Source organism: Electrophorus electricus, chromosome 13, assembly GCF_013358815.1.
Source record: "Electrophorus electricus isolate fEleEle1 chromosome 13, fEleEle1.pri, whole genome shotgun sequence".
In the NCBI taxonomy this organism is placed as follows: Eukaryota; Metazoa; Chordata; class Actinopteri; order Gymnotiformes; family Gymnotidae; genus Electrophorus; species Electrophorus electricus.
The window spans coordinates 15179042-15321364 of record NC_049547.1 but is presented as its reverse complement, the minus strand read 5'-3'; the positions used below and the strand labels follow the sequence as shown (position 1 = coordinate 15321364).

Genomic DNA, 142323 nt, shown 5'->3' with positions numbered 1-142323 from the left:
ATTTGGATACTTTCTGCTTCTTTAGACATTTGGTAATTTGTTTCCTTTTAAACAATTAGTCTTCCAGTTACATTTGTTTCTATGTGATGAAATGTCAGTTCCTCCCATACCTAAACTAAGGTGAAAGTAATTCAGATAAAAGCGAAGTACGCTGAGCGAGCTACAAGTGCCACTGTCCGTGGTGCTGGCGTTGCCTGTTCCGAAGACTGCAAGCTCCGTCGTGCTCGGCTCATTCGTCGTTGAATCTTTCCGTCAGATAGCGTTTTGAGGTGAAATGAAACGTGTTCACATATGCGAGGAATAATATAACCTCGGCGGACGCATGGGAGAGGCGACCGAGCTGACGTAGAGATCGTTTCTGGTGTAGAGTCGGACAGAACCTTTTATTTGACGTGTGACTGCAATGGAAACTTACCGTCTTAAGTACAAAGTGCACCCTTGGGATGGAGCTGAAAGAAATTTAAGACGGAAGAGACCGAAATATAAAATACAGACCAGCACTCGAGAACTCCTTGAGGTAGGTAGAGTAGTATGCTGTGAAAGTTTCTGAGAACTGAGAACCACGCTTCTCTTGTGGTTGTTGGTGAATCTTTCGCCTCACAACGTTTTTTATCTCTTCGACAGCCAGCCTGCGGTGCCGGCGAAAGGGTGGAACATAATTAACAAAAGTTGGGCGTCGTTCAACAAGTTTTTAGCCTTGACGAGCATGAGGACTTTTGCGGTGCATTTTGGCTATTTCTAAGGTCGGAATCGAGATAGATGCGAGGGTTTTGACGTTTTCTGTAGCCTTTACTGGTTAAAATCACTCATGCCTTGTATTGTCTTATTTGCCAGGGTCTTACACCGCGGTAACACCCAGAGATTGCGGCGTTCGTGTGACTGTGATGTTTTTCTTTTTAAAAATGCGTTTTATTGCAAGTGAACACCAACAATGATGGACGACGAGGAGTCTTTTGACTTTTGCTTGTGGAGCTCGGTTAATTGTAGGAAGTGGAGACCTTTTCTGCCCTCTGCAACAGTGAAATAATGGCATGTCGAGGTGTTTGCTGTTGTGGGTTTGGTCCAGCGAACGAAGACAACGCAAGGTTTATAATGCTGGCGCTCCTCATTCTTCTGTACCTCCTGTGCGGAGCCGCTGTATTCTCAGCACTTGAGCACCCCAAAGAGAAACAGGCGAAAGACAAGTGGTGTCAGAGATTCGAGCACTTCAGCCAAAAGCACAATCTGAGCAAAAGTGACTTGGAAAGCTTTCTCAGATACTACGAGGAAGCCACCATAGCTGGGATCCGGGTGGACAACCTAAAACCTCGCTGGGATTTCCCTGGATCTTTCTATTTCGTCGGGACAGTAGTTTCCACTGTTGGTAAGAATATATAATCCGCAGTTTGGGATAAGTTATGAACCATTATGTTTTAACTACTGTAGACTGGACCAGGAACCGACCTGTTTCTCGTTTGAAAAATGTGTACATGTTAACACGAATAGTTACTTTTTCAAATGTGTAGAGTAGTAGCCTATATTAGGCTACGTTTTCTTTAAAAAGAGAAAAACGATGGGTTATTAGACTTTCCCAACAGATGATTATAATTGCTAGCTTTAAAGGCAAACTGGGGTTACTTCCCCCGCTGGAAACAAATGATTCTGTAATTCTGTTATCTCACTTTACGTCTTTAGTCACATTTCTGGTTTATCTAGCGTGAGGTCTTATGCAGTATAAGTTATTGGGCTCTGATTACCAAAGTTCCTTCTGTCTTGTTCTAGAACATGCGTGATTGTCTTTTCTTTCTCTTTTCTTTTTATTATTATTTTTTTGTTTGTTTACTAATAAGCTTATTATGCATTTTACACATCAGCACGGTCATATGGAAACAGAACTATTAAATGTAGAATGGAATTATTCTATGGCTTTATTTTAGTGAATTCTAGCTAAAGTCTTTTTATTAGCAGGAACAGCAAAATAATTAGTGCCCGTACAGATTACCTCATGGGTAACCATAGCAATTATATTGCAGACCACTGGCAATATAGAGCACATTGTGTGCCATATTTAAAGCTAAGTGTCTGTCTTATAAGAACAGGGACTAAACCTTTTTCTCCTTCCACATCCTGGCCAGGGTTTGGGATGACCACCCCCGCCACAGTCGGCGGAAAGATCTTCCTCATCTTTTACGGCCTAATTGGCTGTGCGGCGACTATCTTGTTTTTCAACCTCTTCCTGGAGAGAATCATAACCGTGCTGGCCTTCGTTCTCAAGTCCTGCCATGAAGTGCGACACCGGTGGAAGGGCGTGCTTCCTCACGGCAGCACGCGGGCCTCGGGCAGCAGTAGGCATGGGGCAGGAGACGGCCTGGCGGGGTGGAAACCCTCCGTCTACTGCGTGATGCTGATCCTCTGCGTGGCGGCCGTGATCATATCCTGCTGCGCTTCCGCCATGTACTCCTCCATGGAGGGATGGGATTACTTGGATTCGCTTTACTTCTGCTTCGTGGCGTTCAGCACCATTGGCTTTGGGGACATGGTGAGCGGGCAGCGGGCCTCGTACCCGACTCAGACCCTCTACAGCCTGGGGAATTTCCTCTTCATCTTGATGGGAGCCTGCTGCATTTACTCGCTCTTCAACATCATCTCCATCGTCATCAAGCAGGTGCTCAACTGGCTCCTGAAGAGGTTGCAGGTGCCGTGTCGCCACTGCCCGGGAAGGACCCTGCGGCCGGGCCGGAACGCCGTGGTGCCCGGACACTTCCGGACACGCGTCCGCAACATCTCCATAGACACAGATGCCGTGAACGAGAGCGAAACGGACGGGCGCAGGATGTCCGGCGAGATGATCTCCATGAGGGACTTCCTGGCCGCGAACAAGGTTAACTTGGCCATAATGCAGAAGCAGTTGTCCGAGACGGCCAATGGCCATCCACGACCGTCCGGCTCCGCTAACCGGCATAATGAATTCTCTGGTGGGGTTGGAGCATTGGGCATTATGAACAACAGGCTAGCAGAGACCAGTGTAGACAGATAAGTCTGACTGCTGACATGCAGAAAAGAAGGAATCCAGTGGAAAGCTGTAAGGCTATATTGTGCTATACAGATCTAATTATGGAGGGCAGGGGAAGTTTGTATATTCTCTGCTTCTCTTTTCAGTGTCTGTGGAGCTGTAAATATTAATTGCTGCTCTGAATGTGTGTTCAAGCAGCATCAAAGGTTCAGCTGCATTAAAGCCTAACCTTCTGATTATAGCACATCTGTTGTCTACAGTCAGGTTCAGCCTGTCACTCCAAGTTGAGACTAAGATGAGCCTAAAATGAGCCAAAGCTGAATCGAGAGAAGTCGAAAGCTTCTACAGTGGCATAGGCCCACTCTCTGTACTAATTAGTTTTCATACACACCTCTAGAAAGAATTAAGTGACCACTGCAAAATGATTAGTTTCTCTTATTTTACTATATATTGGCACCATGTTTTAGTAAAATTAACAATTTTGTTTTATTCTATAAATTACTGAAAACATTTCTCCAAAATTCCAAATAGAAATATGTAGAGCATTTATTTGCAGAACCTGACAACTGGTCAAAATATTTTAATTTTTTTCAGAGTTGTATTTCATGTACTTTAATGCCATCAGCCTCTTAAAAATATTGCGCCTTTGGGATACATGATCTTGATAAATCATGCAAGTGTGCATATGATGCAATTTTTTCCAGCAGTACCTCATCCTTTTGAATTAATCTAGAAGAATATATATATATATATATATATATATATATATATATATATATATATATATATATATATATATATATATATATATATATGGAATGCGACTTAAGAATAGAACACAGTTAGAACCCAAATTATTTTTGTTTAATGTAGATGCTGCTGCATGTCTCTGCCTAATAGTTTCTTTAGATCTGTTGGAACCATCCCTCCAGGTTAGGGCTCACATCCCCCCTTTTTTAGCAATTTGTGTTTAATTAGGTTCAATACCATTACCATTACTGGTAAAATACTGGTATTTTACAAGTTTTATTTGGAAAGCCAGAATAAACCTGATCTCATTCTTCCACTTGTTTGATATACAGTAATGCAACACATTCTTTTATACAAAAGGTGGTCAATAAATGAGTATGGGTCAGGGACCTGTTTCCTAAATCAGTATAATGTTAAGATCATCTAAAGAGAAAGTGTTTAGTGTAATGATCTCTTCACCATATAAAGATGATCTTTGTGTTATGATGGTTTTGAGAAACCCAGTCCTGAACTATCATAGACTCTCTGTGGTTTATGTATTTATTTATTTAAGGTTTGGAATAATAATTAGTAGATTGTCAGGATAATAGTACTATCATTTATTTCTATACCAGTAGAGAAAACATCATCTTGACCTTCATTGACAAATAACATGAGAATGCTGATAAAATGTTTATAAAGTATAGGCTTATGTATAACTTGAGCAAGTCTCCACGGTACTAAACTGTAGATCTAAAACCATCTAAAAGATCTAAAATTGCGATTATTTCATCTTTACATCATGATGAAATGTCTGCTCATGTGTCTGAAGATGTAAGAATATCTGTAAAGTTGTAATTACATAATAATAATACATTTTATTTATAGACCACCTTTCAAGGACTCAAAGATGGTTTACAATAAAAGAAAAGCAATTAACAATATTAGGAGAAACAGTCAAAATTAGTCAAACCAATTTATATTTACAGTATTTATCTGACACTTTTATCCAAAGAACTTTACAATTATGACAATTCGAGCAACTGAGGATTAAGGGTCTTGCTCAGGGGCCCAAAAGTGTCAAATTGGCAGTCATGGGGCTTGAACCAGCAACCATCTGATTACTAGTCAAATACCTAAAACACTGAGCCACCAATGAAAAATCTCCAAACTTTGCTGATAATCACAAGTCTTGGTCTTGTTTTGTTTTTTGGCTATAAAGATACCACAAAAATCTATACCTTTTATCCAGAGTGTTCTCTGGAAGTCCACCAAAACTGGAGGGAATATACTTTTTTGAGCATGTTTGTTATATCTTTCTTTCCTTTGTGTACATATTTTATTAAAATTGTATTACTTGCTTGAATATATTTTATGTTTCATATTATATCTATGTGGTATCTCTGTCGTTGAAATATTGAGTTCAGCCTGAAATGAAATTCACCGAGGTGTTATTAGTATTCTTCCATTTTCCACAATGTAACTAATAACATCTTAAAATTCTTCCATGTGCTATTACTTGTCATGCCATAAATTTGCACACCAAACTTCATGACACCTTGTCTATTTGACGAGTGTACACTAGAGGTCGCCACTACCCTTCTACAATGATTGTAATGGCGACCTCTCTATATAATTATTGCTTATTTTGTGTACAGGCTGCACGAGGGGTCCGGTGGTTTCTGGTCACTAGATAATCGCAGGACAGTTGCACTAATCCAACAGGGCAGACCTGTACAAAGTGAAAACTGCTGATGAGTGCCAAGAGGTCATAGATCTTCACCAGCTCCCATATTTGCATATGAGTCCTACTGATAAGTGTTACCAAAGGATATTTTTTGTTCCTCTTTTCCTGTTTTATTACCCTAAACTGTCTTGTAACTAAATAAATTTTTCTTTTCATTTTCCCGGTTCGTGCCTAAATTAATGATTGAAATAACCAGTGCCTTTTATTGTATTGAATCCACATATTGCCTACATTAGCCGTGATGCATTTTACAGATTAAACTCTACACACTATAATGAGAACTGACTTCCGTTATAGAATTATTAGAATTCTTCATCAAAAATGATATTTTTCTCCATCATAAAATATTTACCCTTTTTTCCATACATCTTAAAATATGTCAGAAAATTAGTCTACATTTTGTACTGCCGTCCAGCTTTTTCATATTTGAGAAATGTATGCTGTAACATTTATCCACTGGATTTGTAGTTTTCAACTCCTAAAAGTTTCAGTGTTTTCACTTTGCTGCGTGCCAAGGAAACTACGACTCCCATGAAACCGCACATGGTTTACTGTTAATATCAATATGGCTTCTGTCAGTCAGACAAAGGCAAATCATTTTTTTCTTCGAAATGCAATCTAATTAAAGGAAGGCAGAGGGAGAGCGGGGCATTGAAAAATGTTGCCGCAGATCTGGTGACGGGAGACTTTAGGGAACGGTGGCTGCAGGTCCGATATAGAGGTCCGATCAGTTAAATGGTGTGGTGGACGGAGGCCCAGCACGATAAGGTAAGAGTCTGATGCCTGGACAGCGATATTCTCATTAGCAGCCCAGTGTGTTGTTGGTCAAAGCGCCGTTCTAACATTTCAACCCCCTTCACGACATTTGCAAACTTGACATCGATGCCTGGAAACGTTAGTATGATTCGGTGAATTAACCTTATATGTTAGCTAGTGATGGCTGTTTATTTATATATATATATATATATATATATATATATATATATATATATATATATATATATATATATATATATATATATATATATTAACGTTACGCAAAATAGCTGGCTAGGTTAGCTCACTTGCTAGCTAAGCTAACGCTAGCGATACAACTTCATATGAAATATTGACAGTAAAGGCGGCGCGGCCAGTTTTAGCGGTTGGGACTGTATGGGCTGTGCAGTTTGGAGACGTGTGACTGTTTTGGTCAGGTCGCCACCCCAGGACCTCTACTAATAGCCGTCTGCCTTGGTAAGAGCTCAGGACGTATCTTACAGACTCTGCGTCGTGTGTGGTGACACTGAGTTTGGTTATTGAAGTCGCGACGTCGCTAGCTTAGTTGAACTGAATCCAGTTTTGTTTTGGGGGTTGGGTTGTGTGTGTTGCTTCAGGCATCATTTAATTACCGATACCGAAGTTTATGAACGACCCTGAACTTGAGTTTTGGTAGTACTGACTTGTGGGTGTAACCAGTCAATTCAAGTGGGGCTATTGGGCGATATTTTCCCCATTTCACGTCTGCAGTGCCAGCCTGAAATCCGAAGTCCCGAATCTGTGCAGACTGCACACCTGTTTCTTTGAGCTCTCTGTGGCGCTCTATTAACTCGGCTAGCTGGATACCTGTGGTGTGTACTGATTCAGTCTCAGTTATTGCTGGTGTGGTCTTATAGCGGTATGTTGGAGGGAACTAAGGAAACAAAATCGAATTTAGCGGTACACGGTACAAACTTACCCTAGAGCTACATGCTACTAACAAACATGAGACCCCAAAGCTTTTCTTCATGTTGATCTAGGCCTTCCTGTAGGGTCTCTAAACATTTTCGTAGGAGCTCTTCCGAACAGCAACTTCAGCAGTACAACGTTGTTCATGGGGCATCATGTACTATACAGCGTACCGTAGCAATAGCAGTGTGTGTGTGTGTTACCAAACCTACACTGAAGGTGTCATGGATTGATGCTTGAGCTCTCCTACAGCATACACTAGCAAATACACTGAATTAAAAGCAACCGGGTCACTTCCGATTCAGTCCGTTATTGTGAGTCCTGCCAAAGTGGTTGAGTTCAGCTAAAGCAGCCAACATAACCTAACCAAGGCATGCCTGCTCCAGTCTCTGTGTGCACCTTGCAGTTCCAGAGAGGACTCACACATTTTCGTGTTTTTAATGAGAATGCAGTTAACACATGCCTCCTGTTTATAGCCAGACATAAACAAGACACTGAAGGGGTGTCGTGCTTAAGTAGTCTGCCCTGGGTAGTAATAATAAGAGCTATTTTTTTCAGTTGTGAGAATGTGAACTGGCCGGATTAACTTCACCATCTGGTCAGTGCCAAGTTCTATGTTATATTTACTCTGTTAGTAAAACTCAGAGGGTCAGTCCATGCCAGTTCCTCTAGACCTCCCAGTTCATGTCATGGGTTTCCTTGAAATAAAGTCATGAAAACTTTGATAAAACCTTGCACAATCATATAGCTCTACTTTTAGTCATGAGCTCCTGATGTTTGGCACAATATTTGAAGTTTGGATAAATGTAATCACTTTTCTGATTTTATTAAAAAAAAATTTGTATATGTAAAGCATCACAAATTGCCCATTTTTCACTGGATTGGGTTGAAATGTATGCTGAACATCCCACAAACCATAAGGAGAATTTGCAACATGTATTGCAATATGCAACACTCGTATTCATGTAATATTAATTGATCATTTTTTGTAATGTTTGCTGGCTGCAATATTACATTCTGTGATTTTATTTCATAGACAGATATTTGTACTATGTTGACTTCAAGGGTTTCAATCCTTAAGCCTGATTTCCAGTGGGGTCAAGAAATGAACAAGTTAGAGCTTGTAAGTAAATTAGTACAGGTGAACTAATTTCTCACATCATCAACTAGTAGTATTAGAAAACAATACAACAAGTCTGGACTAATCCTACCTGAAACAGGTTTGGGCTGATTGCAAAATGGATTGCTACATACCCAGTAGTATATACAAGAATGCAATCCAAATTAATTTCGTTATTAAGCAGTGTGATGTGAAAGGTAGACTGTGGAGCCCTTCTCTGTTGGAAAAAGCCTACAAAAAGAGGTACACTGTCACAAGACTGCCTACACTAATGGAAAAGTTAATCTTTCAAGTTTGGCTGAGTTGAGCACAGACAAGGAACTACTGAAGTTGGGAAGTGGCTGCTCTGAATTGACGGGTGATGCCACAGTTTGTTTGCATCACCAGAAGTACTTTTTGGTGAAATATAGCTTTCTTCAGATACAGTGTTGTGATCCCTTCAACTTGCATCCCAACAGCAAACGGCGAGGCTCACTGAGGATCGTAAACGCAGGGAAAGCCAGGGCACTTATCGCACGCACAGGGAAGTCTGTCAAGCCTGGACAGAAGTGGTGTCCTCCATGTGTGATAAAGGACTCAGAATTCACAGTGGAAACAGAAGCTGATGAAGATACACAGATGACTGAATATGAAGGGTACACACCAACGTCTTACCAACATTTCAGTTTGTAATGTTTAATATTTCATGTTCCTCTGGCTTTGTCTTCATGTACAAGTATAAGAAATACTCGTTTACAGATGTGTAAATGTATTAAATGATGGAGTAATATAACTTCTTTAATTTTTTATATGTTGACAAAGAATATTAATACATTGCCATAAAAATGTTTTAAGGAAATTGGAATAAACATTCTTGTGGGGAGGGGGGGGGGAGTCATATATCTTAAAAAGTGGGGTTTCCGGCTCTGAAGCTATATTTAGCAAGATATGTGGCAATCAATATTTTATGCAGCTCCAAATAACTTCTAGATATGATAGAACTATATTATTACTACACAGAAAGAAAATTTGGTTGCAAGAAAGTAAAAACTAGTGAAGATATTTTGAAAATCCTTCGTGGGTAAAAAATGATGTTTATTAATTTGATAATTGTAAAATATTGAGCAACAAATATTTACATGAAGATATATTTACATGTTGCAAATTATCCTTGGGGTTTCTTGGATGTTTGTTACAAATTTCAACACAATCCACTGAAAAACACACGGTTGGTGAGACTTGGAATAAACAAAATACAAAGACTTGGAGAAGTGATGAATTTTAGCTAAGAGGGCTAAACATTCCTAACTCAAAAAGTACCTGGAGTAGCGCGATGGGATTTTGAGGATCTCATGAGTTTAATATAAGTTTTCGTGGTTTTTTTTTTTTTTTTCCAAGAAAATCTATGTCATGAACTGAGAGGTCTAGGTGAGTTGGTGTAGACATGGAATGAGCCCACAGCAACATGGCTGTTGCATTTTTCACAATTCCTGGTTTGGAATTTAAAGACTTGCTTCCATATGGAACACAGATTGCATCAGAATTCAAGGGAGGACTCTCGATGTGCTGCGGGGGGGATGTGCAGGCGTGTGGACTTGTGTTCACCAGATCAAAACAGCTACCCTCCTGCTTTCAAAATCCATGAAACTCCCTGTAGCTGCGCGCGCGTGCGTCCGCCTTCGCTGTGTACAAGCTGAGCTCAGCAGTGTGAGAATTATTCTCCGATAAAACGTCTGTTTTGAGTGACTCATCCACTGGCTCTTTTGTTAAAAGTTGCTTGGCTATCTTGGATGGAAATGTTTCTTGGCAATTTTCCCTTAAGTTAACCACCTCCCTCCTCCGTGCAGCCTCAGCTCTCTGTGTGCTGGGTAAAGACCATTTAAAATCCTCTAGTAATGCATGTATTATCCTTGACTTCACCTCCGAGAGGCTTCATATTCCCCTGCAGCGATTGGAGGGTAAGCATAGCAGAGGTTGCCATTGCCCTTAGAGTGGCTATAACTGAAGAAATGGCAGGAGCGGTGATTTGGAGCCTAGTATTGTTAGTTCTGGTGTACTGTGTGTGCTAGCCTTGTTGTTTTCCTGTAGTTTGGTTTACCAGGCCTGCCTCTCAGCACTTGGCCTGCTTCTTTCTTCTTTTTTTTCAATGAGCACTTACGGTGTATCGTTCTTGCTTGTGACGTCGCCGTCCAGACGCCCCACAGTAGAAGCGAACCACTAGAGCGGCAGGGTGCTGCTGTTACTGCAAGTCCATCGTTTGTCCCGCTCTGTGTGTGTGTGTGCTCCGGGCAGAATGTCTCACTACACGGACGAGCCTCGCTTCACCATCGAGCAGATCGATCTGTTGCAGCGCCTGCGTCACAGTGGCATGACGAGGCAGGAGGTCCTGCACGCGCTGGACACACTGGAGAGGCTCGAGCGCGAGCACGTGCAGAAGTTCGGCCGCCGCCACTCCCCGTGGGGGGGGGGAGGTGCCCGGCCCGTGGCTGACTCCGCCCCCTCGGAAGGTAACCCCGGCGCAGCGGCCGGCGGCGGCGCTCCGAGCTTGTCGCCGAGGGCCACCGTCGCTACGCAGACCGCCTTCCACGGCAGCGCCCTGTCCCCGTCACCCGTCAGCTACGACACGTCTCCGCCCCCCACCGTCGCCGTGCCAGTCCCCGTGGTGACGGCGCCACCCGCTCAGAACGGCAGAGATGCCTTGGTGCCCGTGAGCAATGGGAAACTCTCTCCGCCCCAGTACCCACTCGGCCACGCCCCTGCTCGGCCTTTTGGCTTCGAGCCCCCCGAGGAGGAGATGGACATTGATGACAAGGTGGAGGAGCTGATGAGGTCAGTCTGGCAGCTCAGTAAGGCTGCTGTGGTGGGTGTTTTGGATCTGACTCACAACCTTCACTCAGTCAAATGGACATTTTTTTAAACAATTCTCTCTTTCTCTCTCTCTCCCTCTCTCACACTGTGTCTAGAAAGGACAGTAATATAATCAAAGAGGAGATCAAGGCGTTCTTAGGGAGTCGGCGAATTTCTCAGGCTGTAGTTGCCCAAGTCACAGGTAGGTGCTCTGGACACTTGTAGCACTTTTGTGGTTCTGGTGCTGAAGCAAAACTCTTAAGCTGTTCTGTGCTTTTCTGCCGCAAAAGAACTGGTCCTGGAATTGCTTCTCAGCTAGCAAGCTTGGTCCGATCTGGGCCCTTAATCTTCCTGGTCTGGATCCGAGAAATCTGTGATGGCAGCGGCGGCAGGGCGGGGCCTTGCTGTCACTCGTAAAGTTGTTTATCTGCCATTTCCCAGAGATTCACTATTTTGCCATAGTTAATTCATTTTTCTAATATATAGTCTGCCAGAAAACATTGATAAGTTGTTTCGCAATAACTGTACATATTCATAATATAAACAAAGCGCTTGTGGTCTTGCATGTAATCCCACTGCACCGAGACGATCAGAGTTAATTCTCTGTGGTCAGATATCCTCTCAAAGCAAACAAATATTGTGATCCGTGTTTTTATGCCGTCGATTTCTGTCGACTTGTTTTTCCGGGCTGGGGAACACCGAAGTCAGACACAGAATCCTTCAGCTCTCAGACCAGTGGAAAGGCGGGCCAGTTCTTGTAAGAACCTGAACCAAAACTAGCACCAGCTCCGGCTAGAGCGCCGGCACTTCGCTGGTGGATATCCGATAACGTCCGAAGTATGCAGGCTTGCTGTTTGCAGATCCCTAGCTCCGCCTGCTGGTCCGTTATCCGTGCTCCTCTGTGCCCGTTTGGTGTCGCGGGTTTGCCGTTTTCCTCTGCTGTCATAAGGAGACGCCTTTTATCGTGTGTGTGTGTGTGTGTGTGTGTGTGTGTGTGTGTGTGTGTGTGTATCCTGCAGGCATCAGTCAGAGCCGGATCTCCCACTGGCTCCTGCAGCAGGGCTCGGACCTGAGTGAGCAGAAGAAGCGGGCCTTCTACCGCTGGTACCAGCTGGAGAAGACCATGCCCGGTAATGCCCAACCCCACCCCCACCGGCAGGCCAGCTCCACCCTGCTCCCCCCCGCGCAGTCCCTCTTCAGCTGTTCGACGCGATCGATCCATTATTAAAGCGCTCATATCCATCCACTGTGTCCTGGTCTCTGTCTGTGCCGCGAATCTGGGCAAATCCCCGCCGGCCGACTCTGTGCGAAAGACGACGCCTCCTGTAGACGGCTGTGTGTCGCAGGGCAGGCAGAGGAGCTCTAGCCTACACCTGATGTTTGTTCTGTTGAGATGTGTGGACTCTGTAGCAGCCTTGGCTGAGTGCACAGTACAGCACCAACGGGCTTCTTGACTAGAGGGAAAAACACTTAAACATATCCTGTATGCTGTGGAAAGTATTACTAGTGTCAAATGTAGGCTGTAAAACATGGTGTTTTTGTATTATTCAAGAGAGGAATTATTATTGATGAGAAGAGGAGAATGGTTAGGCTTGGACTAAAACAAGCGTTTATATGTAATTCAGCATATAACACAACTCACGGTGCTTCTTACACTATGTGCCCATATTCAGGAGAATTCCAGCTCATAACCTGTGTGCATGTGTGTGTGTTTGTGTTTGTGTTTGTGTTTGTGTGTGTGTGTGTGTGTGTGTGTGTGTCTGTGTAATTCATTTCTCAGCTGCCCCATGTCAGCACCAAAACGCTTCTTTGTCTGTATTAATGTTTAAGTTGCATAAATGTCCTCATTACTTGGAAGAAACAGCCAGTGCTGAACTCTTTCATGTCCATTTTACTGTATCTCCCAAATGTCTACCAGTACTGATGTCACTTGTTAAATACTGGATAAATGCCAAAAGTAATTGTCAGGAGTGTTTTAATCAGATTTGAGAATATATGAATAAAGTATCAACAGTCTATCAGCAGTAGTCATAGTCTTCATTAAATCAAAGCTCTCACTCACAATTGCCTCATATGAAAATTAGTCTGTGGAGAAAGTATCAAAACGTGTCATTTTGGCTATTGGAGATGGGAGCTGTAGAGTCTAACCCCACCCTTGCATCTGTTGGACCCCCTGTTTCATCATCATCATCACACCCGTCCGCCGGAGGTAAGAGTGGGCATACGAGTCGTGAGAGAAAGCCCCCCCCCCCCCCCACCACCACCACCACCACCACCTCGCCGCCCCGGGGCTCCGAGAGGTCGGCGCAAGCCCCCAGCGCCCGGCGCGCCCTGTCCAACGGGCCTCGCGGCTGACAAGCTGTCGTGTTTGTGTCCCAGGTGCTACCCTGGCCATGAAGCCTGCGCCCGTGGCCCTGGAGGACATGGTGGAGTGGCCTCAGTCCGCTGCCCCCGTCGGCTGCGGCCCCGGCAGCTTCCGCCTGCGCCGCGGCAGCCGCTTCACCTGGAGGAAAGAGTGCCTCGCCGTCATGGAGAGGTGAGACTGCGGCCACGGGGGGGCGGGGCGGACGCTCTGGGCGTAGAGTCGGCAGGGGAAGCTCTGTGGCCTGCGGAGTGCACTAAGAGAAGGAAAAGATCTCAAATCTGGATGAGTTGTGAACATTCGAAAATAAAAGCGAGAACGTTGTAGAGAGAGAAACGGTCATGGAAGGGGGAGCTCAGGTCAGGTCATGAAGGTGTACGTTAATATTTGTGGGTAAGGACTTTTTAAATAATTTCTGTGCACTTGCCCATTCATGTATTGCCATATAGTACAATACATATATAGTAAAATGTATATATACAAAACAAACGTTTATTCCACCTTTGGATTCCAGTGGCGATAAAAATAAAGTGGCAAATGAGCTATATCTGTTACTTGATCCAAAAATCTTTTTGCATCTTTACAGGTTTTTGGACCTTTTTAGTGAATAGGTCTGTCAGTATTTCAGTGTGAATAGAGAGCTCTTTAAAAACCTGATGGATCCTCACTTATGGTTGGCTGTTCATCATATCAAATGAAGTCAGTTCTGGTTCTGTGCTGAGCTAAATGACGACCATTGTCTCAGAGCGATTTAAACGCTTTTCCTGCTGTCCATGCATCCCGCGTCCCACATTTTCCACCCGCGTCCCACGTTTTCGGGTTGCGTTCAGGCAGAGTGGGAGTGTTGGTGGGAGATGAGCAGTCACACTGACTTCTGGTGGGCACACCCTGCATTTGGTTATGAGCTGAGGTGAAGCAGCTGAGTTAGACCAAGGAAAACACTCACCACATGAGGCTGTGACCTCCAGGACCACAGGTGACTAACCCCTATTTTAAGGGTGCTTCGTTCATCGTCCGAATAACAACATTGTGGGGTGTTTCTTTACTGTTTCTCTTTCTTCAGCTACTTTAATGACAACCAGTACCCAGATGAGGCAAAGCGAGAGGAAATTGCCAATGCCTGCAACGCTGTCATACAGAAGCCAGGTGAGATGAATTCTCTTGCCATAAAAACACCGACCGCATGCGTGTGAAGCCATTGTTGGAGTTTGCCATCCAGGGAATTTACTGATGAAGTTCGCACTGACTTTATGACCAGGAAAGAAGCTTTCTGATCTGGAGAGGGTCACGTCTCTGAAGGTGTACAACTGGTTTGCTAATCGACGAAAGGAGATAAAGAGAAGGGCCAACATAGGTAACGCTGAGGTCCCGCGGGGGCCGGGCTTGTCACGTATTACGCAGCAGTAGTGTTTTTCAGTGTTACTTGGGTTAACACTGAGTATTTGAGGTATTTGAGTATTTGAGGGTTTGCACCTCTGCGTCAGCACTCTGGTTGCCAGTCCACTTTCCCGGGCCGTGTAACTCCCCTGCATGCCGGTCCGCTGCGATCTCGGATAGGTTATGGCAAGGTGTGTTTTTTTTTTCGAAGAAGCAGCAATCCTGGAAAGCCATGGGATAGACGTGCAGAGCCCGGGGGGCCAGTCCAACGGGGACGAGGCGGACGGCACCGAGTACAGCGAGCCGGTGGCAGAGCAGGGCCTGGGCGCGGTAAAGACCTCGTTTACTCACGCTACTTCATAAACGGTCCAGCGGTCCGGCCTCCGTCGATCCCGCGTTTAGTCCGACACGGATCAGAGAAGACCGCGAATTTGGATCAGTCCCCAACTGTTAATTTCATGTTTCTTTTTTCTTTTTTTGTATTTTTCTTCTTGAAAAGAGAGCACTGGCCAGAGGCTTTGGTTTCGGCAGAGGGGACCTGTCCTCGCCCGTTCAGGTACGCAGGACATGCTGCCAACACAGACAGGCCTTCAGTACCACACGGTGTCTTTCCTCATGCTTGCCATAGCTTGTTAAGCTATTATATTCATACTGATCAGACATATGTGGCATGGGGTTGGAGTTCACATTACCGTGTGGTATTACACAAATATAATTGTTCGATATAATAGTTCTTTATTAACTGTCTGTTCCAAGGCTACACTGCTCATGTGCAGGGGGGGTGCTAGAGTCCAGCACGCTTTGCTGATATCCCTGCTCAAACATCCCCGATACACTTATTTAACCTGGTAATTAAGTGATGATGAATTGGCTGTGTTTCAGAACGGAAATCACCAAATTGTGCCGGGCTCTCTAGGACTGGAACCGATGACTTATCAAATGACTCCAGATATACATGCATGTGTAACACAGATTTGTTCCGTTAATGCATTGTATAACACAATGCATAATAACATAACACAACTCAGCTAATTATCAGCTAATTATCAAAGTTTTTTTGCACACTGCCTCTGCACACCAGAATACTCAGCCACAGAGAGTCATTTTGAATTTGTGATCTAAAAAGCCATTCTTGCGATTGTAGGTGCCCACTGTGTTTCCCAGCTGGCTGGCAGCCTGGCCAGGACTGGGCCAAGGCAGGGCGGGGCCTCTCAGGGGGGCAGGGCCAGGCAGTCAGGGCCCAGGCTCAGGCAGTGGGGCGGGGCAGCAGGCAGAGGGCTCCAGACTGACAGCTGTCTCCTGGTCTCCCTCCTCCCCCCAGGATGACAGCACGGGCCCCAGTGAGCACCAGGACCCCATCACCCTGGCTGTAGAGATGGCAGCGGTCAACCACAGCATCCTGGCACTGGCTCAGCAGCGCAGGGGCAGCAACGACATCAAGGCCGAGGTGCTTGATGACGATTGAGGAACCTGCTAGACACACACACACGCACGCACACATACACACACACATCTGCCAAAGGAGGAGATTGGGATTGGTGTGAGGAGGGGAGGAGACAGAGTGATGTGAGTGTGAGATGTGATTTGAAGGGAGATTAGAGAAAATGCTGCGATATGCCTGGCTGATGATACCTTACCACTAATGACTGAAGGAACTGTAGAGTTCTGAGACTAATAACCCCACATTATCCCCACTCCTACAACTAACTCCTACAACTGCCACCTCAGTACCATAACGTTTATATGGTGCCCTGCCAAACAGGCCTAAGTGTCTGTGAAACAGAAACTCAAACAGTGCTTTTTCCATGTGCGCTTTGCTAACTAAACCCATATAAAACAGAAATTTGCACACAACATCTAGTAGGACGGAACAGGTCTACCATTCTTCTGTGGCTAGCAAGGAACCGCCAATTAGCTTCACGTTATTGCACAAAGCTAATTGCTGTTCATTCGCCTCACTTGCATTTTTGACTGAAAGACCTTTTCCTTCTAAGGAACGTCCTGCGCTCACGGCCGGCCAAGGTGCTGTTTGCCTCTAAGCCAACCTTTTGATTTCTTTTCGCAGACTTCGTGTGGTTAAGATCCATCGCCAGCCACACCGTGTTTCCCCCTAGTGGCGAGATTACGATACCTCTTAAGTCATGAGACCTGGGCCTGCTAGCTGGAAATCATATGAGCCTTATTCAGTGATCATGAGCTTCACCGTCACCTGACCAAGGTCAGGTCGGCTCTTCTACAGGCTTCTTTAAAAGCAATCAGACGAAATGCTGTTAACTGCACCGTGTGTAACCTCATAATGTCCTGTAGTTGGGTGCTGTGTTGGACACTGAAGATAGTCAGGTTTTGACACTGCAAACACTTTGAGCAGCACAGGACTGTGACAGAGACTCAGCAACCATGGTACTGGGTCACCATGTTCTGTTGGTGGGATACGAAGGTACATGCCCATTCACATGGGTCCACATATCAGTTACAAATGTTGATTACAGAAGATGGATGATAAACGATTAGAATTCTTAATTGTTGATCGTCGTCCAGAACCACTTTAAATAAATATCCAATTTAATATATCCACTTAAGCAGTCATTTGGTGTAGCTGTACAGATCCCCACAATGTCACTTTAGGGCTGAAGGCCATAGTGAATCTAAATTTACATTTTAAGAACATGTTACTGCTCTCATGCAAATCATGTGTTTTGTCCTTCCATCTGCTCCTTAACCAGTGGGAGAAGCAGAAGGGCAGTGTAGTGGTTATTCAGTTCTTAGAGAGCTGATTTCAACAGAGCCACTGATAGGCTCTTTAAACATGATGTACAAGACAACTCTTGGAAGTGCTGCTTCAAATCTTGTAAATCTCTGATTTTTGAGACATTAATTAATGAATTTCGCACTTGAGTCTGAAATTTTTCAACATAGAAATGTCCATCACTTAGGACTAAGCTTGTTTTAGCATGTTCTTTTCATTATCTGCAATTTCACTCCAGAAGTTCAAATATTCTCTCCTTTGTCCTAGTGTATTCTTTGGAGTAAAAAAAATACTCTTAAAGGTAAATTGCCCTCTTTTTGCACAAGGAGCCTTTAATATTAGATGTAACCTAACCATATTTCACTTTATGACTTTCTGTCTCTGTGCGAAGATTATGAATCTTCTCTTAAGGCTTAAGTATAAAAAACAAGATGTGGCATCAAGAAGTAGCATTTGACAATCTTCATTTCCTAAAGGTTGCTATTAAAACAAGTGTGTTCAACTTTTAAAAAGAAGCTTCGACTAATGTACCACAATATTTAAATCTTTTGTTTTTTTTCTTATGTGGCTCTAAATGGAGGATTTTAGTGTTATAGTCCATCAGTCCATCAGAGAAGGAAAGCTGAGAAGAGGTCTGAGTCACTGAACAGTCCAGGGAAAGTGCCAGTGGTTCGACCACCTTAAATACATTTATGATGCGGGTCTGTTTCGGTCCTGTCCTTGTGACTTCATTAGAAGGGAAAAGTGTTACCTACTGTCAGCTGAAATATAACGTCAGTGACCTCTACGTGTAATCCCTTTATTGAATTAAAATAATTCTTGTCTTCTTTGTATTTATATCATAATGCACCCTTCATGATGTCCCTGATTTAATACTTGCATGGAGAGAGGAACCCAAATCTTTGGGTTTAATTGCAATTGACTGTTTCTGTTTGAGGGAAACCGTGAGGGAGTTTGTCCTGTTATTCTGTCCACGTTCAATATGTGAATATATTACAAATATATAAATATTCTATACAATTATATTACAAATTACTGTTGTATCAACTCAAAATAGCTAAATCATGTATGTCTTATTTCAGGATTTAGTGCCTTTTTTGGACAGTAGACTGTTCAGTAATTAATATGTAGTATATGTATGCTTTATTACTTTTTTAAGACTTTTTTTTAAACTTGTTTATTTTAGTACTGTATCTTCTGAAGAATAAAGACTGATTAAAGACAAAATTGTGAAAACGACTGTGTCCAGAAACTGCATAGTTTATATCATGGAATATATTGAAAGTGGGAGCCCCAGGAAACCCCAGATAAGAGAGTGACCAAGGAGTGTCCCTGGTCAAGGAGAAGAAAGTAACTGGCTTTTCATCTCCAGTTTTGCATCATGGTTTTATTAGGTCACAGCCTAGAGAGGAGTGCAGTTTTTCATCAGTTTTCCGGGACTGGAAAAACTAAAGTCTCAGCACAATTACCTTCCAAACCTGACAGACAGAGATCGCCTTAATATGCTGAAGAACAAATATGCATCATTCATATAGACATGCTTTTTTCTTTAGTTATTACAATTTTCCAATCCCAAAGCCACATAAGACAATGGAGGTCTGCATACTGTGAAAAAAAGAACAAATGCACAAACCCTTGTGTAGAAAAATATACAGAATCCAACGATACCCAATTTCAGTATCTAGTCACACCACCACCCACAAATTCATGCAAATATTTCAAGGAGACAAACAGATGCTATGTTAGCCTGTTCACTTGGCTAATGTCGTTAGTCCTCACTGAGACAACTCCAGTAAATTATGTTTCATATTTTCAGACCCTTGGGAAACATTGAAACTGATATCAATGCATTTGGAAGTGCTTCTATTTAAAGTACATTTTCACATGTACTCTAAAAAGTGATACCATTATCCATATACAGAGACCATGTCAAATACAATGCAAGGATCTCAAAAACAATGTACACAACAATAGAAGTGCAACACAAATTGTCAAAACTAGTGTCCAGGAACTGTGTATAAATGTAACATATAGAAATTCCAACTCCGGAACAAAACGTCTTCCTCCGCATACGCCTTTGCTTCCATAACCAATGGAAAAGACCAGAGAAAGAGGGTGACCATCAAACTCATTTTGTCACATAATGCCAAATCAGTTCAGTTTTGCTTCTATGCTGAGGTGACCACCATCGTCTCAAAGTAATTTGTGGGTGTTTTTTTTTTTTTGCCGTCTGATGTCAAAATAGACAGGGAGTGGTCCCCCCAACACCCCATCAAGAATTTACCTTGGACAGGTACAGAGAACAAAAAGATTGCACCTGGACTGCATACTGTTGGAAGGAGAGGAGTGGTTATCACATCAAATCAAATTTATTTATACAGCGCTTTTTACAACAGATGTTGCCACAAAGCGGCTTTACAAAAGCCCCCAGTGTCAAGCCAAGAGCGACAGTGGCAAGGGAAAACTCCCTAGAGCATGAGGAAGAAACCTTGAGAGTAACCAAGACTCAAAGGGGGGGTCCATCCTCCTCTGGCCGACAACGGTCACCCACAATAGTAACAATTTTAAGAGAAAAATAAATAAATAATAATAACATGGAAAAAATAAGCAATGAATGTCTGGTTTTCTAGCTAAGCATGCCCTGCATTGCAGAGGAGCTCAGAACTAATACACAACGACGGTGGCACAAGAGCAGTGTGAGCTGAACCGTCTCCATATCAGGAGGAGAGCGAGAGATGGGGGTGGATTTCCATCAGACGGAAAAACTCCTCCACGACCCTGGATGTCATCATCCATCTAGAGACGCAGATGTTCTCTTCCAAAAGGGACAGAGCCCACTCTATTTCCTTGGAAGTTAATTCAGTGTACATGGCAAATTGCTACATTTTTTGATTCACTGGTGTTGAGTGCCACCTCCTATGCCGCTGTTTGATTGGGCAGCCACAAATGGAAGACGACATTCATCAGACTCAGTAAGATCTTCAGGAAGGCTGGGTCAGCCCTGGGCTCAGTCTGGACTCAGTGGTGAGGCTGCTGAAAAGGAGAACTCTGGCCAAACAGTCATCAGTCATCATACATCAGAAATTAGTGCAGTTAGCAGTTATGAGTCATCATACATGAGAAATTAATGCAGTCATCAGTCATCATACATGAGAAATTAATGCAGAGTTAGCCGTCATCAGTCATCACACATCAGAAATTAGTGCAGTTAGCAGTTATGAGTCATCATACATGAGAAATTAATGCAGAGTTAGCCGTCATCAGTCATCATACATGAGAAATTAATGCAGAGTTAGCCGTCATCAGTCATCATACATGAGAAATTAATGCAGAGTTAGCCGTCATCAGTCATCATACATCAGAAATGAGTGCAGTTAGCAGTCATTAGTCATCATACATCAGAAATGAGTGCAGAGTTAGCAGTCATCAGTCATACATCAGAAATGAGTGGTTAGCAGTCATCAGTCATACATCAGAAATGAGTGCAGAGTTAGCAGTCATCAGTCATACATCAGAAATGAGTGCAGAGTTAGCAGTCATCAGTCATACATCAGAAATGAGTGCAGAGTTAGCAGTCATCAGTCATACATCAGAAATGAGTGCAGAGTTAGCAGTCATCAGTCATACATCAGAAATTAGTGCAGTTAGCAGTCAGTCATCATACATCAGAAATTAATGCAGAGTTAGCAGTCATCATACATCAGAAATTAGTGCAGAGTTAGCAGTCATCATACATCAGAAATTAGTGCAGTTAGCAGTCATCATACATCAGAAATTAGTGGTTAGCAGTCATCAGTTATACATCAGAAATGAGTGCAGAGTTAGCAGTCATACATCAGAAATGAGTGCAGAGTTAGCAGTCATCAGTCATACATCAGAAATGAGTGCAGAGTTAACAGTCATCAATCATACATCAGAAATTAGTGCAGTTAGCAGTCAGTCATCATACATCAGAAATTAATGCAGTTAGCAGTCATCATACATCAGAAATTAGTGCAGTTAGCAGTCATCATACATCAGAAATTAGTGGTTAGCAGTCATCAGTCATACATCAGAAATGAGTGCAGAGTTAGCAGTCATCGGTCATCATACATCAGAAATTAGTGCAGTTAGCAGTCATCAGTCATACATCAGAAATTAGTGGTTAGCAGTCAGTCATACATCAGAAATGAGTGCAGAGTTAGCAGTCATCGGTCATCATACATCAGAAATTAGTGCAGTTAGCAGTCATCAGTCATACATCAGAAATTAGTGGTTAGCAGTCAGTCATACATCAGAAATGAGTGCAGAGTTAGCAGTCATCAGTCATACATCAGAAATGAGTGCAGAGTTAGCAGTCATCAGTCATCATACATCAGAAATTAGTGCAGTTAGCAGTCATCACACATCAGAAATGAGTGCAGAGTTAGCAGTCATCATACATCAGAAATGAGTGCAGAGTTAGCAGTCATCAGTCATACATCAGAAATCAGTGCAGAGTTAGCAGTCATCAGTCATCATACATCAGAAATGAGTGCAGAGTTAGCAGTCATCAGTCATCATACATCAGAAATTAGTGCAGTTAGCAGTCATCATACATCAGAAATTAGTGCAGTTAGCAGTCATCACACATCAGAAATTAGTGCAGTTAGCAGTTATCAGTCGTCATCATACATCAGAAATTAGTGCAGTTAGCAGTCATCATATATCAGAAATGAGTGCAGTTAGCAGTCATCAGTCATCATACATCAGAAATGAGTGCAGAGTTAGCAGTCATCAGTCATCATACATCAGAAATTAGTGCAGAGTTAGCAGTCATCAGTCATCATACATCAGAAATTAGTGCAGAGTTAGCAGTCATCACACATCAGAAATTAGTGCAGTTAGCAATCATACATCAGAAATTAGTGCAGTTAGCAGTTATGTCATCATACATCAGAAATTAGTGCAGTTAGCAGTCATCAGTCGTCATCATACATCAGAAATTAGTGCAGTTAGCAGTCATCAGTCATACATCAGAAATGAGTGCAGTTAGCAGTCATCATACATCAGAAATTAATGCAATTAGCAGTCATCATACATCAGAAATTAGTGCAGAGTTAGCAGTCATCAGTCATCATACGTCATCACACATCAGAAATTAGTGCACAGTGAGCAGTAGTCTCCTTCTGCCTCTGTGCAAAAATGACACACTATGTTTACCTTGTCCATCTAACAGTCATGGATATTTTCCCAGTTGCAAAGACTCCTGTATTATCAGTCTCTACTGAACAAATGCATCCACTGTTATTATTGTTACTATTACTTCCAAATCATTCTCATATCAAGCCATGCGCGTCATGCATATTTACACAGTACTGCTGTTCAAATTGAATGTCTACATCAATATAGCTGCACAAGATATTGAGGTACATCTGTATTTCAGCACATCAGTATATTTGCATGGCGCATTTTGAATGCATCAGTTCATCTGTATATTTGCATCTGGTACTTCTTGCACATTTTTAGAGCATACATTTGATACTATTTTCTGTTTATTTAGTATTATACTCTACTGTTTTTTGCTGCATGTTATTCTACTGCTGACTAAAATTCAACCCCTAAATTTCCTATCTGAGATCAATAAAGCATTATCTCTAACATTCTTGCACAAATAAAATTGTTCATTTGGTTCCATCTGACAGTTTTGTTTTTGAATCACTTGGCTGTTACAGTTTTACCCAACTAAACACTTTTTTCACAGAGCTGGCTCTGTGGGCTACAAAAGCCCATCTTAGGAGTCAGACATTATCAGACATTTTTTTGCTTACGACCTCTGCACACCATACCATTCAGCTACTGAGCAATAATTTTGAATGTGTGATCTAAAAAACAATTCTGTCAATTTGAATGAAATGATCTAAAGGGCCTCAGATGTCTGTTTATAGTTGAATTTGAATGAATTTGAAAAACTCATGCTTTGAAAGTGCTTTAGTTGCTGCCATGATAAACCTAATTTCTCTGGTCACAGAATGGTACCTGCAGGTTGCACTCCTGTCTAACTCGTGACCTAATAAAATAATGATAAGAATATTGACTTACTCTGATCATCTCCATAAATTGGCCCCGCAAAAATTCAAAGGCCATTTTATGATTATTGGCTCAAAGTTTTGACATTTTTTGATCATTTCAGTACTTGAACCATGGGTTTGGCAGGTCAGGATTCAGGAGTGAAAAAGCGCATAATTAAATCTTGAATATACTTCTACATTTCCATACATAAACTTTTATTTGGGCTATTTCTAGTTCTATATTTATTTATTTATGTATTTCTATGCTTATTTATTTCAACATTTCATTTTTTGTTTGTATGTTAATAAGGTAGGCAGCCTTAACCTCAGTCTAAAGCAGGAATGGTTAAAGGAGTGTTATTGTTTCAGCTCTGCTTTGGGTTGCTACAAGCCACTTAGCTAAGATGATTCAAGATGTATTCATTTGTGCATTCATTTTCATTTGTGCATTAAATTTGTACTACTGGCCAATGATTATAGCAGTCCCTACATTTTTTCACCCCCATCAATTTTTCAATATTAAAAAACATTTAGCAACATTTTAGAAAAATATGACAGAAAAAAAAAAATCAAGGATGCAAATGGTCAACAAATTAGTGATATGTCCATTATCATGCTCGTGTTTCGTAGTTTTGGGTTGAAGGCAGATCTCTTTTTGAATACTACTTGCTCTGTATACACAAACATGTCCAAAAAAAGAGCAAAAGCAGAAATGCATTATGGACTGCTTTTTTTGAAAGGAGTGTTGACAAAAAGTACGAGGAACATTTTCCATCAGCCGAGTCACATACGCATGTGTAAAATGCATTTTTATTTGCATTGGCTTCGAGAGATTATTCAAATTCTGGATGTGAAAGCGATCATGGGTGCTAATAAGATTAATTCTCTCATCATTCCAATCTGTGCCCCTTGCCTACAGCTACCACCTCAGGTCCACGATTACAAGATGGTCTACCAGAGAGTATCTTAAGCAGAACCAAAACTACTCTGCTGCAAACAGTTAATCAGTTTCAATTATGCTTCCCCTACACCCGAATTTAGTGCTTTTTTTTTGGGCAGCAGACTATGTTGGTTTCATAAATTCCATTTTTGGTAAATGTTTATAGAGGATAAAGAATGATTAATAATGTCATTTGTAAACGGCACACTATCCGTTTTCTAAAACACTGTTGCCTTGAAAAAGGAATGATGGCCAGGCACAGTACTGGTAAATAAGTTCACTTTTTATTTTTCCTTTACAGGGACAGTTGCACAGTCAATATAAAAGAAATTATAAATGAATTATACATGATTATTCTTTGGATATCAGCATAGATTACAAATAATTAAATTAATCCCAAACTTTCAGAATGTTTCCAAATGCATCTATATACAGACACAGGAACGTGTACTCACACAAACACCCACACAATCGCAATCAACAAACGAGGAGATGATTTATGAGAATAATCACTTAACTCCCAAGATGAGGCACAGCGCAGTGTCAGAACCCAACAGCACCGTAGAAGAGCCTGCCAGACGGCGAGCCAGGGCAGTGGATCTCTGCGAGGAGCGTCGTCACACATCTGTGTAAACAGAGTCAGCCCAACCCTGCCTTGCTCTGCTGCCGTGCTCTCTCCACTGCAGTCCCCGTGGGGCCGATTTATGAAATGGAGAGCACTTTGATCAGTGTTGGTAGCAAGCCAGCCGTCTTCGAACCAGATGGGCTGGAGCCAAAAGGCCACTTTATGGTCAGTTTAATATTTCTCTGGGTCTGCATCGCGTCGAGAAATCTTGCAGGCCACATAGAAATATCAATAGCTCCACAACTTATGATCATTGCTCTGTCAATCAACACACATTCTAAATATGAAGTGAGCCCTTGAATCGATGCATGGTTGTGAAGCGTGATCACTGGGTAAGAGTAAATCGGTAAAAAAAAAAAAAAAAAGACAATAAGTGGTAAATTGCACTTGAAAACCTAAAACAAGTTAGGCCAGCAAAATATAGTATATTGCCTTAGTAAGACCCATCCTGGTCAATGGTGTTCCTATAAGGGGAGTGAAAACCCTCAAGGTCTATGACTAAGGTTTCCTTCCCTTTCTCAAAATAGTCTGTAAAATTCAGGGAGGCCTTGAACCTTTGACGCTTGTGTAGCCAGCCTTCAAGATGACTGTCCGTATTCCCAAAGATAGCCGCATCGCATAGAGTAAAAGTTGGGTTAGACGGCTAATGATCCCAAAATGTCCCCAGTGTACAGTGAGAGCCATGGATGAGAGCCAGAATTTGCAAATCATCTTTAAGAATAGTTTGTCTCCCTTGACCGACTTCTGCACACACCAGTCTAATGGAAGCAGCAGTTAGGTGATGCTACTTGTGCGCATGTTTGTATTTCTTGATGCACAAATTAAGATGCACTTCAGGATGGAGGCTAGCTTTAGAAGCATCTTTGTGCAATAAAAGGAAGAAGCAATGTCTAATGAAAAACACACGCACACACACTTACGTGCACACATGCACACACGCACTCTCTCACTAAAACTTTTATAGAACAAAATGACAGTTCTTTTAATAGAAGACTGGGATTATGAAATGAAAACTCAGAACAATAAATAGTACTTTTTAGAATGTTATCCTTTCATGGAGGGGGAAAAAAAAAGAAGAAGTATTGTCAGCTAAAATGGTGAATGCAATGGCTTATTACTTCAGCACCAAAACTTACAAAATGCAGAGCTCCATGGTTAGATTAGAACTACCCACTGGGTGGGCATGTATATAATATAAAATCAAATGTGCAATTCAAGGTTTTTTTAATTTTACGAAATTCTACCTACCTAATATCAATAAAATAGATTTTGATCTTTTTACATTGCATTAGTTTTAAGAAATCGCATGATAAATCTAAGGATAAAAGTGACTATGGTATAACCCATCTTTCTTGTCCGCTCTGACGCAAAAACATTAGCAAATCATGCAGAAGCCCACTCCTTCATATAAATCAAATTATGCACATCAATTGCACAGTGCTGCAAAATGCTGACTATATTGCAAGGAATTACTTTCATTTAACTTATTTGCTCAGTGCAAACAACTGAAATGTAGCTTTAGGTTTTACCAGGAATTGGTCCATGCACTCTTATGTAGCTAGCGTCCTTGCCACATTGATATATTGGAATAGAAAGACTATGGAAGACTCCCCTTCAGTAGAATTGCCCCACTGGTGTATGCCACTTGCCAGTAACCGTTCATTAGCTACAGTTTATACCAACTGCAGACCTTCAGAATACCTTCAGCTGATATGTGCCAACCCAAACCACATGGCTATCACCGTTACAAATGTACCTTTAAAACAGGTCGAATTCCAAGGCAGCTTCAAAACCATTGCAAGAATGCAGAGCCAAGCTAGTCTGCAATCTAGGGTTTCACACCGTAATCTTGTTAAAAATTACCTCCATGACAAAGTACTCAGTGTTCCAGTTACCTGTAATAGCCTGTGCAGCAGTAACACTTGCTCAGACTTTAATCATATACTCAGGGTCCCAACACAACATCCCTGACAACTCAACATGCATTCTGCCAAAGCCATTCTAAAATTCCATCTTTTCTCCTCTCACTGATCCACTAATTATAGCACTTCCCACCAATATAGCAGTAACTTTCTGGTCCCACATACACATCCACCTTAACTTTGCATACTGACAAAACAAGAACAAAACCAACCACTTTCATGAATGGAATAATTATACTACATGCATGAAACCATGGTAGTGACACCTCAGGGTGCAAATCCCATTCCACACTTCCAATAAGCAGCACCAATATCTCTGACCAATCCCTGAGGTAACCTGGCAATGACAAAGGCATTCTCACTAGTGTTATGTAGGAATGGAGAATGTCTACACCAATATAGGAAAATAAAACCCGATTTACCAAGGCACGTTCTGGAAACTCAGCACATTATTACTACTACTGTTTTTTTTTTTTTTTGACCAAACAGTGAAGATCATGCATAATCACCTAAAAACATGAGCCTACAAAAGGAGTCTTGATAGAATCAGGGCAGGACAAGAACGATGGACTCCAAAGAAAAGGAAACCTTATTGGGTCAGAGTGCGCAGAACTTGATTAGAGGTCTTCTATCTACAGGCGACCCATCTGCGCAGTGTGTTCAATATTCGGTTCCTTTACTGGTTCCTCCACACCGTGAGTGCACTTGAGTTGGTGCTGCGCCTCTGAAGAGTGCAGGAGAGAAATGGGACACCTCCTCGCAGAACTGAGCTCCAGGACTGGAATGTGAGCAGACACGGGACAGAGGACCCTCCTCAGCAGAGACTTCCCCTGGACTGGGATGATGTTGCTTAGCTGCTCCAGGACTTGCCGTTCTCTCCTTTCTGAACGGCCGTGGCCGAAACCCCTCTGTCCTGGGGGAGTCTGGTCGGCAGAGGGAGCTCACCGCTGTGCTGCTGCTCCCTAGGCTGTTTGGATCCCTCTCTCTGACTCACGCGATCTGGACGCACCAGCATGCCATAATTGGGCTTACAGTTGAAGTACTGACGACCTGCTACTGAGCCATCGTTCTTTCCTGGTAGGAAGACAAAACAAATAAGCAACAAAAACCACCACCCAACAAAGAACAAAAATATCAGATGCTTTGTGAATTCAAAAGCTTGACCAGTGAGAATGAAAAACATTTAATAAACACAGAGACAAAGTAAACCACGGGGGGCGGGGGTAGAGAATCATTGCAACTGACCTGCAGGAGTGTTGAGCTCTACCCCAACCCACACGCCATCTGAGAAGTCGGTGTGTCCGACGTAGCGCACAGTGCCACATTTACTGTTGGCCACCAAGACAGTCTCCCCTACTCTCAGCCAGGCAGGGAGGCTGGGCTCCTTGCTCACATCCTTGTTAGATACGCTGCCCAGTTTCTCTATGGGCTCTGCCTTCTGAGCATGTCCAGCAGTCACTTTTGCTCCTCGCGTCTCCTCATCCTTACGCAGAATGCGATTGAAGGACTTCAGCTCTGAGGTTTTGACCCTCTGGAGGGAGAAAGGGTTATCAATAGCAGCTTTAGGTACTAAGGGAGGAATGGATGTCAGTTTTACTTCGGAACAAGAGGGGGTGACCCCGTTCCTAGGCGCAGCCAGGGGGTCTTTGAGAGGAACGGTCTGCTCAGGATGCTTCTTCTGAGGCAGATCAGCGGAGTCACGCTTCAGCTCAGCTTCTGCAGGAGGACCGTCTGAGGACCGTCTGTTTGTGTCCGCTCCCAGTTCACACTCAGCCTTGCCCACGTCCGCTCCCATTCCATTCTTGGCCAGGTCCATGTTCACTCTGCACTTAGCCTTGTCCACATCCTCTCCCACACCATGCTCGGCCTGGTCCACGTCTGCTCGTGCTTCACACCCGGACACACCTGCTCCACGCTCAGCCTTGTCCGCTCCCGCACTGCGCTCGGCCGAGTCTGTGCCCACTCCCGCGCCATGTTTGGCTGGGTCGATGTCTGCTCCGCGTTGGGCCGGGTCCACATCTGCACCCGCAGCACGTTTGGCCGGGTCCATGTCTGCGCCGTGGTTAGCCAGGTCCACGTGCATGCTGGGGGAAAGGTCCCTACTGGCAGCAGAGACATCAGATAAGGTGGCCGTGGAGACGCTGGTGGAGAAATAGCCACTGGAAGCCTCGCTGATGGGGCTGAAGGCCAGGTCATGAGAATCGTGTGTGGAATAAGTCATGGTGTCCAGACTGGAACGCTTCTCGGAGGCTGGGCTCTTCCCTAGTATTAGTATCTGTGAGAAGGCAAGTACACAGCTAAATAACATCCTCTGATCACCAAACTTACCTCACACCACCAGTAGCTTGCTAGAAAAGGCACTCATGGTAGGAGACATGCATGAGAAGCAGGACATGCCACCTCAGTGGATCATTGGAAACATGTCTTTGGCGTTCACTCAGATGGAGACGGGGCTTTTAGGTTGAGGTCCACTTACTGGCTCTTCCCGAGCTCTGCTTTCATCAGGACTGCTGCTTGTTTGCATTATACGTGGTATAGCCTATAAGGCAGAGCAAAAATGAGTCTAAAAAAGTTTTAAATATCGTAAATTAACAAAGACTGCAGTTTTAATTAAACTTCATACATATTGGCTTCCTTTGGGATATGGCTAGTTTTAGATAATGTCAGATCAAAAGTCAGTATGTTTAAAGTAGGAGTGAACAAACTTGAATGTTGTACCAGTTGTCAAAACATTGTGTACAGCATCATTTTAACAGAGAAAAGACTAAGACTGCAAATTCAGTTACAAGGAAATTATTCTGTCTAATTCACTGGAACGCCTGCATGTTAAAAAGTTCTTTAGCATTTAGTGTAACATGTCTGAAGAAAGCCTTTCAGTGTCTGAATTTAAAAACAAAGCTTAGAGCAACCTTCTTTTACTTCATCATCCCAGAACAGCAGCAACAGCTACGATAATACCGATAGACTGTATTAGCCAATTCTATAGTTTTTACATGGAGAGATTATTCTTTATATGGAATTATTGTATTGAAGCAATAGGAACAGGAACACAGAAGATTACTTAAGTATCTGAGACTTAACTGGCCAATTTGCTGGTATATATAAAACCTCAATATTCTCGATCTGCTATGAAATTATTCCTGAATATGTATGTACTTCTTACAGCTGCCATTCCTCCATACAACACAAATCATTGGAGGGCTTCAGTTCTTAACGACTTCATGAAATACAGTAGCAGTCTGCACACACTGCTGCTGCTCTTGCGTGGGGAAGAGTGCGTTCACCTGCTGAGAGTGAGGAGAGGGACGCAGGTCTTTCTTGTCCTCGCGCGCAGGGAACAGAGACTTGAGCAGCTTGGGCATCTGGGGGACCAGGGCCCTGACTGGGGAGAGATAAGAAGCAGCAAGCCCTGAAATCCCTGTAGGGAGGGGTGGGGAAAGGCCACGGGAGGACAGACCAACGGTGGAACGCAGGGATGGAGAGTGGAGGGACAAGGACGGGCAGGGTGGAGGTAGACGGAGAAAGGTGGAAGAAAGTTGAAGGCGAGCACACGTAAATGCCATAATCGACAAACAGGGCAATGTGTGTAGAAAGCCTGTAAAACACGATTCCTTATGCAAACTTTCAATCAAATGTATTCATTTTTTGAGACATTTTTTATTTCTACAGATCACCATGTAATCTGTAAGAAATCTGAAGGAAAAAATGAAAGAATTTTAAAATTGAAATCGATCCAGCACATTACAGCTTAACCGTCAGAAACACACCGAAATGTGATGACAGTTTGGTAGAGACTGACAGAGTGTAGAGACAGGCTGGCCCATACAGAGGGGGATTCTGCACCAAAGATAAAGTGGCCACTAAGACTGAGAGTTTACCTTGCTCTGGTTCCAGGGTCTGAGTGTGTGCTGGCAGCGGCGGCGGTGGTGTTGACTCCCTGGAGGGACGAGGCAGTGTGCGGCTTAACTGTGGAGCCATCATGGAGATGTCCTGCTGACTGTCCCATTGATTCTTCAGTAAGGAGGAAAGATCATTAGAGTTAAGTCAGTTTGGGGGCAGATGGAGTTCTCCTTTAAAACGCTGTTTACGAATTCCACACAGAACTCCTACCTTGTTGTCCTCCAGGCCTGAATTTAGAGACAGATCCTGTCTGCTCCCGGATAACTGGAGGCGACAGACGCATACAAAACAGTATAAAAGTCTGCAGCCAAGTGTGGACCTCCCTCTCTGTGTAAATAAATGTGTATGTGGGTGTAGTGTGTATGGATCTGTGAAGTGTGTGTGTGATATATATATATATATATGCATGCGCAGAGGGGTCTCAGAACCAAGTTGCCTTGGACACTGAAAATAGTAATTAAAAGTTTTCAAAGAAATGCATTGTTATATATATTTCAAACTTACAGCTGAGATATATTTGGTGTTATGAGCAAGCTTGACTTAAAAGCACTGCCTATAAAGGTCTCTAGGAGTGTTAGGAGTGTGTGCCTACTCTGTGCACACTGGGAGAGCTCAGACTCCGCCTGCTCCCCTTTGCTTTGCCTGCCAGGTGCTCCTTCACTGCCACTTCCTGCACACACATCAGAGCACATGCTGGACCTTTCCATCACAAATCTGTAGTCAGCTTCACTTATTTCTGTTAAATTGAATAATTAACACAGAGCCAGCTGTGCAAGCGTAAGATGTGCGGGGTTTACCTGCCGCAGGCGGTCCAGGGTGAGGATGTTCTCCACGGCCAGAACGCTGCGCAGATATTTCTCTATGGCTGCCTCGTTATCTGAGGACTTGGGGTCCTCGGTGCTGGCAGCCATGCGAGCTAGCATCTCCCTGTCCTCCGACGTCTGAGCATCCTGATGGTGAAATGATTCCGGGATTATCACTCACTAATCCCTGGGGAATCCCCAGCCCTCTCTGAGGAAGCACAGGGCACCCACAACAGGTCTTCAGATCACGCCCAAGAAATTGACTCTATGTAACAAAGGCCTGCTACACATCTGACTAAAGTAACCACTACATGACAAATCCAGCATTACAGACCCATTATGAAGTTGTTTTGGAAACCCCGCAAGCTATGAAAATTGTTTTCTCTGCTGTCTACACACTTTTGACATTTGACACACCGCATTTTGACCCACTCATGATGGGCTCCAGAATTGTCTGATGAGGCTAGGATGTTGATCAGAGAAAACAATGCACAGAGCAGAGGGTCCCCATAAGATTAATGTGCGTTTCAGGGATTTAATCCCATGTATGGCTTTAAAAGGTCATCTGAAACATGCTTACCCCTGGGATATTGGACACAACCTCAAAGGTCACCCCACAGCCAGGGAGAGACATGGTACGCGTGGACATTCTCCTTAGGAAGTTTTGGGCAAAACCCTGAAAATGCATCACAGAAATATATCCAGAAAGTCACCAGACTCCATGTTACATCTCTGTTCTGTCAGACAAGAAGCAAATGTTTTCAACAATAAGATGGAGGCAAGTGGGGATACGTTTCTATACGTGTGCATAAAATACTCACATACCCCATATAGCCATGGGTCCATAATAAGATGTGCGGCCAGTGCTCACCTGTCGGCCAGCGATATTCACGCAGATGCGCTTGCGCAATACCAGCTGCATCTCTGCCGGGTGGCTGAGCTGCACCATGGTTCGCACGATCAGGTAGACCCTCTGATCTTGGGCACCTCCTCGACTCAGCTGAGGGCAATCGTGGACCGTAGAGTCCCAGGATGCCTCCGCCTTCACCTGAGGAACCGACAGCAACTTTCAGGGTTAACGTTTCCATTGCTGTGCTAGTGAGATCAGGTAAGAGACGTTGGTGTGATGTGGAGGCATCCAGCCGGTGTGATTAAGATTGGACATGTGTTCACCTCGCCATCGTAGTGTCTGACAATCTGCAGGTCAAAGTAGTCGTCATCATCCTCACAGGTGAGAGAAGCATCCCACCCACCAGCTTCTGGGGTCTCCAGATTTTCCTGAGAGCTAAAATCATCAGCTGAGAGAGACAGAGAGAGATAGATTACACATTTAAACAGCAGCCTATACTTGTCTTATATTAGAGCATATGAGTGAACATACCACTCAGGTCAAGGAAGAGGACTGGAATGTGAGTTTCCATCCCAGGCACCGGTACCCTACCAAGACGAGGCAAAATATCAACATGCTCTCCAGTACTGAAGATATTAAATAAATAAAAATTAAACTGAAGAAGAAATAACAGGCAACTAACAACAAAAATACATTAAGCACTAACCCTATGGGCATTGTACTGGTAAGTCATTAATGTCTCACCATTCGGCAGGAGCTCCTGGGATGCCACTACCAGCAGAGGGCACCATTACTGCATTCCTCTCCTCAGTGAGAGTGAGTCGGCACTCCAGCAGCTGAGCCTCGCGCTCCACGTCATCCTCCGACTTATCTGATCAGAAAGATCAGGAGAAGACAATTCATTATGGCTCCAGAACATGGACAAGCCCAGTATATTCAGTATATTAATTCTGCACCTTTAAGACAGGACACTGAAACGTACAAGATCGGTCAAGATGCTCGCAGCACGTTTTGTGTGTGTGTGTGTGTCTTGTTAAAGGCCTCCATTACATATTGCAGCCTTCTGTGTTATTTACATTACTAAGGCCTCAACCCTGCTAATGATTAACAGAAGACATATTGCATGCACTTTCCTTCGTTTCACCACAGCAAACATACTGAAGTCCAATATGCAGCATAATGTGACAAAACTGTCTGAATTGTTAAAGGTTTCCCATATTTTAACAGCTGGCTGCCCTAAAATGATGTTTGGAAAATACCAGAATATTCATCTCTTACAAACAGCAGTAAGCCTATTGAAGACATGCATGATTTATAAGCTGAAAACAACGTAAATAATGGGACAATTACACTGTAAAGCCCATTTTACACCAGAAGCAGATTGTTGCTTGCTGCAAGCCTGGACAACTTTGTGGTGCTTGTCATTTCACATGCTCTCCAAGCACAACGCTAACTTTTCCCATGGTGACACGCAGAATGGAGATGAGCTCTACAGTACTCCTGTGGGAATGGTAATAGAATATCTGATAACCCTGAGGTATTGGCGAGCGTGTTTTTTCCGCTTGCATTAATCTCAACCATTTTCAGCTTCAGTTCCGACATGAGAATTGTCAGCAAGTGGTGCTTACAAACAGCTGGTAATTGGCTAAAGGACATGCCAATCATCTTGCCAACAATAATTACAGTGCATCTGTAACTAGGCATATTGCATGGAGATGGGTAAAGGAGATGTTCAGTATCTGTAAGGAATCATGCCCTGCAAACCCTTCAGAGCAGGGGTAACAAAAGTGGACACAATAATATAAAAGCATTTAATAAATACAGTAACATTTTATCAACCTATATAGATTCATAATGGCCACATTACATATTCTTGGTTACTATAAGACGCATCCGATAGCGGAACTAATCATAAAGATGAAAAATGGCATTTTAGGTAGCTTAATACACTGGTTGACTCGCCCTGACACCGTTGTATTCAAACTCTTGCATCAATCCAGTCTAAAGTCAGTGATCTAACATGTCACGATATTAATAATGCATGTTGTCCGGCAGGTGTAGCTGCGTAATATTCCACTTGTGACGGCTCTGTTACACTTCGTGCCTTGCATTTCTCATACAGCTCTAGGATGGCAAGCTGAGAAAAACAGGTTCGCGATGGTATTACATGCTGCTTATTAAGTAACCAGATCATGTTTATAAACCCTCTTTGGAACACTTAATTAGTACCACATCTTTGACAAGGTTGTGTGTTGTTGCCTCAGTGATTTCCCCCTTCCGTTTGGAACCGCTCTCATACAGGTTATGCTTCGGATGGCATTCAGATCTGGCTTTGCACTTTGTCATACAGAGCTGTGGTGCTGATTTAAATGATTAAAGACCCTGCACAGCATTTCTCCTCCTTACTCAAAATGTAACCATTGCCAGGAAGTAGGTGCTCATCTTAAATGTTCAACTAAAGCAGAACTATGATCTGCCACTGCAAAGTGTATTAAACAACCTAAACTTTTCCTTTTTTGTATACTGCCCCCTAACTACCTTTTAGGAATGACACTTTACTATGTGTATCTTTGGCATCATAGGTGGCACTAACTGACTACAGCCAATCGTAAACTACTTTATATTGCATATTCATGAAATCTGAAATCAACTGACCCTCCCCTACTTCACATCGCTCTACTCGAGTAACAGATTGCACATGCATACAAATGTTCAGTTTTTGGATGCAAGCTGGAGAAAGGTTACTTTTAACATTTTATTCCAATAAACGAGACCAAATCAGGACTCAAATTTCTTGCTGGGGTTGAAGTGACAGCAAATACAAGAATTTGCAGATGGCATATTACTGTCAATTAATTTGAAAATTGGGCCCAATTCAGACTCCAGCTGAAAGCGACTTCCACGTTTAGCTCCCGCCATGTATAAGGTTAGCCAACATTTGCCAATAGCTTTAATATAAAAGTGATCAATATGCAAGAAATTCACAGATTTATACCACTCTAAATATGAACTGTGGCGTCATCTAATTTAACCAGAGAATTTGATTAGCCTCTGTTTAAATAGCAAGGATTGCGCTGTAAACTGAAATGTCTACCAGCCGTTCACCTCTTCAAGTTCCTGCAAGTAAAGTGACATTGATGAGATTCTACTTCGAGCCTGCGCCATACTGAATAACTGGGTTGTTGTGTTTGACGCTGAATCCGTCAATCAATCCGCTGGGGTCCACACCCACATAGCAGAATGGTAAATGTCAACAGGGGAAAAAAGACAATTCAAAACACTCAGTTTAATGTAATTTTAGGGGGAATAAAATAGAGGGTAACTAGAATATAAATTACATTCTTTGCAGAACTATGTATTTTTAACAGATTTTAAAAAGCAACTGTGCAGGGCCTTTAAATCAATTAGCCATGTTGTCTCCTGTTGTGGTAACTAAAGTTACAAGGCACTTTCAACTAAGTACCTGTTTTTGGTCACCATTCTCCCTGTAGCCAAAATAATGCCATACAATTGATGTTGCCTTTATTGTTCCAAGCAAACCTTCCTTTTTAGTGGTTCTCTCTTGTTTTTGGTTCATTTTCAGGGGAGTGCTGCCTGGTTGTTTGAAAAACTGATCAAGAAGGACCGCGAATCGTGGTTCACTGAGCCTGCATGTCACATTTACATTTATGGCATTTAGCTGATGCTTTTATCCAAAAAAACCCGATACAATTATAACTGAGTACAACTTGAGGATTAAGGGTCTTGCTCAGGGGCCCAACAGGGGAAACTTGGCAGTGGTGGGGCTTGAACCAGCAACCTTCCTATTACAAATCAAGTACCTTAACCACTAAGCTACCACTGCATGTCACTCCCTAGCATTATTAACATTAGACCTTTCTTGTAGATTAGTCATAGAACATGAAAATCATCCAAGTTTTCCTTTTGTAATCAAGCAGCAATAAACGTTTTAGCATGTAGCATGTTTAATTTCCTTTACTTGACATCACACATCCTGTGACATGACTACTGTGCATGTACACATTGCAATGATGCTAAAGTGATATATTGTGCTCGTTTGCATGGCTGCAGGTCTGCTGTGCACGTGCTTATGGGTTCTGTAAAGTAAGTCTATTAGCAAAATGAAAATGATATTTATTACAGGGGCTGGCCTATAGAAGTCTGGCCGTTCTCAGCATTCTGAAGAAGGCGTTTTGGCATTATTAGTAAAACATCACTGTCTATGAAGATGCTATCTTAGCCAGCAAACGTCGAATACCGATGTAGTACCATGTTCAGAATATGATTAACACAGAAGCATAAAGCGTGGGAGTGGCACAGGAAGCCTTAGTTACTGCCTTTAAAAAAAAATTAATAAATAAATGCTTAACAGCTTGATTGACTTCACCTTGTGGTGAACCTAAGTTTATTCAAAATCTAAAGAGCAGAATCCTCAAGCAAGTTAAGCCAACAGCCTCATTGGACTTAAAAGGACTTTTGATGGTGAAACTCCATTGATATTTTGATTTAGGTCAAGACCAGACTTAACCCATGTGGAGGAGAAGACTGAGCAGGTGAATGTGGTAAGGATTACTGTACACTATACCCGTTTTGCCAACCAGGGACTGCAGATGCTCGTCCAGGTACTCCTGTCTCTTAGTAAGAGCAGCCAGCCACTGTGCCCTCAGTCGCTCCAAGTCACGCTCCTGTCATGATAAGCACCAGCTAATGAATACAGCTCTGGAGAAAGCTCACCATGTGTGCTGGATAAGAGAGGCATACTGCAGGAAAACTCACCTGATAGCTGTCCATTTCATCTCCTTCCAACTACAGAATAAGAAAGCATGTCATTATGCAGTTTTAAACAAATGCATTTCTTTAAACTGACATTCATTTCTTTAAACTATGAGTAAATGTGTATTTTCCACCTTGTGTGAGCCGCTGGCTTTAGTTGGGCGAGCTTGTCTGATCTCCACACACCCGATGGACACTCCCAGGATGATCTCAGCTATAAGAGGCATAGTGCCCGAGTCCTGCACCGAACGTACATCCACCTGTATACGCCGAGACTGACCCTGCAAACACACACACACCTCCCTTAAGCCCTGATGCATGCCACTTGTCACTTGTGTACCATTCCACACAGGTCCTAAACCCACACTGCAGATGAATCCAGGCTTTGGTACTATTCCCAGATAAAGTTACTTACCTGTTTAAGCTGGAAAATGCCTCCTGTGCGAACATCTGCTGCTGGCACCACCTCCACAGGCATGTACTCTCCATTCTCATTTAGCTCCAAGATCTGCACCCACATCTCTATCTTTCTTGTCACCTCACTCCACCTGCAGAGAGGGTAAATGAAGCATGTGGATAGTCACACGCAGACACCAAGACTTAAACAGTGCCTCAGAGCAGACCATACACCGGGGCCTGTATACAAATTCTCTGAATGGGGATTAGTACAATGTATTGTAATATACAGTTGCAATGTATTTTATTATACAGCACCGTATTGTATACACCTAAAGGTTTAACAAAACCCATGGCACCCATCCCACAGAATAAGAGTCATGCAACAAGAAATACGATCACAGCAGACAGTAAACTTAGCCAAGACGATACTGTTGGGGCTGCTTGTGTAGTATTAGAGGAAGTGCACTCTGGAGAGAAGAGACAGGTACTGTTCTTTGTTACTCACCTGTCGCGCAGGGTGCGAGTCTTGGCCTGAATGATACTGAGGTCCCACAGGGCAGGGTTCCTGCCTGGATCAGCCTGCCTGTGGCCATACACTTCTATAGCCAACGCGCCATCGGTGAGATACTCTATGAAATCCTCAGTCACAGACACCGCCAGCTCCTACCACACAAACAAGATATAGAAAACTCAGAAAACCACACACATTATATGATTACTGGCCTGGCTGCTCATTTCCTTTTTGTGGTAGTGTCAGATCAAGAAGGCAATAAAGAAAAGAAAGAACCATTGTTTAAAAAGGTCCAACTGGTGATTGGAGTCCTGTTTCCTTTCTGGGCTTGTTGCCGATTGTCAGAACAGCAAAGCAACAACTGCCCAACTGGTTCTCTGGCTCTCACCTTACAGCTGTCAAAAACCACCATGCAGTGGGGGTCTTTGCTGCTGGGAGAGGAGGCAGAGGGGTCCACCTCCGGAGCAACAATGATGGGCTCACTCTGATCCCAGAAAGAGTACTGGCAGAACACAAAGTTGGACAGATACTGGGGAAGACCTGTAGCCTGCAGGATCTTAATCTATTAGAGAGAAAATAGGAGGTCATGAACCACCAAGTGGGGGCTTATTCATAGCGAGCACCTGAAACAAGAATGATATCTGTAGTATCAGACAACCATGTTACCATGCAGACGAGTTTGCGCTCCTGCGCCTCCACGTCGGGGTTGCTGTCAGTGTCCTCTTCCCCAGCCATTCCGTCCTCCACCCCTCCGCCTACACGCACCACCTCCACATGCAGCCGCCCTGCCACCTGAGACGCACAGCTCGACGGCCTCAGCTAATTGGCTCAGTGCTGCTCACACAACCAAGTCTGCACACCTTTACTCTGCATTCACACCAGCAGTAGCGCGACGCAACACAGTGGCCAGACGTCATTTATTTCCAATGACGGCCGGTGACTTCCGGAAACAGAATGGTAATTCCTACAAACAGAGTTAATTCATCATACCTCGCCTTTCTGATTGATGATGGGCACAGCATACTGCAGCTTCACGTCATAGAACAGGCAGGAGAGGAAGACATTAGCCACTCCGATCAGACTGTGGTTGACTTGCTCATCAAAGAAGGGGTCTGATCTCTTAAAGTATGAACGAATGACCTGTGAGGTAAAAGGGGGGGGGGGTTCACTCGGAATGTTGGGGGCAATAGTCCCCTAGAGGCCGTGAGGGGGTTGTGGTCATCACTCACAGGGTTGTCTTCCTCGCAGTCCTTCCACTCCTGATAGAGCTCCCTCATGTCCACCAGCCTGTTCTCCATCTTCTCCAGTGCCCAGATCTGCTTGCCCTTCCCCTTTCGCCTCACCTGAATCGCAGGTTCACTCAGCACAGCATCCCGCTGCAGGTAGAGGTGGTGGTGTTTAACCTTGTGAGCCTCTGTATGACCATTTGAAGACAACACTTCCTCCTCTTTGTCTGATGTCATGGTTGAGGTCCAGGACATCGTATTAAATATGATCTTATCCCACTGGCCAGTACAGGATTCAACAGTCTGTGTATGTTGCTCAGATAAGAGGGCCGTTACCTTCCTGTTGGCGTTGAGGTTGGCAGCAGGGATCTGGAGAGTGACCTTGTACTCAGTCTTCTTGTCCAGGTCTTCCGCGATGAAGTTGGCCTCTTGCACCAGCAGATTGGCCTTCACAATCTGCTCCCGAAGCTTCCGCAAACTGCGTGTTAGCACTGCCTCCCTGGAACACAAGTTACAAGGCAGCGGGGCAATTCCATTAACAAACGCAGGAGCACAAGTACCACAGCCAACACCAGCTCCCCTCTCAGTGCGTCTGGGCTCCACTTCATCTGTGTCAGATCGGACTGGGATCACCATCAACAGACCTCAGTAGCAATAAGCGCCAGTAATTTGTCTCCAGTTCTAAGCAAGACTCCTAAAAATTGAACCTGCTCTAAAACTGCCCTGCGGAAAATGAAACACTCTGCAGAAACGCGTTTATAATGTACTGTGAGGCAGTTCCAGCGTGCTCCAGGGAGTGCTTGGCTCGGACCTCTCCTCGCTCCACTGGCGCAGACGACTGTGCGTGCTTGGGGAGGAGGCCAGGCTGCCCACGCTGAGCCTCTCCATGCTGCGGTGGTGCTGGGCCTGACCACTCAGCCTGTCCGGCGTGAGGCGCCGGCGTAGCTGCTGCAGCTCCTGCTCGTACATCTGCCGCTGGCGCTCCAGAGCCGAGCGCTTCTCCTCCTCATGCTGCCGCTCCAGGCTCTGCAGCACGGCCTGCATGGGGTCTGTGGGGGACAGGAGAGACAGAACGAGAGACAGCAAGAGAAAATAAAAAGCCCCGCGTTTACATCATAAAACATCCGAGAAGCGCAACATTAGAATGCTTCAAATTTTCAGGTGTGTTTCAAAGTAACTGCCACATTGCAGTGCCCTGAACACCGACTGCACTGAATGTTCCCCCACCGTTTCCAAGACAGCCACAGCTGTTCCTTTCTCTGGACTCACCATTGCTCCCCAGGGCCTTCATCATGACCTCAGTCTGTGCGAACTCGTAGCTGAAGCTGACCTCGCTGGACACTTCGCTGGCCGTGTCCCCGTCTGCATCCAGCTGCTCGCTACTGCTGCTGTTCTTCATGTTCCCCACTTCTCCCTCCACATCCTCGGGCCGAGGCCGCCGCTTTGGGAGGTTTATCCTGCAGGGGGGCCATCGTTACTGCGTGTGCAAGTGGCTAATAACAGCAAAAGCTCCTTTGACGAGCTTGACCTTGGCTAACCTTCGCTTGGTTCGTGTGGTTAAACATAGCTTGGTCTGATTTCCCTCCATAGGAAATCCCTTTCTGCTAATGGGACTGACCTGAAGAAGTGGTTGTTGCCCCACAGGATGCGGTCACCGTGTTGCAGCTGCTGCTGACTGGTGACCGGAGAGCCGTTTACACACGTCCTGCAACAACACGATAGCAGCTTGCATCACAATGGTGTCGGCAGAACAAACATCGAAAGGGAATTATGAACAGTCGGGTTATAAAAGCATTTTTTTTTTAATTGTTTTTGTAAAAGACTTTCTATGTTGCAAATCTGCACAGTCTTTAGATTTAAAGGCTTTAGACCATATTTCTCAAGTGACATTTTTAGTATCTTAAAACAGCCGGAAGACTAGCCACAAGAGCTGGAAAAGATTAGTCAGTTTTACATACATACTTCAGCACTTTCAGCTATAGTGGTTCTGAACTTAAAGACACTGCGACATTGTTTCATTGAATGCAGCAGTGATGCTACTGAGCAAACTGTGAATCACCTGGAGTTCCTGTAGGGATTGAGGAAAACCGCTCCCTCGGGGGTGATGTTGATCACACAGTGCTCTGCCTGAATGCCCATCCCACACAGCTGAATGTCCTGCGAGTCTGCTGAACCCACCTTAGTGTGTTCCTGCAAAACAACCACACCGCCATCACCTACAGCCTACACCCACCTGTGTACACCTTTCAGATGCAGCAATTTAAGGGAACTTGTACTACAAAGAAGTGATCCATACAGGTATTAAGACATAAAAGACTACACTTGTACTATTGGGACAAATGTAGGATTTTAGGGTCATTTTGCAGATATTACATGGAGGAGCTGTTCTGTCACCTGCCTGTTGCCTGATGTTCAAGACTAAAATGGCAGTGGCGTACCTTTAAGTAGTACACCAGTAGCTCGTTGAGGGCGGGGTCAGCATTGAGGTTGACTAAGAAACATTTATCTTCTCCCACACGGATCCCTGAAGACTGCAGTGAGATGCCCAAACTCTCCAGCTGCTTCTGCCTTTCCTGAGCAGAATAAGAGAGAATCGTATCAGGGCTCTCACCTCCATATTTATAAACACAGGGTTTCCGTTAAAGCTGAAGGTCTCGCATCATTCAGGTGCGAATTAGCTACCTGTGCAACCTCTTCAGTCTTCCTGAGCTTCTCCTCCCAAGTGACTGTCATCTCCTGGATCAACTTCTCAGACTCTTCCAGCCTCTCCTTCAGCTCGGGAGCCTTCATGGACTGGGGAAAACAGAAAAGCTCAGAACCCCCTTGCAAGGTCTCAGTGACCTAACTTTCTCCAATAAACACCAGTCTGTTAAAATGGAGAGCCAAGACATCTTAGGAATGTTCTAGAAAAAGCACCAGCAAGCCAAATGAACGAATAAGTCGTGTGAATGGGGGAGAACATTCTAGAGACTTCCCAACAGTCGGCCACAGATATGGCACACCAGCCCAGTGACCAGATTTGTTGGTATTTGCAAGGAATTGCTGGACTGGTATTAGCTGAGAGGAAAACCCCTCCCGTCTGAAACTGAGTGAGGAATGCTTGGTCAAGGCGTACCTCAGCTTGCGTGAGCTGCTCACGGAGCTTCTCCACCTCCTCTCTCAGCTCTCGAATGATCCTGGCATTGGGGTCCTCGTTCACCACAGCGTGGTTGACGATGCTCTTCGCCCGGTCGGCATAGCGCAGCGTTGAGAGGGTCTCGTCGTAGTTATCGGCAGCTGGACTCACTGTGGCCACCATGGCAGTCCGGCTGTTCCCTCCTAAACTGTCCTGCAGGTGGAAGAAAGGAAAGGAACAGGTTAACAGACAGCATGGTGTCCAGTGGCTGGAGAAATGTTACATACATCAGTTATCTCTATATTGTTAGTGTGGGTGGGGGAGACGAGAGAGAGAGAGAGAGAGCGAGAGAGAGAGAGAGAGAGGGAGGGAGGACTAAGAGGAAAATGGAAAACACTGGAAATTTTCCCCTGTGCTGATGAGGCAGGTCTGCGGGTGTTACCTTGAGCAGCCATGTGAGAACAGAGTCTCGGTAGGGCACAAACTTGCTCTTGTTCTTGCCTGCACCCTGGTCAGCCAGCGCTGAGATCACCAGCCCCAGAGTGGTTAGAGACCTGTCCCACGTGCCAAAGAGAGAGTGAGTAAAACAGAAAGAAAAAAAGCAAGAGAGCACAGTCTCTCTCTGTGCCCACATACACACCCTCTCTCACTCCACACACACACACACCCTTCTTGTCTGGATTTAACCACCCAATGATCAAAATTAAGACAAGCTGTGCCTCATGAGTCTGCCGCTTTCGCATGCCTGATTTTCCAGAAAGGATGAAGCCACTTAGCCATGGAAAAGTGCAGCAGAATTAAACACCATGAGCACTCATAAAATAAGACACCATTACACCAATATTCACAATCTTAGACCATGAGCGGATGTGCAAAACCAGACAAAACCACATCAGTGCGACCTGGTGGAGAAAAGGCCATTGTGCTTTAGGATGTAGCATGTAAATACTTGTTTATGTTGCTGCCTTCCTTCAGCCTCTCGCCAGCGGCGCCGGTCTTGGCTGCTCTCTCACTGCCAGCCAGATCCACCAGACTCAGCTTGCTCACCTTCTCCCCACTGACCTGCAGCGAGAGACACAGGGAGGGAGAGTAAGCCTGCAGGGTGCTTGTGTCAAAGTGGGAGAATCCATCTTCACCTTAACTTAAACTTTACTTTTTAATGCATTTTCATGCTCGTCAGGCTCCCTCCTGCATGCTTCTTCCACGAAAATGGGGAGGCTACAGGCATATTTGTGTATGAATGACTCTGCTGCTCAAACTACACTGAACTGTCAAACTGAGCTGGAACAAAGGCCATGCCAACCAGGACACAAGAGTTCATTGTCCCCCCCCCCCAGTCCAGCACAGCATGAAGAGGCAGACAGGCCGAGGCCTTAATATAAACGCAACCGCTCACATTAGCATCAGAAATAAAGTGGTGATGAGAGGGAAGGGATGCGAGAGGATGGGCGGAGCGAAGGGCTGAGAAGCAGAGATTACGGGGCAGCGGAGCAACAAAGATTGTATCTGTACTGAGGGAGTTGGCGCCTCACGCCGAGCAGACAAGCAGGAGGTTCCTATATGTGGTGGGGTTCATTCCCTGCACTTTCATTTATGTCTTTGTACAACCAGACCCATGTGCAGCACATATGAATCTGGACATCACTGATCGCTCTCAAAGTCCAACAATGGCAGGCTGTCTTTGAGATAGGAAAGTCTCATACAAAGATGTGTCCTTATTACTGCACTGGAGACTGGGGGGGGGGGTGTCAGACATCCACCATATAAAACACGTAGGACTAGCAAGGTTTTTAAAAACAGACTTGTGTGTCTGTTTACACAATGAGCAGTGCTGCTATATTTAGAACCACATCTGCATTCTAGTGCGATACACCTGTTGAGCAGGCGCTTCTGTTCAGCCATCACTGAATAATTGATCAGGAAGGGAAATGAGTGCAGTCAGGCAACTGGCAGGAGAGCACAATGCAGAGGGACACGGTGACATGAGCAATGGGCCAGAGATCAGCTAACGCCTGAGTCAGGAAAACACATGACTTATTAATCAATTTTCCTCCGTTTTGAACTCTCGAGGCCCAGAAAGATAAGGGGTGGCTGAGTGCAGGCCGCGGGGTGCAGCAGGGTAAAGGGGCGGTTCCTAATGCCAGTCCTGAGGCACCCCCATTCTGCCCAGCCCTCACTGACCCTGATGCACCTCTTCTAAAATAGCCACGACGTTCAGATTGGGAGCTGAAGCGGAGGGTTCCATCACCACCCAGGCCTACTGAGTTATCAGGCTACAACAAAACTCTTACTTTTTGAAATATGCAAGGCACAGGCTCTCCACACCTGGGAGCACAAAGCACTGTTTTAAGAGAAACAAACAGACTGGACCATTTATGTAAAATATATTGAACCGCAAGCACCGCCCGCTCTGGAAGGAAAGCATTAGCATTCGGAGCAGGACAAGGACAGAGTGAGAGACAGCCGCGATGCGATCACGCAGGCTCTGCCTTACCCCAGACTGCAGATCTTTTAGCGTGTGTGTGAGGATGATGTTGAAAACGGCATGTGAGCGACTGCTCTCCTCATTCATGTTGGTGGCAGCCACTGTACGAGATTTGTTCCCCTCAGACATCAATGACTCAATGTCCTTTAGGAAATGAAAGAGGAAAAACACAGATATATTCTGATATTCATTACATTTGGTTCTGATATTATATACACAAATACTGGATTTCCACTTGGGAATGACATTCTACTTAGGTTTTAGCATTTAAACACTACAATCAAACATCAGGGTACAGCATTTTTCAACAGTAGAGACAAAGCTCCTCTTACAAATTTGCATAAGTGATCATGCAAATGGATAATCTGCAACGCAATGTAGTGATGAAAGGTACATTCATCACATGATTGCCAGTTCCACAGTCAATTACATGAAAGATCCATTATCTCTACTTGCCACTGATGGGCTCCAGAGAGCATAATCGACTGTAACCATCATCTCCTTTGAGAGTGATTTTCATCATTCATTGACGGTAAACAAGCATAACAGACATAATGCAAATAATTCTACAGCACAACAAGCTTCCTTTGACTCTCTCAGCACATTGCATGGCAGATGCGAGTGATAAGGTGGTTTTATTTGAAAATAAGAAATACTGAACACTGAACTGAAGATGACACAAATATGAAGTCCTGAACAAACTTCAAGATGGGTGGATTTCTTTGTTCTGTTGGTTTGCCATATAAACTGTCAGTAACATATCTGTGAAAACACTGTTAAACAGCTATCCTTCTGGTATTACCTTGCAAATAGCCACAGCTAGCCGTAGAGTGCTGCCATGTAACTAGCCACAGCTAGCCGTATAGTGTTACCTTGTAATTAGCCACAGCTAGACGGGAGAGTCCATCTACATATGGTCCCAGTACTTTGTGTTCTCTAACTTTCAGAGCCTGCCGACTCCTGGGTAAAAAAAAAACAAAAAAAAACAACATTTTAAAAAGTTCTGTTACAAGCTTTGAAGAACTGTGAACCTAAACTGATAAGCGCCCATAATATTTACAGGCATCTTGGAAAGACATACATAACTGCATGTACATAACTGCCAACTTTAACCTTCGTGTTAACATTGTGAAGCTCTTTCAAGAATGCAAACCCATAATGGAATATATTATGATAGAGGCTGAAGGACTTTAGCTCTGTAACACAATGATAAGATTTCAAACCGCAAACTGATTTTGCAAATACTTGTAGCCATGAATTTGGATTTGTGTATTACTCCATCACAGCTACCAGGACATGCAACTTAATACACCAGTAAGGTGAATTCTGGGTAAATTACTCAACAAGGCCTTTACAGTAAACAGTCACATGTTAAATGTTACATTTCAAGGGATACTTAACAAACCAGAGGGGAATAATATCAGATTACACTAAGGAGGATGGTCCGCTCACCCTTTGGGGTCTAGAAGGTCACGAACTTTCTCATTGTAGATCTCCATGTAGGAGACCTCCACAGTGAAGCTCTCCTCCTCTCTCTGCTGTTGCACAGTGCGCTCAAACAGCGAGCTGCAAAGCCGTGGAATCAAGCCTGGCTGGTCCACTGTACCCATCATGGTATATGACTTCCCAGAGCCTACAACGATGCAAGCAGCGAGACCATGGCATCAATACACAGCCGAAATAATAAACATCAGCACTGTGAACACAGTAGTTGATATGTTACGCAGGTAGTCAGTCATACCGGTCTGCCCGTATGCAAAAATGCAGGCGTTGTAACCCTGAAACGCATTGTGCAAAAGACTCTCCCCAAGGCTCTGGAACACTACATCTTGACCTGCAACAAAGGTGAACCACAGTTACTGTGAAGAGTCAGTAAACCAGGAGAGAGCAGAGGAGGTTATAAACAAAGCTTTGCTTATAGGACACCATTCAAAGTCACTTTCTTAGAAAGTTACCATATTTGCTTTACAAGAACACTGCCATTGTAACTGTGGCAAATCTATGACAATAATAATAAAAACATTTCTGGGTGTACCACATTCCCTTGAAAGACAGTACCACCAATGTGAAAACAACTTTTTAAAGTTCAAGATTACATAGCACTGCTCCTAAAAGCCTTATCGACCCCCTAAATAGAAGGCTCCAAATTAGAAACAGGATTTTGCTTGCCAACACTGGTATACTTGAACAACAAAGCAAGTTACTGAACAACACTCCTAACCCAAGAACACAGAGGAAAAAGGAGTACTTATAACTCACCTGCAAATTTCTCCTTTTCTGATTCATCCATGGACCAGAAACAGTAGTCATAGGCAAAAACCTAAGACCCAAAACAGGCATGAGTAAAGGTTAAAACACAATTTGACTTTTATTTTATTATTTTTTTAAATAGCATAGGATTTTTTCAGGGTTCTTTTAAACTGAAATATGATTACCTTGGGCTGATTTCTGCTACAGATTCAGCATGGAGTGGTCATACATATGGGAAAGAAAGAGATAACAGTAGAATAACTCCTCAGTCAATTATTATTCAGGCATAACTGCGACTGACTACAAGTACATTACATTTTTTCCTGCAAATCTACTCAGTTTTTCTACAAAAATGGATTAAAAGTAAACAAAATATTGCACACATTTTGGGAGCCCACTGTGTCAAGCCTGACCAAAACAGCACATTGTTTTCAACATGACCCATAAGGCACTAGGACCCAGGAACTGTGCACCTATTCACAGAAAAACCCCCGAGTGACACCATGTGGTTGGCTGCACTTTGCTCAGCGGACCTGAACACAAACAGATCATCGTTGGGAGAGAAAGGGTTGGGAGTCCAGAGCAAATACAGATTTGGAGCTTTGATTCAAAACTGTGATGGCCATCATGAGAGTTTGAAGGTATTGCACAGCACAGACCTCTCCATGCCCACACCAAAAACATCAAAACCCAGAACGGGTGCTCGAGAACAACAAAAGCTCTTCTCAAGTCAACCTGCTTCTGCCTTGTCAACAAAAACCAAATTTTCCGTGCATCACTAAGGAAACCCAATAGGCCATTCAGCCACATGCTGCACACTACATATTAAACCAGTCCTAATGCACATCATTGAGGCCTCTCAGTTGACTTAGTTGCTCAGTTGCGGTGGGCAGCTCGGAAAGACCTCACAGAAGTCAGTGAAGCATGTGCAGGAAGGGCACTGCCGGCTGAGCGGAGCAGAGCGAGGGAGTGCTGGGGGCAAAACGTGCCCAGAATCAGTCCCAGCAACCCCCAAGCTCAGCTTTAAAACCAGGCCATGTCATGCAGCGCTCTTTTCCTGTGTAACAACGGAACGGCAAAGCCGTCTGTCACATTCCAGAAATAGCTGAGGAGAGATTCACAGCCCCTGCAGGAAGTGTCAGGCTGAATTTTGGGGTGTCAACTGATGGAGCAGGCATGTTAAAGGCTGACAGGAGGCAGAACCTCACTGTCATATGGGGCCAGTTTTAAAGGGCAATCCCTCAGTTCTGACAGTGAGCAAATTACAAAGACAGAGAATAGCCTACTGTTAGACCATGATCATATCACTTCACTCTCTTCTTATACACTGTGATGAATCAAGAGTGACTGTTTCCAAAAGCTATCATAAAGCCTTGACTCCTTTAAAACAGATGTACACAAAGTCACTTTGTTTTTAGTATTGAATTATTTCTGAGACACTATCTGCATTTCAGGGACAGAACAGCTACATTTTTAACCTCAAGGCACCAAAAGGCCAGGTGGTTTCTAGGTGTGTGTCAAAGAGATAGAGATATAGAGAGATAGAGATATGCACTGTGTACAGCACACTGTATATGGCTGACATACTAGTAAAGATCTACTTGTTTTTGCTTGACTATTAACTTTCCTTGAAATTCTAGCCTATATGGAGATTATAGATAGTGTCAATTACAATCTATTTCAGAGAAGAATTTGGATTAGTGCAAGCAATAAATGTCCTAATATTTCACAAAAACACCTAACCCCCCTGCCTAACTACTGGCACTCAGCTCTCTGACCTTGCTCTCCATGAACATCCCAAGCACACTATGCTAATGGGAGCCATTAACCCCCTGCTGAAATCCAGCCGGCTGGCAGCAGGCTCACTCCGGCTCTCACTCACGTCGGCTTCCGCCCATGACTAGACTGCACTGCTTCGTGCTCCATCAGAATTAAAGACATGGCTCAGTATTCGTTAAAGACATAGTGATGTACAAGGGTTTCTGTGTTATTTAAATAAGGGTGTCCATTTTTTATTATGACTTAGTTGAAGATGAAATCCAAGGCTTGTTTCTCACAGCTACACTTCAGAGAGCCTGTGTCAGCTTTTCTATGTGATCTAGTTATGAATTATGCTGATCCTCATAGCAAAGCATATGGTTGTTATTATCCTAAAATGCCTTTGTGACAGGTCACACCAATCATAGGGAGATAAGCAAGTAAGAGCATCACCCTAGCTACGCAGTCTTCGGTTTATTTTAGCTTTCTAGTATTTACTCACTATAGGGTCACTCTCACAATGTCACTCAAAGCCCCTAGCATCCTGAGCACTGCCATATAGCCCTCACAGTGAGATTGTGAGAGCAACCTCCCTCATTGTGTGCTGCAGTGCAATTGCTGCTCTCTTGCACAGCGCCAGCACACATAGGCATGCAAATACATGTGCGTGTGCATATGCACACGCTCGCAAATGCATTTGTGCACACACACACCCACATAGACAAACACATGCACAAAATTGCTCCCTCCCTCACATGCACCCCCCATATTTTTCTCTAAGGGAAAACCTACCCTCATGCACAGCTGTGCATGCAGGACTAATGTCAAAAATGAGACATTGGTTGGATGGTTCAATAGTAAACAAAGAAAGGTCTTAAATTCCCCCCCCCCCACACCATCACTTATTAATGAAGGGGCCACTAGCATAAAGTGTGTTGATTCATTTTGTCATTAGCATTTAATGTCTTAGAAGGTAACACTGGAAATGTTAACACTGTACAGCCATAGAAGACTTTTTTCAACTGCGACCCATAACATTAATTCCAAGGAGTTCTTGCAATCCAAGTTCTTTTATGCAGCTAGAATCAGTAATGAGCTTTGATTTCAATAACTGTAATAAAATAATCTATAAAATAAATATGACATAAAACCTATTATTAGTTTCATCAAACTGTGGTAGCCTAGTTTCAGCTCCTAGGCTCTACACCGCAGAAGGCAAAAAGCATTATATGACTTGGCCCCACCTTCACCTCTTAAAGTTCCCGTATCTCTTTTATAGCACTGAACATTCTCAGAAATGCCACCTTTCTGTAATATTTTAAAAGTACAACATACTCAGATCAACAAGCTAAACAACCCCACACACACACACCCATGGAAAATGGGGGAGAGCTGAGCTTTTGTCCTTTTAGAGTTCATGTTCATCACCAACAAGCTAAACAACCATACACACACCTGTCAGGGGAGAGTTCATGTTCATGCAAATGTATGACTAGTGGAACAAATAGAATTGACAGAACAAGTGTCTCAGAAAATTCAGTCTCAGAATTACCATATTCTGAATATTACCATATTCAGAATTACCATATTAGGGGCAGTGGTAGTTCAGTGGTTAAGGTACTTGACTTGTAATAGGAAGGTTGCCAGTTCAAGCCCCACCACTGCCAAGTTGCCACTGTTGGGCCCCTGAGCAAGACCCTTAACCCTCAACTGCTCAAGTTGTACTCAGTCATAATTGTAAGTCGCTTTCGATAAAAGCATCAGATAAATTCCATTAATGTAAATGTAAATATTCCTGTTTAATTTCACTACCATGATTTAATATTTCTTTCTTAGACAAAACATCCCTTTTCGGCATCGATTAGCAGATGTCTCTACAGCTCCAGTAGCACTGGCAGCACTTGGCTTGCATGACCAATTTTAGCTCTTCAGTGCATTCCCCTTAAAGAATTATTTAAAGATGCAAATGCCATGGTAAGTCAGTGAGATAATTATATGATGCACCAAACTCAGTCTCACCCGGACCTACATGACAAAAACTACAGAAGGCTGAGAGACTGAATGCACTGCGTTCATTTGCTTACTCATATATGCATTCATGCATACAGGCATGCACAAGCACACACCATCTTCTCAGTCAGATCATTTAAATAATTTTATTCCATTTCAGGCATTTGCAGTGTCCTAACCCATGAACGAAGAGATTATGATTTATACGCCTGACCCAACTTCAGTCAACCAGGCACAAGCTAATTATTTAAAGCTTAGGAATAGAGAGCACCTGGAAAAACTGGGACCAGAAGACAGCCTGGCATACATGGTCAGTGGGATACACACAAAGACCTGGCCTACTTTGACCTTAACAAGCCAAAAAAGGCAGTAGAAAACCTGTGACAGCCATTTATTAAATGGAAATTCAGCAAGGAAGAGTTTTTGAACAGAATGAATTCACCAAGACTGAAACTCTAGATAGCCCAGATATTCTCCTGACCCAAAATGCAGAACACTGTCAGTTAGAATCATAATCAAGGATGTGGTGTGTTGAGTCTCTTTCACTGTACGAACATGCTACACTGCTGCAGGACACTCAAATGGTACATCACAGTCAAACCATGTTATGGATTTAAATAGTACCATTTCTGACATTCTCACACAAGTGAATACAAGATGAATACAAAACATTACTGCATAATTGGCCTTTGGGTATTATGTGAACTGATGAAACCTGTTTTTCATTCTGAGAGTATAGCTAAACCTAAAGCTCACTAAATCAGGGGTGTCAATGTCTGCTTCTGCAAACTTTAGCAATTGAATCCGGTTTTTAACTAACATTAGGCTGCGTAGGTGTCAAACGCTGGTCTGACAGGGCCAGAGACCAGTGTGGTTTGGTGTTTGACTTGCTTAAACACACATGATTCAACTCATCAAACAATTGACAGGTTTAGTAGGTGTGTCTGAGCAAAGCAGTCACTATACTTTGTTGGACTCCGGCCCTCCAGGGCAAAACAGACACCCATGCATTAAACTAAAGTCATTCAATTAACCTCGGTGCCTTTTCAGTTACCGACATGAGCCCAACTGTCAATTTACAACCGAGTTACCATTAGTTTTCAATATGTAAGAATATATATAATTACTTGAGTTGAAAATAAGGACACTGGGTACAGCACAGACATAGTTGCTGATGACACATTAATAATTTCACCTATCTATTACACAGACCTCTGGGCATCTCTCAAAACCACACCTCCAAAAGATAAGTCTTTGTCAATGACAATTACAACTGACAAAACAAGCCAAAATCCACCAGGTTGTAATGATTTAAAACTTAACATCTACTATACAGAGGTGTATACAATGATATGGGCTAGTAAAATGCTTTACTTCTTAACAGGTCAACAGAAGAAGTTTGAAGACATGGCACCATCACACCTTTAACAAACAACGTGACTGCATAAAAGAACACAGACAGGAAAGCCTTTAACCTTCTTCTTCAAACCATTTTTAAAAAACTTTATTAATAGTCACACACACTTCCAAGCAGTGACAGCAATGTGGCCTGAACACTAGTAATTGACTCAAAAAATATTCAAATACAATCAAGAACCTATACAGGACATGATGCTTGGACACACACCTTTAAATTTTCTGTATGCACCACTATTCTTAACTGTAAACTTAACAGGCGCTAAGACCCATATGCCATGAGTCATCAGTATGAGCTGCCTTAGGCCCAGCTGTGAACATTACGTTCAAACAAAGGATGGCGAGCCTGGTAAGGCTTCACTACCATGTACAAATATGGCGTCACAAAGGAAACCAATATGTCTTGTTTGAACAGAGGCGTCTTGTGCTGTCTAACACATAGGCTAACAATTAATATCAATTGGTGGGAAAGATATACGCGCTCCTGTTCTGCACATGTGAACTAAGCCATGTGAGGCATCTGGACTGTGCGGGGTGTGTATTAACGGGGATAGCGATTCAACACTGCGGAACTCATGAACTCAGCTCTGCAATTAAACTGTCTGTTGTGTGAAGTCAGCAGGCGGCACAGCCATTGACTTCCAAGTTTAAAACCTGTTCCACCTCACCCTTTGTCTGCCTGCTACAGCCAGAGAAAGGGAGTGGGACAGGAATAATTGTGCTCTCTTGTTTATCCCCATATAAGCCGGGGGGGGGGGGGGGGGGGGGGAGAAAAAAAAGTTTATGGCCGACAGATGCTAAAGCTAACTTGTATATTCCTCTCTCCTGCAGAATGCCGTTCTTCAGTTGTGGATGACCCAAGGTTAAACTCCCCATGCGTTGCCACAGTGACAGAGAAAAGAGAGTGAGTCAGACAGAAGAGAGTTATGTCTTGACACATGGCAGGATGGAGGGAGCAGCATGCAGCCTAAGAGAGGATTGTGTGGCTGCACTCCCGCTAGCCCGCCCACCCCCATGGCACCTTCACCGCTCACAAAGCCCATCAAGAATACTGAGCTCTCCGCTGGTCAGCGCGCTGTGAGCTGCACCCATCAGTCTCCGAAAAACAATCCGGATCCGAACAGGATGACACAGCATGGACAGTGAAGCTGTTTAACTAGTAGCCCAACGAGAGGATGACAGCAGCATCCCTCGTCATACTATGTGGCCAAGACCACGATTCCTCTACTACACAAAACTCCAGCAACACCAGGATCCATACTGAGGTCAGCAAAACTCAATGCATTACTAACGCAGATGGAAGAAAAAAAATGTTTTTATCTGTGGCATTATATCACTGTAATGTATTAAAAGCATCCATCACTCTCCAATTCATAATTTCATGCTATGCATTTTACACAGGCAGAAAATCTTGAAAGAATCCAGAAAACCTCCGATCTATAAAAGTGTCGAGGTTAACTGGCAATGCTTATAGGCGTCCTTCACGTGGAAAAAGGAGGATTAGGATTCGTCACCCATTCCTGTCACGGACCATTAACACAAATACAACCACCAGTGCAGTGGCTGCCTTTTTATTTATTTATTTATTTTTATAAATAACCACCAAGTATAACACTATCTAACTAACATAATATATAACAAGCAACATATAAATAATAAATAAAATGTTATGCGAATGACAAAAAAAAGATTTTTTGGATGTTAGTAGCAATAAAATGTAATATCCATATAAAAATATCCTTTAATATAAACAGTTACTCCAAGGACTAAGACGAACATTCATTCATGCATGTAATCTGAATAGGAACACAAATTGACTATTTTAAAATAATCATCTTTGGCTATTGCAATGAGCACCTTTAACTGTTCCTTTGGAAAAGTGCAAAATATGTTTTCTCTCTGCCAAAGGGGCTTCTAGACCTGTGGCTGATAATACCGAACTTCAGGGATCTGACGAACAACCATTACAGCCATCCAGGGTGTGAAGCCATTGCGCCAATGTGAGCTTACCTTGAATCTGCCTTCCCCAGGTTTCCACTGGTTGGGTGCAGGAAGGTCTGGTTCCCCTCCATTTCTATGACACATCTTGTGTTCAGCTCCTTTTCTTTTAAGGTGAAAAGAGGAAGAATATGGAGGAGAAACATCAGCATGCTGTATTACCCAGGCAAAATGCATTTTCTACAGAGTGATGGAAATTAGTGTAATCTCACTGTGATTTATGATTTGCCTCATAATACTGCTGGTTCACATGGTTATCAAAAGGTCTTTGGGCCTTTCATTCTGCTGTTTAAGAATGATAATGAAACCAAAATGGAAACATTTTGTGGTATGCTGTGAGAGAGAGGATATTATTATTACCTGAAGACAACTGAATATACCAACAACAGAGTAAAGGGATTCTAAAATCTGACCTCTCCTTCGATGGCTTATTGAACCATTTAAGACAACATATTTGGCACAAATCAGAGAAATCACTGTTAACTGACTACAGAAATATGTTTAAGTAGAGCAAAGTCACAACCTTGTCTTTTTTGTGAATGGTAAATGCCAGTCATTTGGGAATCTTGTTAACAGAAGCATCAGACCTAATCATTGCTTTCACCAGCTATACTACCAAGTATGGGTTTATCCTATATCTGCCTAGTCACTTTAGTGGGTTCTATAGAGTCCAGAAATCTCTTTACAACATACCAATAGTCATTACAAATTCATATGCACTGCAGTAATTATTTTCACTCTGGTTGAACATCAGGTACTTCTGAATTTGAGGCATGTATTCACATGTTCAGGCAATATACATAGCAACTAAACCCTTTTTATGTTTTTCACATTCAAAACAGCCAAAGCATAAAGGAAGGAAATGTTTTGGGTCACAAACATTCCAAGTGGAACACAAATCAGAACATTAGATTAACCATATATGAATGCACGGAAAGGAAATGCACTTCCACCAATAACATTATTCAGACCAAAGTTTCTTACTGTTTTAACACTGCTGATGGAAAACAATGTGGAAATGAGAGAATAAACAGCTGACTTAGAAATCCTTGGAAAGGACACACCATGAAACCAGAATGTATGACCACCTCATGCTCAAAGAGGAAACACAGGCTTCCTCCATCCACTAGTGGCTTCTAATGGAGAAACTAGAGGATAAAGGGTGTGGCACAGAGCTGGGTTAAAGTGGGAAAATCAGGTCTGAAAAGGACAGTACTGTAGTAGAGATAGTACAGCTGTGAATAGCTGGTAAGAGCAAAACTAAACTAATGTTTATTTATTAAGGCTCAAGTTGTAGCATTTGTGTTGAAGGTAGTCAGTTGCAATTCATGGCAAAAAAAAGGGTCTGAAAATGTTCTAAATGGACACTAAAATAACTGTAACCAATTAAAATAGGAGAATAAGTAGTGTTTGATTAGTTATGAGCTGTACAAGCCCTATACTTCTTATCTAAGACAGATAAGAATGTGATGTCATAGCTTTAACCTCACCATGAAGCATCAGGAAATTATTAACAAGTTAGATATTCCCTTGCCCTGCTGTTTAAATGTTTGGCACAGTTGTCAGACAAAGGTGTGGATTCAAACTTGTTCTTTGAAGGTCTAAAAATGTCTATGGTAATGGGAACATGCTCGGTTTGCAATTAGCAAATTGTCCACTACAGTCCATTCAGACTCCCTTCCTGCTTTTGTCCAAGAGACACACAAACACACACACACACACAATTACTCCATAGCAAGGAGCAAGCTATACAGACATGAGAAGAAAGACTGAAAACTAGCCTAAATATAAGAATCTGCAAGTTAATGCTTACAAATATTTCTTAAGTAAAAGGATTAATGTTATTGTATGCATAACAAGCCTAACTGTATGACCAAAACTGAAAATGTTTTCCCCTTCAAAGCTTAAATACATGATTACTTCAGTTAACATACATGATTACTTCAGTTAACATAGATGATTACTTCAGTTAACATAGATGATTACTTCAGTTAACATAGATGATTACTTCAGTTAACATGGATGGTATTAGTCTGTGTGGTTTGTGGAAGCACACAAACTTTACTGGACGGGTCTTGTGACCAAATTTTACACTCAAATCCGACACTTGACCTCAACAAATCTGGTCTGCTTCAACAGCTCTCATTTTCCAGGGCACATGTTCAACCACGACACAGTTCCACTTTCAGAAGACCTCAAAAAGCCCAATCAGAGACTGCTGCAACTCAACTGCCAATTATCAGCACTCTAAGAATAGATATTTCTGAATGATAACAATGCTCCTGCTAAAACACAAACAAATGTAGTGTACATTTAATTCCTCCCGAATCCTGGGAAAGCTGTGATGCTATATAATTTCTTCAACAATAGTTATTTCTATTAGAATTACCCAGCCCTCCATAAAATCCAAGTCATCTTTTTGAGATGTGGAAGACAAACTATTGCATGAACATTGCCAGAAGGGAAATGGTTACAAGCAAATTACTGTGATAGAATATTTTGTGTATTTTCCTACAAACACATGATTTTGCATGATGGCATAGTAAGAATACTTTCAAATAAAGGGTCTACATAGGAATAAATCGCAGTAGTAAAACTTAAACCGCAAGTTCACACTTTGACCAAGTATATATCTCTTCAGATATTTATATTCACCTCCATGATAGTAGTACAGCTATACTTTAATGTGCAAGCAAATCATACAACGGGCTAATACTGAAACTGAACGTATCAACTTCTCCACTTTATCCAGTGTTGTAGTTATTAAGGGTGATGACATTTGTAACTCACCTCGACGGTTCATAGGGCGAACCCTGACAGCAACCTTTACGTTAGAATCGTTCAGATTGGTTTCACCCATGTTTGCCTTTAGTTGCAGACAAAAGGCAGAACGTCTATCCCAAAAGAAAAATGGTCTGGATGCCAAACCTAAGCAAAAGCATCTAGTTAGGTAGATCAAGAAGTCCCGAGTATCCTTGAATTCAAGTTTCCTGCGGAGGTTTCCTTTCTAGTTAGCATACATCGTTTTAGAGAGCATTCATAGCGCTATTGCAGAGCCCAGAGCGGTAGGCATTTTCCTCACTCGGTTGCTTCCTTCCCAACATTGGGAGTGAGAGAGAGAAATTCCTTTATATACAATGTATGTTAATTATCAAGAGAATATATTGACCAAAAAAAAAAAGTTAGCTTAAACTACACTCCGGCCCGAAAGCTAGCTAGCCATCTTTGCTATCTTAGCTAGCTAGCTAACTAACTAACTAAACAACTTCGTTTGATTCGCGTCCGAGTCGAGGTCCGAGTTGGTTGTCCAACTAATGCTGGCAAAACATGCTACTGTAAATAACCATGACGGAAACTCCTGGCCAGTCGAATGAAAATAAGTAGGGCCTGAATTATTAATTCCCTGTAATTATAGTTTAACTGCGATTTTTAACCAGTTAAACGAGTTTTTAACCAGCTATGCAGCTAACTAGTTAGCTAAAGTTAGCTAGCTAGCAGCATCACCAACCTGCCGCCGGTAATATTAGCTTACGCTAAGTCTCACCACAGATAACTGCGGAGACAGGTTGTTAATGTGGACTGGATATCTTGTTATCGGAGTGAAAAGTTATCTCGCCGGGTGCCCTCTTTTAGCCGACCAGCTCCTTCTTTCGGTCGACTGTATATTCAGCTGGGGTAGTCAATAAATAGCTTTCCTCAGGTGACCTATTTAGCTGGCCAGTTAACAAGCTAACGTTATTTGCAGTTATAATCAGCTACCGTTAGTTAGCTAGGTTAGCGTGTTACTAACCAAAGCTTCCTTTCACAAAGTTCACGCGAACAATCCAAACAGACTAAAATAAATAAAATATGGATTAATATGGTAGATACTTTGGAAAAACAAATCAAACCGCCATAAGCATTGACGAAGTAATAATGTTGTTAGCTTACAATGCTAGCTTACGTTACATAGCTACACAATATTGGCTGGATAACGGGTCGGGTCCAATTTCATTATTAAAACAGTGCTGCTTGCGACAAAAACTTCCATCCTCCTTGACAAATCTTCGTATTTTTCCGAGATGACATTAACTTTTTAAATGTCTGTGTCATATTAACAGATCCAGGAAAGTGAAAATAAAGCCAGTTCATGAGCGTTCCTGTTTAAATCCTGCGGCCAATGCATGCAATAGCGGGCGTCTCTCGTTCCCGTAGTCTGCGTTTGGATTGTGGTTTAGTTGGACTTCATCACCATCATGGTGAGGTCAAGCGATCAGCTCGCTTCATCTAAGCCTACAAGTATTAGTAGAGGTATTTGTGTATTTTTATTTGAATGCTAAAATATAATGAGTATAAATATATATTTGCCAATTCCGATGATTTATTAGATTTTAAGGCTAAACAACAGTATAATTTGCGCCATAGGATTGCTTTGTACGGAATGAATAAACATGACGACGTTAGCATACATCCTGCGCATACTCCAAAAATGTGCTTCACAGCTTACATGCACTCCTCCTCTGAAGAGTGGGCCTGATATTTTTATGATATTCATAATGAATAATTTTGTAAATGACGAGAAGAATTTGCTTTTGAATCTAGGGACTTTGATGGCCTTTAAAAGTCACAATATTATATCTTAATTTCATTGCATCGTATTGTCAAAACCCGTATTTTATTTACACCTAAGAACGAATCGAATGTATTATTCATTTTAATTCTACAACCTCTAAGTTCTGCTTATGTTTTATATCTATTTTTTATTTTGCAATTAGAAACAGCACATCCAATTCAAACTACCATGTCACGACGACATCTGCTGGTAATGAACAGAAACGTTGCCGCATCGTTGCATCCTTTCACATCTATGTTTGGTCGTTGTACTCATCTTTTTCGTAGCAGCAGCACTACTGTTGTCATCGTACTCTTCATGGCCATGTTTAGAATCGATATTATCCTTGAGCTGTTGCGACAGCAGGTAGCCTTAATTTATTTGCCAGGCAACAAGCACCCAGTTCATGGATGTGTGGTAAGAGGAGTTAGAGGTACTTTGTGTGATGTGTATGGACTTTTAGCGAGTCACAAAATGTTTCTTGGCCAAGATACTTGACTTCTGGTTGCTGATAGTTGGTACTGTCTGCCTGTAACTAATACATTACAAGCACCCATACTTGGCAGGGATCATTTAGATTAAGATATTCTGACTTTTACAGAAAACCTAAGAATGAAATCATAATGAATACTGGATAATCAGGAAATAACTTACACATTTTAATCATTCCAGCAGTTTCTCTGTTACACGTATCTGTGAGCGATGTGTCGTTCACGAACGATTCGGTTCTTTCATATTAACAATGGTAGTCGACTGACCGTTTTTAAAGTTTTATTTGGTTGTTTTAGATAACCGAATGTTATTTTGGACAAGCGAAATTGTTACTAGCTATCTTGAAGTGAAGCACTGTGTCCATGTAGGCCCCAGGTTTCTTTAATGCGTGTTTAATGCGTGTTAGCTGCATTGAGGTAAACCGAAAAGACATCAAAAAGGAATAAACAACTCTGTAAATATTCCTAACTCAAATTATATTACGTAGATATCTCGGCCATGAACGGATCTGTAACGAGACTAGATAGTGTTCATGGCACATCGTGATTCCTGCTGCATGAGATACAACGCCCAAGGAGTTGCATTAAGAATGGAATACAGACAAAATGTAATGAAGTGTGCGTGTGTGTGTGTGTGTGTGTGTGTGTGTGTGTGTGTGTGTGTGTGTGTGTATATATATATATATATATATATATATATATATATATATATATATATATATATATATATATACATATATATATATATATATGAATGATTTGATAAATAAATGATTGGGTTAACCAAATGCATTTATATTCATTAAAAAGAGATATGCATGACGTGATGAATAGGTCTAATTAAATTTTTAAACAGAGAGGCAACAACAGTTATACTAACACACATGCAATGTAATATAAGCCTAATATTTAGTTACTTTTAATGTTTTTATGTTATTAAAATGGTTTGACCTGAAAGAATTGACTCGGGCTCACTTACCCTTAAAAATGTAGGCTTATCAAAAATCAGAAGGAAAAGAAATCAATCAATCAATCAATCAATCAATATCTCTCTCTCTCTCTCTCTCTCTCTCTCTCTCTCTCTCTCTCTCTCTCTCTCTCTCTCTCTCTCTCTCTCTGTGTGTCCAAGCGCTTGTGTACTCGGGTTTGGTCCACTGCTTACAAAAATCCAAACAATGACTGTAATATAAATTTTTTACACTAGAGGGTACTAACTTCTAGAACATGTCAGACGTCTCAGTTCTGCTTGCATATCTAATGTTCAGTGGATTGTATTTGGCACTGAATAAACAAAAGATTCATGATTACCAAGCAATATAGAAAATCTTTGTAGTAGGGTTAAGAAGAGATGAGATGGGCAGAGCAAGCTCACGGCCTCATACTAAATCCGACTGATTTGTTATGATCTCGTGTGAGCAATGACATTTGAACAATGACTTTGAACATGAGCATAACATGTGACAAAACAACTACAGTTTCGCCTCACTAATCTTTCCATGCTGACATTCAATCCTGGTTTATCCAAAAGCTCCACTCAGTTATATTTTAACCGATTGACCTTTACAATTAATCTACTATTTGTAACTTAATTTGTCATTCATTCTAACAGACTTCTTCACTCTGCATGCATATTGAGGGACAGGTCTTAATCGCTTGTTTTATGATACAGACAGTTCTCTTTCTCCCTTTATGATTTAGTGTAAATGTTAGAGTGTTTAGGCTCTTACTGGGCTTCAGATGGAGCCGCTATGATGTATTTAGCCGAGGCATCATGGGCAAAGGTCATTTGCTTTGAACCCTGCAATGCTGCAAGCCTCCACCCCACAGTTTTGGTTTCTGCTCCCATCACCCAAACAAGCGACACCAGTAGGTGGATGTCTTTGTTAGCTCTTCACCTAGGTCAGAACGAGTGATAGTCATGTGAGTCCAACAATAAACAAGAATGTTTGAAACTTTTAAATGCCCATCAATGTAGTGAGTGAATGTGTCAATCATTTTGTATCAAGTTTTTTAACAACTACTCTCTTTATCACTTAGAAGTTTGGGGGTTTTTTGTATGTTGCATATTAAAGAATATAACTTAATAAACAAAATTGTCTATTAAGCAGATAATTGGAAATGAACTGTACAAATTAACAAAGCCTAATCAAACCAGGATGATTCAACAAGTAATAAGGCTTTGATTAGGCTTTGCTTCATTTTTTAGAATGATTCAACTCTATTTTAGCAGGTGCTAAGGAGCGATATTCTGCGTGGGCGAGGGTCTTGTGGATTACTGGTCCCAGTGCTTTTTATCGTAGGAGTTCATTAAGATGACACGATTAGAGTAATTGTTCCGGTTGCTAATCAGACAGGGACAGGCAGAGGGGTCGATTTCAGAGATGACCATTATCTTTACTGAATGTGTGTGTGTGCGTGTGTGCTTCTGTTGGCTGGGGAATGGGGGGGCTGTCATGGGTAATCTACGGACTGGCCCACTGGGCTAAGAAGAAAGAGGCTCTGAAGTGATCACAACTACAATTGTGTCATATTCAGAAAGCTTTATTAAACATCTGATTTGTCATCTCTCATTGTCAGGGCAGCGGTATAGAAACTATGTTGCCACACTTGTTACTACTCTGTAGCGTTTGTCTCTAACACCAATTTGTAGATTTGAATATTTGAATATATGTAGCTGTCATCTTTTCTGACTGCCTAGAGAAAAAAATCTAAACTTGTTATAGTGTTTGGATATAGAACTGGATTTGGACATCAGCAGTATTTTAAGGTAAAGCTTTATAGCTGCCTGGCCTTTTTGCTCCATGGAGAGTGCAAAGAGAGAAAGAGAGAGAGAGAGCGCGCGAGCGAGCACATATGCCTGGGATGTGTGAGCGCACATATGCCTGGGATGACTCACAGTGTCCAAAAAGGAGGATTAGTGGATTGCAGAGAAAGAAACAAGAGAATCAAACACAAATGTCCATCTTTCCTCAAGAAGCGGTCTGATTCTCAAGTGGCAGAAGCAGTTTCCCTTTGGACCTGTGTTGATTTTATTTTGTGCATACTACGTGGAATCTTCAAAACATTTTTCCATCTCCCAGGAAAGTAATATAGTCAGGATAAGAAGAAGCTCCACAGCAGTCAAAATAACATCAATATCCCAGTACCAGCCTGTGCATTACAGTGAGTTCTGTCAGATATGTCTGACAACAGTTGCTACACTACCATTACCGGGTGTGAACTGCACCTGTTTACTGGTGTTCAAGCCAAGAACAGGGAGTGGACAACACCTGCATTTCCCAGGAATTAATTAGCTTTAGGTTGTACACTAACCTTACAGGTCATTCATATAGCCTGAATATACACATGTGATATGATTCTATAGGGAGTACAGGCTTGTAGAGCCTTCTATTCTGTTAGTAACATCGCAGTGGTTGGTAGCAGCTGAAAACAATTTTGCAAGCAGCCCCTGTTGATAGCCATAGTCAAATACTGAAGCTGTAATATAGAATTCCTTTGCCTTGCTGTGCCCCCTGTGCTCTGTTAAATAGCAGCTTGTACTGCAGCTCTTTCTATAGAGTATTTCTTCACATTCTTCCCAAGAAAACAAGATTATATTTATTATATGTATTATTATGTTTTATATGCATTTGTCCATTGTTAACGAGAGCATGGATTAAGTGAAGACGAGCAAAGGTTTAGATGCATCCTTGAGATTCTTACTCCATTAGAATGGATGGTGTTAGCAGTGTGGTTGAAAATAAAGAATGCTGATCACAGAAATTTATTTTATGTATTTGTTTTATGTATTTTTTTATTTATTTTATGTATTTTTATGCATGTTACAGATTACAAAAATACAGTAAATTTGCCTTAGTTATAATCAGTAACGTCTTGCTGTTAAGACACTCCACTTTCAGTGTGCATTGTACAATTATGCTTTCAATGCAGTTATTGTAATATGCATTATATCCATTTCTTCACTGTATATAATATAAATCATTCATTTACCTGACACTTTATCCAAAGCAACTTACTTAACACAACTTGAGCAACTGAGGGTTAAGGGCCTTGCTTGAGGACTCAACAGTGGTAACTTTGCAGTGGCAAGGCTTGAACCAGCCACCTTCAGAGTACTAGTTAAATACCTTAACCACTGAGTTACCATTGCCCAGTTACAGTTGTTTCTTCTGTAATTTAGACCAATATTACAAACCCTATTAGTATGGTCTCATATGAGGACAAATACATAATGGCAATGAGCATCATATGTGTCATAGTCCTGTGATTATGGTTTACAATTTTCATAACCAGCAAAAATCAAAAATAGTATGACACTGATTATTTGTGGCAAGACTAGGGAGAGCGAGTGGGTTTTGTGGTCTTGCCTCATATTGACTGGCAGAACATAGTCTTCTGTATCTCTGGAACAATCAGATCAAATGAATTGAACGGGTTTATGGGTGGACGTCATTAGCATGGCCACAGCCACCCGAAATTAGACTGTGGATGATGCAAGCTGAAACCAAAGAAGTCTAGAGGGTCTTTGCTGAATTGCAGTATTGTACAGCAACATAAGCAAACATTGAACACACAAAAAAGAAAAGCAAAGACAAAAAGTTAAAATATTATAAATCTGAATACAATTATAATAATATTGTAATACAAAATAATATAAGATAAAGAATTATTGATGGAATATAAAGACAGTACCTACATTATAGATATTGCCATATCTCAGTGACCAACACAATTGTAACGTGTGTTGGCCCGAGTGCCGTAGGGCGAGGGGCAGGACGCCGGGCAGGACGCACAGACTTCCTCGACAGGGACGGTCATTTATTAACATAAAGGACAGCAGCACTCACACGTATTACAAACGATGAACGTGAAACGATTGACGTTAAACAAACACGATACACAAGAATACATCTAACATAAACACGTTACATTCAGACATTATGCCGACAATAACCAACACCCTGCACACTTTAACACGGGTTTATATACATAAAGATGAACGAGGTGCAGGTGTGGTTACAAACAAGACAGTCCACCCACTGCACGTGGCGGGCCGAACCACGTGACTCGCGGGAGGCGAGCGTTCCGTGACGACGATGACATGGTGTCCCCATGTTTAAAGTTGACTTAACCACTCGCCCTAGAACAAAACGAGTAATTCACTGGACAAAATTTGGGCCCTTTACTGTTTATTTGAAGTAGGGATCATCTACTGAGACAGCACTGCCGGCACAACTGTTATAGGACAGAACAGGTCAGACGCCCATGGATAAAGTGAATGTAGCCAGAGGGAAAGCCATTTCAAACAAAACAATCCCAGAGAGACAAAAACAGGGCAAACAAATCCAGAGGGAGGCAAAAATCCCCCCCAAAAAAACCAACTCAGCGGGGTCAAAACATAAATCAAGCAAAGAGGAAAAGCAAGCACTAGAGTAAGGGCTCAGAAAGCACTAGAAAAAGTAGTAGCAATACTTCAGAGGGTTACATTGAAACATTATATATAAAAATAAATATATATATATATGTAGTATTTTTATATATATTTTATATAGTTTTCAAATTAAAAAGCAAAAAAAAAAAAAAAAAAGAGGGACCAACAGGCTTGACGGGTTAAGGCATTTAGCAGAATGCATATACTCAAGATTTTTATGATTGGTTAGGACCAAAAAACGGTGGTTGGCCCCCTCCAACCAATGTGTTCACTCCTCTAGGGCCAATTCTAGGGCCATGAGATGCAGTTTGGAGTCCTCGGCTCATTAAGACAGAATAGCTCCAACGCCAACACTGGACGTTTCGGAGCTGTATGATCAGGGAGTCTGAGAAAAGGTGCTGTGGGGAAAGCCCATTTTAGTTTGTTGAAAGCCCGATCAGCTTCAGGATTCCCAACGAGCTGTGAGAGGTGCAGCGATACTGCCTAAAATTCTAATGAACCACCTATAAAAAATTGCTGAAACCCAGAAGATTTTGCTGTTTCTTGACATTCGTAGAGATTGGCCAATTAATTATCACTTATACTTTATGATCATCCATAATGATACCCATGTAACTGATGACATATCCAAGACAGGAAGTGGACTGGAGGTGGAATTCACATTTCTTACCCTTCACATACAATTGACGTTCTAACAACATTTGGGGTACGGAACGTTTTAATAACATTTGTTGTACATCAGTAGGGAAGTCAGGGGAATATGTGAGATATAGGCAATGACATATCATCGAATAAATCTCGAAGTGTGTCATTAATAAATCCCTGAAAGACTGATGGTGCTCCACTTAATCCACAAGGCATTATCTGGTACTCATGGTGTCCTCTGGCAGTAACAAAGGCAGTTTTCACTGGTTCCCTTCTTTGATGAGAATCAAATTATATGCACTACTGAGATCTAATTTTTGGAAGTACCTGGCCTCTCTCAGTTGTTCCAAAGCTACCAGGATGAGGGGTAAAGGATAATGGTATTTCTTGGAGATCCGGTTATCAGTGGAGATTCTGATGATCAGTACAAGGACAGAGACCTCTGTCTTTCTTCTTCACAAAGAAGAACCTGGAAGCAATAGAGGAGGCGGATGGCTGAATGAAACCCTGTTGAAGGGCTTCATCTATGTACACTTCCATAGATCTCTCCTTCTCCTGTGTGAGGGAATAAACGCAAGCTTTATGTATCATGGCCCCCTCTAAGAATTCAATGGTGCAGTCACACTGCATAAAATTCCCCTCCGCTCCAGAGCCAATCAGTACTGAAAACAGAAGAACCAGACTGCGAGACAATGGAGAGGGAAAAATGATTTAAAGACCAACCCCTTTGTAGGAAAACTCACCACATTAGTGTGTGGAGACTACTCCACACACTTTAAAGGGGCTGGCACAGGGAAACAGTGGGATCTCAAACATCAATCCTGAAGAATGTGCCCTGTACCCCCACAGTATAAAGAGAATCTCTCCTGGAGTCATCTCCTTCCCTCCTGTGGGTTGAGATGAGAGGAATCAAACTGCATGGACTCATCAAGAATGCCTTTACATGGTTCTGATCCAATTTGTGGTGTGAGGCTATTAGGACGGACCCCTTGGGAACTTCAGGACCTGGCCCAATCGGCTAGCCAGGGCAATAATCCGGTCAAAGATGAGATCGTTGTCCTTGCACGCCAGTACCTCCATGTTGAGTTCATTACAGAAGGGAACAATGAGAGCGGTCTCATTCCGTCCACTTCCTGCTGCCACTGTGCGAAGTTTTGTAGCGTAATCCAAGCCTGAGCAAGTAGTCAATAAGACGAGGCAAGAGCTCTCCACAAGCATTACCCTCATGAGGATAGTCAAAGAATTCCTTTAATTAAGCTAAGAATTCCTCATAAGAATAAGTTCGGAGATTATTCCAAACCTCTGAAGACTAGTCCAGAGCCTTATCAGTTATACTGGGAAGTAAAAATGCAACTTTGGTTTGGTCAGAGCTGGGTGGGCAATTACTAAAATAAGTTGCACTGGAGTAAAAATCCACACTTATCAGGATCACCATCAAATTGATCAAATTTACTTACAGGAAGCATTGGACTGTTAGTGATGGGTGAAGCAGGTGGGTCAGGAGGATTAGGAGATTGAAAAGTACTGCCTATGGCTTGCAGTAGTGAGATCAGCTTGTGCTTGCTGCTCCACTTGTTGTTTAGCATGTCAACAGAATGGGTAAATTCCTCCAGTAATTGCTGGCCCTGGCTGGTAATGACCTGGACCAGATCCTCAGTATCCACCATCTGCATGGGTTGCTAAGTATTATGTTATAGGACAGAACAGGTCAAACACTCACAGATAAAGAGAATGTAGCCAGAGGTAGAATCCAAAAAGCCAGAGTGAAAGCCAGTCCGAAAATCCAATATAAACCAAAACAAAACAAAAGCAGAGATAAAAACAACAGGGTAAACAAATCCAGAGGGAGAGACATGAGGCAAAAATCATGGCAGAGGTAGCTTAGTCATTAAGGTACTTGTAATTGGAATGTTGCTGGTTCAAGCCCCACCACTGCCACGTTGCCACTGTTGGGCCCCTGAGCAAGACCCTTAACCCTCAATTGCTCAGGTTGTACTCAATCATAATTGTAAGTTGCTTTGGATAAAAGCGTCAGCTAAATGCCATGAATATAAATGTAAAAAACTCAACAGGGCCAAAACACAAGTCAAGCAACATGAGGGTGGGGAACCATTCAATAAGCACTAGAAAAAATAGGGGCAACACTTCATAAGGTTACAATTAAACATTTATATAGCATAGATAATAAGAAACAGGTGTAATCAACAGTCCAGTAAGGGAGAACGAGTAAATGATTGCTGAATATTGCTCTTGGCTGTGAACGGGATTCTGGAAGGGTAGTGTTGTTGATTGTTGTCGGAGCTGGGACAAACTGGTTGTGTGACAACTACCCCCAGCATAGCATGCTAGTAAAACTCATCAGTGATGAGTGACCTCGCCAGCCCTGACCAGTATTTGCCCGTCCTCACCTATCTTCACTCTTCGTCCTCGTCCATCCGCACCTATCTTCACCCGTCCTCCCTCGTCCATCCTCACCTATCCTCCCTCGTTCTCGTCCATCCTCACCCGTCCTCCCTCGTCCTCATCCATCCTCACCTATCTTCACCCGTCCTTGTCCTCGTCCGTCCTCACCTATCTTCACTCTTCATCCTCGGCCATCCTCACCTATCTTCACTCTTCATCCTCGTCCATCCTCACCTATCTTCACTCTTCGTCCTCGTCTATCCTCACCTATCTTTACCCGTCCTCCCTCATTCGTCCTCACCTATCTTCACCCGTCCTCGTCCTCGCCCGTCCTCACCTATCTTCACCCCTCCTCCCTCGTCCTCGTCCATCCTCACCTATCTTCATCCGTCCTCATCCTCGTCCGTCCTCACCTATCTTCACCCCTCCTCCCTCGTCCTCATCCATCCTCATCTATCTTCACCCATCCTCCCTCGTTCGTCCTCACCTATCTTCACCCGTCCTCCCTCGTCCTCACCTATCTTTACCCGTCCTCCCTCGTCCATCCTCACCTATCTTCACCCATCCTCCCTCGTTCGTCCTCACCTATCTTCACCCGTCCTCCCTCGTCCTCACCTATCTTTACCCGTCCTCCCTCGTCCATCCTCACCTATCTTCACCCGTCCTCCCTTGTCCTCGTCCATCCTCACCTATCTTCACCCGTCCTCCCTTATCTTCACCCGTCCTCGTCCTCGTCCGTCCTCACCTATCTTCACCCCTTCTCCCTCGTCCTCGTCTGTCCTCACCTATCTTCACCCGTCCTCCCTCGTCCGTCCTCACCTATCTTCACCCCTTCTCCCTCGTCCTCGTCTGTCCTCAACTATCTTCACCCGTCCTCCCTCGTCCGTCCTCACCTATCTTCACCCCTTCTCCCTCATCCTCGTCTGTCCTCAACTATCTTCACCCGTCCTCGTCCTCGTCTGTCCTCACCTATCTTCACTCGTCCTCGTCCTCGTCTGTCCTCACCTATCTTCACCCGTCCTCCCTTGTCCTCGTCCATCTTCGCCTGTCCTCAACAGTCCCAATAATCATCTAAAATATGCTGTTTGGTTAGTAGGAGGAATGTTTGGGAAAGTCTGCGATATTTACAGTGAGCCTGTTCTGACACACAAAAAAGACAAAATGTGTTTTTCAGTCACTAGCACAAAAGAAAAGTTTATTCATTCAGTGTCTTACCTCAAACTGGGTAACAATTTCAGTACCTTTTGTTTGTAAGATGTACTTTCGAAACTTCAGACCCAGAGCAGGGGATACATAGGTGGTCTGCCTGACCTCCACCAATGGGAGAGAGAGACCACAGTCAGGTTGCACCAGACCACCATAAAACAGACTGATGTCTCATTGAATTGGTCATTGATGCAACAGTCTGCTTGTGCTTCAGACACACTAGGAGCAACTCTCTCCCTCTAATCATGTGTTTCTTCCTCTACTAAGAGTCATAGGAAAAGTGGGAGGTTGATAACGAGTCTTTGCTAACGTTGCAGCTCAATTAATAGGAAAAAAGATTATGGGAAATGACATATCAATGCTCAGCTTTCAGTTTCTTCATGCCAATCTGGCACAACATTAAATGAAACAAATTGTTACGCAAATTGAACGCCATACTGTTTTTTTTAAATCTATGACGCTTTATTGCTATTATTATTGTTGCTGTTGTTGTTGTTAATGCTGTTGTTGTTTTATTAGCAGCACTCAGCTCCATCATTTATAATCAAAATTCCCATCAATTTCTGAATGACATGGGCGACGAGGATAAGAGGACAAAGAAGCTGCTACTGACCAGAGTCGGGGCGGGGCAGATAACAGGGGCTCTTCCCGCCTCTCACTCTGCAACAGAGCCGCCACACAGCCTGACAGATAAGGACAGGAGGACACCGGGGAAATGATGTGGCGATCAGGTTCGTGATGTCCACCCTACTGCTGCCTCATATTTGCTGTCAGATGGAAGCCTCCTTGAAAACTCCTTCTTTGACTTTCCAAATATGTATGCTGAATCTGTACTGGAACAATTTTTTTAAAATCGGGTAAGAGACGGTTTGTGGAGCTGAATGTGGAGCAGATTGTGTGTGTGTGTGTGTGTGTGTGTGTGTGTGTGTGTTTGTGCTTGCGTGCGTGCGTGCGTGCGTGTGTCTGATACAGTGTGACAGATGTATATTCCTTATATATAACAACATAAGACTATGTTCACCTTAAACACCTGTCCTCAAGACAGAAAACACAGTCTGGGCACTAGCTCAAGGCCGTTTCCTTGGGTTTAACTATCTCCATGATGCTTCAGTCCCACAAGGCTCAGACTGCAGTCATCTTTAAAGTTCATAGAAATGCTTTTGACCCCAATTAGCTCTCTCTCGTCCCTGGCCATCGCCTCACTGACAGTCCTGTCTGCTCTGCAGCCATAGAGGGACATGTTTGGTGCTGCTTTTAAGCAATTTCTGCAAATCCACTATATTTATAGCTCACCACTGCTCCTAGAAGGCATGTGATTTTCAGAGACAGGCCACACTGTACGTAGGCTCAAGGTTTTTGGGTTCCATTAGAGATTTGTAAGCCAGGTCAAATGATTGGTAAAGTGCTGTTTATTTGTTCAAGTTCATTTCCTCAGCATCACAGACGCACCACTTCCACAGTCGCTCTGTTACGTCATGACGAGGCGAGGCCAAGCATGGCATTTTCAGCAGTATAATCATTTCAGTCAGAGCACACTTTGCTTTGCTGTCATCACAACAAATTTCAATTGAATATTATTTGAAACCATTAATGTGAATTGTGTAAATAGGACAGTGACTTAAAGCTTATTACATAAAATAAGTTTATTATTTGTTGATATACCTACCAAATCATACTTCCTCACATCTGCCTTGCTTTACACAATGAAAATCAGCTATGCTGTACTCAAGATAGAGCTGTTTCAGTTTGAGGAATCATAAACAGTTGATAGGATATTAATTACATTATTTTGCTTTGTTCTTTAATTAGTAGATGGGCATCACAGTCATTTTGAGCACTCTTGTGTTATCTTTCCTGATTTTGGCATGTGGATGGTTAGATGGGCTTAAGCTCTCTCCTACATAAACATACCATCTTCTGAAACATGCTCCCACCAGCACTCCCTTGGCTGCATGCAACTTCTGCACTGCAGTAATGTGAAATCCCTACACATACTCCTGGGACCCATCAGCCAGGATGATGTTTAGTCTGTTGGGAATATTTCTAATCAGGTACATTCTAACTTTAGAAGGCATGTCAGAGCATCACAGTGCGCAACGTGAATGCTGTTGCGGTATTGGCGTCTGGTGATGTCCCTGTCTGCACTTCAGGACAAGTAGCGGGCAGGGTGGAGGTGGGTGGAGGTGGGTGGAGCAGGCTCCAGAGAGTAAAGCACACCGTCCATGAGAGAGCCTACGGTATATTTCAAGTGCCCAATTTAGCTAGAGGGGACAGACTAATATGAAACGCCTCATTTCATTGCTTTGGACAGCAACGAAACAGAACAAGATTACTTTTATTTATTCCAGGATGTGAACATGTATGTGTGATTCTTTCTTGCACCACATAATCTTTATATGGATGATTTCGTTAGAGAATATTTATTATTATTATTATTATTATTATTATTGGTTTGTTTTTTTTAGAGAAATATTTAATTATCTGGACCACTGATTCCACATATGCCTCCATCATTTACCAAGGTTATATATTTGAAGAGTATTTGCAGAGGCCAAGCAAATTAACAAAATATATGTAATATTTCATCGTCAAATCTCATCATGGTATTGCTTTGGTCCATTTGGCACAGTAATATCCAATTATGCTTCCAGGATGGTTTCTGTTACATCGTGTGCTACATATATGATAACTTATAGCAATTTTAAAAAAGGATTTACAATCTTAAAAATGTCTTGTGATGAAACACATACACTCTTCTACATCTTTATTATTCTTGTATTGAAGTAATTCTGCAGGTTATAGTGATAAAGTCTTTGTGTGTTTGTGCATGCGTGTGCGCATGTACGTGAGTGAGCAATCCTCATCCAGCCTGAGATACACTCTTCACAGGGTACATTAGTGACTATCTGTCAGGAAATTTATCAACCATAAAAAACGGTATTCTGGAACACAAACACTCCTAGGTCAAAGCTCTTTTCTCTAACATTTCAGAATATTAGCAATTAGCTCTTTTGTTTTATCTAATGTTCTTGCTAGATATTGCGCAGTTCAACATATTCACAAAGCCCCTGAGATTTATTTACGCACATTTGTTAATTATCAATTAAACCCCAGACTAATGAAGCTTTGCCCTCATTTGAATTAATTCCCAGATGGGTTTCCTGATTTATGAGTGACAAAAACATCTGTTCCCTCCAAACGGTGCTCCTACTGCAGATAATATTTGTCTTTTATTAGAAAAAGCAATTATGAAAACGTTGTGGTGATAAGCTTCTTCAGATATTATCTTTGGAAAAATTGTCCTTCTAGGTCCTGTGCTGATTTAGTGTAAATTCACTTAGACTTTCATGAATAATTGCTACTCATGGGTATCATGTAATTCATAGATTACAGAGACACAGCACACATTTCTGTTTTGTTTTTTTTTTAACCCCCTCTGTTAATTAACCTAAAGTTTATAAATGAGGAATGGGCCTCAGATGTGTTTATGCATAGAATTTTCTAGACTTATGTGTTCGTCATCCCAGTCACTCTCTGTCCTGACTGGAAACTGTAGGCGTGTGGTCTGTCAGAGTTGGTCCATTAACTTAATGGACTGTGGGTCATTGTGGGAAAAGAACGAGCAAAAATAGATGGAAAATGTCCGAGAGAGAGACAGCAGGAGGCAGGGACAGTAACCTTTTTGGCTTCTTTATTGGAATGAGATGACACACTCGAGCAGGTCTTAAATGAACAGCGTCTGTAGAGGCAGCTCTTCTGAGAGACTTGCCCTTTCTCTGTGTTCCACAGCCAGGCTGTGGAAGAAACATCGCTTCTCACCACTAATGACAGGTGTGACTCCTCCCAGCTCTCCACACCATGCTTCTGTCCCAGATGAACTTCTGCTCCACCAACAGAGCCACAGATCTTATTCATGTACAAGTAGAGTCCATGATCAAAATATTTCCTAAAGGGCTTTTCTTTGAAAGGATTAGAGTGAAAGATTTGTTTAGAAAATCCATTTTAAAAAGCAGCAGTGTTGATGCTATTTTAAAGCGTTACAAAGGCTTCACCAAAAAAAGAATATTCTCCTTTCCCATTGCAATGAAGTTGTAGCTTTGACAAAAAGGCTCTACAATATACAGCATGATGGCACTGCACACAAAACTGAACGACATGTGCTCATTAACACTGTTCACATATCAGGTTGAAAGTTTTCAAAATGTAATTAACAGCATCTTTATCACTGCCGTTGTGTTCACTGATGATTGATAATGCTCACGGGCTCTCTGTAGACTCATCCTCCTGACAGTTAATTACTCAGTCAACTTTAGAGTTCATGCTGTGTGAATCGGCAAGAGCTGCAACATACAATTCCTCGCTTCGCTGAACTTACAGCAATTGCTGTTTCAGAAATTAGGTCTAAATTGCACTCTCCTTTTGGACCAGATAACACCAAAGACCTTAAAGAAGAAGATTTCTTATATCACAGCGTGTGACAGAGAAGAAGCTAGAGTGAATTTCACAGCTGGCCAAACCGCAGCATGGAGTAAACCAAGCTCTATCTGGCCCTACAGCAGGTGTGCAATGTGCAGGACACGCAATGTTTCTTTCATCACCTTGCTTAAATCATAATCCTATGAAGGAGCTCTGATGTCATCCAACTAGTAATGGCTATCTGTTTCGATAATATGTACTAATAAATCAAGCAACCAGCAGTCAACAACAATCAATACAGATCAACACAAAATGCAACGCTGTGCAATTCTGTTACTCTTTTTAGCTGGTTTCCATATATTTCATTTATTGTTTAAAATTACTTCTGTTGCTGTGCTATAAAAAATGGCTTATTTAAATATAAGCACATTATTGCTTTATTCAATAATTCCAGTATATAAAACCAATTTAAAATGTTTTATAAAACTTTAGTGAATTAAAACCACCAAATCCCACTTTGATTTTTAAAACAAAAATTTTGATATTATGTAAGCTTGTATAGAGATTTAGCCCTTGGTTTTGCTAACGGTAATGGTAAGGACAATAAAAAAATCTCAATAAAATTAAAAATTCTAAATACAGATATAAAATATTAAGCATGTATACATTTTCTTTGTTGTTTGTGAACACTTATCTTAGTGTTCACACACAATAAAAAAGTGAAAACAGACCCCCAGAGCTGAAAAAAATCACTGCTAGTATTCCAGTAACTTACAAAGTTAAAGAAGAAAGACACCATTTATTTTCTTCAAAAAAATATTATATCCGTGAGTTCAAGGGTCAGTGAACTCATTGAAAAATTCCATGATTGGATCACTGAGTGGAGCACCTGCAGAAACTGTGATAAGCTGCTTATCTGGAGGATGCTTGGAAGCCCGAGTGTTTTCCACCTCGTTCCGCATCAGATCCTCTTCCCTGCAATCGGGAAGAAGACAAATACCTAAATGCATCCATAATTACACTTGGACTGCCATGATTACACCATCACAGAACAGAGAAAAGTAGCAGCCTTATCATTAGAATAAATATATAAATATTTGTATAAAGAAAGAGCAGGCTCTGCCTGTTGACAATATTTGAATGATTCATTGTAGGTCAGGTATGAGTTAATTTAAAAAGTCAACCCATGTAACAGACTTATGTTCTCTATTAAATGGATACATCTGAAGATTACTGATGTCTGAGCATCTGAAAGCATAGAGGAACATTCTTCTTGACTGTAACTAGCATTCTCTCCATCTGGGTAATTAAAGGTACTCTTAAGTTAGTGAACATAATGGGGGCGCTGAAGAGCAGATGTTTTCACTGGATCCTGGTGGGCGTATGAGCGCACACTACTGTACAAGCCTCGTCCATGGAGCACACAAAACAAAGTGGACATGACAGACGGCTCATTATGTATATGCGTATGTATATGTGTATATATTGTCATGGTAACCAAGTGAAGTTTGGATTGCTTAACGATTTTAGAAGTAGCATGGACGAAGTCTGGAAGCCTGGCTGACACAAACAAACTTGGTCAGAGTCTGCCAGCGTTCATTCTGATTGAGTACACAGCACAACTCTCTCTGGCCATCACACAAGACTAATCATGACATCTAGTTTTTTGTTGGTTTAACACGCGTTGGTTAACGTGAGTCAACTTACGGTTTAGAGTTTCACAAAATTAATCGACAGTCTATTAAACCTTTTTTGAGACTAAAAGGACAGCTTACAACGGACGCCATACGCTTAAGTAAAATTGACACAGAAAGCCTATTAGAACTAAAGGTCCTGTGGAGTGGTAAATGACTTGAGTACAGAGCACAGTGAAGTCGCAGTATGTGTTTGCACTCAAACGCATTCGGGGTGAGGGAAATAAAAATAATAATTAAGAAAAATCAGGAGACAACCCAAGCAATGTTGACTTTAAACAGTAAGACCGGGTCCAGGTAGTGGTGTCCTGAAGACGTACATTCACCACGTGTTTTACAGTAAGACATCTCCAAAGGCATCCTTCACTGGCTAAGCCGGACGACTTGCCCTGGAAGGCTGCCATATTTGTTGGCGAGCAAAACCTCAAATGAGAAATTATCCACTATTGTACAGTGACCAAAATAAGTCACTCATTTAGTCAGAGTTGTAAGAGTCTGTCAGTATTTAAATAAATGGCAGCTCTTCGTGTACACGAGCAGCGAAAAATACAGGAAGAAATATTATGAAATCCGTGTTTTAATTTCATTTCAACTGATGCGTTAATTCAAATGTCTTAAGGAAACCAGATGCGGTATTTCAGATGGATTAACTACGTTCCATCCGAAAGCAAATACTAATTACTGACCACCCCTGTACCCTGTACCTACTGATGGATTTAGGATGGCGATGACTATGGTTGTAACAACTACTGAGCAGTTTTAAGTCTTGTGCCACTCACATAAATGCAAAGATAATAGGACTCAGTTTCAAACTAAAGAAAAACATTTTGCCATTTAAAAATATTACATAAGTAAAGCTAAAGTTTCAGCTACCTTCCCAGAATATCTGTTAAAAAAAAATAAAAATTAATAAAGCAAAAAATACAACAATTGTCTCATATAAAACATTACAATATTCATTAAAGTCGATTTATAATTCCTGAATAATTCTACGTCAAATACATTGCAAATGCCCCCTGGCAATGTCAAATAGAGATATTATGAAGCTAAACGTTTTCAATTATATTTCAATATGATGGTTCACTTTGATTGACACTTACTTTAGAGTCATTTTAGTGCTTTACAATTTGCCCTTGGCTATAGAAATTTATTATTCACTGTGATACTTTGCCAATAGTAATTGACAAGGACAGATTTCACATGCAGTGCAATTGTAACCTTCACCATTTATTTTCATTCTTGCCAGTGTTCATACATATCTGGAATCAAAAGCAAAAACTCAGCTCAGCAGAGGTGATGTTCAGCTTTCTCTAAAAGGATGACTTATGCAAAATTTAAGAGGAGTCAAATACCTGGGGTGGGTTCCCATTGGAATATGTATCCATCAGGAGAGATACCCTGTTTGGTACATAACCAGTCGGATTTCCAATAAATTTCTCAGTACTAAAACTCTTGGCAAGATGCTATGTACAATTATAATTGATGGAAAACAACAATTTTAACAAAGTCTGGAGTGAAAAATAGCAAACATATACTTTAAAGTTTCACCTCATAGCTTATTCACCTCATAGTAGCATCCAGTACTTAACCGTAATTTACATACAATCAGTTCTGGAATGTTAAGGTCAACTGAATCAGCCTTAGAGGACTTCAACAGGTGGCAGGCCTTGTTTTTAACTCATAAACCATATTTGAGCCTCTTGACTTGCGTAGCAATCTAAAATAAGGGGAAATCACAGTCACAAAAGGGACAGTTGTGTCCCTTTCATATCACAGGCCAGAGAAATTTCTTTGAACCTTGGCCTTAATGCCACATTGGTCTCACTGTTTTAGTGTTTGTCTTGTCTCATTGATTTTAGCGAAATCAAGCCTTTGTTTTTGACACACAAGCATGCACTCACTTGTCATGACTTTCACTGGAACACTCTTTAAACACGTCCAGTGTTAACACTTTTTACTGTTTCTTTTCCTAGATGTTATGTGATGTAATTTCTTGGTGACAACGTTCAGCATCAAAACCATTACAATAGCTTTTGGTAAAACACATGCCATAAATTAACACAATAAATATAGGTAAGCAAACAACACAGACTAGCCTCTAGCAGACAAGCACAACATAAAATATTGCTTGAGATATTTAAAACACAGAAAGGACTTAGCAAGACTTAGCAAGACAGTGGTTTAGAGAAAAACTATTTTAAAGGGACAGAAACACCGAAACCTGAAACTAGACAGGGGCTCACTCAAGTGCCAGCTTAAGGTTTGCTTAAAAAATACTTTTTCACAGCAATGCAAAAATCAGTGTTATATGTCTCAAATGATAAATGCACCATAATGCTGTCAAACATCTAACAAGCCTTAGAAAGGTGTTCTTTCTTTTGGAGAAAAACAAAAAATGGAGTCAGCAGCAGCTCATTTTGCCGCTATTTCTGTGGTTCTGAGCGAATTCTCCAAACGTTGTGCTGACAAGGAATTCCCTTGAAAGGACTCCATTACTTAACGCTTTGTCCTGCAGAACCTTGGAGTGACCTCTCTGAAGCAATTTACACTGTTATAATCACACCCTTCACTGCATCCTACAAGCACCAGTAATAGCAGTCACAGTGAATTCGAGGATCCGATAAGGCTGTCAATAGTGGTATCGCGCTTCAGCTGATCCCGAGCCAATCGACCTAGGTTCCTAATGTTCTCACAGTGTGAAGCTTCTCACTGTCCTGATACCCCAGCGTGGTCCCATGCTGAAGTCAGCTCAATGGGCACAACTCATCCTCTAACACCATTATCAAATTGCCTTTGCCCTGAGGCACCCAGCTGAGAGCTACAATGAGAGCTCATCTTGACCAGCAGGTCCTAGCGGCATTGGGAAATGGTCAGCACGGTCAGAGGCACGTAATTGCCATCATTGTAATCACAATGGTTCTTCTTACTCAAGGCACAGATATACCCGAGGCTGCTCTGGGTCTACGGGGCTCATGTTTATTTGGTTTACTTGCATTCAGAAAAACGTATTTGTCCGCTAGACCCCTAGCTATGGCGAACAATTTTCTAGCTGTCTTGCCACAGTCACAGTCTGGTTGCGTTCTTATTTGGCCAGCCCGGACTTGCCAGGCAAGACTGTGTTTCAATTCGCAGGTTTCCCACAGGAAGCAAAACCATCTCCAAAGTTTTGTGCAGCAGCAGTGGGTTTTGGATTTTGCGACAACACCATGAAATTGTTATTTCTAAACTTGCCACGCCACTGTCTCTTCTTTAGTGAATTATCTGTGACTTAAATTTAGATCTCCCATCTAAGGCTACATCATGATACATCATGAGTGTTAATCCATTATCTGTTTGATAATGATTGATGTATTACAGCATTTTTGGGACTTTCATCTTACCAGAATTGTACTTTAATAAGCTTTAATAAGCTTCATTGCTCATGCTCCTGTCATGTGTATTTTACATTGTTGTGTACAGTAGCTACACAGTACACTCAATATAAGTTGTGCTGAAACTGTCATTTGTTACACCTGGAAAACTGTAATGACTTTTCCCTTTTTTCTGTAAATTCTGCTTGACTATGAGAGCTTCCATTTTTTAGATGCTCAAATTGAAATATGTCTGTTTGGGTCACTTCTCTCCTGCATGCTATGCCAGTCCCACACAGCACAGGAGTGCCTGATGTAAGACTCTTACTTTCACCGCTTGTACAACAGAGCAGTACAGTAACTAAGGAAATGAAACGCTTTATGTGCCTCTGTGCACTGCAGATGGGATAAACAGAAGTGCATCCACACATATTTTAGTAATATTAGGCTTCTACAGCTGAGGATTTAATGTTTGACATTTTACTACACACGTGTCATCTTTGGAGAAATGCAAAAACATCAGACACGTCCCTGACATGAAGGATGCATGGAAACTGTTGAAGGGCAGATTGTGAAATATGTCTCTAATGTGGGAACTGCTTTCCCTGGACTTTCCACACACCCAGTTTGAGCTCGAGGAGAGTGACAGGCGGCACAGTACGCAACCCGGGCATCCGCGTTGGCACGCACGAGGTGTGACGGTCCGCATCTGTGCGTAAGAGGCTTTCCTCCTGCGTCCTGCTGCGAGGTGGGAGGGGGTTGGGGGGGGGGGCTGGATCACACAGAGGGGAGTGCCCCTATAAGAGGGTTGAGCTGAAGCCTCTGCTCCAATACAAACAGGAGCACAGAACAGGAGACTACTGCTACCTTCCATTTCTCCAGTCTTCTCAGGACAGGTGCCTGATCTGCGCTCGGCACAGGTACGTTCAGGCTGGATGGGGGGGGGGGGGGGGGGGGGGGGGGGAGGTAATAGCTGATTAAATCTGTGAGCTTATTATGGTTCTAGAGACCATTCGCAACCATTTCACAGTTTAGAGCATTACTGTTTAGATATTCTAAATGTCAAAATGTTCTTTCCTTAAAAACAACAACAATTCATTGCAATATTTGTACTTATATTTCTAGCTTTACTAAATGAGTGTAAATGACAAATGTGAATGATCATCTCCCTGGAGACTCTTTATACCCAGCTCTTTGGAGAGCTAGTTTGGTAGACATTGCCTCAAATGGAACTGAAGCAATTCCTCTTCGTTCAAATGAGGGGGGTACTCCTCCACCATCCCATGATACTCTCATTATTATTTCATTGAGTAATACTCCGGTTCATACTGAGATCAATGCACATCTTCAGAAGTCATGGTCTCAGCTCATTACAAACCCCAGGTTACTTCTCTGGGAAATGTATGGTACTGTGGAGCATTAGATCAAAGCTGCCCTTTGAATGCAGAAGAAAATATTGACATACTTGTGAATGATCTTAATAGAGGAGCTGCTCTTCTGGCTGTTGTGGACAAAAAAGTGGCTCGCGTCCACACGTACAGGCCGTCACCGTTTGATTTGCTGTTGTCTGTCGCTGGTGAGCCTCATTGCTTTCTACAGTTTGATGCCAGTGGTTAGATCTCTGTTCATCTCTGAGACTAATTCTTCCTGCGTTTATATGGGGGGTAAAGAATAATCCTTAAATGGCTTTTAGAAATTGTGACTACTCTTGGTTGATTTAATAATTATAAGAGGACTCGTTCCATCAAAACAAAGAACAAAGCCAAAGATGGTTTTGGTGTGCATGCACTTGACATTACTTTATGCTGAGTTTAATTTCCAAAAGATTACTTTTATATATTTTTGTCAGGACAGTTTATTTCTAGTTTACAGTTAAAGAATCCTGTCAAAGTGAACCTGGTCTTTGGCCAGTGATGATATGTTCTTTAAATGTTATAGACATAACATTGCTGTGATTCTTATATTATTCTTAGATTATTCTTAGATTAGGTTTTCAGAGATAATTTTGTTCTTAAACATTACTGAGAAGCTTTCACTTTGGTGGTAAAGGTTGTTGTAAAAAGCGAGAAATTAGAAAAACACATTTTACTAAAGCAAAACTAAAATATAATTAGATAATATCCTTTATCACCCTGAGGCAAATACATATAAAGTTTATTCCACCAGCAAAACAGGCCTGGTTCATTATGAATTGGATTGGCAACTATCTGTGCTCTTTTCAAAATATGGGATAAGATGAGATTTGAAAATACAACATATCATGTCATATTAATGGAAAATGAAATAAATATAAGCTGACATCACCCTAGACCTACACACACTACAAGTTAGACCTACATGCTTGAAAGGCACTAAAATTGTGTGTATTTATAGATCTAGCAGTCCTTTGATCCAAATGGTGAATCATGGTAGTTTGACAAGAATCCAAACCTGTATTTGATCCTCTGGGATTTCCTGGTTTATAGAATCACTAACTTGATCACATTACTTTGATTAAAAGGGGAAACATTAATCAAACTGAAATTTCATTACACATCAAAATTCCCTGTCAAACTATAAGCTTGTGAACTTTAAAATGTAAACTCAGTAGACTATAAGTTTGGAACAACACCGTTTTTTGGTCTTTCATTAAATATTTACAGGCGTTAATGAAATACTTGATTGATGTATGTGAACTAGGCTCACATTGTTCATCATTTTTATGAGTTTTTTTAATTTACAAATATTGATCTTTTTTGGTGAAAGTGCCAAGGTTATTAGTGTTAGTAACCCTTTGCACTGGTACTGGTAAGTAAAAGTTTTTCATACATTTGCTAATAAACTTGCAGAGGATTCCTTAACTCTTAACTGGTTCTAAGAGTTATTAAGCATTATTAATATTACTAATAAAATCACTTATCTGTCCTTATGTGCATTATAAGCGTGAAATCTGCCATAAGATATGCAGTCTATTGCTGTGTCATGGGTGTCAATGCTTATCCCATCTGCTGCAATGCAGTTTGCTGCATTTTCTCATTTCAATTGCTCATTATAGCCTGATCAAAACTACTGTTTTAAACGGTCAAGAATATTTAAAGCATTATTGAAGCAATTTTGCATGCATGTGTTGGAATGTTTTTGTGGGTGTGGGTGTGTGTGCTTGGTTTCTAGGTGTGTGTGTGTGTGTGTGTGTGTGTGTGTGTGTGTGTGTGTGACCTTCATGGACGGCACTGTGATGCGGTGTTGGGTTCTGCAGCTGGGCAGAGACCAACACACAGACCCTCTTTTAATTGATTCCCCAATATCTAACTTTTCTATCTGTCCAACAGGACAGTATAATGGGTCTTTCTGATAAGAGTCATCAGTAATTTACATGTTACATGACAGTAATTCACATGTTACACGAGAGAATGTGTAAATTATATTACACAACAGTATGACCTCTGCATTGATTTTGGCCAGGTCATCAGTTACACGCAATGGAAATCCTAGATAACTATTGAATATTAAAGGCATTGTGTTTTTGCAGGGGTGTGTCAGGGCGAGGGGGGGGGGCGTAAGCAGCTATGTTGGGGGGGGGTAAATGTGTAGTGATCTTTCTTGGGGGTTCTGTAGCTGCACCTTTTAATAAACACATTTCTTAGACTTCTTTCTTTCTTATACAACCCTTCAACCTACTTTCAGATTTCAGTATATTTATCTGTCAGAAATAATCCTATAATGACGAAGAATAATCTATACTTTAAAATGTTTGCGATGAATGGCCATGTTGAATTATTTTCCATGAATGAATATGAATGGTTATCCATATCCATGAATGGTTCTATTATTTTTAAGAACGCTGCATCCTTTACCACCTGAATGGCTTTGTGATGTCATTGTTTTGCACTATAATAAATCAAACATCCATGTTTACACTCATATGTGAACCTCCACTTGAATTGAGAACCAAAGAGTATTCAAACAGAGTCAATTTCTACATTTGTAGGACCCCACATCATAACTACAAAGCAGCAATATCTCTCACAATGCAAAATAGTCTGAACTACTGAGAATCCCTCTGGTATTTAACATTGATTATAACATCAGTGTAGATGAGATCAGCCATGCTCCATTAGCTTCATTTCTCTTCCAAGCTGTTCAGTAGAATTTTTACACTTTTACAATTTATTGATATGCTGTCCACTTAGAATAATATCTGCTTCTAAGTAATATAACCAATCATTTGAAAAATCACCTCCACCTTTCTCAGTCTTCCTAAATCACCTCCACCTTTCTCAGTCTTCCCAAATCACCTCCACCTTTCTCTTTCTCAGTCTGCCCAAAGCTATGCCCCAACTCCCTTTGCAGCTTTTGTGTCTTCTTCCAATGTTATGGTGGATTTATCTCAATTAAATATTTCTGAAATCAAACAAATTTAGGTTTTAGAAAGTGTATAGAAGGGAAACGGCAGTACTAAATAATTATGTGACCAGAGATCTATGGCTCATTGTTTAATGTCAGATCCGTCAGAAGCGACGGCATTTAGCAACCCAATTATTTCTTCACTTCACTTATTAATGGCAGAGGCTGGTCTTCTGTTCTCTGTCGACAATACAAGATCATTCCAAAGGTCACGGGTTCAGTTATTGTGGGCTTACTGGTTAATCTCTGATCATTTTTTTTTTGTCATGCGTAATTTCATTTGCAAATTAAATCCTGACGTCTGATAAGCCCTGCGTATCTCCTAAGCCTCGGAGACCTGCGCTCCTCCTCTTAGAAGATTCCGACTGCATGACTGCCACATGCAGCAACACGCAGCTGCAACAATCTGCTACTGGCCAATCACAGTGGTGCAGGCAAGTCAACAGGAAATGAAGAGGATATTATGGGAAAGAGTGCATTATTTAATGGTGAGATATAATGTGAGAAGAATCACTGTAAAATACCGTTCTAAAGATCATAATGACAGACTACGGTGGTGTAGTGACTCCTCTTTCCCGAGGCCTGGATGGAGGAGAGCTGACTCTGCTCACTTCCTCACAACTTGCTTTTTTGTCTTCCAAGACTGAGAGCAGTGCATCTAAGACAGAAGCTAATTAAGAAGGCTTACATAAGCACATAATCTAGGAATAGGATGAGTGTAGTATCTCTTGTAAAATCAATATAACTTAATAAGGTGACATTAAAAGCAGAGCATCAGTAAACAGCTCCTCTTCACCTTCTAGATGTTGCGTGTATAATTCACTTACTCCTTGTAATTACTTACCCTGTCTCTTCTTTGGGTGTTCTGCTGACTATTAGAAAAATCCCAGGGCAGTATTGATTCTCAGTGAGTTACACCTTTGGTTTCTTTTTTACTGACACATTCAAGGCAAGTCTAATTATTTTGAAATTGACTGAAGCAGCCACTGAACTTCAGCAAAAGTCTCTTTAGCAAAAATGCCAGGAAAGCAAACAGAACACCTGTCAACACATTTATTATTGGTCCTATCCGAAGTGATAAATCTTGTGTTTTTCTCCTTCTCTTCAAGGGTGGGATGACGTGTCTTTTGTCAGGCTTGTGTGCAGCAGTTGTGCTTAGCAGAGCGTATATCTGCCTTCTCTTTTCCATTGATGTCTCACGAAGCCACAAGTGCTAATTCATGCCTCAGTTATACCTTATGATGATCTCTGTTAAGTGAAGTACTTGCAGATGCGGAGTTTGTCATACACACGTGTACATGCACACGTGTGCACACACTGCAAACACACACACACACACACACACACACACACACAAAAGCATTTCAGGTGTATCTGATGATAATCTAAGGTCAACAGTTTTTAGATATTCATAGGTCTTATTCATCAAAACAAGCTCCACAATTACACTAATCGATGAGCAGATGTGAAACTGCTTAATGATTGTTCCCTGTTGTGTCATATTACTTGGTTTTGGATTAGTATTTTATTTCACTGTCATTTTAATTTGATAGTTTTAACCTGTGTATTCCTCACTGCAGCCTCACTTCACTCTATAATGAAGACACCCCTGTGGACTCTGCTGCTACTGGGGCTATTTGTCCCTGGACACAGTGACTGTCAGAGAGACTGCCTCTCATGCAGCCAAATTCTGCCCAAAGACCATGCCTTCAACACACTGGTGAGACTCCAGCCTCCAGTATTCTAACATTTATTAACACTTCATTTTACTCTTTAGACCTTCCATAAGAGTTATTATCCAATTGAGCAAGAATAATATTCTCTGTAATAGTTGGAACTGGATTTATTTAGGAATGGTGAGCTTTAGAGGTCAGTCATTACATCCAACATATGGTTGCATTTTTACTAGGTTTAGCAAGGACGAAGATCATTTCCTCTCGCTTAAAATGAATGGATAAGCTGTTTGGCCACATGTCCAGGTATCTGTTCTGAATGCAGATCAGAGGCATGCATAGGGCCAGAAGTACTTTTGTCTCTTGACTTCAAACAGCTGTGGCAATTTCTCTTCACATAATTAAAATGAAACACAGCAGCATCATTTGAGGGTGCAGAAACCAGTGGAACAGAACTGACCCATGTCGTGCTCGGATGGAACCTCCCTGGGTTCTTTTTGAGCATTTGGCTAAATGAATGACCAGAAAAAGAATATATACCTTTCTCAGTTTCACATTTCCTTAACTCCACCCCTCCCTCCCGGCGACTCTGAAGCTTCCCGTCCTTTAATGTCTGCTAATTGTTTCTTTTGGGTCAAGGGGGAGTGCTCGCTCCCTCTTATCTGAAGCAGTGTGGCTTCTCTGCTATGCTGTCGAAACTCCATGAAACCAGCTCAACAAGCTTTGTAGGACCAGAAGTTGCAGCCATGTTATCTGCTCAGAAGTATTACTTCAAACTTTGCTTATATGTGTGCAACCTCAGGTCTGCTTGGTGGAATGTCACAGTGAGGATTCGTTGGGCCTCACCTGGGAGATTTGTCGCACAGCCATGGAGGAAGGACACCTGGCCTCGCTGTCACTACAGGGTGCCATGCTTAAAAGGGCCGAGGAGGAGGTCGGAGCTGTCCTGCCTCTGGACCAGGGCGCCGGAGGCCCATTGTATTCCAAGGCCCTCCAGAGATTTGACCATGTGGTGCGGGCCTTGGATCTGGACAAACTGGATCAAGAGAACTACGACTCCCAGAAGCCTCGGTCTGAGGAGAAAGATGAGGGGGATGCGGAAGGAGACCGGGAGCTTGGGAGCGATCAGGAGGGCACGCCCATGAATCTAACCAAACGCTTCGGCGGCTTCTTCAAAAGCAAGTATGGGTACCGGAAGTTCGCGGATCCTGGGAGGTCTTTACAGAAGAGGTACGGCGGTTTCATAGGTGTCCGCAAGTCTGCCCGCAAGTGGAACAACCAAAAGCGTTTCAGCGAATTTCTAAAGCAGTACTTGGGTATGACCACTCGAGCTAGCGAGTTTAATAGTGTGTCTACTGATATTACCCAGCAGAACGAGGTGTAAAATGGCTCAGTATTGCTAGACTTGCCCAACAAGTCATCATGTGTTATGCTCAGTCAAGAGAAACTATACACATCTTTCTGTACCTTCATGAAAATGTGACAATGGAATGTGGAATGCCATATGGATAGATATGCGTAAAATATAGACTATTTTATATATATATATATATATATATATATATATATATATATATATATATATATATATATATTAACCCATAAAATCTCATAATGATAGTCAGCCAACAGAGACTCTGAAACTAAATGGCTTGTTATTATAACACTAGCAAAATCCTCAAACGACCCTATGGCATTTGTTTTCACTGGGCTCCCTAATGAGCGCTCTGTACACTGATTTAAATAATTTTCACATGGTCACTGCTGAGGCCACCATCCTCATAACTAAAGTGGGTTTCCTCTTTACCACACTGCCATCTAGAGGTTTAAAAGAAAATGACAATCCTCCATCCTCATTACAACTGCAGTGGGACGCCAAGGCGGAAAACTGTGCTGAAAAATTGTAGACAAAAGATGTTGACAGTAAGAGAAATCTGTTTCAGCAATTTCACCCCACTCTAATATGGCAATGACCAGACCTCGACAGCACAACTTGTTAGACCTTTGTGTCTAGTTCCATATTTCATTAAAGAAACCAAAAACGTGTCATTCTGAGAAAATAATCGTTGAAGAAATGAAAAATGTATTTACGCAAACAACACCTTCTGTTTGTTTTTTTATGCTATGAAATCATTATACTGCTCATCATAATGACTGTACATAGAAAAGAAAATTTATGTCAATAAAATAGTTTACTATTCCTTTTGTGGCTCGTCATACAGCAAATGATTGTGTCTTGAAGTATTTTGTTGGTGCCTGCATTTCATGCAAGATTTAAATTTGTTACAAATGTGCCCATGCAATTAAATCTACCTATACTGAATTCTAAAGATTTCATGCTCATTTGACATAAGGTTTAAGAATGAGGATACTGTTAAATTAGTCTTCCACTACTTAATAAAATATTATTGATTTCACATCCATTTCTTAAATTATTTGCTCAAAGGGAAATTATTATATTAGTTATTCACAGAAGCTACATTCTCACAGAAGTTATTTTCTTATTAGCTATATAAAAAAAACAAAAACAAAAACAAAAAACAAAACATTTCAAATTCAAATGTATTGACCCCCCACTACTCCCCCAAACTGAGAAGGAACCACACAGAATGTGTTACCTCATACACAAGGTGTATTAAAAACATCAGGCATTCATATTTCAGACAATGTGTGAAACATATTTAATGAAATAAAATGAAATGATTGAAACTTCATTTCCACAGTAATTTCATGCAACAGAAAATACTGTACAAGCAAATGTACAAGAAAATTGCTCTCACTAAGCTCATAGCAAATGCTCTTCAGTTTTGGGGGGGCCAATTTATTATATTGCTGGTTCCATGTTCAATGCTCCTCCATTTTGACTCTGTATGGTAGTCTATACAGATTTCATATGAAAATGGCTGACGGATCAGCACATAAAAGGATAATCAGTGTCATGCACTGGGACTCGGTGCTCTAGGGCTCGGTCATATCCTGCAGTTTATCAAACCAGTACGCCAAACCATTTAATGGCTTACTAAAAACCCATTACATCATCCTCCTCCTCATCACCACCATCACGATGACTTATAAAAGATTACAAAAATACATCACATATTTGGACCCCAACCATAAGAACCTAATCAAGAAACAGGGGATGTGGGAAAGCAATTCTCCAAGTGATCCCATGATGAAGAACTAGAATAGATATATGAACCCATGCTAGCAAATGTTCATTTAAGGCTGTGTCTCTATATAAAGGACAGTGGTATAGCATAGAGGTAATAAAGAGCATTCAGAAATATGGTTTTAACAGAAAACAAGCATTCACTTTAAAAAGAAGCTGAGGAATGCAATACTTGTAATGACCAGTTTTCTATCAAATCAACAAAAGTGTCAAAAGTTCCAGACTGGGCTACAATACAAGCACTGGTCCCGTTTTCTAAACCTGCTTTTTAATCTGCTTTTCAAATTGAATGCTTCAGGCTTTCCCCTCCATATTTTTTGTTTAACATCTGTTTTTAGGAAAATTAATGTATTTTTATACAGAAATAAGACATGAGATTATATGAGAAATACACAGGTCATGACATGATGTATACTCGATTCAGTTGTAGTTGCAAAAAATCTTAATACAAAAAAGCTTTGCTCACTTTTCAAAGTTTTCATTACACAAAACCTACATAACCACGTTTAACCACCACTATACATGGCATATGTAAACATGAAGTATATCCTTTTAAAGCATTTACATAATAACTGTCACTTTTAAGCTGCCATTTTCTCCCCTGAATAAAATGTTTTCCTTAAAGCACACTTTTCTAATCTCAGAACATCACACAAGTTTTCTGGAATGACAGTGGGCACCCTGTCTTCTATGGATGGTAATCGTCAGGAGAGTTTTGGGCCAATCCTCTGGAGTGTCTGGATTAAATCAGAGACTTTACAAAAAAATATGGCTATTGCTTATCGAAACTCAGCACCAACTGGGGAAAAACAAAAACAAACAAAAATCAAAACGGGCACGTTGATGAATGACCCAGGAAGACCAAAGGAGAAACAGAGAGCAGAATCAGTCTCTCCAAACTTTAACTCTGCCAGCACCTGCAAGGTTTCATGAGATGTTGAGAGGTCAGCACACCAACTTGCAGTGAAAAGGTATTTGTTTTAAAAAAAGAAGTAAAATTTAAAAAACAAAAAAAAGGTGTTTATCTGGTTTCCCCTTCCAACACGGTTCCACCTTTATAAACACACGAGTCTGTGCTCCGGGAAGCATATGGTCAGGCTGGTACTCTGCATCCAGCTCGGCTGGGGTTTCAGTCCAAGAACCTCTGACAGGCTTTCTTCCAACGGCAGGCCGTACACCACTGGTCCCTGTGCTCGATGCCATACACCTTCCGACACTTCTTGGCCTCCCCGCGAAGCCTTCTGTTAGTGTGACGTATGAGAGAACAACAGTAGAGCTTTGAAATTTCCCTGGACATGGACAAAAAAAATAAATAAAAGAGAGGACTAAAGAACGCTGAGGAGGAGGAGGAGGAGCACGAACCGTGTGGTGCAGTGGCTCCTGGGAGGTGAGACACTGGCAGGATGAGGCCTGGAGGGGGCACTGTGGTTCTGCAGCCACTGTTCTCCCACGCTGACAGAGCGGCGACGGAAGGGTGTGCCCTGTGGAGGAATGGCAGAGCACGGAGCGCCCTCAGTAACAGCACTGCACAGGAGAGCAGCCTATGCAGCAGAACACATGGGGGGGGGGGTTTGTTGTTTGTTTTCCAACCAAGATCGTTCATTCATGATTACTGCATAGCCATATTCAATCGAAATACATATATAATACTCATATGGATTATTTGAGATTGCACAGAGAACACTATTTTTTTTTTCCTTTTTGTGATTTTAAAGAAATAATTTGTGCAGCCTGGGATTCTGAATAGAATGAAACAGTATAATTACATAAATAATTTGTTGTGTTAATGGAATACTAAACTATTGGTTTAATGTAAACTGCTTATGATTTATTTGTAGACTGTAACAAAGTGGAGATAAAAAAAAAAATAATAATAATATCAAGTACACCATGTACAGGCAACACTACTGCTGTGTGTATTTAAACAAAGAGGCTTGAAATTCACACATTTTTTCACTAGATGGCACTCTTGCCTTCCAAAGGCAAACGACAAAAACAGTATGCTGCCATTTCCAATGCAAGAATGTCAGTCTAATTTTTTTGTTGTTGCAGTTGATGTAGTTCCTTAAGCAAACATACATTCTAAAAACAAAACAACTCAATTTTTATACTTTCATTCCTTCATAAAATAAGGATACAGAACATGTGTCTTATATACTGGGGCCTGTTTGTAGACTACCGACACATTCATGAGACAGTCTGCAAGGCCTTCAAGTCTGGCAGGGTCACGTCAAAACATTCAACATGCACGTACACCTCTTTCACTCCCCAACATTGCCATGACATGCAACCACGTTAGAAGAGAACCTAACCTGTTTGCTCTGGTGGCCTGTAAGTGGAGGAGTCCAGCGAGAAGAAGCTGGCACAGACACGGGTTTACACGGAGTTAACCGAACAGGCGGCAGTGCCTGGACAAGACAACAGATCGAGCAACCAAACGTCAAAGTCTCATAGCTCTGCGATTCTCACAAAGTGGGAACCGAACAGGAGAACCACATTCACAGCCATGCAAAATTAAATAAGACCTCAGCACTACTACAAGCCCTGATGAAATGCTAAAGAGCACTGGTGGTCCTCAGTGAAATGGGGGAAAAGGATTATTCAGGCATCCTACCTGGTATGAGTGCTCATAGTGAACCTGCCAGAAGTTCCCAGGTGCTGACTGACTGAGCGGGCTGGTCTGGTTAGTGTCGGGTGTGGGCGGGGAGCACGTCAGCTGGGTGGGGCTGGAGGGAGAACCACAGCTGGCCTGTGGAGCACCACAGGTAGCTGTCTGCTCCAGATCTTGGTAGATCTCTGTGTAGTAGAAATCTTCTTCCCTTTGGGAGTGGTCCTGTTCACCATTTTGTCTGCCAATCAAGATAGGGACGAACAGTGAGATGACGTGATGATCTCAGATGGTCTCAAAGAGCGCTGTTACCAGAGATGTGCTAGTTCACGGATTTCATAACACCTAACTTAATTGATTTCAGCTGGGTGACAAAGCATGCTGGCGAGTTGGAACAAAATCTTGGTGAAGTCATTTACTTTCCAGACCTGCGCTATCCACCTCTGGTTGTCAATTAGTCACTCCTGTGCCAGCCGGTTTCTTACCCCAGGTGAAGGGTGCGAACATGACGTTTAATGCCTACGATGGACGTCAGTATTTTTTCACAGTTTGGCCACAGACATCTGTAGGCAACCTTCACAGAGTTCTGAAATAATAAAGCACACAGAAGGACCATTTAGTTTTCCAAATAAACTACAACCCAAGACATTAGATGTAGGTTAAACAAAAGGAAACATTATAAGAAAACGCCCGAGTTCACCTTGCGTCTCCTCGGTGCTGGTTCATCAAAAAGCACTTGCTCCATCTCCATGTCCAGACCTTCGTCAACAGGAGGGACCAGGGCCCTGTCCGCCTCTGCGATAGATGGAGATGGCGTAGGGCTACTGTTTCCATGGTCACAGCTCCAATAACCCCCATCAGACACTTCGCTATTACCACAGTCCATCCCGCTTAAGGCTGTCAAAGAGCAAAGGGTCAGAACCGTGTCCGGCTAGCTCAGCACAGCGCTGAAAGGTGCAGAACATGCTGCTTGCAGCCAACCTGGTGCTGGCTCCTCCTGAATAGGACTCTGGATCATGGGGCTACAGGACAGACTGGTCAGGACCATGGCAGCCATGATTTCATCCATGTCCACAGTCTCTGGGCTCCTAAAGGTCGAGGTCAAAATCCCGTTAAAGATGTAACTGGGTCAGATTCACCAACCTTAACCATAAGATTAGCCCTAACGGAATGACAACAGCAGCAGTAAACTGTACCTCTTTGGCACGTCGATGGACGAGGACACGGAGTAGGGGGTGTTGGTTGGCGGCGGAGGTGTGGCGGGGGTCATCCACACGTCCTCCAGCTTGCGGCGAACGTGCGTGTTGAGCTGTGGTAGGAAGACGGACACCTCGTCGTCCACATGGTTATGCTGCTCCACAACACCTCCGCACTCCTGACCACCACAATGCACATACACCTGAGACAGATTAGGTAACAATCGTTACAGCAAAAAAAAAAAATCCAGAGATCATCACCCAGTGAAAATTCTTGAGTTCTATATGAGGCAGATTCCTCGCCTCTACCCACCCTCTGTCCGGGGTAAAGTTTGACCCTGTGGAGGCCGTGCGTCCCTGCTCCAATCCCCGAGATCACGCGACCTCCATCCGGTTCTACGTGAGGCACCACATCCACAAGACCCTCCGTGGACGTACCGCAGACCAAAGCTCCCAGAGGAGACCGCTTGCCTAACCTATTCTTGGGTAGCATTGTGGCTGCTAGCAACTTGTTTCTTTCCTGCAGGAAGATCAGCTGCACCAATCAAGGATCGAGGACAGACAGAAAAGCTGGGAAGAGGAAAGAGATACAGTGATCAGCCACTTGTACCCAATACAATCAAATCTTTAAGCAGAGGAAAATTCATGATTTTCTTTAATGGAGAAGTACCTGCTTCTAAAGTTCAACACAGCTCACTTAACACCTGTCCCTTTAATGCTGTACAATTGTTATAATCAGGGTATAGAGTTTTTATATATGATTTCATCAAGTCCCATTGAGTTTCACTCAACAAAGTCAAACAATTCTGCAGGGAAATGAAGTCTAAATCCAAGTATAATTCTGCACAACTCCCACAGATTACTCTGCCTTGCCCACCATCGCAGCTGGGCAAAGTGATCAGAATCAGTTTATTTCAACAAGTACGCAACACATACATCCTGGTGAGTGCGCCTCTGAGGACTGTTGATCATGTCAGACCACTCATCAGCTGAGTATTTAGGCATGAGGATATTAAATGATGCAAAATTCTGAAAGACCAATTGCAAGACTGTGACTCATCGATCTGTCACATGAAACCACCCAAAACCGCCTGACGATGACAACAGAAGGATGGGTTCTCTCTTTAGTTTAGGGGCTCTTATGGTCATTATTGGCACGGCAGTGCCAGAACCTTTGGCCATGAAACCCATTACACTCAGAGGGATTAGTATGCGTTACAGAACCATGCAAAGATGGTTTTGAGTTTCCTGTATTCCAGTAAATGAGTGATTCACCGATTTACAAATACTGCTGACTAGTAGAATTTACCTCGACTGCAATTCTTCTGAGGTCTTGTTCCGAGTCCCTTAATTTCATAAGATAACTACACACATGATAAACTATCCTCAGACCTTCAGGAGTGTATACATTCCTCAGTCCTTCAGGGTTGTTAAATACAAAGCAAAATATGTAATTATTTCTCAGGGCAATTTAACTAACTATTATCAATAAGATATGCATTGCCAATAAAGAAGTTAAACATTTTGGTCTTGTCAGACATTTAATAATCACCCACATCTCTCAGTGGATGGCTCCACTGCAGGCCATGGTGGTAAAAGCTGATACCTACTAAGTTAGCCAAGTTATTCGCTAGAAATACTTCTCAAAAACAATTAGGCGGGCATACCCTAAACATATGTATTAGTCACGTGAACATTCATTTCGCTCTTCAAACGGACTAGTGGCGCTACAAAACGCCAACAGTGATTTATCTTAACGGTTCACTGAGATCGTGCTACGGGTGAATACGTCCATTACGGCCCCAATGTATTTCCACAAGAGTCGGCTTTTCAGTGTTTTAGAAACTTACAAAATATTTAGTTAGCTAAGCTGGCTAGGTATGTAGGTAGGCAGCAATGCATCGACGACAACATAAACTAGGCTAGCTAGCTACTGTGAATGTGGAGCGCTCTCGTACGAAGATTCGTTCACGCAGTCAGAAGTTGCTTTCGGACCTTCGATTACTCCGATTAATGCGACTAATGTTCGTCGTGTTTTCAGTAAAGAAGTCACATGCGTCGTCTTGTTTAAACAAACGGAATTAACAAAACATGTTCATAATGTTATATGATTTTTTTAACCATTTAATCATGCTTACGCATACCAGTTTATCTAGCTACTAATTTTTTTAGAAGCGTTGAATAATTAGCCAGTTTACTGTAGCCTGTATTCTTTTTCTTTCTGCGTGCAATTTAGCCAGCCTAACTGTCGGTGAAGCAAATACCATGCAGACAAGCAGATATCCGTGACACCCTCTCAAATCACATTATTACTTCGACTCAGTTTGTTTCTAAAAAACGAAAAAAAACCCACAAGGTCACATGCAATCATTTCTGAGAATCGTAAACTGCACAGTCGATACACCAATTTACGATAAAATACGACATAAACTTTCAATGAACATTGTGTACCTACCTTTGCCGACATTCAACACACCCCCTTTTTCTACAGAGCTTGCTCTGACCGGCTGTAACTTGAAAACGTTCTTTTCAGAACCCACCAAGTGTAGCTGGTGGGACGTCTGACAGCCCGGCCTGGACGTTTCCAGTGTTGCGGATTCCTTGGTTTTTACAGAAAGCGTCTACCGAAGACGCCAGTGTTTAACGCAGCGTATATTACTTTCGTAAGCCAGTCTAAGATTTCCACGGCGTTAAGTACGCCATGCCTCCATCACCATTCAGCTGGCGTTCATAACGTTCCCGGCGTTGAATCCGGTACCGTGTTTTTGGCCTGTCTCCTTTCAGCGGGCTCAGGGCTCTTGTAGTAAACAACCCAACCATGTGGTAAGGATGTTAACGCTCATTGGCTCTACGGTGTTTTCCAAGACACACGCCCTACGATTCCAACTTGTTTACGCTGGACTTGTACAGGTACAGCCAAGAAACACAATGAACACGTTTAAGATGTGCATTTTTCAGAATATCTTAGTATTTGTTAATGTGCATTTGCACCAACGTGGTGATTGTATACCAATGTATACATGTTGTATAAACACACGCATGTGCATATATATATATATATATATATATATATATATATATATATATATATATATATATATATATATACACCTGCACACACACATACACACACACAGAGGAAGTTGGAATTGACAAAAGACCTCTGTTTCAGATATACAGCTCTCCCATGATAACTCCAAAGATTCCAGACTAAAACCACATGTATTGCAATCCAGATCCTTGGTTATAATCACGTTTGCTTTTTAATATCCTATGTGACTTAAAGCATGCATGCAAAACTTAAGATTTGTTTTCATAAGCTCGAGCGTGCTCGTTTCACACGTACAATGAGCACGACTACAGCCGACGCGTTTTGGAAAGGAGGGAACGGGAGATTACATAATACGATGTTTTATAGCCCGGTGGGTCTGTCATGACGCATGCGCAGCGCCAGCGACACAGCGCGTACGTGCGGCGACGCATGAGGCCCCGGGTCGCCTCCGAGCTCGTGCAGCACGTCTCACGTTTCACGGAGCTCCTAAGCGCCTAGGGGTGACGGCATGTGAACGAAACTCCAAAATCGGATCTCAGACTGCAAATAGCCCACGGCTTAATAGCCGATGACTTATTAAGAATACACCGGTAACACGTCGCCGCGTTATTAACATCGTTGTAGACCTCCGATGAATTCTAACCTCATCAATAAGCCCTGGCGAGGAAAAAAAAAAAAATCCATGTTTCCGCTGCAGTGGAATCTTTGTCTGGGTCGGAATCTGCCGCCAGTGAGAAGAAAGCTCCAGTTCATTTTTATCGTGCTTTAATTGTGTAGTTACGCATGTCTACAGGCTAACGGCAACATGCATGAGAACTGTGAATAGGTTGCCAATTAAAATCGTTGTTAATTTGGCCTTATTGCTGAAGTGGAAGTTGTTTTATATCAAGAATGTAAATACATGATAGAACACATTTTTAAACTTTATTTTTTACTTTCATGACATTGTACGTGTGTGGTAACATTTTTTTCAATCACGCGGTGGTATTGGTTATGTAACCGTGAAACCCTTTTTACAAGCATCTACTTATTAATTGATCACAAAACGCGTCTTGTATAGGAGCAGAGATTTCGAAGCATGGGCTAGTTTATCCTTTTCTTGATAAAAACTCCGTACCTTACATTTCCGTGATTGTATATAAATTGTTGGCACGCAGAACAGTATTTACAAGCAAGATGATGCCAGTTCATGTACATTTCCTTGATGCAATAGTTTTACAAATCATGGAGCCACCTTTTAAACTTGTGAAAGGGGTTTTAAATTCGTATACCCAGTAATAATGTAGCGCTAATAAAGTTATTGGTTACTTTTCACCATATTTAAAGTGCTTGACAGCATTATTGTTAAGCGATGTAATTATTAGACTACAAGCTTCAAAGCTTCAGTTCAGGTGATTGGTGCCTGTGTGACATCCACTTAAAACTAGTTTCAGTGCACTAAGCTACGTTTCCTTCTATGGAAACTTAGTAAGCACTATTCTCTGAATAACTTCTACAACAGAGATTTTCAGAAGTTGCTGAGTTATACATCGGAGTATGTACTATGAGAAACAGTATTGAGTATGCATATGAGAAAGGTGCTATATAAAAACTTATTAAACTAAATATATTTACAAAGTCGTGTAGTTTATTCTGGTACTGCTGTATGTCTTCAGTGCCATGTTGAGAAATACGCTACCCTAACCAATAAGACGAGAGGACTATTATGAACAGTGCATTTCTGTGTAGCTTAATTTCTTAGAAAAATCAGGTGTTTAAAATTTTATGAGCGACATGTTAGTTTTGCAGAGTTTATGTCCAGCTTCCCCGTACCTGGCTATAAAATGCACTTACTCCTGAAGACCTGAATCAGACATCGTAGTTAGGGTTGGTACTAAACTTGGTACTAAACTTTGTGTAGCATTGGTTCTCAGGAGCAACAATGGATACCCCACAAAATATGTGACTTATTTAGCTTCTCTCTGGAAAAGGCAGGTCTGGAACTTCTGTTTCCGTGTCGACTGGCAGCTCAGGCGCTGGTCTGGAACACTTGCTATTTTTGCTTAATACAGCATAAGTAATGCTGAAATCTGTACAGTCGCGGCCTTCATCCAGGTCCTTTGCTAACGTTGGCGTGGCCGATGGATTTGGCCCGTTTCCTTGTGGGCTATGCATCAGTGTGGAGTTATGTGTGGCATAGGCATTCAGCAGTGAGCCAGTTGGCTCATCACTTTTCTTCAGTCTTATACTTTCATAGGTGTGCACAGTCTGATTGTCCAAACAAACTTGGGAGTAAGGCAATTCAGAATGACAAGCGCTTGTAGAAAGAATATTTTCAGTGTGTGTAGATACAGTCTGGTTGACAGATCGCTGCTTTAAGTCATTAACTGGGGGTCTGGGGGCAGGTGGGATGGAGCTGAGTCTTTGGTTGAGGATGTAATTGCTATCACCTGTTTAGGGAACAACAACATTGGAAAATTGTGTGAATTCGTTGCCATCTGGCAATCCCACTGCTGGTACTTCTGAGTTCACCTTGTAATTTAAAACATGTAGGACATTACATCAAAGACACAAGGTTTCTGAAATCTGATAATCTTATGTGCAGAGAAGTAGTAAGGTAAGGACAGATATATGAGTTTGACAAGTGTGCATACTCTCAAATACCCTTAGTAGTTGGAGGGCCAGGACCATTTATTGTCTCTTTTGTGTTATCACCTGCAGGACACAATTGCATCATAATGTTATGTTGCATGTCATGTATCATACCTATCATACTACCACACAGAATCAAGCGATAAATTGTTATTAAACAGATCCATGAGGCATACCTAGAAGCACCTTTCAGTAAAACTCACTTAAAAGGTCATTAAAGGCTTATTCTGACAGTTCTGCTCAGGGTGCAAGCACGAGATTACAGTTCTTCAACTTATGAATTATACTTCCAATCAGGATCACTTCACTTTTACTGTGCTTTTTGATGAAAAAGGAAAGAAGCCTGCCTGGCCTGTGATTTCTCCAGAGTTTGATATCTCGCCCTTGAATGAATTCTGTGGCCCCATCCTCAGACAATGGACTGAGATCTTACAAGATAATGCAAGAAAAGAGTTTGTTGGTGAGCTGGTCCTTTAAATACTGATGGGTAATTCCCCATTATGGGTGGAGGTCACATCATTTACCCTTTTCATCTTTCTTGATGTCAGCAGCAACAGGATTACTCATGGCCAGTCGAGCATTTTGCAGTGAGGCCTGACCAGAGCAGATTTCTGTTTTAAAAGCCATTTCTTTTGGAGGATTTGCCTATTGTTCTCAATTTGTATGGTCACTCTAAAACATCTGAAACATTGTATTTATTTAAAAGTCTGTAAATGTCTATCTAGCTAGCTAGCTAGATAGACAGCTATCCATCTACACAAATGTTAAATTAGATCATAATGGACAGGTAAGGCAACAACAACAACAAAAAATATAATTGTATAACTTTGCTTACAACTTTAACAAGTGTTGAAGAATTTCTTTCCTCTGGAGTGTTGTGCTCTAAATCATATGACTCTCTGCAAAACACCAAATGAAACTGATGTGAATTAGTGCTTAAATGAGACATAAAGCTGGCATTTGTCTCCCAGTACATAATGTATCACTTGATTTAATTATCTGTATATTGTCATTAGTTATTCTATACGAGTATGCTACAGTTAATGTAAAGGTTACTAAAGTCCAAACGCTACAGCCAAGGACTGCCCTCTGCTGGTTCAGATTATAAATACAATTTCCAACAAATAAAGTAATCTTAAAGTAGAGCAAAGGTTACAATCATGGAAACTCTTGACTGCTCTCTGCTGGCTACCACTATAACTGCAGTTTTTCAACCCATCATACATATATACTTGAAATAGATTCTTTTACACTAAAATACTTTTATCGGTTTACAAATAAATCAAATATCCACATAGTATAAATAAAAATACATTTATATATCTGGGCTGCAGATAGAATTTCTATCCTCTCATTGTTCTAATCTGTTATTTTTAGATTAATTTACACACATTACCACTATGCCAGGTTTTTTTTTTTTTTTCCCTTTTTGCTATTCAAAACAGATCTAGTACAGGTGCATCCTATTTTAGCACAAGAAGAGCTTGCAATTGTAAAACCTCTTGTTTTATGGAGAGAAGCTGACAGTAAACAAACTGAAATAGAGGATTACAGTGTGGGTTAAATGAATGAAAATATAATCTAAAGCAGTTGCAGGCTTATTAATCATTTATAGGTTAATTTGCTTCATTAAGAGCAACTATCACTAACCAACTATGCCAAGAAATCCTGAAAACAAGCACATTTCTAGTATTTATAATCCAGATTTCTTTTTCTGCACGGCATCCGGACAGTGCCTGATCTGTGTGACCCTGACTCTAGGCCTGGGGTCCTGCTGCTATGAATGTGCCACTCCAAATTCCTGACAAATTCCTGGAGTGGACAAACGTGACTGTGCTGTCCTGTGGTGCTCTGAAGTGAGCAGGAATGAAAAGCCCCCACTGAACGACAGGATTCCAACACAGCCCCGAGGGCTGGACGCGGGACATGGGGCTTCGTTATATAGCACCACTCGTGAGCTCGTTGTGCTTTACAAACCCATGGTCCGAGACACACAGAGATGTTATGACACGGTCCAGCGAGCACCCACCTCTGACAGCTTGTGCAGAGAAACAGGAGTGTGATGATGAGGATGAAGAGGATGACCAGAGAGAGGGTGGGAACCCCGGATTGCCCCACTGCTCCCCAGAATTCTGCAGCCATTACTGGTGCCATAACTGTTTCTATAGTTCAAAGCAAAACAGCATGATTTATGAGTTTCTTTAGAATACATGAGTTTGGATCGAGTCTCTTGTATACACACAAAAATCTATATCTGCGCTAAAATCAGGAGTCATGGCAACTGTCAAGCAAGTATATATTGCGCTGTGACAGACACCCCCTGAAGCTACATACGGCTCTAAGAATACATCCATTAAAATGTTCTTGGGATCTAGTCTTGACAAACCCAAAGGAATAGTTTCGCTAGGCCTGGGCTCTAAAGAAAGGTTGCGGAATATTAATCAGGGTGCCGTGTGTTGACTGATGGCGAGACACTGAAATACCCTGGAGCATGAAATAATAATCAGTTATAGGCATAAAAAATCACTCAGGCGGGGAGGAGGCTTGCCCTGGGTAAACTTTACTGAATGATAAACACCACAGTTGAGCAAAGGTCCTGAACTCGAACAAGCCTGGCACTCCTAACACGTCTATTATATAAACTAGCCCAGCATGTTCATACTTTATGTGGCACTGTGCCTTTTGTTGTATGGAGCCTTTTCACAGACTTTGCTCACTAGTTTAAATGAATATGAGGAATATTCAAAAACAAAATTTGAATAATTTGAAAAATGTACCATTTGAGAAGAATGAACAATTTCAAATGACTGGGCTTTAGAATTAAATGCACTTGAGACAACCTTTTTCTTGCATCGTGAATATCGAACCCATTTCTTATCAGTCAGTAAGTACACATTGTGGACCCAACAATGTTGTTTTTAAGGAGCAGAAACTGACATCTCAGAGCATAGAAAATTAAAGTATGAAACTTTATTTGTTGGCCTTATATCTAACCTGTTAAAAACAAATGTGTGTACAGATGGCCTTACACACTTAAGTCTTTATTTAACAAAAAAGAAAGAAAAGAAAGACACACTCACACTGGTGTTGCTCTTGACCTCTTGACCTTTTTCTTATGAGCTCTCAAGTAGTCCTAGATTAACACACGCATGTCCTGCATTTTTCTGTGATCAGATAATAGACATTGTTCACAGCTTTCTCGCTTAGCTGAGCCCTGACATGTCGTGGCCGTCGGTCAGTGCCTCACACCTGTACAGCAGTGGTACACTTTAATGCAAGGGAGGAAAAAAGTTTGACCACACTCACTTCCTCATTCCCACTCTTTCTTTCTTTTGTTCTTTCTTTCTTTCTCTCTCTCTCTCTCTCTCGCTCTCTCTCTCTCTCTCTCTCTCTCTCTCTCTCTTTTCTTTCTCTCCCTCTCTGCCTCTCCCTTTGTCTTTCCCTCTCCTTATCTACTTTCTATGTGGTTACAGGAATCCTGATGTCATTTCATGGGGACATGTGCAGATATACACAAAAGCAGTGTCAATAAAAATACGGAATCTACACCACATCTGAGTAATTTGAGATAAAGGAGTTGTCAGGACTGGCCAGGAAGAGTACCTCAAACCTTTGTGCTGATTTACTACAGCTGCTTATGTATGTTGCCCCAGAAGAGATATTCCTATGACGTTTTGTGGAAGGACTTAAAAAGTAACAATGAATGTTTTCAACCACTAGATGGCAGATGATGACTGTGTTTGCCTCCTTCCTCACTGAAATACCTGGCATTCTAAAAGCTGTCGCATTCTTTCATAAATGAAATAATGCTATTTTGATACCCATGTTTAATACTGCAATCTGAACTATATGGCATCTGTTTCTCTGTAACTTTAAACCTGAATAAAATCTGAAAGAATATCACGGTGTTATTCATATGTTGTCCATATATAATTTCGTCATGCTGCGAGGACTTCCAGAAGTATTAAAAGGCATCCTAAGCCACTTGGACCAGGAACATGCAAAATGCAGAACCTGCGAACCATCTGAGTTTTATTGATTCAACCAGGCGATATCGCTCCAACACTCACTCCCTTTGCATACCCTTTGCATTTTGCCGTTGCCCCAGCAACCGCCCGATACTCGAATGCTCCAGCGTGGCTCGTCTTTTCGTTGCGCTCCGAACGCAGCGCGCGCATGCCGCAGCCTGCCGCGAACGTGCCGCACGCGCGGACGTCCCCGGCGCTGCCGCTCCCACAGCTGCGTGGAGCGTCGCTCTTAAAGGGGAAAAGGAGCCACAACAAACCGCAGCGGCTTGACACGCTGCAGCTCCGGCAGAGAGAGACGGAAGGTCCGGCGGACGTGCACTGGTTTGAGGGAGGAGATCGCGTAGCGCCGTCTCCCTTACGACTCACGTCTGCCTTGTTTATCGGTGCGTTCACTTGTGGAACCCTCCCTTCTGAGTAGGAGTGGGATGCAGACTGGACTGTACCGAATCAGCTGCCTCCCCCCATCCTGAATGGGAACTGTGTTTTTATCTCTCTCTCTCTCTCTCTCTCTCTCTCTCTCTCTCTCTCTCTCTCTCTCTCTTTTTCACTGTTTATGACAAACCTCTTTGCAGTCAGACGAGCCCAGAGGAACAGCCAACTGGAGCAGACGAGTCGCAGAGCCTGCAGTGGGCACAGCGATCGGGCGCAGCGCCACTATGCCAGCCCCGTTCACAGACCTGGCCGGACAGCAGAGCAACTGGAGGCCGGCTGGCAGGACTGCGGCCCTCTCCATACGTCCAGAGGAGGGCAAGAAGATGGATGGCTTGTCCAGGAGGCAGAGAGGTTGGTGGCCAGGGCTGTGGGCCTGATGCGTAGACGAATCATAAGATGGCATTAACTCTTTAAATGCCGTAACAGCTTAGACCTTTAAATCTGTTGCGTAGGCTTGTGCATACAGACATACCAAAAAACACATAGCACATGTACATTTGGTATAGAATTCTGTTTTGTTTTTCTTTTTTCTTGATGTGTTCATTATGATAACTGATGTTAGCTTTCATGGCTTTGGTGAAACTACCAGTTCCCTAGTACCAGTTGGTGGTGTTTCTCAGTCACATTATGGCTGGTCTGTTATGTAATATTTGTGCCAAAGATAGGTGTATTCATACACATATCATACGGGGTTCTGTTGCTGCCAGCTTAAGATCAATACTCCTCCTGTCACCCTTGTTGTTGTTGTTTACTGTGCTGATGCTGGGCTCATGGTCTCAGTGAGAACTGAAGTCAGGTGCTCTTGATGTACCGTTCATCACAGCCTCTGTGTGACAAACGGTGTCTGTGTAGGTCTCTGCAGGCCTCAGGCTGTGTTGATTCATGAGAGAGACAAAAAGCCATCATGGGACACTCCTCACCTTAAGCTGCTCTTACATGAGCGTGAGAAAGCCTTTGTAATTTTTGCCCAAACTGCCTGGCCTTGACTTGATCTTCAAAAACATAATACCGCAAATCTAGGTCTGTTTGAAAGAGTCACAACATTCATGCACTAATTTATTAATTACTTGCCCCTAAGGCCATAGATGGTCTAATGGTCACTCTATATCAGTAAAGCCACACAATCCAGAAGAGCTGTGTCCAGACTGCTGTGGTACATGTGTCATGCATAGATGTCATGTTTTGAGAGGTGAATACATCAGAGACATGCTTTTAATCAATGGAGGCTTGTGTTACATTGGTTAATTATGCACATGAGACAGGCTTCAAGCTGCAAACAGAGATATAGAGAGCGACATTCTACTTGGAAGGCTTTGAACACTTCACTAGAACATCCAGTTACTGGCCTTAATCATCAAATACTCACAATAATGTAAAGAAGGCATGGATTTATGGGCATAAGAAGTGATGCAAATACCATATACGGCACTGTAACAGACAATAACTGTTTTGCTAAGGCACTCGCTACCACAATCTGGGTCTATTCAAAGTGGATATGACCTTGCAGCCCATAAAACACCCTAACCCTCAATCTGATAAACCAAGCTATATGTTTGGGTTTTTCCATTCTAACAGTCAAAGGAATGACCGTGAACACGAAGGCTGATCTGGTGCTGTGTTTCAGGGGCCCGCCCTGACGCAGAGTCCCAACCCGAGCGTATGCGACCAGCCTTGGGTCTCCCCGTGGTCACGTCAGTACGGATCGGTAGCCACGGGAGAAATGGGACCGCCGCAGGTGCGTAACAGTTCGGCTGACCGTCAGCACTGCCGGCCAGCAGTGGTACAGTGACATTATGAGCTGCTTTTCCCCCCAGTCAAATTAGCAGAAGTAACTGCAGAACATTTCCTCGCATTATCCTGCAGAGGGTCTGAGATACTGATGCTTTATCTGAGCAAAAGAGATGAGAGAGCATGTGACCGATTTAGCTCCAGAGTTTGAACATGCAACTGAAATTTTGTTCGCCATGAATTATGGCTAGTCTTGTACTAAAGAGTGAAGTTTTGATAGTGAGATAAATTCGGTAGTGACACACCATCAAAAATTCTTAAGTAGCTTAAGTTTAGACCTAATTTGCATCTGAAAAACCAGCTCAACAAGTATATTTACTTTAGTCAATCTGACTGTTACATGTAGCTAAGTCTTGTTTGTATGTTGGGGTGAGGCCTGTTATAACACTGATTAATTGCTCAGCTTTTCAATGATTTGTAGCCCACTGCCCACACTTAATGATAACACCTTATAAACTCCCTACAGCAATTACTTCCTGTCCTAATGAAAGTCACATTATGGCTCTCCGTTTCTCAGAGCCACACGCTCTAAAGGTGGACGAGAGACTGCGACTGGCTCGTAAGCGGAGAGAGGAGCACCTCAAGCAGCGCGGTATTCAACCCTACCGGAAAACCCCCCTCCCCCCTTAAAATCACCAAGAAACCATTACCATTACTGGTTGACAACCATTTGCGTTCATCAGGGAGATGTGGTGCACCCAGGTGAGATTGGCCTATGTCTGGCCTGTGTGCAGCGTCACGGGAGCGTGGCTGGTTAGCCCGAGAGGAGAGAGCCCGGAGGTGCTACGAGCAGCATCTGGAGGAGCGCCGCAAAAAGCTGGAGGAGCACAGGCAGAGAGAGGAGAGGAGGCGCATGGCTGTGGAGAACAAACGTCGGCAGAGGCTGAAAGAGGAGCGGGTAAGTCTGGGACCAGTACTGTTCTGAGTAGCTGGAACCTTCATCGGGGTCCAATTTTATCAGGGTCCATTTTTATCACTTACTGGTCTATCTGTGAAATGTGGAGTGCCAAGTGCGCTTGTACTGCTTGGCTAAGGAACGGTACGAGTCTGTGGTACGGAGGACCACGGAAAGGAGCCAGAAAGCCAAACAGAGGGTAGTCAACTGCTCTCAGAGGGGAGGGAGTGGTGCCAGGAGCAACACAAACGGTAAATATCTAATGCATTTTTCAGCAAATGAAAACTCTCTCCTGGGCTCCTTGCATTTCCCCTCCTTCGTACTCGGCTCTATGCTATCAGTGTCTGTGCTTTGCTCTTCTCTAGCTAAACGCCGCTTGCTAAGTCAGTGGGAGGTAGACCTGGTTAGCCGCCTCCAGACTCCCACAATCTCTTACTTAGCCAGGAGCAGGAGTGCTGTATGCCTGTCAAAAGGAGAAGGTAACAATTTAATACTTTAGAAGAGTAAGCGTATTAAAAAGAGAAAATCTACTCATCCAGAGGTTTGATGAAGTGAAGTGACTGTTTTAACGGCAGTCTGCTTGCTTTTCTCTCTTCTTGTTTTCACCCCGTATCATTTTTGCTTTCTTTCATTGGGATGCCTTCATCCCAATTTATTCATTCCCCAATTTTTTTATACACCATTTAAACCAAAAACCGACTTCCCCATGGTTCAGCGGTTCATGTGTGTCGACGTTCAGCTTCATGCCACTCTGTGAGCTCTAAACCCTTTCAAAAACTCCGGCAGAGCTGTGGTGAACCTCCCCACAGGGGTGTCATCCGTCCAGGGGTGAACAGTCCCAGCATCGTGGGCCCTGGGGTGAAGGGTCCCAGCATCGTGGGCCCTGGGGTGAACGGTCCCAGCATCGTGGGCCCTGGGGTGAAGGGTCCCAGCATCGTGGGCCCTGGGGTGAACGGTCCCAGCATCGTGGGCCCTGGGGTGAAGGGTCCCAGCATCGTGGGCCCTGGGGTGAACGGTCCCAGCATCGTGGGCCCTGGGGTGAAGGGTCCCAGCATCGTGGGCCCTGGGGTGAAGGGTCCCAGCATCGTGGGCCCTGGGGTGAACAGCCCCTGTATCATGTGCCCTGGGGTGAACAACCCCAGCAATGCAAGCTCTGGGATGAACAGTGCTAGTTTTGTGGGCCCTGGAGTAAATAGTTCCAGCCAAAGGGCCTCCCACAAGGACCAGGTAAGCTTTCTCCTTCCCCATAAGAATGGGGATGAAATATAGAACTCCTTAAACTGCTCATGATATGGTAATATCTTAGATATCCTTTGTTGTTTAACTGTCTTAATTGCAATTTTACTGCTCTTGTCTATAATGAGTTTTGGGCATCAAACAGCAACCTTGAAATAATAGAATGGGTAAAAAAAAATCCACAGTCTCATACAGCAGCTGCTGGAGTTACCTTCCCCTCAGGCACAGTCGTAAAGGACAGAACAACACCTTCAACAGCATACCTAACAGACAAGTAAGAAATGCCACTAATATTGATACCTCGTTAAAATGACTACACTTACTTCCATGACAGTTGAATATTATACATATCAAATGAATTCTGCTTGTATTGCTGTTTAAGGGCTTTGATTAGAGCACCTCTGAGACAAGCCCCGCCCAAACCCGAGGCCTTGCCCCCCCTCCTCGAGGAGGAGGATCCCGAGCCTGACTGCTTGCTCCGACCCCCTCAGCATCAGCCTCACCTCTCAGCTGCTCTGTGCTTGGGCGAGCTGGTCCTGCTGAAACCAGGCCCTGCTGGGCCCCCATTCTCTCCAGCATGCCCTCAGACAGCCCGCGGTGAGGGAAAGAACAAAAACTCTCCTTTCACTTTTTGCCATTTTGTGCACGCAGCAAAAAATCCAAAGGTCTAAACACATACAGCTGTCATAAATACCATTTGGATCGAATGATTTACAACCCTCAATATAACCGGCAGGCTACGGTATCTCGATTGCGTGTCAGTAACCCTACTGGGTGTGGGTTGGATAGAGTAACTTACGTTTTGTATATATCAACCAATCTAAAGTTGTTCTTTGCTCTGCTTTGGTTTCAGCGCTGAGTCTGATTGGTGCTGGAACCCAGGGCGGGTCCTCAGCAGGCACCACAGACCCTGAACGGGCCTCCCGTCTGCTGGCAGAGAAAAGGAGGCGGGCCCGGCTGCAGAGGGAGACAGAGCAAGGGGAGTGTAGGCAGATAGAGGAGTCAGAGAGGTGAGGAAAAGAATCGTTTACTCTGACTCGTATAAGGATTATATGTAAATGATAAAGTTAAAGGAGACTAGGCTGAGGGGGAAGTACAGGGGCTGCCTGATTGCCGTACATTCCTACGTCCTGTGTGTGTGTGTGTGTGTGCGTGTGTGTGTTTGAGACTTCAGGCTAGCCCGTCAGATAGCTGTGGAAAGAGTAAGTACAGAGGCAAGGGCCTCCCAACAGCAGGAGGAGAGGAAGAGGAAGAAGGAAGAAGAACAAAGGAAAGCTGAGGAGGAGGATGCTCGCAGGCAGAGCGAGGAGGAAGGAACATTACGGCTACAGGTAAAGGATGAAGAATGTCCTCCCACCCCAAAGCTCACTTAGCTTCCCCTAATCGTCCTCAGGACCCTCAAGCATCTGAGTAATATTTCAAGCCTTTTGCATCATAATCAAAAACTACATCATAATGTTTTTGTTTTACTGATTTTGAATTATTGATTTCTATTGATCTGAATTGAACAATGCTTACCACACATATTTTCTTCTGTGTCGCTGTATGTTTATCTAAGAATATTGAACCCTTTATGTCCCGTCGTTTGCTCGTAAGAGGGATGAGGAGGAGGCTCGTCAGAGGGTGATAGCAGAGCAGCCGCGGCTAGAGAGAGAGAGAAGGTTCCAGAGAGAGGAGGCTGAGCGCCAGGAGAGGAAAAAGGTATGGCAGCCATGGCCGCACATCGGTGAATCTAGGTCAGCCATGCTGTGCACTGAGAATGATAGCTGCTCACACTGGCCCCCTGAAAACAGGCCAGTGTTGTATCCAGGCAAAAAAAAAAGAAAAGATGATTGGGCGTGCCTAATATGAATAGCCAATAGTAACCATTTTTGTGACAATATACTGTATTTATCCCCACAGCGACTAGAAGAAATTATGAAACGAACAAGGAAAACAGATGCTGCTGAAAATGTAATACTATGTTTCTCACTAGCAAGATTCTGATTTCTCTTTCCCAAGCCACTGTGCAAACATGAAACAACATTTCTATATTTACTTATTTACATACTTAGAAACCTGCTTCATCCAGTACCACAATGAAAGACATTCTGCCAAATGAGAACGTGAAGCCCATTCCCAGTCTTCCTTTAGAAGATGTTATTAGGCTACCTAGCCCTGCGAAGGCATCCAAGATCGGCTTGGGGAGTGAGGAGGATCTACTTCCTGCAGTGGCTTTCAAGGAGCGCAGATCTCTCCGCACTCTTGCAGGTCTGGAGGAGATCCAGGCTCATCAGCAGGCGGGTGAGAGAACCCTTAACTGCAGTAATCCAAAAGTGAACTGCGGAGACGTCTAACAGAAAGCATTGTCTTGCTATGGCTTAATCTGTTGCTAACCAAAAAATTAATTTGATGTTTCATATCTGGCTTTAAACCATAATACAAATCAAAAATTGCAAAAGCAACTTCTGTAACAAAATGTACATACTAAATAATATTTTCTTTATTATTTTCTCATTATTTCAGAAGTCATCTAGAGATAAAAGTTAACACCATATCCTGGGAAACGGCAAGCCTGTGCTTTCTTTATGTCAGAAAGAATCGCTTGCTTCATCTGCACTTTAAGGAGCCCCTTATTAGACATTTCACACCTGTGGAGTAACACGTCCTTGATCCCTGCTGCTCTGCTGGACAACAGATTATTACTGGTGTGTCTTGAGAACACACCGCATGCTCAGATCATAACTGTCGGTATGTGCTACTCTTTGAAGTTACAGCTTAACTGTGTTTTATAGTACAATAACTGTCCATCTATACTTGAATAATTCATAGGTTTAGATTTCCTAAATGATGCATGAGGTGTTGGTATGAGAAATGCTAACTGTTTCATCTATGAGCAGGATAGAGACCAATAAACATACTTGTTACATACATAAACAAATAAACAAACATAAGACTTTTTTTTATTAAAAAAACTATTAATTTATAACTTCTTTGCAATGCTGCTACTTTGTTGTTTTATATCAGTTGTCATTTCAGAGCACTGCTTTCTCAGGCTTGTGCTGGGATACCAGAGTTGAGATCAGCTGTTTTGTCTGACTTTCTTCAGTTTTGTATTGCTGCTATTTAACTATTCCAAATATATAAACATATATTTAAGCATACCATTATTTGCCATATATGTAAACATATATATTTAAACATACTGTTATTTGCCAAACCATAGCTTATTCGAAGACTGTACTCCCCACCCTTTGTCTAAAGGTATTGGTATGGTCTTTAATGAGCGTGTGCAATTATTTAAAGTTATGCATAAATATGAAGTGTAGATGCAAACAATCTAATTAAATATTTTATGAGTGTAAATAAACATGCTTTGAAACCAAACTTTGGGAGTGTTAGAAAATGACTGATGCTGTGAATTTTTTGTTTGTTTGTTTTTTTTGCCTAACCGATATGAATATATAAATAACTAGATATTTATATATTTATTTTTATTTGAAGTAGTTATAACATTTTAAATAGTTTAAATTTCATTTCTTGTGTCTGCAGAAATCAGATCAACTTTACATGCTTTACGATATATGTTGAACCGCCTTTGAAAGCTGTGACGTCACATACAAAAACTCAACAATGTAACAAATAATTTGAACATACTGTGGATTTCAGGGTTATTAGAGTGACTTTTGCCATTCTTAATGTATCATTGACATTGATCACACAAAAAAGTTTTTTTTCTTGTTTAAAATGTACGTAAGAACTACACTATTTTAAAACTCAGTTGTTCCAATATTGGCCACAAGGTGGTATTGCAGCATGTCTGCTTTTCCTATGTATCTTCGTACAACACTTTGCAAATGGGAATTGCAGGTTTGTTAAAAGAAGAGCAAAGAAAATTCACTTGCTTGGGGCTGCGTCAAGGATAGTAGTGGTTTAACATCTCTTTTTTAAACGTAATGATCTACTAATTACACATGTACTTTTTTCCAGGAATAATGCCTGGAAGGTTGGATTATTTCTGGAATACGTAATTTACACGTCGCTTTGGACCCATACTTTCGAATTAAAGATTGTTTTTATCGCTCGGGATCTGACCACCTATGTCAGGAATCAAATGAATATTTGGATCCGACTCTTCTGGGACTCGGTTCACAGTGCTGGAGTCCGTCGCGCTGCTCTTGATGTTGTCTGTGTCGGCCATATTAACAGTCTCCTCCATCTCACCCACTGTTAACTTCAGGACATGCATACGTCAAGCCCGGTGTGAAGGCGATAAATGTCTAAATATTCCTTCTGATACGAAGAAGATTTAACCACGTACACCATGGAGGCCGTTAAAGCGTTTAATGGCGAGGTTTGTTCGATATCAGTTCACGTAAACGTAACTTGAGTTTACATTCCCCAGTGTTGTGATCTGTTGTTAGGCCAGAATTTGATTCCGCTACGGTTAGCTAACTAACTAGCTTGCTAGTTAAGTGTATCGGTGCACACATTTCGAGCCTCACGAAGCGACTGTCGACTGCAAGCAATTTTGAGTCGCGAACTTGACGAAATGAGTTTCCGCTATAACGCAGGGCTGACATCTTGCTGTTTTATATTTATATTGCGGATTTATATTCAGCTAGTGTATGCGCCAACACAAAAACTAGCGTTACGTTAGCTTGGCTAGCTAACAGATGTTTAGGCTAACATTCGCTTGATGCAAAGTACTGACAAACTTCATAGTATTCTGTAGCCGTGAATTGGTCTGTTACGTTTAGTCTGTATTTATATAGAATATACGTTTTCATTCTTTCAACACCTATACTCTAATAGATAGCTAAATTGTTTGTTTATTTTTATTTATTTATTAGTTACACAGCTAGCTACTGCTAATGTTATTTGGCTATCTTAGCCAGACCCTTCGGGTGAGCTCTGCTCGATAGCCAGCGCTATCAAGCTTACGGGGCTGTTGTACCTCCTCTAGATAGTTTAGCTGTGCGAATTTCATTTTAAGCCTTAGGTTTCAAGGTCTTGGCTGCGTTCGCCGTTTAGGGTAGCTAGCTAGTAATTTAATGTTGCTAGGTTCCTCTCTGACAAGGCGTTATTGACAGTGTTATTCGCCCAACGTGCTGTGCTGGCTAAGCTACCCACCCAAATGCAGCATTCAAAGCACGACCATCCCCTGACGGTCAGCAAGCTTATTTGTTGGCCAGTAAATGGCATTACTGCAGTACTACTAACCAGCAACGCTGTTTGCCTGTTACTGTAGTTATGTAGTAATAGCATGAGAAGCATACAATTTAAAGATATGATATATGATGAACAACAGCTCAGCGGTAAGGATTTAGACACATTTTCCGTTCAGGCGATCTTTAAATCATGAGGTTTTGTGTTCTACCCCATTCGTTGAACATTTTAAATTTTCCTTTCATTTTTCACAACCAGTCTCGTCAGCTGACAAACAAGCCCCTTCATGAGGATGAAATACGTTTGATAAAGGTGATAGAGCAGCGGAAATTCAGTGCAGGAATGCTCTTGGGTTGGCATTAGGAAATGCTAAGTCATTTTTCCAGAGCAGGAAACTGTCATATTGAATAATTGCAGCATCGGGCCAGTGGATAAAAACACAAACCAACACAGAAAAACAAGCCATCAGGCCACCACCGCCCCCCGCCCCCCACTGTTTCAAGGTCATAATTTGTTACCTGTGATTACAGTATATTTACATTTAGGTTGGCTGGTACAGATTCATTGTGGGCACCAAAATCCGATAAGAATCATTTTAAGACTGAACCTCTGGGTTTAAAGCAATCACCTACATAATTTGAGGGGTCTGTTGTTTTGTCTATGGCCTGTGATGCTTGAGGTGCATAACTAAGTACATGTAGTGAAATTCTTGATTCTAAGTGTGCATGTACTTGTGGGAGCCTGTTGGTTTAATTAATCATTTAGTATACTGTTATATTATTTCAGTGACCTGCAGTCATATTCTTTTAACTTTCTTTTAGATATCCCTAATTAGTATTAAATCTGTTAAAATTTGTGAAGCTTTTCATGAACATAGGCAGAGATTTCATGACCTTACCATTACCTTTGAAGTTAAGTTTCTCTTTTTGTTTTTCAGCTGTACTCTCTGAACGAATACAAGCCTCCAATCTCCAAAGCGAAGATGACCCAGATTACCAAATCAGCAATTAAAGCTATAAAGGCAAGTATTCAAACACAAGTGGATAAGAAACAAAGTTAGTAATAAAGCACAATTTTTCTTAGGTATTCCTCAAGTGTATTATTAACTGACAAATACAGGTACAACAATTCAATTAATGCAGCCTCTTATTAATATCCTGCAAAACTGAGAATCCCTATCATGACAGGATTCACAGTGTTCACAATATTATGTAAGTTATTAACTGCTGTACTCTAGGAAATGGTAGACTTGCAATGTCATCTGAACACACAGAACCACCACTGTGGAATCAGCCTTCTTTTTTTGTATTTATTTTATAGCAAATCAGAGCCACATAGAGTAGAACTGAAAATCAACCAGGTATCCAGGAACTCATGCATTTAGTAAATGGCATCATAACACGGCATGGGCCTTGCCTGAACAAAGCTTTTATCATAACCTTTGACGGGCAAAGGCACATCTTAAACTGCTGCTGAATTGTTTTTGTTGGTTTCTTCGAATAATTCTCTCACGTCTTAGGCAGGGTAGACTCAAATTCATCACTAAGATATTCAATGTCTTTGCTTCCTTGTAACCGAGAATGCTTGGTTGGCTCGCTAACACAATTTCCTACTTGATTTGTTTGAGAGACTTCCTGTCCTTGTGGTCATAAAGGTTAGCCAGAACTTTCTTCTGACATACATGTGTTGAATTGAGAGCCATCACAACCAACTGGATAGTACACGTTTCAATTCCAGTAACTTTCAGTAACCAGTTGTCTTTGCGGTCCTTGAAGTCTTGTTACCGTGCATCCACACTGAATTTGTGGCTTTAGGGAAACAAATGAAGCATATTTAGGTAGCCTCATAAATAGTGTAGTTGAAGTCTAGTAAATTATTCTTTATTGTCATGGCTTTGTTAGCAAAACTTTAGGATTTCAACCTTTTTTTTTGTACAGTACTTTTTACTGTACTTTCTGAAAATCATTCATGGAACTGGAACTGCGTTTTTACAGTATATTGAATAAATTAAGCCACACTAAAGAGACTGAAAGCAGCTCTCCTTTTCATGTATGTATCTTTAATCCTTTTTATGTAAGCATCTTTAAAGGTACTCATTGTGTCTGTTTAACTTAGCTAAGGTTTTGCAAGCTTAATTTCACCAATAGCATAAATTAACTGAGTAATAACTTCTATTTTATTATTTTTTATGCCAACCAGTATTCTGTGAGAGTGCTGGGAATTTTTTCAGTCTTTTTTGGTTGTTGTTGTTCAAGGTATAGTAAGAAATCACTAATTTTGTGCCATTTTATATGTTTACCAACAGAGAGCATGGCAAACGTGTCTGAGAGCTTTTCATTACTGAAAACTGGCCTATATGGGTTTAAATTTAGAAATTATCTGAAAATGAACAGTAATGTTGTAAATCATTTGGTCATGTAAGATTGAAATAAGATTTCCACCACCAAAACAAATCGCTCTGACTTTTGACCCGAAACGTCAAAAATGACTGTGACTTTTGTCAGGAACCTCCTGGTAGTTGTGACGTGCCTGAGTCTTGCAGTGTATGTTTTGAATTCTTTTAGAATAATACAATTTAGTTATTGCTCCATGAGCAGCTGGTGGGTTAATTAACCAGAACATATTGATGGTGATTCATGCTCCCAGTACTCCTGTGCAGTGCAGTTTAAGGTGCGATAGTTGAGTTGTTTGTACAGCTCATGAGTATAGTGGCACTGTGCTTCTGTTGGCTGAAATGTTAAGAATGTTAAGAAGTCTGTGTGTATTATAAATTAGTGGTTGTTCCATTATTTTGTTATTGTGTTGGAAAGCTGTCACCATTAAACAGCAGGGAATGTATGATGAACATGGGGTGGATGGGCATGGAAGGACCAGTGTCAAACATGTCCCATATTGGGAGTCAAAACTGAACTCTAAATGGTCTCATCACAAACAGCAGTGGAGCTTCATAGTATCTTGCCATTACTATTTCAGTGGGTCTTTGTGGATTTGGATAACTCTGACGTCCAGAGGTGCGGAAATATTTAAAGCATTTGGTTCTTATCCAGAGCAACTTACATATTTTATCAGTATGTGAAAATGTGGGTTCCCTGGAAAGCAAACTCATGATCTTGGTGTTGCTACCATCTTGCTCTACCTGCTTTACCAGGTGAGCTACAGGAAACAGCAGGTGAAAATACTCCACAAATGTTCAGTTTGTAATTTTATCTAATAAGTTTTGTCACCATATGAGTCCATACATATGCTCTCAGACAAGGCAGCTCTGCCTCTTGCAAGAGATGTAGGACTACATCTCTCTTTTTGTAGTTATCATTTACATCAATGTTATTTAACAATAAATTGATTTCACTTTAAATCTTGCACCAACTGCCTCTGTATTGGTTGTATTTAGGATAGCATGTGAGGATAATAAATGGCCTACTACAAGATCTGGCTTTTGATCTGCAGTTTGTTTATATTTAACAGCAAAGCATGTTCTAATTTATGTGGTGTGATAAACGTAACAGCCAGTGAAGGCTATTTTTGCTGATTTTTCTATAAAAAGTTACTTAATGAGTCCACATTTCATAGATTTAATCTTTAACATGTGGATGTTGGGCTTATGGCAGGAGGGTTGATTTCTTTAAGCTTCCACATAATCACACTAAGGTATTGTTCAAGTCAATGCTTAAAAGACAACAATACTTAGTTTATAGTGGGTATGAGTCCCTTAGTTTGGAAACTTTTGTATTATTGGCTTATGAGTTAAGGGGTTGACACTTGCTTTTAATGTCTTATGAAGTCTGGTAGTGGTCAGGAATCGTTAGACCAATAGTACTGCATATAGGATGAAGGTTTTGTGTTTAGACTTTTTTCTGATCTAGTTCTTATTTTGCCAATGACTTTTTTTTTTTCTTGACTCCATTGAATATTTATTTTGTAATTCCTGTATTGTAGGATATTGTGGCCCTTTGATTCTATAGATGAAAAAAGATAGTGGTGGCCCTGTCTACTGCCAGCAAGTTTGTACTGTCTTTTGCGTTAGAACACTCAGATGTGAACCAGAAACTTCGTTTAGTCCTTGATGCTTTGGATTTTCATGGAAGCAAAAATACATATTTGAATGTAATATTGAGTAGAAATACATGAAAGAAATAAATTGTCTATTTGCTAAAAGGTCAAGGCCTCATGAGCCAGAAAACAGAAACAACAATCATATTGCACCACAAACTCATGCCATTTCCATTCATATAGGGGCATCCACACAGTGCACCCTAAGCCTAAAGAAATCCCATTCTGGTTCATTTGTATGAAAGTCATGTGAATTCCGTACCTGTTCTAGCATTCTTCTCACAGAGCTATAAAGCAGATCTCTGAGTAGCGATGTTTATTTGCATTGTTAGCTGATTCCTTTTGTCCTGCTTTGTGACTGTTTTGTGTGAATAACACCTCTTTCCCCTTCCCTCAGCAGTTCCCCCAAAGCACTGAAAGTGAAGCAGGAGGATGGGGCGTGGGAGAGTTTCAAAGAGATAAGGGAACCCCTAACCAGCTTAGGTAGGAGATGGGCTGTTTTAAAAAGGAGGATGGAAGAAGAGAAAAAAGTCTTTACTCAAGAGCTCTTACTAGTAGGCAGAAGTGCAGCACCTTTTGGTTAATCTAAGGAAGGCTTTATTACGACGACTTTTAAGTTGTGTTCACTTAAGTTTTTTTTTTTTTTTTCCTCCCCCCTGCAAAAATGTCTACTGGTGTTGGTACGATAGTTTAGTGCTGGTTGGATTATGTTGTGTTCTGCATTGTCTAAAGAGGCTGTGCTTGGCTAATGTTCTTGCTTTGCTCAGTAGTTGAGCATGGCTTATGATTGAAAAGATTGTCTCTTTTCATCGTCATATTTGGCTAAATGCTTTGACCAACTTTCTGAATTAGGCATCAGGTTTGAAAAGACCCAATCTAAATGGAATTCTATTGCTGTAGTTTCTTAGCTTAAGATGTATATTAATGCACAACTGTGGAAGTTTTTTCTTTTCATAAAAAAAACAAATGATTGCACTTTTGGGGGGTAGTTTTTAAATGGGAAGAGCAATTCTTCAGACAGTGTTTTAAAAGGTTCTGGAACATCTGACTGAATTGGCCAGCATTTAGCCAAATGCACTCTATATCAGTGTAAGCTCTTCTCAGATGAAGGAGCTTGATGATAATGCTGATATAGACTTTGTCTTTTGTATGTTTTGTGCATATTTACTGTGCTGTTTAACTGCTTTCTTAGCTTTTTGGCAGAAAGTGGGATTTCTGGGGGAAAAAACAGCTTTATGGTCTTATCGGTTGCTGTTGTATATTTGTACTATGGAAAAGTCTCACACTCAGAAGCGTTTGAATTGTAAATTATTCTTAGAATAAATAGGTAGGTTTACTTTGCTCTGAATTTAAGACCGTTTAAAGCATCTTACAGCCTAAGTAATTGAGTATTTAATATGTCCCCATTGAAGGATGAGCTCATTCTCCTTGGCTGCTCTAGGACTAGGTTTTAGTATCATGTGATTGACTTGTTGTCTTTCAGACAATGTTTTAAGTCTTTTGTGCTCGACACTGCCAAGAGACCCTCTAAAATTTGGTAATGATCTGTAGTGTGATTCTTTGAGTCCACAGAAAGTGGTATCCTCTTGAGCTGTGTGCAAAAATCAGATTTGTTTTTTACATGTGTGAATGGATAATATCAGATTTTTGGTGACATTAATAATGTGTTAGACAAAACACATGGCTTATTGGGAAAAATATTTTGAGCTTCGCAGAAACAGCCCATATTGAAATCTAATGACACTGATGGCAGCATGTCTGATGCTGAATACACTACAAACCTTTCGTCTTCAGCTACAGAGAGAAAACCTTTTCTTCAGTGAAGAGGAACCTCCAGCTGCCTACAGCACATGGCAGTGTTGAGCAGTTTCTTCTGAAAGATCCTGTGAGAACTTCTGCTGGATCTCGCAGTACTGAGCAGTGCAGTCTAGCATAGGGCTTAATCAGAATATTGATTTTCCAAGTAATTGTGATTCTCTGTGATTTTAAGATTCCAGTGTTGATTCTTAAAATCACAAGATGGATCTCATCAGTTTATGCATTTATTTAGTCTGTGTGTATGTTGTTGCAAAATAAAATTTGAAGTTGCGAGCCAAACCTTTTTCAGTAATTTGCTATGTTAAGATAGGGTGTGGTATTAATTCTCAGAATATGTCCATCATAAACAGTGTTGGTATTGTACTCATTCTGTTGCCAGTAACAGAAGTTTCTGCCTACACTCTGGCACACGGGGGACTAGTCCAATCCTGTGACGCCCACGATAGCACAGCCTAGAAGAGCCATTAAAGTTGCTATTGCCTGTTTTATAATGGAAATTGGCATAAATACTCATGTTGTAGCTATTCAGAGGACAAAGAAGCCAATAGCAGTGGCTGTATCACGTAATTTATCCACTTTCAGGATCCTCCAAATTCTGTTAGCCTCTTGACATAGAGCATTGATGCTCAAATCTCACTGCCAAATTCCAAATCCAGTCTAGGTTATTGCTGTCTCTGAACAAGTACTTTAAGTACACTAGGTAAACTGTCATTACATCAGCTGTCACTAATTTAGTGATAGGCATCACTAAAGAGGAAAAAAAATATTGGTTTCTGTACTATACTCTGTAATCAGTAACTAAACATTGCTGTTTTATCCAAATAGGAAAATTCTCTTCAGGAAGTATGGTCTCTCTTGATCAGCTACCTTACCTATGCACACGGCATATGTAAGAAGGGTAGTCTAAATGCTAATCGTGTATGTTTTTGGAGAAAGGGATTGTGGAGAAAGGTTGACTGGATGTTATGGGATTAAAGGGTAGACTCGTTTGGTTGCTATGCCTAATTGCAAGAAATGTAATATTGATTAAAGCAACTGGCTACTGATCGGCCATTGTATCATAATATCTGATGCTTTGGTAAAGGGAGTATCTTAGGTGTGCAGACCTTCTTTTCACTCATTTAGCCTAAAGGCTGTGTATTGTTCACTATACTCTATTAAATACTGTATACTTTATTAAATAACAGTTAACTACAAAGTTAGGTAACTTGGCCTCACCCGGCTAGCCTGCCATACTAAGCTAATAGCCTACTTTAATGGCTGAGTGGTAAGCACTGAACATCAGGAGACTGTGTTGGCCTTCATCCTCTCACTGAGATGAGTGTGTGCTAATGCATGCAGCTCTCTTAGTGTCACAGTTTGTTGATAAAACAATGCCATGCTAATGTTAGTTTAGCAAAATGCTGGAGCATCTTGGTTGAAGTTTCAGCTGAAAGTTTTTGTCAAACCCAGGAATGTTGATGTTTATTAAATTTAAAACCACATGAAAAATTAAAAAGAGAACTTGTACAGGGAAAAATGTGTAATTTTACATTACTAGCTTTAGGAAATCCACTGCCTGAGGATCTTGTCGACTCATCTCCATAACAACAAAAAAAGTGTGACGAGCTCTGGCATTTAATTATGCACTGCCCAGTTAAGCATGTATCTGATTTAAAGAAAAAAAAAACAACTCCCAATTTTCTAGCATTTCACAGAAAATTTGATATTTTACAGGGCTGTGAATTTGGTAGGGACCTACTTGTACCGCGACCCATATGCTGTCTGCTGAACTTTATTCTTCCATTTTGTATTATATATTTTTTGGTTATTTCTACTCATTCAAACTTTGAAAATATTATTCTTCCTTAGCTTCATAAATTTGTAAAGCATGATTTTGGTGAATAAAATTTAACTTCACTCCTCATGAGGTTATAGGCCTTGTTGAAATTTCATGTTGTACAAACCCTGGTTGAGCTAGAACTGCTTAGGAAAACTGTAATAAACTGAATGGGCAGTGTACAGGTTCCACTCTTTAACTCCAGCTGCTATAGTGTCTTTGTTCATAGATATATGGAAATTAAAGAAGGTCCTCATTAACCATTGTTAGTGTTACAGTACTTCATCGCATGACAGCTTGTATTCTGCACTAGAAATTTCTCACTGACAGTGTAAAATCAGCGAGATTGCTTGTAAAATTCAGTAGATGTATGTCTTTTACAAATTTGTTAAATGCTGCTGAGTTATATAAAATCTAACCAGCCAATGGGGCCTTGGTTAATGGTTTCTTGTCTCCTTTGCAGTTTTGATGGGAAGCTCCTTAGATAAATGATTCAGATAAATGACAAGCTTCTTCTTAATTCATGTTTGATAATACTGATTGTATTCATCTCAGACATCATCTGCCAGTCCTGACCTATAGGTTTACAGTCCTGTGTTAGTTACTTATAGCCTCATAGAAAAAATTGAAGAAAGGTGAGGGCCAACACTGCAGCACACCTCTCTGACACTTCTTTAGAGTGAAGACGCAAATGTTAGATTAGGCAACAGGACTGATGACTGCTCACTTATAAATGTAGGCCTGCATGTTCTCTAACATTTCTTCTCATATCAGAGTAGATGTACTCAAGTTCTGCAGGACATTAGTTTTGGGTTGTGGTTTTGTAGCATTCGGTATATTTAGAAGTCACTATGTATTCATCAATTACAATTTTACAATTATCTATTGCATAGATTATTACATCAATTCTTCAGCTAATTAAAGTATAACTCTCCTATCCTCATATACACACTATATGCAAACACCTAAGCTGTCAAACAGAAATTCTCAGCACAATAACTTATTTTTATTTCTAGAAAAAGCATTCTTTAAAACCATTTTTTCCTGTTTTTGCAGATTCTAGATGTGTTCATGTCGAGAGTGCAAGTAGTATTTGCTAAGTTAGTAAGCAAGCAACATTGATAGAAGAATGTATACTGAAGAGTATAAAAGTGGGGTAGTTTCTGAGTGGTTCGCTTTAAACATGGTGCTGTCATTCTCTCTGTCTGAGCCATATTCAAGGTGTTGTATTGCTTGTAGCCATAACTGGATTAAAGCTCTTTCTCTAATGGATAATGGAAAAGATTGCAAATAAACTCTTATTTTGTCTGTATGATGAACAGTGTCCACAATCAACAGCAACGCACCTCATGCTGCTCATCACTGACTGACCTAACAAACAAGATTGACTTAAACACGTACTGCCATTCCAGTTTCCTGTTTTTAAACAAATCCAATACTCAGTTTGTCCCACCTCCAAGACCCATAAACTTCAAATAAGGGATTGGCCAGAATCAAAATTGGAATGAATGAATGAATGAATTAATTAATTAATTAATTAATTAATGTTTTTTTTTTTCAAAGAAATTTACACTTGACAATTATGGGAGGATAAATGAAATCTTCTTATAATTTGTTTTGAAAACTGTATGTATTGATACTAAAGCATGTCTTAAAAAGCATCCCAGACCCAGGGTGAACATTTAAATCATTTATTTAATAAATTGTTTTGGGGGAAAATAAACAATTGGAACCTGCATCCTGTCTGTACACACTGGACATTCAGCAGCAGTACTGATATATAAATTGCAGTGTTTTACATTTGTCTATATCTTTATATTTCAGAAATTACATTTCTCACTAATTAAGCATAGCCTGTTATACAATTGTCCTGTTTTGCTTTTTGTTGTTCAGGTTTAATCATAGTTCGAATGAAGAATAAGAAAAAGCAATTAAACATAATTTTAGCTTTTTTTTTGGAAAAATATCCAGCAGTGATGGAACCCCTTAGTTGAGTAGCATCACTACCATGCAGCCAGCCGAGAGGCAAATGTAAGAATGCGGCCCTACTATAGCAGTGTCAGCTGCCTTAAATATAGATATAGGGAATATCAAAGCAGAAGAACTCTGAGCCACCAGATCCAGTAAAACTACACAGGCTAGGCAGACTAAGTCACATCTTGCAGGTGGTGTTGGAAATGATGGACCTAAACCTTTCTTGTGTTCAATGCTTACTGTTTTGTAAATAATTGTCAGGTTCTGCTGGTTACCTGTTTTGGTGTTATGTTTTTGGTGTAGTATATTTCCCAGTCTGAACTCAACCCTTTTGTATATGTGTGTGCAAATCCCTGTAATGTGGTGGCTTGGTTGTGGGCCACTCTGTGTCTGTGTACGTGTGTGTGTACAGTAGAATCCTGCAGGTGGCACTAGTTCAGTATAGTATGGCTAGGATGACTGCTTTGAAAAATAGAAATCTTTTCAGTGGTATGATGATTGTGGATATTACTGAATAAAATCACCAATCCCAGTAAATTCAGTAAACGAGGACAAATTTGTCAGACTGTATGAAAACAAGCTGAACATTTAAAGGGATTGTCTAAGAGCCAGTGCACTTGCATATCAATCTAGGCCGTTCTAAACATGCTTACGTGGTTTATGTGAAATGCAGAGACATGTTAATAAATAGAACATTTTATCATTTTGCAGCATACTCTTTACTATAACAAATTGCAGTAGTCAGAGCTGTCATATTGATGATTGTAAGCTATATGAAATGCATAGAAATAGACTAAGAAACAGCTACAGAGATACAGAATGTGGCATTTGATCATTGTACTTGCTTTAGATATGTCATCATTTTAAGACCCTTGTTTTCATCTCATGGTTACCAGTTGCACTGTGCTGGCTTGACTGTAGCAGTCTTATATGCATACCAGAGATCTTACTTGAATGTTTTGCTATTGTGTAGAATCTTGGCCACCATTGTCTGACTGCTACTATAGGTATCTAAAGTTAGGAACATGCTCTTAGCTAGCTGACTCTTGCAAACTGTTAATCTACGTAGTGTTTCTGCCTTATGTAGGATTCATCTAAACATGTTAAGTTTCTTAATGCCCCTTACAAATTTTCATAATTAGATTCTTACTTTTATAGCTTGTTGAGTGAACTTATCAACTGCAAAGGAAAGAATGTCATTGTTCTTTATAGCTGAGAGATTTTGGAATTAGTTTCTTCTTGCTAGTTTGAGTTTATTAAGTCACAGAGTGTGAGTCACTGAAATGTTTCCGCGTTGTAACACCTAACCTAGGCAGCTAGTTAACTACCCAAGTAATATCTCTCTCCCTCTCTCTCTCTCTCACTCACTTTTCTGCTGTCTTACTTCACACTAGAGATTGAGAAATTAAACTTGGGTCAATATTTTGCTTAACCTCTCTTATTCATAGAAGACACAGGGAGGTAGCAGACCATGAATGTCTGCGTGTATGTGTACATGTTTGGTGGGGACCGAGGGGGTGCAGGTTAAAGGGAAAGGTATGGGGAGCACCAATATCTACATATTAAACTATATCTGCCTGTCCCACACAAACTGAAAGTTAGCTAACATGGCCCAGGCAAGCTGTTAGTATCCCAGTAATTGAGTGTGTCAGAATATGATTTGTGTACATGGAGGGCAGTAAAACTACAGTGTGTGTACTTGGCAAGATGTTTTGTTCCTTAGATTCCATAAACAGTTACTGAGAGCACCCAAGAAGAAAGAACTTCTGTTTGTATGGAAATGCAAGCTACAATTACTGCCATCTGTTTTGAGCTTTTGGAGCATTGAATTAAAGGAACAATGTCATTTTTCCAGTTACTTTTTTCACATATTTTGTATGAAATCTATTTTAAGCATGGCTGCCTCCTGTGGTGGACCTGTACGGAGCGTAAATTGCTTTATTTGAGAACTCCAAACCAATTTGATTCTTCATTTAAAATTGAGTTGTACTTTAGAGGAAAAAAAAGTAAAAATAATTAACTTTCATAAATATTGTTTGCTACTTTTTGGTGGAAAAAATTACTTATTGCTACTTTAATTAAGAGGGGAAAAAAGATGCCGTAGTAGTGTGTTCCCATTGCATTGGTTTTAAATGTATAATGTGTATATATATATAAAATTTAGATAGCGAAAAGAAACCAATTGTCCTCTCTTGCTGATGGTATCCTTAGACTGTGGCCTAGTTGTACTAGAATTTGCATGACTTCCACAAAGGTGCTTCTGTAAGGTACTCTGGACAAGAGCATCTGCTAAATGATGTAAAGGGAAATATAAATTTTGACGTGCATTAGATTTCACACAGTAGTAGAGATGGATCCACCTTAAAACATAGGATACGTTGTCATTTGTAGTGTTTAAAGTTTCCTGGAGCATTAAAAGCTGTTATTTCAGGTTGTATGCACTGATGTAGGAAGCCATATCAGATCATCAGTGTGATTAACTGATATCAATAACAAAAACAAGTTTGGCTCATCAGGCTCACAGTAGTATAGTTTCAAAGGCATAGTTGGCTTTGTCTGTTTCAAGCTTGAGAGTCTAAATTAATCAAAGCTGCCTTTACCCCATCACTACGCAAAGGGCAAAAAGCAACAGTAATGCATTTTGTTTACACAGTTTATTTACTTTAAATGTTATGGCCACACGCCACCTAATGAGAAATCAGCAGCAAGACACCCCTGCTGATGAGCTTCAGTGACGTTTGTGCTGTGTGTCCTGTGACCCCCTGTTGTGTCACAAGTGCCCTTTGATCACAGCCTGTACTGAGAGCTTAATACACTTTTGGCCTATACAAAAACATAGGTCTACTCATAGAGTAATCAACCAGATGCATTGATTGCAGTTTGCAACGTTCCTAAGATGTGTAGAACACCAGGGTGTTACCACGAGTGCTGATGTTGATGTCAGTGCATCACTGTCCTCACAACTTGCATTTAGGCATGATCGAAAATGTAGGGAAAACATTTGATTCTCCTTCAGTAACAAGAGATTATTATAATAGGTTTGTTTATTGTGCAGGTTTGTTTAAATCTGTGGTAATTGGTAATTAATTGGTAAGTCCCACGAAGATTGTAACAAGAATATTAGTAGCATGCCCATGCAATAGTGTGTTCTTATTTCTTTAATCTCTTTTGTCTTTTTCCTTCACTCTCTTTGCCCTCTTCCTGCCTTAGGCTGTTTTCCATATCAATTATCTGAATGTTCCCTGAAGCTGAATGTTAACTATCGACTTTTCCGAGTAAATGTGGCTGAATAAACTAACCACAACCCATGTATTTCTCTTGCCCGTGTTGCTACCTTGAAAGTCAGTCTTGTGGATAAGTCCCACACAAACAAATGCAAGTGTCCAAAATTGGAACAGAATAGTTTGGTATGGGGTGCTTTATTACGGAGTGTGTGTGTGTGGGGGGGGGGGAGGTGCAAACTGCAGTGTGATGGAAACAAATGTGTTTTGGACAATGTTGGATGTTATCTAACACTCAAAGACAGAAAAGGCTGCAGTGTAGGTTCTGGTTATTTGAAGTGTGGCAGTAATGTTGGCTGTTTGTACTGAGGTATAGTAGCTTCAAGTTTCAAGTTTGGTTTATTTGTCACGTACATAGTCATACACAGTACAACACGCAGTGAAATGGTGGAGAGTGCTCTGTCCAAACTGAGGAAGAGAACCAGGGGTGCATAGAGAAAAAAATATATATACAGATAAATATATATTCTATGTATGTACAAAACTATATTAACAATGTATGTACAATATATGTATATTATGATTATATACACAATGTACAATGTATATGATTGAGTATATATGTACACAATCTACAGAATGTACAGATCCATTGTATAGTACCATATCTACATCTAATCATCTTATTAGGGTTATATCTTTATTTTTTTTAAACAATATAACTACAGTCTCATGAAAAAGAATGTTGACCTAAACATGGTTGTTAAATGCCTGCATGGTGTACCATGTTATTGATATTTGTTTGTCTTGATCTGAGAAATACATACACAATGTTTCCATAGTGGTTTCTCTAGGACACGCACACTCCAGAATATCTGAACTTTTTGTATGTGACTGTATTTATATTTTTTGCCCTGAATTCTTTCAACAATTTTACATGATCTCAGCATGCTTTGACATGTTCATTGAATGCTGGCAAAATTAGTTATACATCAGCTTTTAGAAGCCTCTCCCCTCCCAATAGACAGTAAGGGGAAATGGGTAATTTTTTCTGAGTGTGGATTCTTAAGCATGCAGTACTCATGATTTATTTTAACATTGTTAATTGGTGAGTAAAGAATATAACAGTTCCCAGAAAGATCTCAATATTAAAATATCTACACATTGTAACAATGTGCTTAGTATAAGTAAAAAATGACAAGGGCCCTTGTTCGCATTGTTCTGTATGTATGAATTTGTGTAGTGCTACGTTGAATGGCCGGTTGAATCAGATTTGTAGTTTACCCAAATATGTTTTAGGTGTTTTCAAAGTCTGTAGAGATTGTGTTTAAAAATTTAAATGTTTTTTGTTGAATGAAATCAACAAATTGTTCTTCAGTATGACTCAACAGTTACAATCCTTTTGAACCTGATTGTTTCAAATGAGCAATTACTTATGTACAACGTTCTAACTGCTGTTGATGTCACATTCAATGGAATGTTGGAAAATCTTTACATACTCTTTGCATGACGGTGTTCTTTCAAAAACAGTTTTATTTTACTAAAATATCATGATTCCTATTGATATGGCAGATTTAAGTGTTCAGATTATTTGTATTTCTGCATATTCAGATTCTGTAATTTTCTGAAATGAAACAAACACCACAAATCAATGAAATAGTAAGAAATTCAAAAATTATTTGAATTTTGGTGTATCTGGTGGGTGACATCTTTCCAAAAATGTATTCTATTAACTGCTGTGTAGGACTTTGATACTACTTATATTACCATGGTTAATCACAAATGATTTTTGTATGAAGTACTCTGTAAAATCCCCATTTCTCTGTGTTGCACACTGTGTTTTAAAAGCCTTTGATAACAGAAGCAGATGCTTTTAACTTTATTTTTTGTAGATTTTGAGGAGGGTCCACTAATCTCCTCCAAGAAACGTCTCTAGCTTCTTCATACTTCCAATGATTCCTCAGTTATTTTAAATTCAATACTCTACTTGCATAAGTTTGCACTTGTTAAATTTGCCCCCACCACTTCATAAATTAGCATTTCCTTGAGCAAAAAAATAGCAAATAATATTTATGAAAGTGATTATTTTTACATTGTTTCTATAAAGTGCAGCTCACATGATGATGATTCATTCTTTGTAGTCCCCAAATTAACCAGTTTATAGAGCGGGTGCCCATGTGGGGGCTGCCATGTTTAAAATAAGTTTAATACAGAATCTTTGATATACAGCCAAGCTACTAGGCATCAATATAATGACTAACATGAAGAATCATTGGAAAACATGTCTGACTGCTCCTTTAATTGTAGATCAAATTTATGGAATTGCAAAGACACTGAAACGAAGGTGCTGGTAATATGACGGTTATTTATTTTAGAAAGAGATGAGACAAAAATCAAGCTGACAATCAGATGTGTTGCGTAAAGATATTCCTGCATATCAAAACATTCCACAACATGAATGTTTTACAACTAGGGATACACAAGTGTTCTGTGCTGTGACCCTGATCTTGATGACCTGCCCCTTGGATTCACTGGGAAAAATGTCTTCTTAGATTTTGTCAGTGTATAAAATAATTAGTCTTTGTCTTGTATGTAATCATTTTTGTTTTGTCTCTGTTTCAGTTCTATAAACACGTGGTCCAAAGTGTGGAGAAATTCATTCAGAAGGTCAGTTAGTTGTATGCAGATCAAGTCAAGTCAAATGAAGTTTTGTGAGGTTTGCATTTTTGGAATGTGTCTCTCTTTAAATTCTAATTTTGCTCTCTGCAGTGCAAACCCGAGTACAAGGTTCCTGGTCTGTACGTCATCGACTCGATCGTCCGGCAGTCTCGCCACCAGTTTGGCCAGGAGAAGGATGTGTTTGCGCCGCGCTTCAGTAAGAACATCATCGCCACCTTCCAGAACCTCTACCGCTGCCCCTCTGATGACAAGGTTGGTTTTCAATTATGCTTCTTTGTTAAAAACGAAAGCCAACCATTGCTGTTTGCTGGTGTTGATGGTTGAAATTCCATACAAAGAATTTTGTTACTCCAGTATACTATCGCGTTCCTGGTTTGTTTATGGCATACACTTGCTGTTCTGTTTCCTCCTGCTGTGCCAGACTTGATGCAGGCTTCATGTTTAATTAATGGTTTAATGGCCAATTTTAGAGTTTCTAAAAATGCTTTAGGAGGTTTATACTTATACACTGTTTTCCTTTTACAGAGCAAGATTGTCCGAGTGCTCAATCTATGGCAGAAAAACAGCGTGTTCAAAAGTGACATCATCCAGCCTCTGCTGGACATGGCAGCAGGGCTGCCACCTCCGAGTGTCACACCTGTTACGGCCAGTAGTGCTGTCCCTGTTAACAACGCCACCCCTGGTTAGTCCCTCAGATGCCCTTGCACCCTTCCAGTGTGGGCAGTAATTCTGTTAAAACAGTTTAACATTGGAGCATCAGAAATGATACCACAAGCACAACCTTAATTAATGTCTGCAATGTCACAGACATTTGATTTTCCTCTTAGCACTCACAGCTTGTTATGCTATCAGTTCCACTTAAGCTTCCAGTGGTCATTTTGATTTAAACTTGAGTTATGCTGACAACTAGTGGCTAAAACGTAGAACCTCAGTCAACCTTCTAAATCCTTTTCTTCCTTGGATCCTTAAGTGTTTCCCATATGTATCATTAAGTGTTTCCCATGTGTATCTATGTAAATATGTAAACAGTTTTACTTATATTTGTTCTCTTTCTTATCTACCTCTGTAATAGGCACCCCTGCAACTCCTGCCACCCCAGCCAACATAGTGCCGAGTTTACCAGACTGGGCTTCTCAGATCTCCAACTCTGACACAATGGCAGCTGTAGCCCAGATCCTACAGAGTCCTCAGGGACAGCAGGTCAGCCACTTATATTTACTGACTCCATTCATTTTGTCTACAAGGACATAAACGTTGAGTCTATCAAGGGAAGAAATCGTAGTCATTATGCTGGGAAAGCTGGAGCTTATTTTTCACTGTGCAATTAAGCAGAGTGAAATCCGATTGGTTCCAGCCAGGGATTTTGTGCTGTAGTTTCCAAAGGTCTGACTGAGGGCTAAAATAGCTCCTTCTGTTCAGCACCACCTGCTCTTCAGATGTTTTCCTTTATCTTCTATACACAAAATCGGTGATTCAGGAAGAAAAAGTATTCTTGCAAATTAATGGCATGATTAATATTTAAAAAAAAAAAAGCTTTTTATGGAGTTGCATATGATCTTGACTCCTGATTCTTGATTTATCTTTCAACTTTGATTTTCCAGTGCTTATATGCAACATTCCACTTTGTAAAGGTTCTAAATTCAAAACTGTTGAGTTGCTGACCCGTCCATTTGAACTGTCGCTTGCATGCAGTTGCAGCAGTTGGTGCAGAGTCTGCAGCTGCAGCAGCAGAAGCCCCAGCCTTCTCTCCTGCAAGCTCTGGATGCAGGCCTGGTGGTCCAGCTGCAGGCCCTGACCGCTCAGCTCACGGCAGCCGCCGCCGCCAACACACTAAACCCGCTGGAGCAGAGAGTCTCCTCCTTCAACAAGGTGAAGCTCCCAAAGTCATGGCGCTACACAGCAACTTATAGACGTCAGCATGGTCAGAACGTAAAGGAGACTGCTTAAGTCACTTATGATTTATGACCGCTTTTAGAACGTGTCTGGTACGTCTGAGAGCACTGACACGCATGAGTAGTTCTGACATTGTACTTCCTTCCCGCAGAAACTCCTGGGTCAGTTTGATTTTGGCAGCGAGTCAGAACCCAGCGAGGATACTAAAAGTGACGCTGCACCGTCTCAGTTGTATGTACTTTTTACTGTTACGTTTTGCACCAGCTGAAATTTTCTAACCTTCCTTTTCTGGTATGATTTTATTTTTTATAGATGTACCTCTATATTTTATAGATATAAATCTATACGTTTTTCAAGCAATCTTAGGGCCTTCATCCACTCATATATTAGTTTTGCAAGGGTGACATCAGAACTGTGCAAATTAAGGTGCATAATACACCCTGGAGAAGGACCAGGTTTAGTAAATGAAGAAACTGGGGGAATTACTGGGGAATTTGTCATGTTCAAGACCTATTGTAAATGAAGTCAATCGTCTGTTAGCTCCTATGAGTGAGTGAGTGGAGGCAGGAAGGAAGCCGTGATTGGATAATTAAGCCATTGCCACGTGTCTCTTTCTTCAGGCCCATGGTTTCTGAGTCCATCAATAGCTCCCTTTTCCATCAGCTGGCTGAGCAGCTCCAACAGCAGAACCTTGAACAGTTTCAGAAGCAAATCCTGGAGCATCAGCAACATCAACAGAAGGTACTTGTAACCAGGGGCTTGGTTACATAAACAGACACTTACCTGCTCTGGGTATGAAGTACACAAGTGCACTTTGCTTGCACATGTCATGAAGGACCTCTGTACAAAACGTTCTGTTTGTTTGGAAACCTCGTGTACATCTCTGCAGTTTTGACTGTCTCTACATCTTTTACTACAGTACACTGCAGTTACTCACTTTGAATCTTCAGGTTTGTGTGTGTGTGTGTGTGTGTGTGTGTGTGTGTGTGTGTGTGTGTGTGTGTGTGTGTGTGTGTGTGTGTGTGTGTGTGTGTGTGTGTGTGTGTGTGTGTGTGTGTGTGTGTGTGAGATCTATTAAATGTATTTTAAGTGTTTTTATGCCTTCTTCAGTCTATAGCCCTAGAGAGCCAGGAAAGCATCTTTGGACCAGAGAACTCAGCCCCTCCAGCCCAGAGCAGTGTCCCCGCACAGCTACCAGAACAGGAAGCCAAACTGGACGACTCCATTGACAACCAGCAACAGGCAAGATCAAATATTAAGTCATGTGGTTTGGGAAATGGTGGCTTCAAAGCCATTGCCATGTTGGGTTCAGGGCAGCACCGCTGAGTCTGAGCTACAGTTTCCTTTCTGGCTTTATTAATAGTAAAAAAAAAAACTGCATAGTGTTTTGGGATGTGGTGTTTGGATAATTAATTACTGACAGTGTTTTGGTACATGGTGTTGAGATTATTTTATTACTGAAAACTTTTGCAGAAAAGTACATTTGATGTGTTACAAACCAAAGCCATTAAAAGTCCCAGTGCTGTACTGCCAAGCTCTTTGCTACAAATTGGATATTTTCAATATTGGTCTGAGCCTTTGACTATTGTCATGCAAAGATGAATGTATTATCTTTTGAATTACCCTTATTTATGTATTTGATAGTGCTCTCAAGAAATAATAAACATGTATAACTTTTGGTTTGTTTTGATCATTTTTACTCCTCATGTGTGCAGTCAAAATCAAACAAGTCCTTATTCTTAATTCGTATGATTAATACCCTTCTAATGAGTGGATATTTTACCTGTCTTTGTTTGCTTTCCATTGCTGATTAATGATCTAATGAACTTTCCAGCTCAGTTTAGTATATCATTTTTCATCAGTTATTAGCCTATTTTCCTTTCCAAATTGTAAACTGCAACAAATGTATACCGGATTATTTAACTAAACTAATATTTTAAATAATTAAAAATGTAATTGTTTACATGGATTGTACAGGACATGGAACTTGATGAGGGACAAGACACTGTAGATGAGGAGATGTTTGAGTCGGAGGAGAAGAAGACCAGCGGCACTCGCTCAAGAACGCACTCCAGGTCTCGCTCCAGGTTAGGACTGCCGTCCACGGTTCACCACGGCCCGTTTCCTTGTGGTGTGCAGTGAATGGGAGCTGGCAGTGGGCATTCACACGCCTCTCGCTCATCCCTCCAGGTCTCCCAAGAGGAGGCGCTCGAGGTCGCGCTCAGGCTCTCGGAAGCGCAAACACCGCAAGCGGTCACGGTCGCGGTCGAGAGACAGAAAGAGGAAGTCCTCCCGTTCCTACTCTAGCGAGAGACGAGCACGGGAGAGGGAAAAGGAGAGACAGAAGAAAGGTCTTCCTCCCATCCGCTCCAAGGTTCTCAGTGGTAAGATCAGCCACATCACTTACATTGAAGCGAAAGCACTTGTGTAACTTTCACAATGTCTGTATAGAATTACTATTAACTTTACAAAACCTGAATAGAATTAGTAGAATGTTGACAGTTTTCTTGACTACCTGAATAAGAATGAAACGAATGGAAGAAATTTGTGTTATAAAGGCCTGTGTGTTGTAGGACTATGTATATGTGTGTACATATCTCATTTCTCATGCTATTAACCTTCCAGTGTGCAGCACTACTTTGTGGGTGGGCCAAGTGGACAAGAAGGCCACCCAACAAGACCTGACCAACCTCTTTGAGGAGTTTGGCCAGATCGAATCCATCAATGTGAGTTTGCTCTCAGGCCTTTGTTGTCTGTACAAGTTCTCTTCAGACTTTCTTTTAGAAAGGTAACAAATCATTTTAAAAAGAAAGTACTGTACACAGTAGTCTTCTAGATGCTTGACAGATTAGATTTTTTAGGGTTTAATTCATAAACAAAGATTTTTTTACAGAAAAAATTATTATTATTATTATTATTATTATTATTATTAAATAACTCCGTGTGTGTGTGTGTGTGTGTGTGTGTGTGTGTGTGTGTGTGTGTGTGTGTTTGTAGATGATTCCTCCCAGAGGTTGCGCTTACATATGTATGGTACACAGACAGGATGCTTATCGTGCCCGACAGAAATTGAGCACTGGCTCGTTTAAGATTGGATCCAAAGTTATTAAGGTTAGTCATTTTCTCTTGCTAATCTGACATTCATTCTCAGTTCTTGTCATGTGTAACAGCTAAAAGTTCAATGGGTGTCATGCCCTGTACTTTGTTCTATGACGTTATTGTACTCATGGTAACTGGTCTGTGGTTGCGCTGTCCGATTACATGCCCTGCCCTGACCCCACTCTCATTTCCATAGATTGCCTGGGCCCTGAACAAGGGTGTAAAGCAGGAGTACAAGCAGTTCTGGGATGTGGACCTTGGTGTGACCTATATCCCCTGGGAAAAGGTCAAACTGGATGACCTGGATGGTTTTGCAGAAGGAGGCATGATTGACCAGGAAACGGTTAACAGTGGTGAGGAAATTGACAACTGCATTTGTCTGTCAAAGGAGTAAATGTATGTTAGTTTAGTTATTTTTAATGAGCACATAAGCTTATGGCATTTAGCTGATGCTTTTATCCAAAGCGACTTAGAATTATGACAGTGGAAGCTTGGCAGTGGTTGGGCTTAAACCAGCAACCTTCCAATTACAAGTCAATTGCCTTAACCATTGAGCTACCACTGTCCATAAGATGCTTAAAAACAATCCAGAGCCTGACCATCCCCTGACTCATTCACCTCGGCGAATGACCCGAAGTACATAGTGACCCCATGTTACATCACTGATTGTGCCCAAAATGCATTGTAAGGTGTATGACGAGCTCAAGTACACTTAGTTCAAACTGTAACACTGGTAACGTGGCGAGAGCCTGGTGTGAGTTTCCTTGTGCTCTATTTGCAGAATGGGAGGCTCAGCGGAACACGGAGGCAGTCAAGGAGACCCAGGCTCAGCCTGCAGCCGCGGAGGCCACCGCTGTTAGCAGCTCCCAGAGCGAAGCCTTCACACAGCAGGTCACCATGATGCCCGTGCAGGTACACCAACCTCTCCCATTAACATTGGAGAAACAAACATGCCAGCCAGTTCTGTTTAGACACCCCTCCACCTCCATTTTCTATTCAACTTTTAGTTTGTGATCCGAGCCTGTCTCAGCTTTGTAGTTTACTTTTTTTTTGTTGTTGTTGTTGTTGTTTTTGGAATTTCATAGTTTCCTTCTCTGGTCACACGCAAGTTGTTTTTTTGCTGCATGCTTGAAAAGGCAGAGGGGCAGACCTGGCTTTATACGTGTTGAAAGAGGCATGTCCTTAGCCTTACCCTTCCAGATCCAGCTGGGATGAGACTTGGTATGGTGGAGAAAATTTAGAGCAAGAGTTATGCAATGCAAAGTTCAGTTTTATCCACTAGGAGTCTTTTAAAAAGTTTTAGAATATTTCTGCATCACTGACTGCTGAATTTTAAAATGTAGTTTTGCAGTCTGCATGCTCCAGTGTCAAGAGTACCATGTGCTTCTCCTTATAAGATCCCAGTGGCACAGACTGTGCCTGCTGTAGGCCTGGTGCCGCCCACCTATCCTGTCACCATGGCAATGCCCCCGCCAGGTTTTGGGCCTCCACCTCCCTTCCTGAGGGCTGGATTCAATGCCTCACAGCCCCCTCCAGGTAGGAGCTAATTTCACGGTTCCCCAGCAAGCAACCTGTTAAGGGTTTAAATTTAGACGTTTATTAATCAGCATGTTCTCCGTCCTCAGGTTTCATGACTACTCCAGGGGTTGCGCAGTCAGCCGTGGGAACAGGCCTGGCCTCAGCCCAAGCGCGTAGGTTAAACATCACCTGAAACATCACCTCATTTGCCTGCATAGACAGTGGTTGGTGGTTGTGGGAACATAAATCCCGTTGTTTCATCTTGTCGGTTTTCTGATTCTTAAATGGTTGCATTTGCTTCATCCTTCTCTACCAGCTCTAGTGCAACCTTCAATGTCTGCAGCGCAGGAAGGTAACAAGGACTCCACGTTTGCGGCCATAATCCCTTCAGCGAACGCTATTCCAGCCAGCTTCATGTCTTCAACCATCCCCGGGGCCGGAGTCTTCAACGCTGTGGGAGCCCAGCCGCAGCAGGCCAATGCAGACAAGGCCACTCCACCCACAGAGAGCATAGACACACCTGCAGAAATAACACTACAGGGTGAGGACTTCACACATGCTTCACAGCTTTGGTTCTTACTATTGTAGAAATTGCTTTGCTTTTTCTTTGCATGTATTAAAAACCTCATGAATCTTAATTGCCTAAATTACATCGTTTAATTCTTGTCATTTAGGAGGTGTGCAGAAGACAGACCTTAATTTAGTTTAATTATACATTTAATTAAATGTGATGCCATCTGTCGTTTTAATTTCACGTGGTGTGTTCTGGCACCGGCTGAGTGTTTTAGACAAGTGCATAACTTCAGGTGACTCCAGAAGCTAATACTCCAGCTGGTTCGGTTCGCCTTCTCTGTCTGCTTCATGTGTTCTCGGTGGTCCTGCTTCAGAGGTGCTTCTCTTGGGACTGAACCCAGCCTCTCCTCTCTCTCAGCAGGGATGCAGAATGCCGTGCGCAGTGGGATGGGTCTTCTGGGCATGCACCCCTCGGCGTCCCTCTCTCACCCGCTCACAGGGCAGAGGATGCCTGGCCTGCTGTCCCTCGACCTGCGACCCAGCCTCCTCCAGGGAGCTGCCGCCCGCTTCCCGCTCCTCATGCAGCAGGGCCTGGCTCAGCAGGCCAACAGCCTCCTGGACGCCTCGCTCCAGGCCCAGGCCCGCGCTCGGGCGCCCTTCTCTCAGGTGGAGCACTTCAATCGCACGGACGGCGCCTTCGCCAGGACCCCCAACCCCACGGCTGGCGTCACAGACGGCCTGGACAAAGGACACAACGAGACGCCGCCCAGCTCAGATGCCGGAGGCCAGCAAGAGGGAGATCAGGACTACCGCTTCCCGCCACCGGAGAAACAGAGCACGGGCTTGCTGAAGACCCCTCCGCTGGAGATGCGCACGGAGCCCGCCCCGGTCAGACCACCTCTGCTGGAGAGGCCACCCCGGGCGGCCATGCAGACGGAGGCCAGAGAGAGCGCGGGAAGGAGGGATCCCCTGCCAGGCGGCTTCAGGGCCGAGTCTCGCTGGGGCCCTCCCCGGGGGGACTTCGACGAGCGTGACACGAGAGGTATGTCCACCGGAGGCCACAAGGGCTTCCAGGATGAGCGGTCCAATCCCAGCTTTCAGAACCGCTTCGACATGCGCAGCGGGGTAGCTTCGGGGGGCGGAGGCACAGCCTGGAACCGTGGAGGAGGTGGTGGGTCCCTGTTCAGTGCCAACATGCACCAGGACTTCGATGACCGGCGTCGACCCTGGGAGAGGCAGAAGGACCGGGACGACAGGGACTTCCGCAGGGAGGTGAACGGCAACCGGCACAGCCGGGAGCGTGACCGCGAGAGGGAGCGGGAACGGGACCGAGACCGTGGCCGAGATCGGAACCGGGACCGCGAGAGAGAACGAGAGCGGGAAAGGGAGAGGGATCGAGAGCGGGAGAGGGACAGGGAGCGGGACAACGACAAGGAGAAGGAGAGAGACCGGGAGCGGGCCAGCGGCTGGACGCCTCTGACGCCGCAGTCTCAGCCCCTCCTCCCTCTGCCCAAGCCACAGTCCCAGCCGCTACTGCCCCTGCCCACGTCCCTGCTGGGCCAGCCCCCCGCCCAGCCCGAACCGCAGCCCAAAGCCCTGCTGCAGCATCCGGAGCTACGGCAGGCCGAGTCGCAGCCGGACACCAAGCCCCCCCTGCAGGGTCTGCCCCCATCGCCCGGCGCCCCACAACAGACTGCAGGTGGCCAGGAGCAAAAGCAGGCCTTTAGTTTTAATGCTCAGGAGAAGGACTGTAAGCCTGAAGTGGAGCACAGGCACTCTGAGCCAGAGCTCACTCCCTCCTTTCTCATTCCCTCCTCATCTCCTACTCCCATACCTGTGCCAGTCTGCCCACGGGACAGGCCCCCGAGAGACGAACCCCTGGAGAGGTCCGCCTCCCCGGCTGTGGTCATTAACAGTGGACAGACTGGGCCGAAGGCAGAAGCCAAGACTGATCCTGAGCTAGTGAAAACAGACACTGAGGAATCATAATCGTCAACTCAGTAGGTAAAAGATCATTTTGTATAGTTGTCATCTCTGTACTTATTTCAAAGGCTTCCACAGGACATGCTCAGTTCATTATATTGCCTGACACCCTAACAAACGATTTTACCTTTCATGCTAATGATGTACATCATAGATGGCTGGCAATAGAGGATTTCAATGGTAGGTGATATTTTAATATTCTTAGTTGTTTCATGTTTTTAGTTTTAATGCAACCCCACTGTTTTAAGCTAGGTGACTTGATGGAAATTGCTTGCCAAAATATTGTGTAGCCTAATTGTAAATGCAGGGGGGAAGGGGAGGGTGTGCTAGTGGTGCTTCAACCTTCCTATGGAAGAGTTTAAGGATCCTGGCTTTTTCTAAAGGATTGATTGCCGAATACTTGAAAACAGCAGTCACTGGCCTGTTCTGTTTTTTTCTTTTCAAAACCACAGCTGCAAAGTTTGAAATGAATGCCTTTGTGGTGTCCTATGCTTGTTGTCTTTTAAGCAAAATATACGTACAACCAATGCAGTGAGAACAGTAATGCGTTATAGTTGCTTTGAAAAGTAACCAAAAAAAAAGATTAAAATATGATGTACTATCCCCATGTTAAATGTCTGATTTTTCTTCATTAAACTGCAGTGAATACAACAGTTCAGCCAGAAAAGGTTACGGAAGGACAAATGGATGTTGGGAGCACTCTGTTTTAGTTTGAAATAAACATGCTTTGTTTGTTAAAAATGCTTTAGGACTGTATTTTCTGCAAAGGTGTGAAACCATCTGCACACAGACAATTAATTCACCATAAGCCAAATGGGGTTAGTGTTCTGAATGAGTGGTTAGCATATGTGGGCTTTTCCTAGATTACTAGATTAGTTTGGGTACCTGTTTGTGAGATGCACCAGACTAAGTATGTCTAAACATGTATATCTGGTTTCTCTGTCTTCTATTCTGTAAGACTGTCAGCCTCGTATTTACCACGTTGTCATGCATTCAAAACATGCGCATGCATGCGCGCACACGCACACACACACACGCACACGCACACGCACACACACACACACACACACGCACACGCACACACACACACACACACACTGGCTTGAAGGCTAATTGTGCCCAAACCCCCTGAAATGTCCACTTCACTTCATGCACATCCTTTTCTAAAGTTGCTCACATCCACTGGAGCAGGTCTGTGCTCTATTTTTCCTTTTGAATTCACACGCATAAATGTAGACCCATAAAGATAGCAGAATATACTTGTTTTTCTCTGATACATGACTTTCTGGAGATGTTAGTAGAATATCTGCAGTGCCCTCCATTAAATATTTGGTTAGTAAAATCAAAAGTATATGTGCAATATAAAAATGCTATTTAGTTAAGTTTAGAATGCTTTGTTAGTGCCCCAGTTTTTTCATTTAAATCCACTCAAACATGAATTTCTCATGGAAATGGAGACTGATGTGTCAGACTCCTTAACATAAGTACTGAAAAGCACATAGTATTTCATATGATTAAAAACATTATACTCTTGATATCACTACATTTGGGAGAAGGGAGAAAACGGCTGATTTCTTCTCTTCTCTAGGACGTACTTTCAGCCCATATAAGAGGTGTAGAACAAAATCGTAAAAACAGGAAATTTCCAGAACTAATCGGTGGCTCTTCACGCGCTGGTCTGTTCATCTGAAACTGACCTGCAGCCCTGATCAAAAATGGGCACAAGGCTGGCCAGTGGTGCCTTGCCATAGAGCCGCAGAAAAACCCGCCATAAACAGCCTGTCCGTATAAGAGGAACCACGCCTTAGATAGGGAACACTGTATATGTGGAAATGTCAGCCTGAATCAAAATGTGGCATCGAAAGGACAACTTTAGCAACTGAAAGCAGCCCTTGCGTGAGGGCATTCGAAAATACAAAGTCAAAGGTCAGGTTTCATTACCTGTTGTGTACCCATAAATCCTGTTCAAAGGATCTCCCTTATTGTTTACACTCTGTGAACCCAGACCTTCTAAAGTATTAAGACTGTCCACAGCACTTTAACATGCTATACCATTTGTTAGCTTTACAGGTGGGGGTGGGAAGGTGTCTGACTGACTCACACTCTATAGCATGTACGCACTTCCTTTCAGTGGTCTGGGAATTGGACTAATCGTGATCTGACGTGCAATTGTGATAATTCCTTGCTGTATATTAAAAACACACTGCTGAACCCTGGATGTGATGTGGATAAAGATTGGCCTGTGTTCTTTTGACAAACTGTTTCCATTTTGTTGAATCATGTAAATGCCATGATTCATCAAAACAACCACAAAAACACCTGTCTGGAACAACTGAGGTTGGTCAGAATGCGCACAACACCACAAAGAGAAATGTAAATAAGTTTTTTTCTTATTATAGCCTTCTGCAATACCAAGACTACAAAGGCCAATATTGTGATGGCGATTAATAAATGATGCATCCGGCAGCCCTGCTGCTTGTACAGCCATCTGGTGCTGGCATGGGTGGTGGTGGGACAAACGGAGTGGTGTGCTGGAGCAGAGGTGGAGCAGAGGGCTGCTGTCAAGCTAGCTCCCTCCACCAGGAAGGTGCTATCCTTTACTCCCTGTTTTAACGGCAGGCTATCAGAAGGGCGTTGGCCAAAGGTTATGTTTGGGTGAGCGCCATGGGCTGCCCCTTTCTGTGCAAAGGAAATGATTCAATGAGGCACGTTTGAAACAGCCTCTACACAAAAGTCCTCATTAAGATGGTGCTGTAGGCATATTTGCGGTGTAAGGAACCAAAAACGTATGGATAAAGCTCAAAGGTACATGAGAGTGTGTGAAGATGAGAAGTGCTAGGAGGGCCTTCCTTAACTGTTCTCAATAGGCAGCTGTAGGCTGCTTGGCTCGCCACAGGAGTTTTAGTCTGAGCTGTTAAACACATGCCACACCTGAAAGCACAGTCTCAGCTCGACACACACACAGAACCAGTACAGAAACGCTGGCAACAGACAATGTAGTCTCACACAGCACACTTGCTGAGTGTTGATATTTGGCTTGGGAGCCAGTAAAGGTCTTGTTGGGCGAGGTATGAGTTTAGCTCCAGCCCATCAACAGTACCAATTGTTAAGTATGTAGCCTTTTTCTTTCTGCTGGCACAAGTTGACTTGCTGGTCATCTTCCTAATTCATCAAAACACGGCAGACTTTTTATTGCTCTAAATCTAAGGTTAATCTATCTCTTTGTTCCTAAGATGTGACTTTCGTGCGTGTCGGGCACTCGTACCAGCTATGCTCCAGACCTGCTCTAACAGAAACCTCCACTAGGTGACTTTATATTTGTATTTAGTGACCTTTCACTGGCGTCTGTGATGTTCTTGGGCAGGACGTGTTAAAGGGTCTCTGCTAAGCTGAGCTGGCCACGCGCTAGCATGCCACGCCTCAGCCCAGTGTACACTTCAACACTGCAGTGTTGACACATCTGAATTTGCTAGTGGTAGTCACTGTGTGCAAGTTGCTTTCAGTGTTCCCATAACTAAATGTCCAAAGAAACAAGTAATTGGGTTTATTATGGGAGTGCCTTTTGAATATTTGAGTTCTGAAAAGTAAACTCCAAAACTCTCATATGTAGTTCTGGCAAACCAGAACAGTCCCTACTGAACCTTTACAGTCAGTACTGCTTGCTAGTATTGCCACTCCCAGTACATGTTTGGTGTCTTCCATAAATGCAGGTGCAGACTATGCCCACTAGAGGGCGCACCGACCCCTCTGCAAGCTTGAAACAAGTCTGGTTTTCTGACATTAGGTCTAACAGCAACATCAAATGGACTAATTATTTCAACCGTTACATAATGGCTGTCATTCATATATGTTAAAATCTTTTCATATCCCCCATCACAGTACAGTATGTATTATATACTGTAATCCTCTATGCAGTATTACATATAATTCTCTTCACCTGACTTCATGGGATTCTGCAGCTTAAGCTTTTATACATTGAACATTGAGACACACTGAGTTAGAATCTAAGCAGCAGCAATGTAAGAGTCTTTCTGTTTGCATTGTTCAAGTCCTTTTGCATTAGTTCTGTATGTGATGGCGTTAGAATCTGGGTACTAGACAGTTGTCACAATACTTAAGTTCTATTACAGTCTCAATCAATCCTTTAAGCACAGTGTTTTGCAGCCTAGCTCTCTGATTAGATCTCTGAAGAAGAAAAAAAAATTCTGTAATGCTTTTTTTTCCCATCCAAAATGGGTAGCATTTAAGCCCCAACAGACTGTCTTATCAGGTTTGTTATTGCTACCTTTGGCACATTGACACCCAACACTTCCACACCGAGAGCCAGACAGTAGAAATGACATGGTTCCAGTTCTCCCGTAAGTCTTTTGCACTGACTCAAAATACAACTTCCAAGTTTGGAGCAATGGCAGGCACACTATGGAAATGAACAAGCGAATCCATTAGAAAGAAAGTGTTATGAAGATATATTGGTTAAGTTGATTACTTTTTAATATTTATTTGTGTAAAATGCTGTGGCTATTATTGAGCCATAAACAACAGAATATTTTCTCCTAAAGTCTCTTTTTCGACATAACGTCTCATAACCTTAAACAGATTGAAGCTGTACTTTACAGGTATGCCTGAGGTAGAACCAAAAATCACACATTCCTGTTAACTTTTGTCTCAGTCAGGTTTCTGTATAGGGGTGACTTTCCCTGTGTCTCATGGCCCAATGGGTGGAGTGGCGAGGAGCAACAGAGGTCGGAGTTCAGCCGCGTTTCGGCACTCCCGCGAGGCGCTAGCGGGCCAGGAGCAGCTTAAACAGGCGATCAGTGTTTCAGAAAGAGCTCGGCTTGATCGGTGCAGGCAGGGAGGCCACGGGGCCTGTTATTAAAGCGGAAGAAAGATGCTGAATGTGTGCTTGATGGCACAGCTTACGGGGCTTCACAGCAGCGTACAGGAACAAAGCCAATTTCGAAACCTTGAAACGCAGGCGAGGCCTGGAGAAAAATACCCTGTAGCCAAAAAAAGTCTAATTAGTAATAGCAACTGATTTTCTTTTTATTCCTGCGGCATGAATATGAGATTACATGAGCGCACAACCCCGGCATGATGAAAGATTTGTGTCGGAGACTTGCAGCGTGTTTTAAGAAGCCTGGTGTTGTAGCTCATCATGGTGCACGTTGACACACTGCCTCAGGCCTAGACACCTGGTTCTACACGCTGATGACAAAAAACGAAAGAAACAAATCATTGTTTCCACCAGGGAATAGCTCTGGGAGTCCCACTGAACAGCGCCTTTCTGCTGAGTTTGTTAAAAACAGATGTACAGGACTACTTCGCTACCCTCAGGCTCTTCTTGATTTCCTGTTTGTTCTTACACGCTGAACCCCAAATTCCTTCATCAAGTATATATAATCTAAACATGCTGGCCACACACATACATTCCAATCTAAAAGTGAGATGCCCAAATGCACACTTAGAAAAACCTACTGAAGCTACTGAAACAATCTGTGATGTCATCCCCAAGTTACAATGAAGTTTGCATTTGGTTAAATATATTTAGTTTGTATTCAATCGTATATCGATTATATTAGTGTTTTTAATTAGGAAAAACACTTGGTTTCTTTCAATATATACAGACTAAACCACTCCACCATTAAATACCAACATCTAAATTCTGGTTTATGATGGTCTCTCATACAATGTATAGAATCAGGGATGTGTTAACAGCCATATGTGAAAACTAACATTTTGGATGCTCTGCAGGACTTCAATCATGCCCTCCCCTGTGGCTGCTTCAATCTGTTCAGTCAGTTTACCTCATCAGTATTCTCCCACTTATGTGGATTAATTATTCATGATCATGTTTATTAATGACGGTAATGACAGTAGGCATCTGTACTCCTTTGTCCCCCTCACCTTGCACCTCACCCCGCAACTCCAGACAAACAAGAGATGAGGACTGAGGCGTGAGTTGCATCTTCACTCAACAAGGCTTCATTCAACAAGGTTATAGGTCCACTCATGCATAAAATAGAAAAATGAGCCCTTTTTCCTGTTTGATCCCCTCTGAGGGCCAGGCCAGGATCTCTGGGGTCTCGGAAGCATTAGAGCCCTCTCTGAGCTAATGGTTGTGATACGGCATCTGGCCTGAGGGAGCTGAGAGTTCGCCGCGTGCAGACTGCGCGAGCACTCTGCATCAGTATAGAGGAGAGTCGTTCTGCCTTCTCCGCTCAGGGAAGAGCAGTGCCCTTCTGCTGGGAGTTCTGCAGGAGGGCTAAAACACGTGCAGTCCTGCAAGGCGGAATTGAATCTCACATCACGGTTCGAAACTTCAGAACCAAAAAGGCACATGCGCTAAGGTGCGGGACATGGTCCCACCCTCTGCCACGTTTACCGTCTTGGCCTCGCTAATCACCAAAAACCAACATTTCCTTTCCTATTTTGTCCTTTTTAAAATGTTCTGAGGGTCGTAAACAGAATGGCCCCTTATTCTTTTCCTCCATGCGCTGAGTATGTTTCCTGGGTAAAAAGCACCGGGCGAACACAATGTGCTGTCTGACAGCATGCAGGGGCTACCTGAGAGAATGAGATGAGGAATGGCTCCCATCAGGGGAGTTGCTGAGGCAGCTTGGTGCCCTCGGCTCCACCGCTCTCCCGTCTCCCTTCAGCCCTGAATGGAGATTTAGGGA

General features: G+C 42.0%; 7 protein-coding genes and 2 long non-coding RNA genes across 23 annotated transcripts; 6 read left to right on the top strand and 3 right to left on the bottom strand.

The window, feature by feature from the left end:
- The first annotated feature begins 712 nt into the window (after positions 1-712).
- kcnk13a (potassium channel, subfamily K, member 13a) lies at positions 713-3716 on the top strand. The gene is made up of 2 exons (XM_027001491.2): positions 713-1363; positions 2115-3716. The coding sequence occupies exons 1-2, from the start codon at positions 1027-1029 to the stop codon at positions 3014-3016; spliced, it is 1239 nt and encodes a 412-aa protein (XP_026857292.2). The 5' UTR covers positions 713-1026; the 3' UTR covers positions 3017-3716.
- A 2305-nt stretch (positions 3717-6021) lies between these two features.
- Positions 6022-18842, top strand: hmbox1a (homeobox containing 1a). 7 transcript variants are annotated; one of them, XM_027001469.2, is made up of 12 exons: positions 6022-6236; positions 8751-8927; positions 10564-11100; positions 11235-11320; positions 12138-12248; positions 13498-13654; positions 14544-14626; positions 14739-14834; positions 15069-15187; positions 15357-15413; positions 16179-16304; positions 16923-18842. In XM_027001469.2, the coding sequence occupies exons 2-12, from the start codon at positions 8911-8913 to the stop codon at positions 16935-16937; spliced, it is 1404 nt and encodes a 467-aa protein (XP_026857270.2). In that variant the 5' UTR covers positions 6022-6236; positions 8751-8910; the 3' UTR covers positions 16938-18842. The 7 variants fall into 7 exon arrangements, with proteins under 7 accessions (XP_026857270.2, XP_035388797.1, XP_035388796.1 ...); XM_035532904.1 differs by having other exon boundaries at positions 15075-15187; positions 16179-18842; XM_035532903.1 differs by having other exon boundaries at positions 15072-15187; positions 16179-18842.
- A 5995-nt stretch (positions 18843-24837) lies between these two features.
- Positions 24838-58781, bottom strand: kif13ba (kinesin family member 13Ba). 2 transcript variants are annotated; one of them, XM_027001444.2, is made up of 41 exons: positions 58544-58781; positions 57404-57541; positions 54626-54719; positions 47617-47632; positions 47441-47501; positions 46923-47015; positions 46634-46814; positions 46054-46141; positions 45191-45325; positions 43646-43758; positions 43139-43250; positions 42697-42909; positions 42264-42374; positions 42020-42154; positions 41641-41771; positions 41200-41286; positions 40851-41038; positions 40393-40630; positions 39918-40080; positions 39585-39731; positions 39346-39495; positions 39022-39147; positions 38744-38917; positions 38350-38507; positions 37861-37993; positions 37580-37726; positions 37449-37478; positions 37258-37357; positions 33417-33543; positions 33204-33259; positions 32996-33120; positions 32694-32870; positions 32403-32498; positions 31817-31969; positions 31612-31689; positions 31230-31283; positions 30998-31130; positions 30404-30537; positions 29596-29658; positions 28365-29394; positions 24838-28193 (listed from the first exon to the last, which is right to left on the bottom strand). In XM_027001444.2, the coding sequence occupies exons 2-41, from the start codon at positions 57471-57473 to the stop codon at positions 27970-27972; spliced, it is 5844 nt and encodes a 1947-aa protein (XP_026857245.2). In that variant the 5' UTR covers positions 57474-57541; positions 58544-58781; the 3' UTR covers positions 24838-27969. The 2 variants fall into 2 exon arrangements, with proteins under 2 accessions (XP_026857245.2, XP_026857246.2); XM_027001445.2 differs by having other exon boundaries at positions 30404-30501; positions 57404-58781.
- Positions 58782-79687: 20906 nt separating this feature from the next.
- pnoca (prepronociceptin a) lies at positions 79688-86419 on the top strand. Its single transcript, XM_027001488.2, has 3 exons — positions 79688-79760; positions 84804-84943; positions 85699-86419. Exons 2-3 carry the CDS (start codon positions 84821-84823, stop codon positions 86278-86280), a joined length of 705 nt encoding a protein of 234 aa, XP_026857289.2. The 5' UTR covers positions 79688-79760; positions 84804-84820; the 3' UTR covers positions 86281-86419.
- Positions 86420-87508: 1089 nt separating this feature from the next.
- On the bottom strand, positions 87509-94430 carry znf395a (zinc finger protein 395a). 2 transcript variants are annotated; one of them, XM_027001435.2, is made up of 10 exons: positions 94325-94430; positions 92183-92439; positions 91870-92072; positions 91655-91761; positions 91374-91570; positions 91159-91259; positions 90680-90914; positions 90378-90473; positions 89428-89606; positions 87509-89306 (listed from the first exon to the last, which is right to left on the bottom strand). In XM_027001435.2, the coding sequence occupies exons 2-10, from the start codon at positions 92360-92362 to the stop codon at positions 89195-89197; spliced, it is 1410 nt and encodes a 469-aa protein (XP_026857236.2). In that variant the 5' UTR covers positions 92363-92439; positions 94325-94430; the 3' UTR covers positions 87509-89194. The 2 variants fall into 2 exon arrangements, with proteins under 2 accessions (XP_026857236.2, XP_026857237.2); XM_027001436.2 differs by having other exon boundaries at positions 89428-89546; positions 94325-94429.
- A 144-nt stretch (positions 94431-94574) lies between these two features.
- Positions 94575-109297, top strand: map7a (microtubule-associated protein 7a). Of its 4 annotated transcripts, none has more exons than XM_027001433.2 (16): positions 94575-94779; positions 102153-102363; positions 103637-103747; positions 104318-104392; positions 104535-104698; positions 104835-104946; positions 105061-105174; positions 105411-105922; positions 106117-106205; positions 106314-106528; positions 106785-106941; positions 107106-107262; positions 107528-107632; positions 107834-107884; positions 107986-108214; positions 108437-109297. In XM_027001433.2, the coding sequence occupies exons 1-16, from the start codon at positions 94699-94701 to the stop codon at positions 108445-108447; spliced, it is 2394 nt and encodes a 797-aa protein (XP_026857234.2). In that variant the 5' UTR covers positions 94575-94698; the 3' UTR covers positions 108448-109297. The 4 variants fall into 4 exon arrangements, 3 of the variants coding, with proteins under 3 accessions (XP_026857234.2, XP_035388447.1, XP_026857235.2); XM_035532554.1 differs by having other exon boundaries at positions 106060-106205; XM_027001434.2 differs by lacking the exon at positions 94575-94779 and adding an exon at positions 101820-101963 and having other exon boundaries at positions 106060-106205.
- Positions 97929-101452, top strand: LOC113572127. The gene is made up of 2 exons (XR_003410072.2): positions 97929-98012; positions 101026-101452. It is a non-coding gene; the product is annotated as an uncharacterized LOC113572127 (long non-coding RNA).
- LOC118242325 lies at positions 98023-100910 on the bottom strand. The gene is made up of 3 exons (XR_004776768.1): positions 99582-100910; positions 98388-98451; positions 98023-98146 (listed from the first exon to the last, which is right to left on the bottom strand). It is a non-coding gene; the product is annotated as an uncharacterized LOC118242325 (long non-coding RNA).
- Positions 109298-109842: 545 nt separating the features above from the next.
- On the top strand, positions 109843-136656 carry scaf8 (SR-related CTD-associated factor 8). Of its 4 annotated transcripts, XM_035533177.1 has the most exons (22): positions 109843-110264; positions 112017-112100; positions 126584-126628; positions 126731-126892; positions 127166-127322; positions 127713-127840; positions 128333-128509; positions 128685-128764; positions 129154-129274; positions 129644-129775; positions 130511-130620; positions 130724-130917; positions 131159-131259; positions 131531-131644; positions 131829-131985; positions 132414-132544; positions 133030-133168; positions 133258-133323; positions 133467-133691; positions 134082-135667; positions 135801-135826; positions 136289-136656. In XM_035533177.1, exons 1-20 carry the CDS (start codon positions 110235-110237, stop codon positions 135650-135652), a joined length of 3924 nt encoding a protein of 1307 aa, XP_035389070.1. In that variant the 5' UTR covers positions 109843-110234; the 3' UTR covers positions 135653-135667; positions 135801-135826; positions 136289-136656. The 4 variants fall into 4 exon arrangements, with proteins under 4 accessions (XP_035389070.1, XP_035389069.1, XP_035389068.1 ...); XM_035533176.1 differs by lacking the exon at positions 136289-136656 and having other exon boundaries at positions 135801-136253; XM_035533175.1 differs by lacking the exon at positions 136289-136656 and having other exon boundaries at positions 134082-136253.
- Positions 136657-142323: the final 5667 nt, after the last annotated feature.

Coding starts and splice junctions, on each gene's coding strand:
- kcnk13a (XM_027001491.2), top strand. CDS start 1,027: ATGGCATGTCGAGGTGTTTGCTGTTGTGGGTTTGGTCCAGCGAACGAA. Junction 1,364..2,114: donor GACAGTAGTTTCCACTGTTG/GTAAGAATATAT, acceptor CATCCTGGCCAG/GGTTTGGGATGACCACCCCC.
- hmbox1a (XM_035532901.1), top strand. Junction 13,655..14,543: donor TGCCTCGCCGTCATGGAGAG/GTGAGACTGCGG, acceptor CTCTTTCTTCAG/CTACTTTAATGACAACCAGT. Junction 14,627..14,738: donor CGCTGTCATACAGAAGCCAG/GTGAGATGAATT, acceptor CTTTATGACCAG/GAAAGAAGCTTTCTGATCTG.
- kif13ba (XM_027001444.2), bottom strand. CDS start 57,473: ATGGGTGAAACCAATCTGAACGATTCTAACGTAAAGGTTGCTGTCAGG. Junction 38,508..38,743: donor TGGTTTTTGACAGCTGTAAG/GTGAGAGCCAGA, acceptor TTTGTGTGGTAG/GAGCTGGCGGTGTCTGTGAC. Junction 37,358..37,448: donor ATGAAATGGACAGCTATCAG/GTGAGTTTTCCT, acceptor TTATCATGACAG/GAGCGTGACTTGGAGCGACT.
- pnoca (XM_027001488.2), top strand. CDS start 84,821: ATGAAGACACCCCTGTGGACTCTGCTGCTACTGGGGCTATTTGTCCCT. Junction 84,944..85,698: donor ACCATGCCTTCAACACACTG/GTGAGACTCCAG, acceptor GTGCAACCTCAG/GTCTGCTTGGTGGAATGTCA.
- znf395a (XM_027001435.2), bottom strand. CDS start 92,362: ATGCTACCCAAGAATAGGTTAGGCAAGCGGTCTCCTCTGGGAGCTTTG. Junction 91,260..91,373: donor CAGCACCGAGGAGACGCAAG/GTGAACTCGGGC, acceptor TTATTATTTCAG/AACTCTGTGAAGGTTGCCTA. Junction 89,307..89,427: donor AGGAGCCACTGCACCACACG/GTTCGTGCTCCT, acceptor TCACACTAACAG/AAGGCTTCGCGGGGAGGCCA.
- map7a (XM_035532554.1), top strand. CDS start 94,699: ATGTTAACGCTCATTGGCTCTACGGTGTTTTCCAAGACACACGCCCTA. Junction 106,529..106,784: donor ATGCCCTCAGACAGCCCGCG/GTGAGGGAAAGA, acceptor CTTTGGTTTCAG/CGCTGAGTCTGATTGGTGCT. Junction 106,942..107,105: donor CAGATAGAGGAGTCAGAGAG/GTGAGGAAAAGA, acceptor TTGAGACTTCAG/GCTAGCCCGTCAGATAGCTG.
- scaf8 (XM_035533177.1), top strand. CDS start 110,235: ATGGAGGCCGTTAAAGCGTTTAATGGCGAG. Junction 112,101..126,583: donor CAGCAATTAAAGCTATAAAG/GCAAGTATTCAA, acceptor TCTCTGTTTCAG/TTCTATAAACACGTGGTCCA. Junction 133,169..133,257: donor TGCCTCACAGCCCCCTCCAG/GTAGGAGCTAAT, acceptor CTCCGTCCTCAG/GTTTCATGACTACTCCAGGG.